The sequence below is a fragment of the Alosa sapidissima genome, chromosome 9, assembly GCF_018492685.1.
Source record: "Alosa sapidissima isolate fAloSap1 chromosome 9, fAloSap1.pri, whole genome shotgun sequence".
Lineage (NCBI taxonomy): Eukaryota > Metazoa > Chordata > Actinopteri > Clupeiformes > Clupeidae > Alosa > Alosa sapidissima.
In genome coordinates this window covers 16978813-17122991 of record NC_055965.1, presented here as the reverse complement: position 1 = coordinate 17122991, position 144179 = coordinate 16978813, and the positions used below count along the sequence as shown (strand labels likewise).

Genomic DNA, 144179 nt, shown 5'->3' with positions numbered 1-144179 from the left:
ATTTGTTAAAACATTAACATACAGATTTTATGCAAACAACTAATATTTAATTAATGATGAAAAAACAATTTCATTTTAGTAACAATTAACAAATATTAACAAAGGGTTAGGTAATTACTAGTTTGCTATTTATTATGGCACCTTATTATGGAGTGTTACCCGAACTCCTGCTGTTTGTTGGCGATACGAAGTGTTAATTTCAAAACGTTACTGGCAGATAGATAGTTTACATTCGGATAACCCCGTCATTGTAACCAAAATATGTCTGAGTTTATTTGCAAAGCTTATGTTAGCGAACTAGTATGTTGCTACTACCCACAGGTTGCTTGAAGCAGCCGGCTCAACACACAGGGCGAGTTGACCAATCACAGTTTTGTGCATAAAGTTAAAGCAAAAACATAGCCTACATTTTTAAAATAGTTTTCTTTGTGCATGTTGATTAACTAATGACAGCCTACTATTGTCTGCTCCACATTTTCATAGTCTACTTCTGCATAGAGTTAATTTAATGATGGTAATGATTTAATGATAAAATATTGCTGAGTGTTGATGAAATGGTGGCACAGGCCTATGGTTGTACTGACTCCTTCACATTTTCATGGCCTAGACTAATTATATAGATATTGTAGTACTTTTTTATATCAGTCTTTGAAAACTGAAAAAAAAATGTCAATGTCCAAAAATCATTTTCGAGAATGAGGATTAAATACTGGACATAGATTAAATAGCCTATTGCTGTTTTTCCTTTGTCTCCCTCACATTTTCATCTGTTCTTACGAGTAGTAAACAAAACCATATGATTTACTTAATGTTATACAAGAACAGAATAGAATTGGACAGAATTGAGTTCAGATTTGAGTTCGGTATTTTGGGTCCGGCCCTCTTCAACAGTCCCAGTTTGTCATGTGGCCCCTTGGGGAAATTAGTTGCCCACCCCTGATCTAAACCATTGTTGATGATTTTTGTACAGCCACAGCATATTCTGTGTTATAGCTATGAACACATACAATGGCTCATTTGAAAGGTGAGACTTCAAGCTCTCAGTGGGTGCAAACCGTGTATTTCTACACGCCTCTGTTCCTGAGAAATCCCAAGCTAAACAGTGGCTAGTTTTCATCAAAATCCCTGTTTTTTTTTCTAGAAATGGAGATATTGCGTCTTTTATGAGTCACTATCACCGACATATTCGGCACTCTGGCAAGGGCGTGCCCTCTTGCAAGCGCGACTCGGTCTACCACCCACTCCACTCACTCCTTGTAATGTTTTTGACCTGTCGTGGTCAGAGTCATCTTGTCTTAGTAGAAAGGTGGACTCATCCAGCGTTGTCTGGCGAAAATGCACCTGCTGCAATATCTTTTTCTTCGACTTTTTCATTTCTCCCTTCAGCACCTGAGAAGTGTTGCCTGCAAAGTTTCTGGGAAGAGATCTAACGAGACCTGCCACCTAGTGATAAACCCACGAAAATAAATGACCTGATTTTGACCTGGCGTGCATGTCACTGATAGGCTAATCAGTGACTGATTCGAAACAAAGCGGCAACCATCAAAAGCCGAGTTTAGATCAAACGTCCAGATAAAATGTCCAGATCTTGCATTTTCATGAGTTTTCGATCGTCATATATTTCATTTCCATTCATCACAGAGTTCTCAAAATCACATATAAGGTGTGTTAGAGTGTCTAGTTTCGTAATTTTTAAAAAAAGCTAAAAACGTAATATTACGTTTTTGGCACTCAACGCATGGGAAGGAAAAACTTAATATTACGTTTTTGGCACTCAATGAGTTAAATGACCTCTGTGTATGAAATGTGCTATATAAATAAACTTGACTTGACAGTTTGGGGGGAGGGGGCATACATTGTGACAACACTTCATGATGAATTTGATAATGTTTGATCGCTGTTTTCTGTTTTGGTATGAAGCAGTTGATGTAGAATCACCTACTGTAACATAATTCGACTTCAGCGGTAACAAGTCCTGTTGCGAGAGAGAGAGAGAGAGAGAGCAACTGCAAAGTGGTCCCGCATTCACACTGCTCCATCATTAGATTAAAGTTATCAGACAGCGCTGTAAAATGTGTGTGGGAATATCTCGGAATATTATGATGGCTAGAGTTGCGGGACTTGAATAAATGATGCGCTATACCCGCAATCCCAAGCTGAAATGTAGGGCCTGCACACACACACACATACACACATAAACACACACACATACATACACTTAAAATTCATCACATGCCCCTAACCTGTGTTTAGGGAAGCTATACAAATTTTCACTAATAAAAGATTACAGCATTTATGATTTTTTTGTGAGTGTTATTTTGTGAGTGTTTCTTGTCACCTTGTCTGGTTATATCAAAACAAAGGCAGATAACAACATGTCCTATGTTTTCATGCATCACTGACTGAGAAAAAATAAAGTTTCTAACTAACTAACTTAATGCAAGCTTTTCCTACTTCTCTGTCATTCTCTCTGCCACACAGACACATACATACACACCCCTACACTCTTTCCTCAATTTTCAATTGCTCTCTCTCTTCATCTCTCTATTTCATCTCTGTTTTGTCTCTCTCACACATGGGCAATTACCTCTCTCTCTCTCTCTCTCTCCCTCTCTCCCTCTCCCTCTCTCTCTCTGGCCCGGCTGCACAGTGCATTGATCTGTGTATGGTAGGTGGTTATATTTAGTGCTATTTATTCACGCTGTGATTAGCCTCTGTGCTGAGCAGTGCTCCCTGAACCCTGGGGCTTCCTCAGCGGACTCCCCTTGTCTAATTTCTCTTGTGACTAATGCACCCTCTGCCTCCAAGCGAACTTGTGTGTCTGTGCGTGTGTGTGTTGCCCCCTTTGCTTCAGAGTGCTCTCGTATGTGTGTGTGTGTGTGTGTGTGTGTGTGTGCGCGTGTGCTTGGCACTGCCCGCCGTAGTCGACCACACAATGGCTAATCTTTTTAGCTCTGTTTCTGGTCCTTGTGTGATTTTAGGGGAGCGCTTCACGCTCCACTAAATCAGACTGTACAATGAAGAGTGTGTGGGGGCAGAACACATGAGGACAGAAAGTGAGAGAGAGAGAGAGAGAGAGAGAGAGAGGTTTAACACTCCTTTATTAAACCAATATGTAGGTATAGACAGAGAGAGAGAGAGTGAGTGTGTAAGAGCTCTTTGGGGTGTATGAGTGAGTGAGGGTGTCTGTATATGTGTCTGAAGTGTGTGTGTGTGTGTGTGACAGAATGAGAGAGTGAGTCCACTGTAATGGCTACTGCGAGGTCAGCTGGCCGTCCTTGGTTGGAGCCATTGTGTGAAAATTGAAGGAACCTCATTCCCCAATGGCACTGGGGTCACTGAGGCACTGAGGTCGCCACTCTCTGATCACAGAGCAACACAACGCTACACCCTACGGACCTCCATCCACTCAACAACACAACGCTACACCCTACGGACCTCCATCCACTCAACAACACAACGCTACACCCTACGGACCTCCATCCACTCAACAACACTACGCTACACCCTACGGACCTCCAACCACTCAACAACACAACGCTACAACCTACGGACCTCCATCCACTCAACAACACAACACTACACCCTACGGACCTCCATCCACTCAACAACACAACGCTACACCCTACGGACCTCCATCCACTCAACAACACAACGCTACACCAGAGACGGTTGATGAAGGAGACGATTCATAAGAGGGTAAATTCTGGCACGTTGTGACGTGGGGTTCGAAACTGTCACGCCCATTTAGGAGTCTAGTCCTATGTGTCCCAGTGTCTATGTATTCCTATGGGAGAAATGAACATTTTCTCGGAATATGACCAATCCCTTAGCCCTACATTCAGCGATGTAAGTTTTGAACCCATTTTCTACAAGCCACATGTCTCCCTAACATTCCAACATTGAAATTGTATTTTCCAACGAAACAAATAAAGACAAAAATAGCTTTGTTCATGATCTGTCACTGTCTCCTCAAAGCTCTGGTGCACAGCCACGTGTTCTCAGAGGCTCTAGACTCAGAGATGGTTGATAAACTAACCTAACTTATTTTTTGCTAGAACTCGTAGACTACCACAAAGTTGCTGAACGTATGTTATTTCAGTTTAGTTTACAACAATATATAAGTTTAACCAAAGTATTTAGCTGCTAGCTAGCTAGCGAACATTCCCATTCACTTTCCGTTTACTGTGCTAACGTTAGCGGGGTAAAATTAAATTATTCATTCCGTGTCCGAAAGAGTGTTTCATTGGCATCGCACTCAAACAATGACTGTAAAATAGTATACAAAATGATATTTATATGTTATTATTGCTTATTCAGAGAAAAGAACACGCCTATTTAGGAGTCCGGAACTAGTGCCATTTCGTTCCATTGGTGAATCGTCTTATGATTCATCTTAGTTAACTATAGAATCTTTGGCTACACCTACGGACCTCCATCTACTCAACAACACAACGCTACACCCTACGGACCTCCATCCACTCAACAACACTACGCTACACCCGACGGACCTCCAACCACTCAACAACACAATGCTACACCCTACGGACCTCCAACCAATCAACAACACAACGCTACACCCTACGGACCTCCATCTACTCAACAACGCAACACTACACCTTATGGACCTCCATCCATTTATGTATTTCATACACTGGATACACACATACTTGCATTTAATTGCATACAGTGATTCACCTACCAGTGGGCGTGCTGGAAAGGAGGAGAATTCAGGGAGGGAGCTACCATGGAGACACCAGCTCCGGAACTACCCTTACATGCATAGACACACACACACACACACACACACACACATACATACATTTGCATTTATTCGTTTAGCAGACAGACTTTCATCCAAAGCGACTTAATGGGGAATAACTTTCAAGCTACAGTGCAGAGGAGACTTTAGGTATGAATTACTACTGATTCAGTCAATACCATTACTAGAGGATAACATAGATTGATATACACATACACATACAAATCTATCCTATAAATGCAATATAGTGTTATTGCAGGTTATCAATTCTGCTCATAAAAACAGTGTTCAACGTTATTGTTTATTTCACTTTGCTTTTTATTACTGTAAATTTAACTCTCAGTGAGTCACTGTAACGTTTTGGAGCTCCTGAACTCCTCTCTCCGAGTGGCACAGTGTGGATCTGGCACGTAGCGCGTGTGTGAGCATGAGAATGATAGCTAGGGGGTGGGAGAAGCAGCAGTACAATGGGGTTTCTCATCGAGTCAGTCAATATTTATGGGCAAGAGATGGAGGCTGAGCTCCCCCTTAAGGGATGGAGGGGGGAGAGGGGATAACACTGGGGTGTGTGATGGCATGTGAAATGCACTGGTCATAACGGGGAGGAGGAGGATGAAGGCACAGAAAAGGGTATTGAGGGGAGAAATGGATAGAGTGGATGGAGAGGGGGGGGAAGAAGGAGTGCAGGCGAAGGAAGATGAAGAGAAAAGGAGACATGAAGAGAAGAGGAAGAGAAAAGGAGAGAGGAAGAGGAGAGGGGAGAGGAAGAGAAGATGAAGAGAAAAGGAGGGATGAAGAGGAGAGAGGAAGAGGAGAGGAAGAGAAGAGCAGAGGAAGAGAAGAGAAGAGGAGAGATGGAGAGGAAGAGAAGAGGAGAGGAAGAGAAGAGAAGAGGAGAGATGGAGAGGAAGAGAAGAGGAGAGGAAGAGAAGAGGAGAGAGGAAGAGAAGAGGAAGAGAAGAGGAGAGAGGAAGAGAAGAGGAAGAGAAGAGAAGAGGGGAAGAGGAGAGATGGAGGGCTGAACAGCATCGGTGTGATGACATGGCATTCACTGGTCATAACTGAGATGAGAGGGGGGGAATAAAAGATGAGGAGGTGAGGGGGTCAGGAAGAGAAATGGGCTGAGAGAAATGAGAGCACGATGGAAGGGTAGATAGAGAGAAGAGAGGAGAAGGATGGAAGAAGAGAAGAGAGACAGAGTAAGAGAGAAGAGAGAGGTATATAATGGGATACCGAGAAAAGGGATGGATGGTGGGAATGGAAAAGTGTGAGAGGACAAGAGAGAAAAGGGAAAGGGAGGTAGAGAAGGGAGGAAGGTAGGAAAGAGAGGTACTAGGTGGAGGAGGGGGTGGAGGGTTCAGTGCGCCCCATAATTACCTTTCGGTGGTTCTGGAGTGATGCAGCCTTGTGTTCACGCTCCGGAAGGTTCTGCCAGCACTGGGGTCATCCCCACAGTGGACCATGTAAGGCAGGTGCAGCCCCTCTATATATTGGTAACACTTTAAAGTAACTAATGGTAGTAAAGCATTTATAACACATTAGTTAATAATTAACTAATTATGAACAAAACATTTACATTGTATCATTTTGATGTATTAAGTGATCTGCTCTTTTATGTTAGAGGCCTTTTCTGTGTATTCTCCTGTTTGTACTCCTAGTGCCTTGTCAAAGAGAAAGCGCTCAGTGCTGTGAGGAGGGGAGGATAGGGCTAGTATGTAAAGGGCATATTTCTCTGAGGCCTCTAGAGGAAGTTAGGATGTAGGCGGCCCCAATGCAAAAAAAAAAAAAAAAAACATATAATTTTTTGCACAGTAAGAGTCTTCCATAAATAGAAAAGGTGCATGATATTTCAATATGATATTTGAGGCATCCGTGGCCTACTGGTTAGGGCTTCGGACTTGTAACTGCAGGGTTGCTGGTTCAAACCCGTGACCGGTAGGAATGGCTGAAGTGCCCTTGAGCAACTCACAACTCACTCCTCACTGCTCCCCGAGCGCCGCTGTTGTAGCAGGCAGCTCACTGCATCGGGATTAGTGTGTGCTTCACCTCACTGTGTGCTCACTGTGTTCCGAGTGTGTTTCACTAATTCACGAATTGGGATAAATGCAGAGACCAAATTTCCCTCACGGGATCAAAAGAGTATATATACTTATACTTATACTCAAATAATTAAACTTTTGTCATTTTGAGAAAATAGTGTGTTTTAAATTCCAAAGAAAGCGCTTGCAAGTGAATTATTAAACCATTCAGGACAGCAACAATCCATTATCAAGATTCAAGATTACTTTATTAGGTCTCCCAAGGGAGAAAATTGTTTTGGATAAAGGGGTATTATTATGATACGGTGCAATAATAGTCGTACAGTTCAGATGCAATGTTAAATTCTCTGCTGAGGATGAAGGGTGTTGCTGTAAATGTCGTCACCAGAGTTTTATTTTGAACTTTTCCAAGAGACAGGCTTCTTCAAGGACTTACTGGACCACAAGGGGGAGAGCTCAGTCTACAGTCACCTTCAGTTCTTGTAAACCGCAGGCCTTTTCAGACACACATTAGCTGCAGGGTGTCACAGGCACACCGAGAAACGTGATCGAAAACCTTTATTGACAAGGGTCCTTCCTCTTCACATTTTGTAAAAGCTGTAAAAGATTGTGAAAAGTTTTCTTTAACCTTGCCATTATGTATAGCTTTTCCCCTTTGACATCTGAAATGCTAAATATTTTTTTTGCAAGCCAGAAGTGGCTGCATGTTTAAATTTAAGGTGTAGGTTAAATTGCCAACTGTCTTTTTCTGTTTTATGTTGTCTGTTTCACTGTATATTTTAATATGGAACTATTATGCTGCTGTCTTGGCCAGGACTCCCTTGAAAAAGAGACTCTGAATCTCAATGGGATTATTCCTGGTTAAAAACAAAGGAGGAGGAGGAGTCTTTGTAAGCCTTGTAACCACATTTTTGACATAAATCAAATGCTACATCTAAATGAATAGGCTGATATTAACAATTCAATTTCACCTTGAAAAACACATCCGGAAATCACACATCTGCAAGCAAGGGAGACACATACACACACACACACACACACAAACAAACAAAAGTGTATGTCACTTTGGGGTATGCATTTCCTCTCCCCCTACTCGTTAACATCATTGGCTATGGTGGGGTGGGCAAACGTTTTGCTTCAAGGGCCACAATTAAACCTAATTAAATGCTCGGCGGGCCGGATTGAAGTGAGTGGCTGGCCGGATGCGGCCCGCAGGCCGTAGTTTGCCCACCCCTGTCTTAGACTGACACACAGTTTAGTTTAGTGTGTGTTTGGTTTAATTGATGGTTGGGGGACATTTTCCATAAGCAAGTAACCCATGTGTTGCAACAGTTCATTATAGGGCGTCCTCACCACCGCCTTCCTCACCACCGCCTTCCTGGCACGAGCCCGTGGGGTGCCCATGCTGCAGCGTACCAACACCACTGTCCTGTGGTGTGATGAGAGGTCCTGGGGGTGAGGGGCACGCCCACGTCAACATGCCCAGGGGGTGTCGAAGCAGGCAGGCGTGGTGGGCATAGGCAACCCGCTGGTAGAGCCTCCTGTAGGGAACGGCCATTAGACTCAGGTTTGTTTATTTGTGTGGGTGTGTGTGTGTGTGTGTGTCCTTGTCCGTTCCATTGTGGTGAGCCTCTTTAGCTCAGAGCAATTGCTTAGCCAGTGGAAAGTAAACACCGGAGGCTACTTTGAACTGTGAGACTCTTGTTTACCCCTGTCTTTCTTGACAACATAACCACCTCCAGGTCCTGAACTGTGAGACTCTTTCCCCCTATCTTTCTTGACAACATAACCACCTCCAGGTCCTGAACTGTAAACAACCCCTTCGTTTGTGCCTGTGTCAAGAGAGTCAAGTCAGGTCAAATATTTGTTTGTTTGTTGAGATGGTTTGGCAGTCAGACAGAGACCTGGAGGTGCTGATAAGCCATGTTGAGTCATCATCTGTACGCCTGTCATCAGAATCTGCTCGAATGGCTTTATTCTAGTTCATTCTGTGCTTTGTCACTTTGACAGACTGCTGGTGTGTGACTGAGGGGTGAGCGTGTATTATGTGTGCCCTTGGTTTTCTCAATGAGACAGTTATAGAGCAGGGTATCATGAGGATGACTGCTTTCCTCCATGAACAACTGAAACGCCATCCACACCAGTTGAAGCCAGTAACAGGCCTGGATTCACCAGAATCACTCATTTGTAACCACAGTCCACACCAGCTGAAGATGAAGAATGTGTTTGTGTGGAGGGGGAGAGGGTCTGTGTGTGTGTGTGTGTGTGTGTGTGCGTGTGTGTGTGTGTGCGTGTGTGTGTGAGACTGCAGCTTTATTCTCGATACCGATAGAGTGTTACCCACAGTAAATGTCAAGTAACAATCCCACATATCTGTGGGTGAAGTCAGTTCTTATGCACTTAACAACAAGAAAACAAGAAGGAAAATCACAAGATACCTCACCTTAACAAGAAAGAAAATTACAAGATACCTCTCTCACCAGTGATCCATCCAACCAGTTAGTTTTAATAGTTATTACCTGACGCCAAAAATCAGAGCAAAACAAACAAAATGTGATGGCGGTCTTATCGGTTGTCCAACGTTCTCAGGCCAGTGATTCTTGAGATTAGGGACAAAACAGGTTTCAATTTTCGAAAGAATTTTTTTTCAAAAACTATTAACACATCTTTGTTCAATGTAGTTTTGGCTATCTGACCATGTTTTGGTACAACCTCGCAGTTATACCCAGAGCCATATAAAGGTAGAGTTGCGACAATGGGTGTTAAAAATTTCATTGGTCACGTGGTTTGTGTAAACCTCAACTAGTTCCCGGAAGTGATTGACAATGGATTCGAATGCATTAAATTAAACTGTTCAATGATAGACAGAGCCACGATTTTGGGTAATTGACAGTCAATAAATGCATTGATATACAATATAACACAGAGTAATTATTGTGTAAACTATGTAGTTATCCTACCATTACAACAATATTAAATTAAATTCCAGACCTTATATCTTAGCCTGCTTTATAAGGTGACCTTTTTTCCGCCCTTTTACGTGTCACTTAATATTAATTTCTGTACAAAATCAAGACGGGAGATTCTTTAGAAAACGCAATTGCATCCACCCCATAAGTGTATCTAAATTATCGCTATATAAAATAAACAATAGACAAACAATTACAATAAAAGCTGTAAACAGTGTTTTTGAGACTGCGTGTAGCCTATACAAGCGCATGGAGCTCCTGTGAAATTTTGATTTTGCAACGAGAAACTGTAACACAGCTAGTCTAACATTACTTGTTTGAGTTTTCTACCCCGCGTTTCCTCTGGTAGTCACTGATCTGAGCTAATGAGCGAATTACCTAGCCAAGCCTAGCCTATCGGCGCGGGAGAATAAAAAAAGTTTTAACGTTTTTAAACATCTCCAGTGTAATGGTGGGCATTCTTAACCGTAGCATTAGGCCTATCTATTTAGTAACCCCATGGTAATGCGAGTGATCATAATAAAATATAAAACGTGACATGTAAGTCCTTCGATAAATAACCAGGCTATGAACTCATAAACATGAACAGCATTTTGTCATCGTTTGTCATTCACCGTGCTGTGAACAGCATAAGATGCTAGGCTAAAGAGCTTGAGATTCAGACAGGTGAGCACCTGAGAATGGTGTGCATCGTGTCAGAAAATAGCAATTTGATCAGTGATCATGCATCATCAGCGCAAGCTTGGTTTGAAACTTTCTAGGGATGGGGATTTTACACGATCCTTCATCACTGGGCTAGCCATCACTGGGCTAGTGTGCCCTGCTGTGTTATATGACCGCGCTGATGCTAACAGCTGCAGCTCCCTCAAATCTAGGTTCTCATGCATATTAGCCTAGCTTTTGCCAATGAAAATGAATGCAAAATAAAAAAAAACAGTCCTGCTCCTAACTGAAGAAACGTTTACGTTACCAACAATGTTAACAACAAACTCAGTTTCACTGCTGCAAGTACAAAGTTGGCTGTAAATATGCTTCGCCATATTTAACGAACCAGCTAGCTTTGTGATAACAAAATCTTACCTTTTATGTGTTTAGTCCACTGAAAGTTATCCACATAACGATTACATCCACAGTTATGGAGGAATTGTTTTGGGGAAGCATTTGCACTTTATCCCACTTTTGCTGCCCTTTTTAAAAATTAAACCACTTAAATCCATAGCCTAGATGAGCATTGTGCATAATGTTACAACTATGTTGACATGATGGTAGCAGCTAAAGCTAAATTCCCAAGACCACATCACGTCATAAAAGTTGTAGGCTACAAACGCAAAAACTTAATGACAGCTCGTTAGTGGTGTTGCCTAGTGCTGCCTAATTGAAATGGTATAGGCAAGGTTTATCTTAGGTTATTATGTGTGGCACATTTATTGGGCTTTAGCCTCTTTTAATTTATTTGATAAGGAACTGATAAAAACTGAGCAGCAGAAAAGCTGTCAAAGTCGATACATAAATAGTTTATTATTATAAGGTTATTAATACTATTACTTTACTACTATTACTATTGTTACTGTTATTATTATTATTCGGATGAGCCAATAATGTAAATCTGAGTCTGAAATGTTGGCTACAAACAGTCTGTAACTGCACTGCTGCTATTATAAATTGTTAACTTTCGGGAACTATTTGAGGCTTCCATTAGCCGCCATTGTTGAAAACAAAAATGGAACATTAGCGTCAATGGAGTTGTCGCAACTCTACCTTTATATGGCTCTGGTTATACCTAAGGGACCCTTTCAAGAGAGTTCCATTATCAGCATCATAGTTGGCCCCACAAGGCTTCCGTTTTAACATTCCATATGTTATCTTAATGCAGAGGAAGTAGATTGGGAACCAAATAGAATGTTCAAGCATTGTTTTTGTTTTTATTGTTGAAAGGGTCTATAGAATGCCGGTCATTATTGGGAAATAAGTCCAGACAGGGCACTGTCCTGCGGTTTATACACAATGTGGGTAAAACGCAGGAAATTACTTTAGTTAAACTAAAAAAAATAATTTAATGAGAAACCTATATAAAAATGATACCACATTGTTTTATGAAAAAAAACAAAAAAAGGCTTACGGCTCCCACACACAGATGCGTGCGTTGCAGTGCTGGAGACGCATCCCGTCCACTTTGCATGGGCTTACGTCATCCGTTGCCGAACTGAATTGTGGGTCCGTCGCTCGCTTTGAGAAGTTCAACTTTTGCTGCACCGACGGACAACAACAGACAGCACCAGCCAATCAAATTACGATTATAGGCCTACTTCAAGGCATTTGCATAGTAGGCTACACACCCCCGACCGTCGGGAACACCCACTAGCATGCGTTGACGAAACGCAACTGTGTGTGGGAGCCGTTACTGATGTTCCTTTTTTCCCTCTGTGCACTTCTGGTTTCATTGGATAGGCCTGTCCTTCATGACTCCATATTTCTGTGCATACAGGGATGTGTCCAGGGTCTCACAAGCAAGGCCTGGTCTTGGAGTCTCCTGTCTCATCTCTATATCCTTGTCCTTGTTATTGCCTGATACTTGAATTCTCATTGTTCTGTTGAGGAATATTTTTGGGACTTTTTTATATATATTTTTGGGAAAACGAAATGACTTCCCATGCGGATAGTATCTGTAAACACAAACAAAAACCCATCGAAATCACACTTTCATATGGGCAGTAGTAGCGTGGGATGTTTGGTGTGTGTTCATTTGTGGTTGGGATGCAAGTCCAGATAGAAAATTGGCTTGTTATGGCTATGGTAAACAACAGCATGAGGCTCTGACTTCTGTGTATATGTTGGCATATATGGGCTGTTTGTGTGAATGAATTTAAATTAATAAAGTTCTGTTCAGCTGCAGCTGTGTTTGTCTTTCTGTGTGTATGTATGTGTGTGTGTGTGTGTGTGTGTGTGTGTGTGTGTTTGTGTGTGTATGTTTAATTAAAGTACTTCAAGGACAGAGCACATAGGCTTATTTTTAGAATAATAATAATAATAATAATAAAGCTTTATTTGTATAGCACCTTTCATACACAGAATGCAGCTCAAAGTGCTTTACATTTGAAGCATGTAACACAATAGTAGTCAGTCAGTCATTATCAATCACTTTTCTTTGCTGTTTATGATATGCTCAGCAACATATCAAAAATATAGAAAATGACATCATAAGACTGGCAGCCTTAACCCTCTTACCCCCCACAAGCACGCCATATGGCAACTGTGGCAAGGAAAAACTCCCATATTCCAGGAAGAAACCTTGAGCAGAACCTGACTTAATAGGGGGAGCCCATCTGCTTCTGGCTGGCTGCGCCCTCCAATAGTAGCAGATGTAGAATAATCTGAAAATGTAGTCTACAGGATAAGATGAGTTAACTAAAAGCTTTCCTGTACAGGTATGTTTTCAGATCTTTTTTAAAAATATTTACTGAACTCGCCTGCTTGATGTACAGAGGCAGGGTGTTCCATAGTTTGGGGGCATAATGGATAAACGCAGCTTCTCCACTTTGTTTGTGGAGCACTTTGGGTACGATTAAAAGATTAGAATTGGATGATCTAAGTTTCCTTTGTGGTTGATAAGATATTAAAAGCTCAGAGATATATGAAGGTGCTATGCCATTCAGAGCTTTGTAAGTAATTAACATAACCTTAAAATCAATTCTATAGGAAATAGGGAGCCAGTGCAGTTCAGCCAACACAGGGGTGATGTGTTCTCTCTTCTTAGTCTTAGTTAAAAGTCTAGCCGCAGAGTTCTGTATGAGTGCCAATTTCTTTAGATGTTTTTTGGGAAGACCAGTGAAAAGTGCATTGCAGTAGTCTAACCTGCTAGTGATAAAGGCGTGAATTAGTTTTTCTGCATCTTGTTGAGTTAAAAAGGGCCGCACTTTGGCAATGTTTCTCAAGTGGAAATAGGCTGTCTGAGTAACTTTACTGATATGGGGCTTAAAACTTAACTCTGCATCTAAGATGACACCGAGGCTTGTTACTTTTGGTTTGACCTGGTGTGCCAAGTTCCCCAGATTACTAAGAATAATATCTCGCTTTAGTTTTGGTCCAACCAGAAGTACCTCTGTTTTGTCATCATTTAGTTTCAAAAAGTTTTTGCTCATCCACTGATTAATGGAGGTTAGGCATGCAGTGAGGGAGCAAAGGCCATCTGGGTTAGTTGGCTCAACAGAAAGATACAATTGGGTATCATCTGCGTAGCTGTGGAAGTTTACATTATGTTGACTTATGACGTTTCCCAATGGAAGCATATATAGAGAAAATAGCAGGGGACCAAGGCAGCTCCCCTGGGCCACACCAAAAGGCAAGTCATGTTTTTCAGATACATGATCTCCTAGACTGATATAAAAATCTCTGCCAGTAATGTAGGTTTGAAACCAGTTTAGAGCATTATCAGAGAGACCCACCCACTTCGCAAGGCGGTGAATTAGGATGCTATGATCAATGGTGTCAAATGCCGCACTCAAATCCAGAAGAATAAGGATTGAGACTTTGTTTGAGTCGGTAGCTAGTCTGAGATCATTGACTATTTTTACTAGAGCCGTTTCTGTGCTGTGATTTGATCTAAAACCTGATTGGAATTTTTCAAGGATACTGTTTTCGTTGAGGAAGGTATTTAACTGATTACAAACAACTTTTTCAAGTACTTTGCTCAAAAACGATAGATTTGATATAGGCCTGTAGTTGCTCAGATTGGTATGGTCAAGATTTGACTTTTTAAGTAAAGGTTTCACAACAGCGGTTTTAAAAGCAGTTGGAAATATACCTGTTTCTAATGAGGTATTTATTACCTTGAGAAAAAAGGGAGCTAAGCCATCATATACTTTTTTGAGGAATGTAGTAGGGATTGGATCTAAAACACATGTTGAGGAGCCGGTTTGAGTTATAATTTTACCAAGCTCAGATTGAGTAATAGTGCTAAAGGACCTTAATTTTGGGGGGCTGTTTTTGGGTGTACTATCAAACATATTACTTGTGTTACCAATAGCCTCCCTTATAGAAATGACTTTGTTTTTGAAGAAGTCTGCAAATTCTTCGCATCTTAGAGAGGATGCCTGACTGAGTGTATCAAAAGGTGTTTGATGCAATAGCCTATCAATGGTAGAGAACAACACCCTAGAGTTTCCACTGTTTTCAGCAATTACCTTAGAGAAGTGGTTCCTCCTCTCATTCCGAATAGCTCTATTATAATTTGCAATTTTTTCTTTTAGAATGGCACGGTGAACCTGTAACTTAGTTTTTCTCCATGTTCTCTCAGCTTTCCTACATGATCTTTTTAGATCATGGATATTTTCGTTCATCCAAGGTGTCAGTTTGCTACAGGGCCTTTTTTTAGTCTTTAAGGGTGCCACTCTGTCAAGCAGAGCGCCTAATTCACGATTGAGAGCCTCTACCATTTGATCAATGGGATGATGTAAAATATCTAAATTTATGGAGTCTATAAGAGCTATGAACTGCTGTTCTGCTCTAATGTCCAAGAGTCGCGATTTGATTGCAATTTCGGGATGAATTTTTGGAGTATGTAGTACAATATTAAAAGATACACAATGATGATCAGACATATTTATATCATTTACTGATAAGTCTGTGACTTCTATCCCTCTGGAAATGACTAGATCGAGGGTGTTGCCAAGGTTGTGGGTGGGTCCTGTAACATGCTGCTTTAGCTCTAAACTGTCCAACACATTAAGGAACTTACTGGCTTTAGCATCAGTTGTCTTATTGACATGAATATTGAAGTCGCCATTTACAATTATCCGATCATAGCTAGTGATGATGAGCGACATAAGTTCAGAAAACTGGTCGAGAAAGCCAGTCCATAGTTTAGGAGGGCGGTATAAGGTTAATAGAAGTACAGCTGGGTCAGCCTTCAGAGTGAGGGCAATATACTCAAAGGAAGCGAATTCGCCAAAGTTGACTCGTGTGCAACTATATTTGTTTGAGAGAATGGAGGCAATTCCACCACCTCGTTTGCCTTGTCTAATTGAGTGGAAAAAATTATAATTTGGGGGACAAGTCTCAACAAGAACAGCTTCGCTGTCTGAAGTCAGCCAGGTTTCAACAAGAAACAGAAAATCCAATTTTTTTTTCACTAATAAAATCATTGATTGCAAAGGTTTTGGTAGTAAGTGCACCTATATTTAGTAAACCCATGTTAGCTGAAAATGCCTCTGGCTTTTGAGGAATATGCTGAGGTATGGAAAGAATATTTGTTAGGTTTCTAGTTTTAAATTTGTCTTTTCTTTTTACTATACGTTGGGTAGAAATCAACGTTGGAATAGAACTATAAGCATAAGTCATGCTATTGCATGAAGCAGCTTGATCTATGGTAGTAGTATTGTATGTTACCCTGCAGAAAACATTCTCAGACTCATCCACATGTATAATGCCATTCGAATCAATACCTGGGGGGCGTGAATCTGTAATATTTTCTACAGAATGTCAATGTCTCAGTGTGGACGCTATGTTGTCAGAGAGTAGCCTGGCTCCATGTTGGTTTGGGTGGAGACCATCACGCTTCAGCATACTGGGCCTCTCCCAGAACAAGCCCCAGTTGTTGACATAGGGGATGCTTAGGGAAGCGCAGTAGCGTTTGAGCCAGGTGTGGAGATCGAACAGTCTGGACCATCTCTCAGCACCTTTTCTGTAGGTAGGGAGAGGCCCAGAGATGACAAAGCGTTTTTCTGTGCCCATCAGAGTGGTGATGAGAGTTTTGTAGTTTTCCTGCAGTGCTACTGACTGCTTATCTCTGATGTCGTTCGTGCCCACGTGTACGATGATGTTGTTGACCTTGGTGTGGCGGGCCAGGATGCTTGGGAGTTTCTGCTGGATGTCAAGGACCTTGGCACCAGGGAAGCAGTAGACCTTGGAGGGACCGCTACATGATGGGGGAATGCAGAGGTCTCTGACCATGGAGCTGCCGATGACCAGGGTGGAGGTTGATGAGGTCCGGGGAGGAGGGGGTCGGGGGGGCGCCGACTTTGAGGAGGGACCAGGATGGTTGTCTCGGGGCTGGAGGGGCTCCTCATCCTCGGTCAGAATGGCATAGCGATTTTCCAGTCGTATAGGTTGGGCTGGGCCTGGGTGCCGTCCGGACCGTCTGCCGTGCTTGTGATGCTTGCTTCTACGCCATGGCTCAGGCTGGTGTGGAGTGGAGCTGGCCAGCAGAGCAGGCTTGGTTCTCAGCAGAGGCCGGGGAGAGGCAACAGGGACAGAAGTTGCATTAGTGCATGGCATGGTTAAAGTATTGGAGGACAGAGTGAAATCAGGGCATCTGGCATTTGTGTGTGCAAGAGAGGTAACGTTACTTACGGAGAGAATGGTGTCGAGGAACTGTTCATCCTTCTCAATCTGATGGAGGGTCGCTATTCTGGCTTCGAGTTCCACTATCTTTTCGCTGAGAAGGACGCATGAGTCGCAGCCTGGTGCACAGCTGAGGGGAGGCATCGTGTCGCGGCGAGGGCTCGCCGGTGTCAACTGTTTTTTAAACGTTTGTTTGCTAGTTGACTAGCAACAGCGATATCGTGCAGTTCCTTGATAACTCGAACACAGGTAGCAGGTAAGTAATCTGAGAAGATCTCACTTTTATATTGAGTCACTAGTTTTGAGAGACGTTAGAAGGAATTTGATGCTTTCTTCTTCCAGATATCGTTTCCTTGGCCCGGTATTATTTGCAGCCCACGTTTAACGTTAACGTTTGACAGAAAAGTTTGACGATCAAGGTTATAGAGTCCGATAATCCAAAGCCTCGAGCAACAACAGTTTATGCAAGAGTTTGTTCACGAGATATAATCGGTAGCCAGTAAATCCGTAGAAAGTAGATGGTAACAAGGAGATTTAAGATAGATAAGTTTGGAAGTTTAGGTAGTTACATACGGAGCACGCCGACCGGAACCGGAAGGATACATACATAGAAAGGAGGGGGGCATTGGAAGTTGACACCCCATTAATTCAGTTGCCTCTGATGTTTGCATCTGGACTGGTTGTGCTCGCATATGTTGGCCCTGCACAAAAGCACAGATTCTATGAACATTAGTTTAGACAGAAAACTGGCGCAATCAAACACACACACACACAGAGAGAGAGAGAGAGAGAGAGAGAGAGAGAGAGAGAGAGAGAGAGAGAGAGAGAGAGAGAGAGAAAATTGTCATAAGGCATCACATTTAAATGTGTACTCTCCATTGCCAGTGTAGCACTCTGCTAAATGTATGCCAAGGTTGCTTCCTACCTTCCCAAGCTGTCAATCTGTCTCTCAAGCCAACATGTGATTATTCTTTGCATCTAAATGTAGAGGTGTGTGTGTGTGTGTGTTTTCCTTTATATTCCTCTCATTCTTTTTTATTTGGTTGCTTTTCTCGTAGGCAAATGTATCACATAGTGGTACACCAGTGGTCCCCAAACTACGGCCCGCGGGCCGGATACGGCCCGCCACCTCATTTTGGGTGGCCCCCCAAAACATAGCATCTGCCCTGCATGGGAGTATGACATCGTCAAACTATAATCTCCGTAATTCCCCCATTCATTCTCTATAGCGAGTCTTAACAGTACACGTGTAATACTCTTTTTGTCCACTGGTGGTTGTTTTGGCGCTGTTTCGCGTTTGCCATCGAAAACGGAATGAAATGTAGGCCTACTTGCAAACAATGTAAGAGGCCTATGCTGACTGTATCAGTGCTCAAAGTATTCTAAAAGTTTATCAATTAATTGCTAATAACTAACTAACTTCTATTCAAGTCATATTTCTGGGACTTTCTGGGATAATTATTTATATTTTGTATCCACTCGTTCAAATGTTCATACAAATTCACAATTCACAAAGTTCTCATCATGTGAGTGAAAGTGGTCATTTCAGATGTTTTTGCCAGCACTTCATAAAACTCTCATAGTTTGAGAACTTTAAATTATTTGTAGGATATTGCTTGTTCACAATTTGAGCTGTGTATGCAAAGAGTTCAGAGTTCACACATTTTGAATATTTCATTTGAGCTACATTTTACACTGATATGGCATGATGGCAATATAAACACAGCTAGCAATGGTATTAAATGACAGTAACCTATGATTAAATGTAATGGAATATTCAACTAAGGTAGACTGTTCACAGCACTAAGCTATTTTTGGTTACTGATATACTCGAGTCTCTGGCCCTCTCTTAGAGCCAGGCATTTTGAGCTGGCCCTCGGAAGAAAAAGTTTGGGGACCACTGTGGTACACAATATGACCGCCGCACATATTCTCCCCGCAAAAATAAATCACACTTGCCAATTTGTATCCCCTACTCTTGCAACTCATGTAAGTAAGTGTGTGTATGTGTGTGTATGTGTGTGTGTGTGTGTGTGTGTGTGGGGGGGGGGGGTACATTTCAACATCCACATCTTAATTTCCCCCTATCGGCAACTTTTCACTCAACTTCACCACCATCTATCTGGCCAATGGGTGTACAGTCAATAAATGTACATATCAATTAATTTATTGGATGGCCTCTTATGGGAGAAATTTCACGAAACTCTGCATGCATTCAGAGAGTGTCATTGATCCTACACATCAAATTTAGTGCAGTTCTAAATAAGTCAGCCAAAGATACCATCTCATTGTTGCTTTTTCATTTTTAACTAGGTGGCGCTGTACCGCAAATGAGTGGTTATGGGATGGGTTGAGATGGCCCCTTGAGTTCAAGTTCAAGTTCAAGTTAAGTTACAATAAACACAACACACTACAGACAGATATGCACAAAATAATAATTTAGTAATTTACTAAAAGGATGAGTCAGTAAAACCAAGATAACTTCATTAAATAAGTTAGATATAAGAGGAGGAAGTGAATACGGGGGGGTCACTAAATGGACAAAACTATCTTTCCCTGTTGTGTGCATTCAGTATTGATTCATTCTTGGATAGAAAAGGGGATGAAGGAATTTTTGTACCTCTGTTTAAAAGCAATAGGAGTTTTAAAACGCAAGCCAGATGGCAGCAGCACATATTCAGAACACATGGGGATGGCCTGTGTCTTGATATACAGTATTTGTATCGCTTTGTTGAACACCTGTTTATTAAAATATCCGGTGAGACTAACAAACTTCACTCCCACTATCTTACTGGCCACATTTACAATCTTGTAAAGTGCATTTTTGTCTCTGATGGTCACATTTCCATACCAGCAGATAATGGAGAATGTGAGGATTGACTCAATAAAAGCTTTATAAAACAATGCCATCAATGTTTTGTCCACCTGAAACTGAGCCAGTTTCCTAAGTGTAGAGAGCCTTTGCTGCCCTCTCTTGCACACCGAGGTGGTGTTCAGGTCGGATTTAAGCCGGTCATCAATTAAGGTGCCTAGGTACATGTAAGATGATACAATTTCAACATCTTGGCCATTGATGACACTGTGCTTTGGAGCAGGAGGAAGGCGTCTGAAATCTATGGACATGTCCTTGGTTTTGCTGATGTTCAGATGCAAAAAAGCATCTTCACACCAAGACACAAATTCATTAATAACAGGGCCATGCTCATTCTCGTGGGAATTCAAGAGACTGACAATTACAGAGTCATCTGCAAATTTTAGAATATGCCTGTTGAGACCAACATACAAAACAAATTTGGTCCTCATAGGCCCTATGGTTCTCGAGATAACTTTGTTTTTTAACAATCTTACACAAATTTATTTTGGTTAATTTGTCTTGGTTTCATTTTTAGATTTAGATTTTCCATGCAGTGCAGGAAAAAAACTGTTACAGGTTGTTACTTTTAACTAATAAAATAACCATAACAATAATCAAAATAACGTACACATTAATTTATTAACCTATTCACTTGGTGGATTTTCGCGCAGTCTATTGGCTGTTGCTAGACCTTCAGCGTGTTTGACGTCTTCTGGTGCAATGACGTGCCATCCAAAGGAGGCTATTTTATAAATGAAGTCAAGCTGGTAGGAGCTGTAGGCCGATGGCGGGCGAGTGTGACGCTGGGAGTGTTTAAAGTGTGTAGGGAGTGTGACGCTGGGAGTGTTTAAAGTGTGTAGGGAGTGTGGCGCTGGGAGTGTTTAAAGTGTGTAGGGAGTGTGGCGCTGGGAGTGTTTAAAGTGTGTAGGGAGTGTGGCGAGTGGGAGTGTTTAGCTAAAGAAAAGTTTGTGTAGCATTATGTTTTCTCTGGAGCCCGGGCATGGATTAACAAGTTTGTGCCATTTCAAAGGGGATTTTTTTTTTTTTTTACTGTAGGTCTTAGCAGTAGAGCTGTACTTTCAACCCTCTAACTATCGTTGTGCCTGGTAGCCTATGTTTCGTAACTGTTTATGGTATAAGGAAGTTTAATTACATTGCTTTCGGTTGGAATGTCCTTACAGTACACAACGTAACACAGCACTGTGCAGCATGATGTTTTGAGCAAAACTTTTGTCGGACACCCCATCTCTATTTTCTTTCTGTCACTTTGCGTTGTTATGCTATTTATCCTATATTTCGCAACTATTTCTGCAATGATGGTATAGTTGACATGTCCAAAGTATTTTAGTCATAAACGTTGGGAACGAATGAAGCTTGAAGCTTTTTTTTTTTTTTTGTTTAAACAGTCTTTTTTTATGCCTGACCATGCCTTTGTTGTGTTCCGTTTGTAATCAAGGCCTACATTTTTGGTTCTATCTTTAAACAGTGTTGCAAATGTCTGTTGCTTATTATTTGATGGACCTTTTAATTTAATTTTTTCCTGGAATGATTCATATCCTGGTTTCAGGCACGTTGCAAGACTCTCTTCCTCTCTCTCTCTCTCTCTCTTTCTCTCTCTATCTCTCTATTTGTCTCTCTTTCTCTCTCCCTCCTCTCTTTCTCCCCTAAATCCCCTGGAGTCTTAGCAAAGACCTACTGTACACCGGGGCTGACACTCAGAGCAATACACAGCGCCCTTTCCCCCTCCTCTTCCTCTCTCTTCCTCTCTCCACGCGATACATCAATGCCACTAGTGCCCGGGGAGGAAGCACAGGTGCAGAAATCTGCATTCGTTGTCCCCCCAGAGCCACAATCTACCGTAAATTACCATGTATTTGAGCAGAGCCATTTATCACTGCTCAGCAGTGAGGAAATCACACTGCGTTTTAACCCTATGAGAGAGGGAGAGACCCCAGTGTTACAAACATTATGGCTGCTGTCTTGAACATGTATATGTCATAGGTAGCTAGTCACATGTGAATGGTTTGATGTCATTATTTTGTTTTTGTTTTGTGTGAATTCCGTTGACATGAAAGGGATGCAGTATCACTGGGACAACAGGAGTTCTTTGGAGTTTGTATACCTCTTATAGGCCTGGTATAGTCCTGCGTCTGTGTCCCGCTCACATGTTGCATGGCGAGGATTGCATCATCAATGCAGCATGTGGGGTGTGTCATGTGCCTCCCTACAATTGTGACCGCGTGCCAATGACGCACGTCTTCGTCTTAGACTCAACCTTCATAACCTCATCCTTCATTTCTCCTTTAGACTCAACCTCATCCTTCATTTCTCCTTTGTTTGTTACATTGTTACAATAGACTATGTGAGTTTACTTTTACATTCAACTGAAGTAATATTGATTACATTTACCTTTTAAGGCTTAGTGCCTAATAAATTGTTAATCTGCTTACCAATCGTATATATCTAATTCTCGTAGTATGCCATGCCATGCTCTGCCATAGCTAATAAACTAGTTACTTGGTAATTGATTTGAGATACAAATTATTAATTAAATGGAGTCAGATTAATCGTGTTTGTAATAATAACATTACCATTTAACTCACCCTATTTGTCCATTGTTCATACACGTGAAAAGGTGAGCGACCAACGCAAATTCTCCCTTTGTGAGAAGCGCGTTTTGTTGGGGCCAATTTCTCCCTTTACATTTCTCAGTAACTGATCATGTAATTTAACTTGGGACTTGTTATCCATGTCCCTCTTTATGTTGTGGTCTGGGAAGGCGTGGGCAGTTACAGCTGTCATGTCTGAAAAACGGCACCCAGTGCCAAGTGATTCAGCCTTCACCCAGCTTGTTGTGCCGTGTCTCAAACCAAACTTTCTTCTATTATAGAATCACCCCACTCACCACCCTTCACTTAGTCTAGAGGAATACGCCTGGATTCAGGGGAAAATAGCCATCTCTGGTTAGCCTTTGCTTAGGCAAATGAGACATAACTTTAAAGCAAATGTTGTTACGAACTTCAACTTCTTCAAAAATCGACTCTAAACATGCTTCAATTATTTAAGTTTGTATCGGCAGCCATTTCGCATGATGCGAGCTTCTGGGTACTCAGATTACCCTTCACTATCCCTGGTCCTCTTCCCCCATAGACAGCTATTTCTGTTGCTTTCACATTACAGTTTTTCTCCATTGGTTTGACTCATTTCTTGAATCAGAAACCTCATTCTCAAAACACTAAAATCATTTGACAAAACAGTCTTACAGTTCAGCACAACACCATAGCTCACTTGCAAAAGCTCATATCTCTCCCAAAACATTTCACTCATGCTTCAAAACAAAATTCCTTTCCCATATGAAGATTCCGTGCCACGAAATTGCAATGGTCCTTCTCAATTGCTTTGGCTCATTTCTTGAAACAGATCGGATGTTCTCAACACTCTTGGTGCTTTTGCCAAAATAACCAGGGGCCGGTTCCCCAAAATGTTCTTATCACTAAGTAGTTCTTAACCTATTCCTTAACCCCTCTCTTAATGTTATGGCACGATTCCAGACACATTCGTACACTAAGTGTATCTTTTGTAAGTCACGCGGTCGTGAGGTTGGTCTGGACCATTCGTAAGCTCTCTGTTAGCGTTGTTTTAGCTCAAGATGCTAGTCGCCGCCACTGTGCAGCAGTCTTTAGAAATCAACGCAGCGCAGTACAAGTCCAACTATGGTATGTTGACAATGTTGTGACTCAACAATGATTTTATGTTATGGACATGTTAAGACTAATAATAAAATATGTTCGCAATGGATACAGGCCTATTTATGAAGTTTACTTTATTTGGTATCAGAACTAATATGGTGGTAATTAGCCTAGGCTATTTCGTAATGTCATTAAAGCGTTCAAATTGGCAATCACTTTTGATAATTAAAAGCTGGCAAACAATTTGGCTCTAAATGGCTAAGATCTATAAGCATGGTTGTGTCCAGTAAGTGACCAACTATGGCAGTGATCCAATGTGTCCTTATATTGAATCAGACACATTCTTTATTTGCATTTTACACAACGTCCCAACTTTTTCTTTTTTAGAGTTGTATGTCAAGCAAGATGATATTTGTTATGTGGATGAGAATTTGTGGCCCAACAGACAGGAACGTCAGGAGGTGTAGGAAGATTGCACTGCAATTCCTACAGCACTGTGTAGCGCCTCTCTAGCGTGTTTGGCTATAGTGAGAGGTGGCTATCCTGAATTCTTTAACTATACTATCAATCAAATAAGTGGGGTTTCACTAATAAACGTCATCAGTGTGCAATCAGTGTTTAACTTGTGTGTGTGTAATTACTAACTTATTATATGAATTACTCTTTCCCTTTAAATCACTATTTAAGCCTTAATATGTACACTTTAACATACCATTAAATGTCTTGGACTTACCTTTATCCTTTAAACACTTTCACTTTTTAACCAAAATTACTCTTTTTCTTAATTAACTTAAAATATCAAAATAGTCATTCACCACAACTGTTTTATAAAAAGTATAAAAGATTTACTTAGAAAAAGTAGGTAAGTATTTAAATGTATCTTTTCAAAATCACTTTTCAAATCATAAATGCATACACTTTCACATTGAAAACCTAAGGGCCCAAGAAAATAAAATAGCCGGCAATAACCTAGTCTAATTGTAATACCCTTCAAATGTTCAAGTGATGCAGGCCTGAATGCAGCTCGGGTGCGTTGTAGCCCTAAACAAAATGGCTGCTTCACCACGAAGGCAAAAACAACAGAAAAATGGTACCTTTACTCAAAGGGAATGTAGCCTCACGCGCACAGGATCAGCAGCAGCAGGAGATATGACGAGAAGATTCACAATGAAGATGAGACAGTTGAAGAGAAGATTCATGCAGCTGACGACCTCGCAAAGTCCACCACTCCGCAACGCTATCCGGCTCCGTCGGGTCTTTGTCGTTCTTCTTGCAGTTTCACACAGGCTTTACTAGTCAAGGTCACTGGTTGCTAGCTTGTTAGCAAAGTCCATGCAAAGCACTAGCCACTAAGTCAGCAGCTAGCTTAAACTTCTTTCTGTCTGTGTGTGCTGAGTCGTCCACTCAACCAGACATAAACTATCACCATTTACGCTTTGTATAAGAGTTCTGGTTGAACACTTACTAAACTGGTGCATTACATAAACATTTCTCTATCCACAAACATGCTTCTCGACTCGTACTCTCTCGTGCTTTCTCCCAACTCCCTTTCACGTTGTCTTCACGTTTCTCTCCCGCATCACTCACTTCCTTATCCTTTGAACTTGAATGTGATTGGCTCATTCACAAAACTTTCAGAAATAAAATAAATTCACAAAACATTTGTGTAACTCATTCTTTCTATTCTTACAGGCATTTTTAAAGCATTTTAACATATTATTAAACAACAAATATTTAACATTTTAAATGCTATTTTCAGTAAACATGAACATTACCCAATATGCATTTCTCTTAATGAGCAAACTCCTAACATCATTGCTGGTCAATGAATCTTAACTTTCCAACCTTACATACTATTTATTAACTATGAAATTATGTATTTAAATCTTAATTATTAATGTATACATTTTCAACAGGGTTACACCTGCATGTACAGTTTTTTCCCCTTTGTGCTAAGCAGTCCTGTCTTTTCCTTTCTGTATCGCAATGACATGGTCTGTCAACAAATGACAGTACAAACATTAAAGTGAATCTTGTCCAGTCTCTTGCAATTAAACTCCCATATACTCTAAGGTGTAACCTACAATTTACAATACAGTTTTTTTTCAATCGCTAAGAAGCGCTTACCTATACTTCAGATACTTTTTCTAAACTCTTAACAGACTCGCACCTACAAAACACAATGGGCCAAATGGATAATTTTCTTCTCAAAAACACATTTTGTTAAATATATTACTAACACATCTTTCTCTGCACACACTAACTTTACCAAAACACTGGAAATCTGACTCAAAATGAAATTATTCTGTCAAAGAATAACACTTGTTTTCACTTCACAAGGTACATGCAGTCAATCAAAGTACACCAGGTTTCAAAATACTGGCTATTGTTGACGTTACAAAAACTGCATAGACTTTTATGTTTTAGTTTTACAGGTATTTGCATGCCATTTTTACACCACATTTCTTTGTTGGGAACTGTATGTCTACATGTTATGTTCACATTCAAAAGCATTCCAGTAAAAAGCAAATCAGTTTTTTCCCTTTATACTGTTTACTACAGGAGGTACAGTAGAAATACTGTTTACAGTATGATAGAACAGAAAAGGTTTTACAGTATTGTCTACAGTGAACAAAATATCCATGAAACACACAAGAGCATTCTGAACAAAAAAACAACATCAAAAAAGCACAAAATTACTGTATCTAATCTCTGCGATCTTCAGGGTTAGGCACCGTGTTTTCATCAACATCGCATTGATTACATGGTCAATGATAGTGGCACGAATTTCATTACTGACAACTGTTCTTGCAGCCTTTGGAATGCCACCACCACGCATTCTTACACCTCTACCTTGCCCTCTCCTTGGGCCTGCTCTTCTCCCTGACCCTGCTCCTCTCACTGCTCCTGCACCTCTCACTGGGCCTGCTCTTCTCCCTGGGCCCCTTGCTCTTCCTCTTCCTCATCCAGACATTACAGTGTTTGTCTTTTTCTGTTTCTACCTCAAAGTCCTCTTTTTACTGTATAAGTGTCAATGTAATAGAAAAAAATAACCCCTGCCACTGAGTCTAAGCCAGACTGGAATCAGCTGTGGTTGGCCCAATTTACCCAACATAAATCAGTTGTGTGTCAATTATTCAATTGTTTGTTTACTGTATTATCAGCTGAGATATATTGCTTTTGAACTGATATCATTGCAGAAGCAGAGGTTTTTATATACTGTATCTAAGGTTTGGAATATTGTCTTTGCTATTGTGGGATGTTGTGTGTTAACATTTGTAAATACTGCAAAAACAATCCATAATTTTGTTGGGAGGTATAGCTTGTTTTAAGAAAATGTAAGCATTGTGGAAATGTGTTCACTGACTGCATATCGTGTGAAAACGACATGAAATGTGTGAATTGTAGAGTTTTGAAAATGTGACAACTGGTTGGACAAACGCTTGTTAGCGACTGAAAAAAAACTGTAATTGACAACATGACTAAACTGCATTCTTACACCTCTACCTTGCCCTCTCTTTGTGCCTGCTCTTCTCCCTGACCCTGCTCCTCTCACTGCTCCTGCATCTCTCACTGCTCCTGCACCTCTAACTGCACCTCTCACTGGGCCTGCTCTTCTCCCTGACCCTGCTCCTCTCACTGCTCCTGCACCTCTCACTGCATCTCTCACTGGGCCTGCTTTTCTCCCTGGGCCCTTGCTCTTCCTCTTCCTCGTCCAGACATTACAATGTTTGTCTTTTTCTTTTTCTGTTTCTACCTCAAAGTCCTCCTTTTACTGTATAAGTGTCAATGTAATAGAAAAAAAAAAACCCTGCCACTGAGTCTAAGCCAGACTGTGGTTGGCCCAATTTACCCAACATAAATCAGTTGTGTCAATTATTCAATTGTTTGTTTACTGTATTATCAGCTGAGATATATTGTTTTTGAACTGATATCATTGCAGAAGCAGAGGTTTTTATATACTGTATCTGTCAGACACCAAACAGGACGAGGACCACAAAAGCGTCACGTTCAAAAGTTTATTTAAGGGTTGGGGGTTTCAGGGGTTCCGGGGGGGGTACAGGAGTTCCAAGAGTCTGCGTGTGTGTGTTCCCCCAGTAGCCGAACAGCGATGGCAGGAGCTGGATGATCCGGGAAGTCCTGGGGGAAACACACACACAACAGCAATTGAAACGAAGCAGCAGTACAGTCAAGGACTAGGCGGTATTCGTAGAAGAGGGACGGAAGGCAGGTCAAGATTACCGGGGCTGGAGAACACAGAAGTAGTCGAGCGGGTCCGGGATCACAGGCAAAGAGTCAGAGGCGTTTTCAATAAACAGGCAGGTAACTGGTGCTGGTTGCAGACGATCTGACAAGTGTGGACTGAAAAGCAAGGCTTTATATAGAGGGCATGATGAGTGGTGAATGCAGTGCAGCTGGTAGGTAACGAGGGTGAGGCAGAGCAGAGCAGGAACAGGTGGAGGTCATCAGACTTCAATCAGCACGTGTTACCAGGCAGAGAGAGAGCTCATGACAGAACCCCCCCCCTAAGGGACGGCCCCAGAAGTCCCCAAGAGTGACACCACGTCGGGAGGGCGGAGGGGAGCCGGTGGAGGGCTAGAATTCCTCCGAGCGGTCCGAGTGAACATCCTCATCCTCGGAGGGAGCTGGAGGGTCGTGGACAGAAGACGGGACAGGTACCGAGACAGGGTCAGGGTCAGGCACATGACAGGAAGCCGGGCGGGCAGGACGGTTAGGGACCCCTCTGGGGCGGCCCCTACGGATTGCAGGTTGATCAGGATGCAGACGGTGGAAGTCGGCGATGAGTGTCCGGTCCACAATCCGACTGGCTGGCACCCAGGTTCTCTCCTCAGGTCCATAGCCCTCCCAGTCGACGAGATACTGGAGGCCCCTACCTCGCCGTCTGGACCGAAGCAGGCGTCGAACGGTGTACACCAGCCCACCGTCAACGAGGCGAGGAGGAGGAGGAGGAGGAAGCGGCACGGGGACCAGCGGGCTTTCATGCGTCGGCTTGACTTTCGAAACATGGAAAGTAGGGTGCACCCTCATGGAGGTTGGCAACTGGAGCCGGACTGCGGTTGGGCTGATGACCCTCTGGATAGGGAACGGGCCGAGGAATCGAGGTGCCAGTTTACGCGATTCCACCCGCAGTGGGAGATCCTTGGCTGACAGCCACACCTTCTGGCCAACACGGTAGGCGGGTGCCGGCGATCTTCGGCGGTTAGCCCCAGTGGCATAGCTGACAGCTGACTTGAGTAGCGTGGCACGAGCTTGTGACCAGGTACGACGGCAACGGCGGGCATAGGCGAGGGCAGACGGGCAGGACACATCTCCTTCCTGGCTGGGGAACAGGGGGGGCTGGTAGCCATACACACACTGGAAAGGTGACATACCAGTGGCAGAGCAGGTGAGGGAGTTGTGAGCATACTCTATCCACATCAGTTGTTGTGCCCAAGCCTGGGGTTTGCGAGAAACCATGCACCGCAGCGCCTTCTCCAGCTCCTGGTTTGCCCGCTCGGATTGACCATTGGACTGGGGGTGGAACCCAGAGGTGAGACTCACTGTGGCCCCTAGAAGACGGCAGAACTCCTTCCAGAATGTAGAGGTAAATTGCGGGCCTCGGTCAGAGACAACATCCCTGGGCAGCCCGTGTAGACGGAAGACATGATCAAGAACAGCCTGGGCAGTCTCTCTGGCAGATGGCAGTTTAGGGAGGGGAATGAAGTGTGCCATCTTGCTAAACCGGTCAACCACAGTGAGAATGACAGTCATCCCACCTGATGGTGGGAGGCCAGTTACAAAGTCCAAGGAGACGTGGGACCAGGGTCGTGTGGGCACAGGCAAGGGCTGGAGTAAACCAGCGGGGGGCCGAGTGGAGGACTTGTTCTGATTGCAGGTGGGGCAGGCACGGACGAATTCTCGGACATCCCTTCTCAAAGACGACCACCAAAAGCGCTGGGCAAGGAGATGGCAGGTGCGGGCGGAGCCCGGGTGGCAGGCAAGGCGGGAGTTGTGTCCCCACTGTATGACCCGGGACCTCAAATTATCTGGGACGAAGAGACGACCGTCTGGGCATGCACTGGGACTGGGATGGTCACGGAGGGCCTCTTGAATTTCCTCCTCGATATCCCAGGTCAGGGCAGCTACGACGCAGGGATCGGGCAGAATTGATGCAGGTTCCTGGGAAGGGGCGTCATCCTTATGAAACTGACGGGAGAGAGCGTCCGGCTTGGTGTTCCGAGAACCTGGGCGGTATGACAGGGTGAAGTTGAATCTGGTGAAAAACAAGGCCCAGCGGGACTGTCTGGGGTTAAGACGTTTGGCATTGCGGATGTATTCGAGGTTTTTGTGATCGGTCCAGACCAGGAACGGAACTGTGGACCCCTCCAGCCAGTGACGCCACTCCTCCAGGGCAAGCTTGACAGCCAACAGCTCACGGTTTCCAACATCATAATTGCGCTCTGCAGGTGAAAGCCGGCGAGAGAAAAATGCACAGGGGTGCAACTTGTTGTCCTCCTCTGCCCGTTGAGAGAGTATGGCCCCGACTCCCACGTCTGAGGCATCCACCTCGACAACGAACTGCCGGTCTGAATCCGGCATCTGGAGGATGGGGGCAGTGGTGAACCGGGCCTTGAGGGTATGAAAGGCTGTGTTGGCCTCTGGGGTCCAGAAAAAGGGGTGTTTGATGCTGGTCAGAGCTGTGAGGGGAGCGGCGACGGAGCTGTAGTTCCGGATGAATTTCCGGTAGAAATTGGCAAAACCGAGGAATTGCTGCAGCTTCTTCCTATTCCCCGGAACTGGCCAGGAGGTAACTGCCGAGACCTTTGCGGGGTCCATCTGGATATTGCCTTCAGCGACGATGTATCCCAGGAATGACACAGTCTGAGCATGGAACTCGCATTTCTCCGCCTTGACATAGAGAGAGTTCTCCAGGAGCCGTCGAAGAACCAGCTGGACATGACGGGTGTGTTCGGACAGAGTTCTGGAGAAAATTAAGATGTCGTCCAGGTACACGAAGACGAATTTATTCAGCATGTCCCGCAGCACATCATTCACCAGCGCCTGGAATACCGCTGGGGCGTTGGTGAGGCCAAATGGCATTACCAGGTACTCATAATGGCCGGTGTGGGTGTTGAATGCTGTCTTCCACTCGTCACCCTCCCTTACTCGCACTAGGTGGTAAGCATTTCTAAGGTCCAGTTTGGTGAAAATAGTGGATCCCTGGAGCAATTCAAAAGCAGAGGTGAGTAAAGGCAGAGGGTACCGGTTCTTCACTGTGACATCATTCAGACCTCGATAATCAATGCAGGGGCGAAGAGAACCATCTTTCTTTCCCACAAAGAAGAACCCGGCACCAGCAGGAGAGGAAGACGGGCGGATGAGTCCAGCTGCCAGGGAGTCCCTGATGTAATCCTCCATAGTTTTTCTTTCAGGAGGGGATAGTGAGTAGAGGTGACCTTTGGGTGGAGCAGTCCCAGGGAGGAGATCAATGGCACAGTCGTACGGACGGTGTGGGGGCAGAGATGTGGCTTTGGTCTTGTTGAACACCTCTCGGAGGCCATGGTAACATTCAGGGACATTAGAAATGTCGTGGGCAATGCTGGGGGGTACTGAGCCGGGGGGCAGCGAGGCAGCACGCAAACAGGTCAGGTGGCAGGCATTTCCCCACTCTTTCACAGTTCCGGAGGCCCAATCGAGGTGAGGATTGTGGAGACGGAGCCAAGGGTAGCCCAGGATTAGGGGTTGGCCTGGAGAGCTGAGCAGGTGGAAGCGGATGGTCTCTCGGTGGTTTCCTGACACCATCATTGAGATGGGGGCTGTGATGCTGGTAACTGTGCCAATTGCGTGACCGTCCAGGGCCCGGGCTGGAACAGGAGTGGACAAGCGATGGCTTTCCAAGCCCAGCTGACGAGCAAGTCCTGTGTCAATAATGTTTGCTTCTGCGCCAGAGTCCACCAGGGCTGCCAGGGTGTGGGTGGAATCAGACAGGTGAAGACAGACTTGGATGAGGGGTTTACGGCTGATGGAGGGCTGAATGTTCATTGAGCTCATCCGGATTCCTCCTACATCTGGTGAGCTCCGGCTTTTGCTGGACAGGTGGCGACTCGATGACCATCACCACCACAGTACAGGCACAAGTTGGAGGTGATGCGTCGCTGGCGCTCTGCAGGGGTTAGGGAGGTGCGGCCGATCTCCATCGGTTCAGACTGGTCCGGCTGGCTAGATGGTGTGGCAGGTGCGGACAGAAGGGCAGTTGGGACACTCCGTGTGCTGGTGGATGGACTCTGGCGCCCTCTCTCATGACGGCGGGCCTGGATCCTGCGGTCGATGCGGACAGCCAGAGCAATGGCTTCATCAAGAGTGGGGGGTTGATCATGGGAAACCAGCTCGTCCTTTATGTAGTCCGCCAGGCTGTGGAGGAAAGCATCCACCAATGCTTCCATGTTCCAGGAGCTCCGACTTGCCACGGTTCGAAAGTCGATGGAGTAATCCGCAACAGTCCTTCTGCCTTGGCGAATACTCATCAGGATCCGAGATGCCTCGGCTATTGTGGATTTCAAATCGAATACCTTGAGCATCTCCTCTGCGAATAGGTTGAAGGTTGCACATGCTGGGGTCTGGCGCTCGAACTCCGCCGTTCCCCAGAGTCGAGCTCGGCCCGTCAGGTGAGTGATCACGTAACCGACCCTCGCCCCTTCAGTGGCAAAAGTCCTGGGTTGCAGGGTAAACTGGACACGGCAGCTCGTCAGGAGCGCCCGTACCTGGGTTGGGTCGCCGCTGAACCGCTCTGGATTGCCGATCCTGGGTTCTGGGGCTCCGGCAGCCACGGTAGCAGTGGACTGGGCAGGAGACTCGGGTGCTGGGCCGGTGAGCAGGCTGGCTGGGGCTGGGCCGGTGGGAGCAGGCAGAGGAGAAAGGTTGGTGAGAAGTTGAATGATCATTGCAAGTTGTTGCTGTTGCTGCTGGAACTGCTGACGCTGGCTCAAGCCGGCTTGAAGTAGGGAGGCAATGTCAGCAGTGTTGCGGTTTACCTCTCTCTCTATCTCTTCCAGGCGTTGCATGGCGGTGGGTGGTTCTGGTTCGTCGGTTTCCATGCTGGTTCGACCGTGCGCTGGGTCCATGTTTGGTCAGATCGTACTGTCAGACACCAAACAGGACGAGGACCACAAAAGCTTCACGTTCAAAAGTTTATTTAAGGGTTGGGGGTTTCAGGGGTTCCGGGGGGGGTACAGGAGTTCCAAGAGTCTGCGTGTGTGTGTTCCCCCAGTAGCCGAACAGCGATGGCAGGAGCTGGATGATCCGGGAAGTCCTGGGGGAAACACACACACAACAGCAATTGAAACGAAGCAGCAGTACAGTCAAGGACTAGGCGGTATTCGTAGAAGAGGGACGGAAGGCAGGTCAAGATTACCGGGGCTGGAGAACACAGAAGTAGTCGAGCGGGTCCGGGATCACAGGCAAAGAGTCAGAGGCGTTTTCAATAAACAGGCAGGTAACTGGTGCTGGTTGCAGACGATCTGACAAGTGTGGACTGAAAAGCAAGGCTTTATATAGAGGGCATGATGAGTGGTGAATGCAGTGCAGCTGGTAGGTAACGAGGGTGAGGCAGAGCAGAGCAGGAACAGGTGGAGGTCATCAGACTTCAATCAGCACGTGTTACCAGGCAGAGAGAGAGCTCATGACAGTATCTAAGGTTTGGAATATTGTCTTTGCTATTGTGGGATGTTGTGTGTTAACATTCGTAAATACTGCAAAAACAATCCATAATTTTGTTGGGAGGTATAGCTTGTTTGTTAAGAAAATGTAAGCATTGTGGAAATGTGTTCACTGACTGCATATCGTGTGAAAACGACATGAAATGTGTGAATGGTATGGCCACAAAAGACTGATGCTGTGCTAATTGTATTTAGAGTTTTGAAAATTGGACAACTGGTTGGACAAACGCTTGTTAGCGACTGAAAAAAACTGTAATTGACAACATGACTAAGCAATTTGACTGTCTTATCCGTACACAATGACCCAAGACTTCATTCTGATCGCACTGACATGTTCATTGACACAGATATTTACTTTTTAGAGATGAACTAAGGATTTTGAGCAAGAAAGTGGCTTTTGCAGGTAATCCATGTTTTTTTGCTATTTGTACAAATTGTTTCGATAAATGCACTTACTGTTTTGCAAATGTTGAGGATTATTTGAGACATCTACTGCACCAATGCGAGAAAAACTGTAAACTATGATTATGTTTGCAGCTGTCCTCTATGCCTTAGGATAACAATACAGAATCTCTCTCTCTCTCTCGGCATCATTATCATGGGCAGCAAGGGAAAGTGAGGCGTTGGCATCTGGGGACACCCCCGCAGCACTTGTGGTACATACTGTAAAATATGTTTGATTTATGTGTATTTTAGCATGTATTTAAGTACTACAGAGGAAAAATGTGATATGTGACTTGGATTATGGGTGTGAAAGACTCAAAAGTAAAACAATGTAAGGTTATGACAAGCAAAGACCTTAGGATCAAAACCAATCAGGTCAACTCCATGATTGCTCACAATAAAAATTGGAAAAGGAAAAACAGTATAACTGCTGTTACAACTACTGATACAATACATACAACAATGTAACAATACTTACTTTAACAATAATAATGTTTCAATCAAATAGTCTCATTTGAAGGCAGTTCTGTGGCATAGTGACTTTGTAAAATCTTTTTTTTTTCCCTAATAGTGAGAGGAGAGTGGATTTAGTGTGAAAGGGCGGATATTGATTGTTTGTATAGAGGTGCCCTTAAAATCCAATGTGCTACAGCAATTTCATCATTCTCTCTCTGCCCCTCTCTCTCTCTTTATCTCTCTATCTCTTTTTCTCCCTTTCTCTCTCTCCCTCTGCTCCCCTAACTTTGTTCACTCCCTCTCCTCTCTCCCTGTCTTCCTCCTGCTAGTGTGAGACTCTAAACTCTAATTAGTCTTCAGAACTGGTCCTCCCTGATCCGTCTCTGTGTGTGTGACAGCGAAAAGGCTCCCGGATTGATTATAGGTAACACTTTACTTGACAGTATCGACATAAGAGTGACATGACACTGTCATGACACATGAAACCTAACCCTAACCCTAACCTCTAACCCTAATCTTAACCCTAATCCTAACTCTAAACCTAAACCTAACCATAATCCTAATCCTAACTTGTTATGACAAAAAACGAATGTCACTTACAGTTTTTCTCGATTGCTTTTACCTGCTTACTGTAAGTAAACTGGAATCCACTTGGTCTTCATGACTACTTTCTTTGCACAGCTGAAGTCATCTTTTGTGAATGTGTTTCATTGGGTTCAAACATTTCTCACACCCTTTTGCAAAACTGTTAACACAGGTGTCATTCAAAAGCCCCAAACTCTATTGGTTTTCCCATGCTAAACAAAAGGAAAACATCTTTTCAAGGGTGGTATAGATACCTTGCATAAGACTGAATCTCTGATACACCTGTGTGAAACTCCTTTGCACAATTCATCAATCAGCAATCATTCATTATACAAAGAGATTTCTGTTCTGTGTTGCTATTTGCAAGTATGGATCTAATGCACATTTAGACAAAGTACTGTATTGCCTATTTGGTGGAGAAAACAGTACAAAAGGTGTTTACTGTAGGTCTATTTCGATGAAAAGGTGTTTACTGTAGGTCTTACATGTCAATGACAGTTACATCTTGGGAGGAATGAATAAATATTTTTTTATTCAATACATTGTCTTTTCACAGTTTTTTTCTGATACCAGAAAAATGAGAAAGAAATGGAACAGACATAGCAAAAATGCTCTTTTTGAGAACTAGATTTTGCATTTTGTGTAATGATTGATTGAAATCACAAAGTGATTTGACGACATGATGTGTTGTTTGAAGGCAAGATTTGCTTTTGCTGCATGTTTTAAGTGTTTTGAAAGAGTAACAGCCTTTTGCCAGCAAAATGTGTCATTTTGGCCAGAATGCTTTTGTTCAGACACGGGTGTTAACTGTTTTGAGAATGTGATGTCAGAGTTGACACAAGCATCAAAGTGGAGTTGTTGATGCACATTAAGATGAGTTGGAGGCCAATGTAACTGGAGTAATTTCAAGTAGATAACTTGCTCAAGGTGACTAGAGGGCAATGTGTTATTCTAACAGGGATGGAAATGTGTGGTTGATTACAGTTTTTCTCAATTGCTAAAACACAATTTCTGAAACCTTGCTCCATTTTCTTAAAACATTAAACATAAAACCTCAGCTTCAAGCACTATTCACAAAACATCTGACTCCTCTTGCAATATCAAACTTTCACCTCAAAACAGTTTTACCTGTGCTCAAAATCAAACATTCGCCTTAAAACAGAGATACCAGTGCTCAAAATCCAATACTGCTCTCAAATCATAAACAAAGCGATCAAAAGGATAAACACTATCAAGCTGTCAGTAAACAATACACCAAAAAATAGAAAACACATTCTATTGCTCATTGCCAGAGTGTCTCGCAGAGACAATTCCATTGTGCTCTTGGGAGAACTCTGGATTTCCAGGGTAGGTCAATTAGGCTAGATCCAGAAAAATCAATTATGAACCTGCACCCAGTCAAAATCTATTGAGCAATCAGTACTGTAAACAAATAGAAAGCACAATGTTCAATGATGATTCCCACCTTCAACAACTGGTTTGCTCTCTGAACTGGCTTATATTGGTTGTGTCACATCATTTGAAACAAGTTAAATCAATTTTGAGTGGTTGTGTTCAATCAATGACATGTCTGCTCGATTTGTATTGTTGCCACTTGTGCTTACCAGTATGAATGACGTATAAGTATAAGTATATATACTCTTTTGATCCCTGCATTTATCCCAATCCGTGAATCGGGGAGCAGTGAGGGGTTAGGTGCCTTGCTCAAGGGCACTTGAGCCGTGCCTACTGGTCGGGGTTCAGAACCGGCAACCCTCCGGTTACAGGTCCGAGGCGCTAACCAGTAGGCCATGCACGGCTGCCCCAGATGACATGTGCATTAGAGTGCAGAATGTGTTATGAGAACGAGAATGTGTTTAAAGTTTTGCTAAAAATTGAAAGTGAGGTCTGCAAATTGTGTTTTACCATGTGAAATGGTTTAAGATATTAACAACAGACTGAACAATTAGCTAAATGAGTTCAGGCAACTGAGAACTTTCTTCAGCCAATGGGTTTTAGTGTTTTAGCAACTGAGAAAAACTAACGTGGGACAGTCCCTGGCCCTGGCGGCTGTTCTCTTGCTTCTCTTCATTTTAATGGAGAGCTCTAAAAAAAAAAAAAAACACATGTGCAAGCAACTGCAATCTTAGATCAACTTTTAATGAGTTTTTACCTGACTCAGGTGTATGCTGCACTTCAGGCTTCAGCACATTGGAGTCATATCCAAAACGACATGCAGCAATACCTTTTTTTCGCGGTGCGAATTATACTATTAAATATATTTGTATCCAAAGTGACTCACAACAACAATAGAATAACAGTAGTTAACAGTAGGATAGCTTTATTCATTCAGTACAACAAACAATTTGTATTATTATGACCGCCGCGCAGCGAAGCAGCGGTCATATAGGTTTAGTCAGATTTCTCGTTGAAATTTACACAAAATGTGTTGTCCCTGAGCACATGTGTTGAAATTTACACAAAATGTGTTGTCCCTGAGCACACACAGCAATGTGTCATTTTAACACATCACTTCTATGGCAGGTGAACTAGCTCCTCAAAGTCTCTCCAAACACTGAATCTTTATATTTGTCACACAAACGGTGAGGTTCGTGCTACCAGCATAAAAAGAGATTCCACTGTTGGAGAATGGAAAGACCGTTTAACAATTTATTAAATTTACACAACACACCCCCCATAAAATATGCACATTATATCACAAAAAGTCCATAAAACATTCAGTCCAATGACACAGGGCTAAAGATAAAACTCCCAGAGTTCAATAGGGAAATTAGGCATATGTGTCAAGTCCGTTTAGTTCGGCAGGCAGGTTATTGCTAACCTGACCCTAGCCAGATGAATTTCGTTCCGCTTAGCTCCGCCTAGCTTCACTCACATCCATCTGGGACCTCTTCCATTGAGAATGATTTCTGCAACCGACTTTATGGTTCAGCCAATCAGGACGCAGGGCGGGAGTTTCATAGATGTGACATAGCGTAGAAGCGACTGTGACACTGTTATTAGAGTCACGGGTTGGCTTCGATGTGAGTGGTTGAAGTAGCACGTCAATAGATGACGGACAAGTGGCTTATTCAATCATAAGCAAGCATTTTTTTATTAGGCCCAGCCTTCTGAAGCAACACTTCAATGGATCGGTTCCAGATGGATGAGTGGAGCTAGGCGGAGCGAAATTCGTCTGGCTAGGGTCAGGTTAGGTTATTGCAGGCAGGCTCCAGTCATTCCGAAATACCCAGTCAATAGCGAACGTAGGGTGAAACTCCACATATGGCAGCCGGCGCCACGTCGTCTTACTTTTACAGGCAGGCCTCAGTCCCTCTGACACTCTAAGAACAACAAAAAGAGGCTCTCAGTCTCCGTCGCACCCCAGTAGACAATTATTATGTAGGCTACACACACGCACGCAGGTAAACCAACTTTCCTAGCTTTAGTGAGTGTTGAACCAAACTCATCCGGCCGTTGGCGTCACGTTGTCTTGCGGTTGCAGGCAGGCTCACTGCGTAGGTTACAGCCACACACTAGAAGAGAGGGAGAGCTCCTAAGTCGCAAGCAGATAACACTCATATCCCACTCTCACTTCGCTATCGGCAGATGGACTTTCCTTTACTTAGCTTTAAAATGCGTGGAATCAGGCTTCAGGTCCCGTTCTCCAGACGCGGCACCCCACTCCAGCCCTCTTTTCCCGGTGGCGTGCTGCCTGTGTGTTTCCTTCTCTCTCTCCTGCCTCCGTGTGACTGATCAAACTCTCGTGTCGCGTGCCCACCTGGTCATCAATTAGCAGTCAAACAAGTCTCACGTGCAGTAAGCGCTATGCAGAGGGGGTAGTCAGCTGGCTGTAATAATCAGCTGATTGCTATGCAATCACGGACCCATAGTTCAAGCACATAGTGTCACAACAATCCACAGCAAATAGTATTGACATAAACACAGCAAACTTCACTGCACACAGTATACACCCAAACCCAACAAATCATTAAATATACACCGCACACAAAATAAACAGCAAACCATTTGGATCAATGAGTCATAACAATACAGCAAGTGTTCTACTTTTGACATATTCACCACTGAGATCAAACAGATGAATTGGCAAACACGTACTCCGAGAGAACCAGGGGGTTAATATATGGGTCTCAATGCAAATAGACGCTATGCATTCAATAGACCACAATGTAACCAAGGCTTCATTGCAAAAGAATATTATGTGGCTAATCTGTCATCCAACATTCTGCTAACAATCTGCCATCCACAAAGAAGGAAATGAGCGGCTGTGTATTTATCCTCCAATCCTTTGGTCACTTGGACACTTGAGCCATTGTCCATGTCAAAGTTGAACAAGAGTCGGTAAGCCAAGGGTTATGTCTGTCAGCCTCTCCTTCTGTAAAGGCTAGAGCATGCCAGCACCATCACAACAGGCACAAAAAGACTCCTTTCAGAGTCCAGGAAGGTCCTGCTTTGGCTACAAGTAAGTCTACTGATTGAGAAAAACAATTAATTTTCTCCATTTGATGCATACCGAATCTAGTTATAACTGTCATTGTTAATATGATGTTGTTTGATTATATTCATAGAGTTTATAAATTCAGATTGTATCAAATGTATAATATAGTACTACAGAAACATAGATGGCCACTGGTATTACTGGTATTTGTAGACACATAACATGTCAATGATTTTGATGAAAGTCTTGATTTGAATGCTTCCTTCTTTACATCACCTTATAACTCTTTGTGTGACCATAACTTCGGGCACAAAGGCCCATCATAAAGTTGTCATTCGATCAACATGAGAGTTTTGTTCCATTGTTCGTTTAAAAAGGGTCACCTCTGAGCTTGTTATTATCTTCAACGATGATTACGCAATCTTCGCTTCACCACTTGTTGAACTAATCCCTTGAGTCGCTCAAGTTTCCTCATGTGTTCTTTTTCTTTCTTTTTAAATGGCACTGTGGATAATGAATGTGCGGCTGTTGGATGTTTACCCCACGGCTAAGGAAAAACGTGACAGAGGGGCCGAAAGGTCTTATAGGCTAACATGAGTCGAGTTAATCATAATCACAGCAACCTTTTGTCACCCTCAACTCTTCAGGGACCCTAATTATGTGTACCCAACAGAGCTGGAAATTACAGTCGGGAGTTTAACACGACACCAACCATTCCCACCCACCTTGCTTCTCGAACTGTACATAAAAGCTAGTTCGCCTGCCTCAGACCTTTAGACACGACACAACAACCTCTTCTCGACAACTCTCTGCAGATTGACAGGCAAGGTGTTTAAGTGACGCTCCACTTGCGTACCTGCCATGAAGGCGTTGGCGCTGGGTGAGGTGCTGGGGCTGCTGGCGGTGGCGCTGGTCGCTGGTCCGGCTGAAGGACTGGTGCTGACCAAGTGCGAGATGAAGGCGGAACTGGGGGCCATGCTGCCCGATATGGACGATGACGACGACGGCATGAAGGGGCCCTTCAAGATGGAGGACATTCTGGCTAAGAGTGAGTGTTTCCTGTTGTACTAAAGACACGTTTTTAATTGTTTAATGAATAATGTTTATTTTTTAATTGAAAATAGAGACTATTGGTGGTTTCTAACAGTAAAGGGTGACTAATGATCCTTAATTTCCCTCACTTAATGTAGTGAATATTGAGTGATTTTTTGTATCTAGTGGTATTCATCTCTGACCGACACCATTGTGAACCCAAATGTAAACAGTCAGAGAGCGAGAGAACCCTGTCAAGAAGAGACTGAGAAAACCCTAACCATTCTTTTGCTCCTCTAACATTCTCTCGCCTATACTCTCCTTCTCTTCCTCCACCTCCTTCTCCTCCTCCACCTCCTACTCCTCCTCTCCTCCTCCTCCACTTCTCCTCCCCCCAGTCATCTGTAATGTACGATTGGACTAAGACATGCTAGCGCATTAAGCCCTACTCTCACAGAATAGAATGAAAAACCCTGTTGAGAAGAGGCTGAGAAAACCCTGACCATTCTTTTGCCCCTCCTCATCCCCTCTCTCTCTCCCACAGTCGTCTGTAAAATTGAGTTCACCACCCAGTTCAACACGAGCCAGGTGACCGTAATGGACCCCCCCAAGCCCCTCTTCCCCGGCCGCAAGCCCTGGCCTCCCAGGAGACCCAGCGTCGGTGTTGAGGGCTCCGGCTCTGCAGGCCAGGGCGAGGGTGAGCCGGTTCCCAAGCCCGAGAACCCTGAGGCTCCCGCGGACAAGACCGGAGAGACCGGTGCGTCGTCCTTGGGACAGGCCCTTCGGGCGTCCCTGGTCGCCTCTCCGATGGGGCAAGCGGGCAGTGATGCCCAGGTTCCGCCCCATGGGGGGGTCGGCCGTGGGGGCGACCCCAGCAGGACAGCCAGGAGGAGCCCGAGGAGGTGGAGGAGGACTCCTCAACCTGGACGCTCTACGGCAGGGGTCTCAAACACCCGGCCCGCGGGCCAAATCCGGCCCGCGTCCTGCCCAATTCCGGCCCGCGACGTATGACAAAATAATAATGTAATCCGGCCCTTGAGGCTATTAATTGCGACAAACAACGATACTGATTAAAATAGACGATAGATCCAGGTACGGTGACATATCTCATTTGTAGGCCTACTCTGCTCCACTATGTGCAATACATCCATAGCTTGATTCAAACCCAAAATCGCTGCGCAAAGTTTTCAGGAAATACTTGTATTACACGCGAGAAACACAAAGACGTGTATATGTAATGACGCGGAAGCGATGCAGGCCATAGTTTTGCAGAAATTGAAGCAGAAATAGGCCTACACCAAATGTTGAAAAACGTTCACGTGCGATGAAGTCTTAGCTAAGCTATGTTATTCACCTATTCTAATTCTGAAGGAGAATATCCTTTTGGAGATTATGATCGATCGTCTATGACAGTGATAGTCACGGTGCGTCTGTGAATGGAGGTGCGTGTATACAACGGTGTCCACTAAGCATACCATGCTTGTTTCGACCCTCTGCCCAACATAGCTTGGAGGTTGCAGTGGTAATCGTGATGATAGTGTCCGTAATGGATGTGGTGCAGACAGCAGGGCTAGTAGAAATAGGGCTCTAAAGAACTACAAAGTCACCCGCAATATGATGCGAACTTCTGGGTACTGCAGATAGGAACTGTTTGACCAGAATACTTTATTGTAGGCCTATATTGTAGTAATCTATTACTAAACCACAACATATTAGGTGGTAGTATACATCTTAGGTGTTTTCCTGTTAATTTGTTATGTGGGTAATATGAAAAAAGGAAAGTAAACCTGCTTAAATATGTTCATCCAGTATTTACTGAAAGGTGCATAATTTGAGGTGCTTGCCATCCAGTGACAAATTACATGGGTAAATGTACCCCCTTCATAAACTTTTGTTTTACTCAAAGATTTTTACATTTACAGTAGGACTTCATCTCTGACCACTTTCAAGCCATGGCCTTTTGACATTTTGATATAAAAATCCAATGGTGTTGCTTTCTTAACCCTGATGCCTAGTTTGCCAGGTTTAAAAAAGTTATGAGAGGAAATATTTTTATTTGGTGTGAAACACACACACATACCTGTTTTTATGTTTTTCATTTATTTTATAATTTGTATTAATATTTATTTTATCATTATTTTATTTATAAGCTAAGGTTGCTAGCACAGGTGTCTAAAACTAGATAAAAACACTTGCACTTTCTGTTTGCAGTTTTGTGTGGTATTTGAAAAAAAGAACATTGCATTTTCAGAAATAGCCGGCCCTCCAATCAGATGACGTTGGCAGAATTGGCCCCCAGCTCATTTGAGTTTGAGACCCCTGCTCTACGGCATTTTTCAGCTGGCTGACCGAGTGGTGTGTGAGTCTGAGGACACCCCCTCACTGAACATCTGCCAGATGCCCTGCAGCGGTGAGTCTGGGCTGGACAAAGGAGGTGGGGGGGTGGAGGTCCTTAATGACCCAGTATTGAAGTGCTGTGCCCCAGTAAATAAGTTACGGTTTGTAACTAGCTCCTGTTGCCTCTTTTATTAGGACTATGCCCCAGTAGTTTTGGGTCTAGTGTCACCCCTGAGCGGGGGTCCTTGTAATGCTGTTCTGTCAGAGGCAAGGGCAGGATAGGATGTACTTTATCCATTACTAATGGGCGAGTGGATGCCTTAATTGTTACATAATAGTAATTGTTGATTTTTTTCCCCCTATAGATTTGATTGATGATGATATCAGTGATGACATCGACTGTGTGAAGGATTTGAAGAGAACCCACGAGAAAATGTGAGGAATCTGATATCATTACTACAACTACTACTATTATAATAATAATAATAATAATAATAATAATAATAATACAGACTTCACATCAGTAGCCTATCTTTCACCGATCATTGTTTAGAACATTTTGTGCAGACCGCTAAAGTGTTCCCCTTCTTCTCTTTCAGGAAATTGGACCCAAAGCAGAAATTCATGGCCCTCGCCATGAGAGCCAAAATGTAAGTAGAGACAAGGACTCGCATATCGCAATCTCTTATATCAATTGTTGAAAAGGGTATTTTTGCCCCGATTTCTGTTGATTGTGTGTGTGTGTGTGTGTGTGTGTGTGACAGTGACAGTGTACCAGTCTCAGTTGCTCCTTGTTAATTTAACAGTCTTTGTTCAACCATAACTGATGCTTCCATTATTGAGGCCTTCAACACAATTGAGTCAATGAAAGCACTTGATGACAATGACATTGTTTTTCTATAAAAAAAATATGCTATTAAAAAAGATTGATTGATTGATTGTTTGATTGAAGCCTGGACAATGGTGTAAATGATCTGAACAACCAAAAAAATAAAATCCTAGAGTTTGATCTCAAATTAATTTGAATACAATACAATAAACTTAAGTAGGCCTGCTAAGATCACAAAACCAATCTTCCCCTGAGTCTAATAGAGACATGTGTTGTTGCAGGATGGCTATGATGTTCCCCATGGAATGCCGTTCTGTTGTTGCCGCTGACTACTTTGCCGAGTGCCAAACGGACTGATGAGACGCAGGGCGATCTCTTGTCCTTTCCTTGTGATATCCTGCTCACAAATACAATGTCCGTTACACAGTCTTGGTTCTGGTGTCTGTACCTGGACCATGTGTAATGTGGCTTCCATCAGCTTCTGTCATTCTAAAATAAAAACTGTTTGAACAACTGAAAGAATTAGCTTGTCATTGCCCATGAATCTTTTGCATTTTATCTGAAAAGTATAACAAAATTATGTGAAACCTTGTTTTTTTTTCCTTTCATGGGGCTCAACATTTCTGGTGATGCCCCTGTTATTGCCATTGCAGGCACAAGGTTTTGGATATTGCAACAATTAGATGTCAACTTATATGATTTTTTTTCTTCAAATTTGGCTGATCTTCCTTCTCTCCTGGTCTATGTCTGACCCTGTCGCCACACAACACAAAGACAATGTTATCTTCAGGGCTATGAGATCCCTGCAGTGTGGACTATGAAAGAATGCAAGCGTTGTTGTTGTTGGGATTTTATTTGGTTGATTACAGTCACCACAGGAAGATAATGCCTGTATCCAGTGACAGGTGCCGCAACACTGACTAGACCTTACATGAATCCTGCAGAGATACAATCTCTGCATGGGCGGGTTTTATTATGTCTGGGCCGACATGACACAGAGTTTAGCTTACTGTTTTTTGTTAACTGTCTTCTGTTCTGTTCCGTGAATCAGCACCACCCTTGAAACGTTACACTGGGTCACAAATTGTGGACTATGTTATTCGGGTCACAAATTGTGGACTATGTTATTCGGACGTCAATTGACACTTGAGGACAGGACATCTGACAAAGAGGCATATAGGCTAAGCGGGGCGTGGGAAAGCAGAAAGAAGGGTGGAGGGGCGGGGATCTAGGCCTATAAAGGGCAACAAGTCACTTGTTTTCAGGCAACATTCTGGTAGTGAACAAGAGCATCGCAGAAAGAGATCTACAGGTGAAATCATGCGGACAACTCTACGTGCTGGAATGTTGGCCGCGCTGGCTGTGTTGGCGATGGTTGTCGGCAACAGCGAAGCAGTGGTGCTGTCCAAATGCGAGGTGAAGAACCACATGCAAGAGGTCTTCAACAGGCTGCCCGAGCAGATTCTACTCATGATCGACACAGAAGACCTGATGGCGAAGAGTGAGTTACCTATACTGCCTGAAAATGCCTGTGTCGTCCAACGCACACCTTTATATAAATAGCACCCTTGTAAAGGTTGTAGGCCTTAGCTCATGACATGACAAGATGTTGATTTTGTGGTAGATGCGGCGATCAAGGCACCTCATAATGGACAAATCAATGACATGATAAATAATTTAACAATCGACTGCACTCAGTAGCCTAATCACACTTTGCAATAGCATGCCACAGGCCATAGTAGGCTAGGCTATCTGAAGATAGGTGTTGGTCGATTCCTAAAAGCACATATTTTCTTTTTAATATTGAGCATGTGTTTTCCCCCATTTTATTTTATTTATTTGTTTGCCTTCAAGTCGTTTGCCACGTTGAACTCACCTCTGGGTTCAACACCAGCGCTGAGAACCAGCTGACGGTTACCCAAGACTCCAAAGGTTCTGGAAGCCAAGGAGGGCGCCGCCGGGGTAGACGGTCAGCCGGTGCTGGAGGCTCGCCGTTTGCAATTTCCAAGTTCATGGGCTCAAATTCCGAGGAGGGATCTGGTGATAGCAGCAGCAGCAGCAGCAGCAGCAGCAGCGAGGAGTCGGCCGAGCAGCGCGGAGAACTGTGGACCCTCTACGGCATTTTCCAGCTGAGCGACCGTGTCATGTGCGATTCTGGTTCTGTGCCATCACTGAACATCTGTCAGATGGACTGCCAAGGTAACTTAAAAAAGTCATAGCCTAATATTACGTTGCCATTTAGGATGCAATAATGTCATTGTCAGCTCAATTCTTACAGTATTTTATTTTCCCCCCTAAGCCTTTCTGGATGATGACATTGCTGATGATATCGCCTGCACTGAAGAACTTATACCCAAAGTGTAAGTGGGAGGAACATTACATAGGCCACTGTGGTTGTTTGCAAAGAAGGAATTATCACAACACATGTTTCTTCTCATGTCGGATATTTTATATCTCATAAACAGGATGTCCAACCCTGATGAACAAACAGAGGCCAAGGCTCTCTTAAAGAAAATGTGAGTATAGCAGAAATAAGGCTATAGCTTACAGTACTAACAGCAAGTGTTCAAGTCGGCCTGTCATCTTGTTTGAGGAAAGGACATTGCAGTAGCCTAAATCGCTTTGCCTATAAATAAATGTGGCTTATTGTCTGCAACATCGCTTAGTTATATAATTGGGGTTATTTCCTAAAATAAACACAGTATTTTTGTATGTTATTATGTACATTTTTTGTTTTAAACATATTTAATTGTGATTGCCATGAATAACCAAACCTATAGCCTATATCTAGCGCCGTGTTTTCTTTGCATGCCCCACAAGCTGCCAGTTTGTAGCTAGGCCAACATCTGTTTAACTTTTCTCTCTTGTCGCAGGATGGCGCTGTTGTTCCAGCCGGAATGCAGCGCTGTAAAGTACAAGGAGTTCTTTGCCGCCTGCCAGTGAGCGACTCAAGGCCATGTTGTAAGAGTAGGATAAATGCAATCATTCCCTATTTGCATTTTGTAGAGTAGTAAAATTGCAACAGTTCTACGCAATCACGCCTTCTCAAAAGAAATAATAAAACGCATAGATTTCTGCAAAATTAATTTTTTGAGTTTTTTTGGAGTTTGTCCAATTCAAATAGACAAATTTTTGAGATGGAGATAGCACAGAGGGGGTTGGTTGAGAGACGTTTCTGACTACTGCCCCCAGGTCAGATGAAAGGTGTTATAGAGGCGTCCCTTTGTACTGTAACAATCTCAATTCATTCAACTGGTCGCTTCACAAAATCCCTCTCTTCCTCTCCCTGTCTCTCTTTCTCACACACACACACACACACACAGAGAGAGAGAGAGATACCCCGTTTGCTCATTCTTAAATGTAAAACTAAAGCTGACTTTTCTGGATTATTTCTGACCTATTGTCTCAGTCAAAGGGAGAAGAGAAGGCACAGGTCATGTGTCCGGAGAGGATCAACGCCTCAGGAGGCTATGAAAGGGAAATGTGAAACCACATTGTAGCTTATTGAGATATAGGCCTACATTGTGTTCAACTTTTCAAACAATGAATAAGGAAATGGGCCACTGAAATACGTAGGCTATACATTACAGATTACACATTTTACCCCAAAAAGCAGGAACAATTCCCATGGAGTGCTCTTTGAATGGTCTTTAAAAGGTTACTGTTTTGAAAAAATAGCGATAGCTAAACAGTACCATGACTGTCAACATAGTTGTAGAGTTAAGGAGAAACTAGTTGGGCTACTTCTTAAATATCCTTTATGAATCGACGTAGCTTACCGTGTAAAATGAGAGTTTCACAGTATGAGACCTGGTTTTCACTGACATGGTGGAGTGGTATATTTTGTGAATGGTTCCTTATGAATTAAATGCTTTAGTCTATGTGTTCTAATGCAATGTGGTTAATTGGCTAAGCCTCCAAAAATTAGCCATACACATGGCAGTATGTGAATCTAAACACTTTATTTAAAAAATAGCTGTTATATAAAATAGTTGTTTACATGTTATCTATGGTACAGTATGTCACAATCAATGTTATAGGACATTTACATTATGCAGACACAATCAGATGATGATGCAAAGAGATAGATAGATAGATAGATAGATAGATAAAGAAATTATGGGTGGAAGTGAAAATTAAATGGAAAATGGGCATTACACTTTAGGTATAGGCCTAATAGCCATGCGCGGTTCTACGGGGTGGCAAAGGGTGGCAGCTGCCACCCCTGGGACACAGTCTTGCCACCCCTGTTGCCACCCCATTTATAAATCAGATAATATTTTATTTTTATAAATGTTTATAAAATAAGTATGTTTTATGTTCATACATGTTGGTCTGAGAACTGTGAGAAGGTCTGAAACCCACACCAAACTCCTCTCAAACAGAAATCGCCGATTTAGAATCCCCCGCCCCCTCACAATGGTTTCACCCATCACCATCAGCACAGTGACCCCCGCGAAATTTCACCATTGGCAGCAGGTTCAGGTTGTACAGTGCATGCAACTAGGTGTCAACTGTCTGTACAACGAAGTGGTAAGTTTGACCACCAAGTCGAAAAAGTCATAATCAGACCCATAGTCGGTTAACCCGGCAACAACCTCACTGTAAGTCTACGTCATTTACATCCCCAAGACTTTGTCTCATTGAATTTTTCGATGATGGTCAGGTCAGATAATAAGGGCATGCTTGTGCGTAGCTTAACGTTAGTCTATTTGTGTGTGTCGCTAGTGTATAACCTTTGATTGTAAATAGCCTATCGCTGTCGATGTCAACCCGTTAATGCACGTGATGAATCAACATGGGTTCTCAAAATTGTCATGCATCCACTTTCCCAGCATCTATGACTATCCAATTTTGGTCGACATTTCGGTCAAATCACACTAGAATATCTAATCGGTGTCAAGCTGGTGATGGGGGTTGCGTTTTTCTTTTTCTTTTCTTTTTATATATGGTGTGAATCAATCTACACAAGTAAAAGTACAGTTACATGACTGAAATTCTACTCAATCACAATAAGTAAAAGTACTATTTTCAAACAAACCCTACTCAGAGTAGGCTACTAGACTAGACGTTTGATGATGTCAAAGCACATCACATGAAGCTTAGTGCATGAGATGTAGGCTAATTGCTTAGATTCCAGTTAAATCTTCTAGTTTCATTGGGAGGTAGATTTCAATCATTTGTTGGTAGATCAACCAACAGCTGAGGCCAGCACAGGAGTTTGTGCCCTCAAGAAATTAACATGTTGCTTGTTCACTCGTGTTTGAGATTGTTTCTAATAGGAGATTTATAAAGGTACTTTAATAATACAGTACTACTTCATTATCCACCACTTTGTGAGTGAGTGAGTAGCCTAGATTGTGAATGGCGAAACATAATTTGCCACTAAAGATCAGGGACTGAAAACAGAATGATTTTCATTTAGGTTCGTTATGAGCAAAAACATTATTTGATGTCATAATATTATAATACCTATATAATATTAGGTCTTAAAAATGCTTGATAACCTAACTTCAGGCACAGAAAATGTCCTTGCTTTAAGCCTTGCAATAGCCTAACCCAGGGGTTCCCAAACTTTTCCACGACAAGGCCCCCCAAATACCACTAGGTTCTGGCCAAGGACCCCCTTGATGTGTTATTAAACCCATTGACAATACTACGGCAAATGTAAAAATACATTAAGCTGTACATTAAGCATTACATACATTACATTTAGCAACAAGCACTTCGCGATGGAGCATACAGTGTGTAAAAATTGCATTTGGGGCTTTCTGCTATATGAGAGCTATCATTCTACTATTATTCCCAGTCATTATCATGGAAAATATAATGTTCAGATATGCAACAAATTATTATAATGGCATTGTATAACAACCCTCATAGGAATAGGTATATTTTACATTTTTCAAATGTATTTATTTGTTGCTTTTATTTTTCCTTCCAACTTGCTGAGGCCCCCCTGGCACCCCCTCGAGGCCCCCCCACTTTGAAAACCACTGGCCTAACCTATGTATGGTGCTACCAACTGCATGACAGGCCTAAATATTTGCCTAGTGTCTCTGGTAGCCTATCTTATTTCACAAATGGTTTCAGTAATTTAGATACTTAGAAAAGGCAGTTAGATAGTGTTGGATATTAATATTCTTTTTTATCAACTAGTACTCTAGTTCTAGCCAATTATACAGGGGAAATACCGATTCATAACATCTGACTAAATTCATCTTATAAGGGGTCTGGGGAACACTGTGTGGGCAGGTGACTTTCCAAGCCAATGGAGTTTTGAATAATATTCAAACAAAGCTAATCGGAATGATAAATACCGTTATTAACCAGTTATCTAAAATTGAAAATGACGTTTTCACTCTGGAACAAGTGAAATTTAGCCTGGCGGGCCATCCTATATCATTGAAATGTATAGTCTGGAATCGAACCATTTACCTCGCTTAATCCAAGGGGCGGGCAGAGAATTGTCTTTCAAACTGCCTAGGCATGCAATAGGCCAGCGCTACGACCATATCCGTATCCGGTCGGCAAAACGGCAAATACATCCTTCTTCGAAAGGAATTACTTAAGTGCATTGTGTTGCTCAACTTTCAAAGAAAAGCCAACTCCTCCAAAGTTGACGTCCAACTCCTCCAAAGTTGACGCCAATGCCGATTCAAACAACCGCTCTTCGTTAGCCATAGCCATCTTCCTTGTTGTGTCACAGGACTGTCGTTATCCTGTTAAGCCCGCCTTAAGACTCTCTAACAAAATAGAGCGCTGTGATTGGATGAAGTCCACGGCGTCAGCCAATAGAAATCCCTATGGTTTGATACTAGACGTACAGGCTGAGCAAATTAATTTGCCGCCGCTAGGGTGCGTCTAGCGTCTAGAAGTGAAATTGGTTTTGCTCCCGTTTTTGGTTATGTCCATCCAAAAACTGTATTCGTTTCCGGTTTTGATTTTCATTCTTTGAACCTTTTCTAATCCCTGCTAGAGATATTTGGCCTTTAATTGTAGTGGGGGTTGAAGTAAAAACCTTCCAAAGAATTAAGTAATTGAATTAGATAGCCATACCCAGTATGTAGTTACTGTCCACCAGTGTGTTTGCATGTTTATAGTATACATTTAAATTGTTGTATCATAATAAATCCAAAAGCAATGTTTTGACTAAGAAGGTACTTACTTGACTGAGTCTTTATTGAATCAGATGGAAATGTTTTGAAAGTCACAGTCATGGTTATCATTGCAACAATCCTGAATCAGAATCTTGTCCAGATAACCTAAATCTATTGATGGCTTATTATGACCGCCGCTAGCGAAGCGGTCATATAGGGATTGTCAAAGTTTTTTTTTTTTTTTTTTTTTCGTCATCTACTTCCTGAATTTTTGGTCAACGATACCCGGGACACCGAACCACCGGGGCACATGAAATTTGGTGGGTATGTAGCCCCACTAGACTTTTACGGAAAAATTTTGTTTCGTCCCCGGGGGCCACTAATTTTGTTGGAAGTTAAAAGTGGGTTGGAAAAACAATGGACGCTTCATACAAGGAGTGTAGTTTACCGCAGAGAACGTCTAATAAGGATAGGATGATGTTCACATGAAATGTAATTTCCATTTCTTCTTGAAGCCGAAATAAATCTGAGGATGTTTATCGGACATGCTTGGTTTTTACTGCAGGTACGTTAATCTTATAATATCAATAAGGACCTAGGTAATGTTACCGTTAGCGTTGGTTGAGTGATGGAGGCCAATTTGATTGATTGCATTTGTAGAAAACTATAAATGCGGTTATACCAAGCAAATTGATAGCAGCACTGTAATTGTATCTTTCGACTGTCATTTGTTGCACGTGCTACAAAAATCATTCTGTGCAATGGAAGATTTACCAACGTTACACCGGTCTGATACAGTTTTGCCTATACATGCGTGACACTGAGACGCCTGTTTATTTTGTTTTAAAGCAACACCAAAGAACTTTCCCTCTGTCGCACGCACGCTATTTGTTTATACAGCACCGGCTTTGCAAATAACAATGTCCACAGACAAGGTAGAATATGTTGCATGATTTATGAAAGTACAATGTATTGCGACATCAAACGCAAGTCAAATTTGTAGTTTCTTATGTCTCATTCCATCAAACTACAGATCCGCTACCCGATCTGGCAAACTTACATAGTGCGGTTATAGCCGATAGAGGGCTGCGAAGCGAATGCAGAAGTGCCGTTCACCCTGTTACAAGTTGATGAACTACTGAAACGATTTTGGAAACATTATTTTAAGGTACAAAAAACTCTTTGGTAACGCTTTAGAATAACATGTGCTTATTAGGCGTTAACAGTGCATAATAAGCAGTTAACAATTCATAACTAACAGCTAGCTAACTGTTCATAACATTAAGTAACTGTTAACATGCAGCTTGTAAGTGTTTATAAGCAGCCTTTTAAGTTACTTACAAGCATATTTGTTAACAGTTGACGTGCAGCCTGTAACTGTTAACAAGCAGCATGTTAATGCTAGTTAATGGTGTATAAGATAAAAGGGTGGATAACTAATACGCTTATAAGACCTTTCTTAACCTTTTGTAGTAAATTTTGCAGCCCCCCAATCTAAAGCGAGGTCCACGTAGCCTATAGTTCCACAAGCCCAACCTTCTATCTCTATATATTTACTGTATCTATCTATCTAACTCGGTTAAGCTGTGAGAAATGCACCTTCAAAATTGCTGCAGCGAGCAGGATTTGAACCCCGATCTCCTGCGTCGTGAATTGCCGCGCTACTTACTGAGCCACATTCCTACCTATTATAACGACGAAATTGTTAATCTTGATTCTATATTCCGATAATGTTCTATATCATACAAGTTATGTTTTTTACAAATATGTTTCTGATGGAAAAGTGGTGTTTCATTTCCATAATCTTTATTGAGCGAACGCATAAAACAGTCAGTTTGTCAGCAGTCTAAAGATATTATGCCAGATTTGTATAGTTTGGTTACCTAGCAACCGAGGCTTATAGACGACAAGTGGGTGCGTTCAAAGTCTTGTAACGTTTGTGGAGAACTACGTTCGCAGACATTCATGGAAAACTGAAGGCAAACTGAAACATGTTTCAAATCCATCGCGAACGTTCGCCTAATGTTTGCGACTTTGAACGCACCCACTTGTCGTCTATAAGCCTCAGTTGCTAGGTAACCAAACTATACAAATCTGGCATAATATCTTTAGACTGCTGACAAACTGACTGTTTTATGCGTTCGCTCAATAAAGATTATGGAAATGAAACACCACTTTTCCATCAGAAACATATTTGTAAAAAACATAACTTGTATGATATAGAACATTATCGGAATATAGAATCAAGATTAACAATTTCGTCGTTGTAATAGGTAGGAATGTGGCTCAGTAAGTAGCGCGGCAATTTACGACGCAGGAGATCGGGGTTCAAATCCTGCTCGCTGCAGCAATTTTGAAGGTGCATTTCTCACAGCTTAACCGAGTTAGATAGATAGATACAATAAATATATAGAGATAGAAGGTTGGGCTTGTGGAACTATAGGCTACGTGGACCTCGCTTTAGATTGGGGGGCTGCAAAATTTACTACAAAAGGTTAAGAAAGGTCTTATAAGCGTATTAGTTATCCACCCTTTTATCTTATACACCATTAACTAGCATTAACATGCTGCTTGTTAACAGTTACAGGCTGCACGTCAACTGTTAACAAATATGCTTGTAAGTAACTTAAAAGGCTGCTTATAAACACTTACAAGCTGCATGTTAACAGTTACTTAATGTTATGAACAGTTAGCTAGCTGTTAGTTATGAATTGTTAACTGCTTATTATGCACTGTTAACGCCTAATAAGCACATGTTATTCTAAAGCGTTACCAACTCTTTTGCTTTAAGTGCGTGCAGGGTGTGAGAGGGGAATCGATGTGCTTTGATTCCAGCTTGGTAGTTGTAGTCTGTGAAATTAAAAAGCATGTGTGTGTGAAGTATCCAATGACACCTTCATTTCATTATGGCTGCTTTAGCAACACACCTTAAGCTACTGTGTAGTGTGACCCATTTAGAAGTGGCTACTTCATTCGCGCTTTCCCTGACTCATGGAGCTGCGTGAATTTTATTACAACTTTTCGCCACGATATGGCAGTTTAAGTCCGCTTGATACTGTAAGGCGTAAGCCATTGGTTTCCAAAGGAGATTTTATTTGTGTCGCCAGCATAGCCTATTGACAATTTATGTTGTAAATAGGCCTACCTTATAAGCCTACCTGTAGCTTAGGGAAGCTAACAGCTTTCTATTAGGATCTAGTTTGTTAGTTACAGTTTTGCCATAACTCCCTGATGCATTTTTGCATTAGAATAGCCAGAGCGTGGATATCTCAATCGGAAAATTAAACAATAGGCCTATCGGGTGCCTATGGACTAGGCTGGGTGAACCCAACCTGATCTGCCCGCTATTTATTTTTTGATTTCTTAAAAGATTGAGCTTGGTCTGGTGAAAGCCAGACTAGCCATGGACCTCAGTTACACAATGCAAGGGAACATGAATCAGCCTATATTTGCACGAACAATAACGGACAACAGCTCTTCAACTTTGGCCCGTTAAAATGTGTATGAACAGTCTAGCGACGCATTTCAAAAAGGCCCATTTGGACATGTCCGTTATTTGCACCACTGGTTAGATGTAAAACAGCATTTCGTTTCAGACTAGGCTACTACTTAATTTGTGCATTGACAATAAAGTATTACATGAACTAAAGATGACTAAAATCTTATGTAGAAGAAGAAACATTCACAAAAAATCCATCCATCCAAAAATGACCTTTGTTTTTGATAGCTGTTGAAAACGGCATGGAACTGACAGAGATGTTTTTGTTTATAAATAAATAAATAACATTATGCTGATACCTTTTGCTTTTCCCAAATACAATGTAGCCTACAGGTGTAAGTGACCTTTCATCAATCCAGTTGCAATGGATGAACTGTGATGAACTGCCCTACTTGTGATTGTTTAGAGATTTTAAAGGTTTTATAACAATGCTACATCTTCTTTGGCTATTCTACAATCTATTCACCTTTTCAGCACCAGTAGGCTACTTTCTGTGCAGCCGCACACACGAGCATACACAAAAGTTTCAAGAGTGGGGGATGGAGTAAAATATGGAGACAAATTGAAGTGGGATATATTTTCGCGGAACGGATGTACAGGACTGAGCGGCGGTCATATTTTGTACCGCTATGCGGCACATCTAGTTTTATAAATGTGTGCATATTCCCTCAAAACTAACTAGAAGAAATCATTTGAGGGGTCATTTTTTTTAATTCTCTGGGGGAACCCCCCTAGAATTGCTTTTTGACACTGTATAATTTAAGTACAGACTACAGACTGTAGCCTATAGTAATTACACAGAGAAAGAAATTCACACATTAAGACCCACACCATCCAAAACGCCAGCTACATCTCCCATTTGCCTCCCACCTCGTGTAATGTAGTGTAGAGAACAAAACATATTCAATGAAATTCGTAGAATTTTAAGTTTTGAATAATGTCCATGGCCCCCCTCCTGGAACCTCATGCCACCCCAGGAAAAAATCTCTAGATCCGCCCGTCTGTAATACTGCATCTGTGCATTTGTTTGTACCATTTAAAAGAGTATGACCGCCATCAACAGGAATGCTACTGCCACTACACCCAACAGGTGCACTCTTTTTAACCATTTAGGTGCTTTAGCCTACCTACTGCCATGAGAAACACAGTGACACCATCAAATGAAAATAGTCATTGATGCTAGAGAGAGGCACATGAGTTTTAGTTTTAAATCAAGTTAACTTCCACATGTGTAGAGTGAGTTATATATGTATACACTACTAGGCATAAGTCCACACTCGAGGTAAAGAGTCAGTCAATTATATGTTGAAAACAGGATGCACATTTTAAGGTCTCAACTCAATACCTGTTTATGTACTGATTTTATGTTCCCTTTTGAGCCATGAAATGAGCCGCTTTAAACCCCCAGTACTTTCATTAACTGAAGTCACATTCATGCAGGACCTGCTGCTTGACAATGTGTTTGTGCTCTTCCATTCTGCCCTGCCCAACACTATCCATATGTTGCAGTGTGCCTTGAGCATGCTTACCTGCTTACCTGCTTACATGCTCACCTGCTTACATGCTTACCTGCTTACATGCTTACCTGCTTACATGCTTACCTGCTCACCTGCTTACATGCTTACCTGCTTACCTGCTTACCTGCTTACATGCTTACCTGCTTACATGCTTACCTGCTCACCTGCTTACATGCTTACCTGCTTACCTGCTTACCTGCTCACATGCTTACCTGCTTACATGCTTACATGCTTACCTGCTTACCTGCTTACATGCTTACCTGCTTACATGCTTACCTGCTCACCTGCTTACATGCTTACCTGCTTACCTGCTTACCTGCTCACATGCTTACCTGCTTACATGCTTACCTGCTTACCTGCTTACATGCTTACCTGCTTACCTTGGATTCCACTTTCATCCCTGTTTTCACTGTTGGCGCAGCGTTCTTGATGACTGGATCCTTGGACTGTGACAGTCAGCTTCAGACTGGTCTTAGCACTTATGATGAACTCCTCCGCCAAGCTGGCCATTGGTAACTAGCCAAGTGTGGCACCCCAAGCCATTTAGGTTACCAACTATCATTTTAAGAATTCTCCATGCTCAATGCTCATTTTTCTCCACCTCTGATAAAGCCATTTCAAATACAGACGAAGGCCACCTGATGCGTGGCTATTGGCTAAACCCCGAAAAGCAAGCACCACAACTTCAGCTTGTAAGGCAATGTTATATTGATAAAGTAGATATAGTCCAACAATTAATTCTCTAAGCTCTAAGACCTGTCCTCAGTCACTTACTTAACCTACACTTAGTGTGTAGGCTACCACCTGTCTAAACTCTTCACTGTGTTTTCCAAAATAGTATTCTCCTAAAATGATATCAGCTTGCCATCAATATAAAACTTTTTTTTTTTCACCACTTCCTAACAGACACTTCTACATCTTCCTCAGTCATTTCAGACCGTCATCCAAATTGGCTAACAGCTGACGGATACATGGTGCCGTTGTTGCCGGGGGCGACACGTCATCCATATAGGTGTGGTGTCAAATCCACATTAAATAATACAACATCAAAAGAAGTCCGCACACTGTGGATGTATACTGCAGATGATGGCTTTAATGCACTCCGGAGCATTAGTGAAGCAAGCAAGTAAGTGAAAGCAAAGTAAGCAAAGTGAGCAGTGAGCAAAGTGAGATCACATCCTCTGGCTGTAACAGCCTTTATACCCCCTTCAAGTCATCCCAGACAAGTCACTCTATGTTTACAGATAACTGACCAAGTAGTACTTCACCTTTGCCCTCTCATCCTGTTATTCCTACATTCTTTAGGTTGTGCCATTCTTTAGGTTTTGCTTACATTTCCTGGCACCAAACCTTATCTATGCCATTTTCTGCCAGGCCTGCTCTTTCACTTAAACCAGTCTTCCTTTCCCACACTGAACATACTACAGACTTCAGTTTCACAAAACAATGATATTACACAGAATAAAGATACTACATAAAAGATATATAAACTAAAGGATATATTTCAATAAAAGTCACGACATAGGCTAAGATGGAAGGTAGCCGGGTGCCATCCTTTCACCTCAAACAACGCATTTTGATGCCCTTATAATGATTTCTATTGCATGGTGAAAAAACACAATGGTGAAATGGTATATCCAGCTATGATGCCAACCTCCAAATGCAGCCACGATGTGGGGTAAGTACTTGTGTTGTAGCACAAGAACTGAATGTCCTCAAAATATGCCCTAACTGCTGTAAAGCGTAAACTAAGAGGTATTTAGCTTTTCCCCAAAAAACACCTTTTTAACTTGCAAGGGACCAAAGAAAGTGTTAACAGTTGTTTTTATTTGTAAACTACTTGTGCTTAATAGAGATAAAACACATTGTTTAGGGGCTTGTTAAAAGACGAGCCAGGGTTCTTTTCTTGTTTTATTGTGTTTACGTCTGTAAACTGAGCTTTAACTCTGTTGGCAGACACACATCTGTAAAAACGTAGTTTCACATTTCTTCTCAACTCTGTTGGCAGACATACAACTGTAAATGGAGCTTTAGATTTTTCTTTAACTCTGTTGGCAGACAAACATCTGTAAACAGAGCTTTAGATTGGAACTTGATTCTGCTAGAGAGAGTGACTCTCAGGCGAATTGACACACGCGTTGATCCCAAACCCGTCGAAAAGGGGCCCTCGCACCAGACATACACAGGAGTAGTGATCTCAACTGTGCCACGGGAGTGCCCCAAGGTCACTAGTCACAAAACGCAACCCAAAGGGTGTCATTTCCAGTACAGAATGCAGTGGAATGCAGCCCTCCATATTGTACTACATGTGAGAAAGCATAAAGAAGTGGCAACGTATGTGGAAAAAAAACACATCACATTAAGACACCCACATAGACACATCATCAATGTGAAAACATTGGTCTACAAAGCAAAACTGAGGGGGTAGTGGCAGCATTACAGTTTGTTTAGCACTGTGATGGCGGTGGGGACAAAACCTTTTTTGAAAACGGCTTTAGTCCAGTTCAGTGACCATCATTTAAGGGATATTATTCAAATTTTCCGGGACCCCCTGAGCTTAGCTGAGTCACCAACTTCCTGACTTTTCATGTCTGTGATCAGGGGCCCAGTAGCTCATACTCTGTCCATGGTTCATACCCCATAGCTTTCTTGTGGGTTTGTCATGAGGTATATGCCCTTTTAGTTTTTTCACCCCTGCCCTTTAGAAAGTCTGAGTCTGCCACTGAATCACATCTTATGTTTATGTACCACCAGCTTGGCCACCCCATCAAAATGTTTCTAGAATCATCGTCTTCATCGCGCCACATTCGAGGGGATCAGGACACTTTAATTACTAGGACACAAATACAACAAACATAAACACAAACAATCATCCTGTGACATACTGTACATATGGCATCCCCTCAAGTAGTTTAGTAGTTTATTGTCATGGGCTCATAAAACTAATGATACGTAAGGAGAATTCCTTGTACACAAGAGTCAGCTTAACTTTAAAGAATAGGGGGGGGGGGGGGTCGGGTATGGTGTGTGTGTGTGTATGTGTGTTTGGGGGGGGGGATAAAATATATAAATATTGGAGAGATACAATATATAAATATTATACATATTATAATAAATAGGTCCGGAACTCTGTGACTTCATAGCTGATATAGCCTCAAAAATAGGCTACATTGAAGGTGAAAAATCTTTACATTCATATGGAATAATAAAAAAGATCAAGTTAAACAAACATATCTTTACAATGATTATAACTCTGGAGGTGTAAAATTGATACATTTCAAAGCCTTTAATCCTATCATTAAAAGCATCCCTTATCCCCAAGTTTTACTTTAATACAGAATGATTTTCAAGTAGACTTTTGAAAAAGGTTCACAATGTTGGGGAAAGGATTCTTTCCTTTCTTACAAATAAAGTCTATGCATTTCCCTGTAACTATGTATCTTCTCCAAAGTCACATGTTTTTGACAGAGGCTTTACAGCGTTGGTTGCAATTCCAATTCCACCCACCAGAGAACACTACTACTGTGGTTAAAAAAAAAACATTTTGCTGGATGGATTTTACATTTCTGGGAACAAATGTTGGATAGAGAGATTGTATTTGTGAATTATATAACTGATGAAAAAGGGGAAATTATGACATAATACACAGTTAATACAAACACATGGAGTAGTATGTACACTGCAACAATATAATGAACTAATTGGATCTTTACCACAACAATGGGAAAAAAGAAAATGGCAAATAGTTCCTGATCCTTTTTAGTGTGCAGACCACAGATGAAATGGGCTAATTGGCTCGATCAATAAAGAAATGTAGAGTTTTTATATAAGAACAGAACAATTTAGTTGCAGTACCATATAAGATATTTGATAGTTGGGAACAAATGTTAGATGTACAAATATCATGGAAGCAAGTCTTTTTTATCAAGTCACATTTATACAAAACAACACTTGATACAAAAAATACATATTTTCAGTATAAATGAATATATAAATACTAAGGAACTAAAAAAATGTTAAATATTTGGGGAATAGACTCAACCTCAAATTGCCGATTCTGCCAAGAGGAGGCAGAAACGGTTGAGCATTTGTTTTGGTATTGTTCCCCAGTGTCCTTATTTTGGAAACAAATTAAAAGATGGTTAGCTGTACATGATGTCAAATTTCAGTTAGAGCTGTTAATAGTACTGATGGGTAATATAGATTTGAACATGGTCATGCTCTTCAAAACATTATTATTCTGCTGGAGAAAGATTTTATTTTAAGACTGATGTCAATTAACCAATTAAATATAGAGGGATTCAAAATGTATGTAAGGTATTATTGTAAAATAGAATGTTTAATGGCAAAGGAAACTGGAGAATCAGCTTATGCTGAAAGATGGGTGAAACTCAAAGAAACAGAAGAATGGGATGACTAAAGGTTAAATTAAAGTTTTAGGAAGCTGTGGGTGGGAGAGAGGGATTATTATTATTATTATTATTATTATTATTATTATTATTTATTATTATTATTATTATTATATGTTGCTGTTGTTGTTGTATTTTGTTGTTGACTTGTTAAAACCAAACAGAACTATAAAGAAGTCCTCAAAAAAAGATGAAAGGTTGACATGAAAAACATTTCTTTTTTGAAAACGGCAAGTATGTGTGTGTATTGTATCAATACTGGTCCTCCTGGACCTCAGCGCTGCCTTTGACACCATAGACCATGACATACTTGGCTTGAAAATTTGATAGGCATCAAAGACTCAGCACTTGCTTGGTTTAGATCATACCTTCCTAACCGTCAACAATTTGTACAGGTCCATAATAAACCACCCAGATTATGGTAAAATATCTTCCAAGTATCCACTGACCTCATCTACAAGTGTTAAAAACCTATTTATACATTTTTGATCCCGTGAGGGAAATTTGGTCTCTGCATTTAACCCAATCGGTGAATTAGTGAAACATAAACAGCACACAGTGAACACACAGTGAGGTGAAGCACACACTAATCCCGGCACAGTGAGCTGCCTGCTACAATGGCGACGCTCGGGGAGCAGTGAGGGGTTAGGTGCCTTGCTCAAGGGCACTTCAGCCGCGGCCCACTGGTCGGGGCTCGAACCGGCAACCCTCCGGTTACAAGTCCAGAGTGCTAACCAGTGGGCCACGGCTGCCCAAAACTTTCGCACAACTTGGTGGAAAGGTGTAGCACAGGCTAAGGTAAACCCATTCATGTCTGAAGCTGATCATATTGAAAGTAGCCTACATGTATTTCCCATATTTCCCAGTATTGTATCAATACTGGTCCTCCTGGACCTCAGCGCTGCCTTTGACACCATAGACCATGACATACTTGGCTTGAAAATTTGATAGGCATCAAAGACTCAGCACTTGCTTGGTTTAGATCATACCTTCCTAACCGTCAACAATTTGTACAGGTCCATAATAAACCACCCAGATTATGGTAAAATATGGAGTGCCTCAAGGCTGAGTACTGAGGCCCCTGTTGTTTAGCAGATGATACATAACTATACCTCTCCATAATACCTGATGAATTAACTCTGTTAGCCAAACTTGACACATGTATAAGAGATATAAAGACATGGATGCTGAATAATGTCCTGCTTTTGAACTCAGATAAAACAGAAGTCACGGTTTTAGGCTCTAAAAAGATGAGGGATATCCTATCCACATCACAGGCTACATATAGTGATCTTCCACTGACCTCATCTACAAGTGTTAAAAACCTAGGAGTTATAATTGACCAGAACCTAGCACTAAATAATCACATAAAACAGATCACCAAAACTTAATTTTACCATTTAAGGAACTTTTCAAAGATAAGGAAGTCCTTATTCTTACCAGATGCCGAGAAATTAATCCATGCTTTTGTCACCTCAAGGATAGATAATTGCAATGCTATTGCAATGCTATTATGCTGGCTGTAATAATACCTGTCTAAAGAGCTTACAGCTTATACAAAATGGAGCTGCTCACACACAAAAAAAATATGAACATATTTCCCCCATCCTAGCATCTTTACACTGGCTACCTGTTAAAAGTCATTGACTTCAAAATATTACTTATATCTTTTGGTTGGTTGCCTGCATTGAAAGAGGACACCTCATGAAGACGGTCTTTTGTCTGCTTCTGACAGAAGAAGCACTTATCCATGCTGGCAGCAGCTGCTGAACAAGTGTACAAAGTCCCTCTAGATGGACTTGATGCAGTTTCAGGTGTTGCTGCAGGTTCAGAAGATGGTCTACCACGTCTTTTCTGAAGACACTGAGTCCTGCCTGCTTCACATGATTTCTAGTAGCGAATCTTAGCATGCTGCAGATGCTCACTGTTACAGGTGGATTTGTAGCAGTTCCTGTGCCAAACTGCTTTGTTCTGTTGTAAAATAACTGCACTGTAACAATGTAATCGTTGGCTGATCTGTGATCACCATCTCCATACTCTCTCATGGACAAAAACAAGAAATTTGGCATATGTCTCTAGTGATGGGTCATTCACCAGTCCACACATATCTGCCACTGGATATAGCCCAAAATCTGTTTCTTTTAGAATATGTGTGCCATCACCTGACTAACAGAAAGACACACCTCAGAATATAACCTAACTAGACTGTGCCACCATGAACTATGAAAATGTGCTTGCTCAAATGTAGAAGGCTAGAAGGTCACTAATATATAATATAATATCACCAACCATGAATAACAGAGCACTATGTGCTTCAGGCTATTCGATATTCTAAATTCTATAACTGCCAGCTATCAACAGCCAACTGTCACTGGTAGTGTCTCTCTTTCTCTCTCTCACACACACACACACACACACATACACCACACACTCACCTGTCTGTTTGTCTATCTGATCCTTTTACCCTTTCTTTTCTTCACACTTACATACAGTAGGCTACGGAAGGCCTTACAGACTTCAGCTGGTACTAGCTATGTAAAAGTCTATTAAACTTGATTTAACAGAGATCTCTGCACTTTGTGCTCTGAATGGGTGTAGACAAGAACTGGCAGAGCAGGCTAGGCCTACACTCAAGCACACTAATAGGCATGAATTGATAGTATTGATATTGAAGTATTATTTTTTTAAGCGGCACAATTTCTTGTTAAAGAGATCAATCATCAGCCTAAAATGTTTTATAAAGTTGTGTTGTTTATGTGGTCCACTTTTGCACACTACCTTGTAGAATATCTTTGCTTTTCGGCACCAAACCCTATGCTATAATACCGGCAATGTGAGGTTTATGGACAAAACACCAAATTTGACCTTTTCTGAATTTCACCTTTGATTTGGGTCCTTCAAAACCTTCAAAAAAAATGGAGACATGTTTTTTTTTTTTACTCTTAAGAACCCCTAGAACAAAGATATAATACTCTCCAAAAACTAACATGCGAATCCCACAAGCCCCCAAATTAGACACATAGGCCCCCGTACTACTAGAGACAGATGTGAAAAGGGCCCCCTGGCCACTTCAAAAGGTTGGTAACTCAGCTTAGTTAGTGTGGTCTGGGAGGAATGCTTCCCAGAAGACATTTTTTTAAAATAACCCCTTAAATATAAACTTCTGGTGAGTTTTGTGGAAAGAAGCATTAACCTTTAGAGACCTTTTTCAGGAAAGTCTGGGATTTGTACCCATCTTGCATAGCTATGTCTCTTATGTCAGCCTTTATATCAAAGGGAAACCATGTGTGTTTTTATGTCACCAGGAAGCATGTCAGTAGAAATAACTTTTCATATTCAGGTGGGATAGATTGGAATCTTGAACTATAATAATAATAATCTTGACGGTGGGATATTCTATGGTTCACTAATTTACGAGATATATGTACTGAGTGAGACAAATATTTTATTTATTAGGCTAATTGCTTTATTCCCTTGAGTAGCCTATTGTCACCAAGTGACCAACTTTTTATTTTCTTTTTTTATAAGGACAGCAAGTTCATTATTTTGGGTTGCTATTACATTATGATGGTTGGCAGCTCATTGTCTGCAGCAGTCCTGTATCTTTAGAAAAAAATGTATGTGTAGCATACTCGCTAAAATTGATAACACTCATTGATAATAAGCTAATTTTAATTCATTGTTGACATGGTTCATGGAGGCTCAGACGGGTGTCTGATGAACACGCCGCTTAAAAGCACAAACGAGTGCGAAAGTTGCAGCCGTGACGACAGGGAAAGTGCAGGCAGCCACCAGAGTGATTGGTCGTATAAAATGAGCGTTGCTGATGTCTGGGTTACACAAAGCTACAACGACACAATCATGTTTTCTTAATGACCGACAGTTTAGTTTAGTTTATAAATAAAACACACTGTTAAAGTGCCATAAGTAGGGTTTACTAAATGAAAGACAGTTGAATTTCTGAATAAAAAGAATTTTTGTGCAGTTTTGAAATCTTAAACGTGTGACCCCACATACGCACACAAGCATAACGTGGTTGCAGGGAGGGGGTGTCCCAGAGCCATATTTAGGTAGAGTTGCGACAATGGGTGTTCAAAATTTGTTAAGGTCACGTGGTTCATGTAAACTTCAAAAAGTTCCCGGAAGTGATTGACAATGGATTAGAATGCATTAAAGGAGCGATTTGTAGGATTGTTACCGAACGTTCTGTAGGCCAAAATCAAAACACTGGTGAACGTTCTCAAGACTACCAGACGCGAGCCTCTTCTGGGTTGCCAGATGTAGCCTAATGAAGACTTAGCTAACGTTAGTTGACCTGCAGCTGCTTTAACGTTTCTCCAACCATGACCCAGCTACACATTACGGAAACAGTGAAAACAAAAAATACCTCTCTAACCAACATAACATATTTAGCTGAAGTTAGCAATGCAGATGAAGTTTAGCCTAGGCTACCTGTCGTGGAGAAATATGGCCAACTCTGCGTCAGACTTGATATTCTTCGTTTGACGAAGATGTCGCCATCTCAGGAAGCTCCTCCGATGTCCACTTAATGTGTTTCTTGTTTAAATTTTGGAAATTTGAAATTTGCCTGCCTCTCGTAGGCGTTCATGACTAGGCTACAACTGACAGCATGTTGACAGTTGGCCTTTGCTAATTTGGCAACACAAATAGGAGGACACGCCAGCCCATTATTAATACGCTATTCTAGAATTAATCATTCAAAACATAAACGAAAATTCCAAGAGATTCCGCCCCGTAACTCTTTTTTTTTCATGGGTTTTACGGGTTATAGTAATGTTGTCAAATAAGCCATAACTTCAAATCACCGTGTTTCCTTACTCTCTGTCAACATATGGTGATCATTTTTGGAATGGTTACAATTTATTTTCCATTATTTCCTACATACTGGTTCTTTAAATAAGCTACTGTTCAATGAGAGACAGAGCCACAATTTTGGGTAATTGAAACTCGGACTACTCCGGCCTGCAACAACACCGGACTCGCCTGCTACTCCTCCCCCGGAAAGAAAGCGTCGGAAGCGGTGTGCGAGGAAGCAGAAGAGGGGCAAGCGCGGAGGCGTCCGGGCCAGGCTAGCGGCCAGCCCAACTCGCCCAGCCATACCATCCATTCTCCTGGCAAATGTACGATCACTGGACAACAAAATGGATCACATACGACTGCTGAGATCAACGAACCGGACAGTAAGTAACTGCTGTGTGCTCGTCTTCACTGAGACTTGGTTAAATGACAACATTCCGGACTCTGCTGTACAACTGGAGCAGCTAGCATGCTATCGAGCAGACAGGGCCATTGTAAAGGGAGGTAAATCACGAGGAGGAGGAATCTGTGTTTACATCCGTGACGAATGGTGCCGGGACACTGTAGTAGTATGCAAACACTGCTCACCACTGGCAGAGTTTATGATCATAAAGTGCCGTCCTTTTTACCTGCCAAGGGAAATTACTGCGATTCTGCTAGTCGCAGTATACATCCCGCCTACCAACAACAACAGCGATAAGAACGCGGCTCTTAGTGAACTGTACCAGGCTGTCAGTGAACAACAGACGGCACACCCAGACGGTTTCACCATCTTCACTGGAGATTTTAACCATGCTGATCTCAAAACTGTACTTCCAAAGCTACACCAGCATGTTGATTTTCCAACAAGAGGAGATAACATCCTGGACCTGGTCTACACTACACACAAAGGAGCATACAAAGCCACCCCCCTCCCCCACATTGGACTTTCAGACCATATCACTGTTATGCTAAGGCCCGCATACAGACAAAGGGTAAAAGCGAACAAACCAGTTCGTAAGCAGGTAAAAGTGTGGCCTGAGGGAGCCTCTGATGCTCTTCAAGACTGCTTTGACACAACAGACTGGGAAATGTTTAAGCAGGCAGCCACTTACAACAACCGGACAGACATAGAGGAGTATACAGACACTGTAACCTCTTACATCACCAAGTGCATCGATGATGTGACCCACACAAAAGACATCATCACTCGGGCTAACTGGAAGCCATGGCTGACAGGGGATGTCCTCAGGCTGCTGAGGGCCAGAGACAAAGCCTACAGAGCTGGGGATGAAGCTGGCATGAAAACAGCGAGAGCCAACCTGTCCCGTGGCATCAAGGAAGCAAAAAAGGAATACACTCACAAGATAACCACCCACTTCAAAGACAGCAGGAATGCACAAAGCCTATGGCAGGGCATTCAGGCCCTCACGGACTACAAGCCCGCGCCACAGAGCTGTGAGAGCAACATCCCTCTGCTCAACAACCTGAACCGCTTCTTTGCTCGCTTTGAAGCACAAAACAGCACCTGCCCACAGAAGACCCATCCCCCTCTACATGAGCAGCCCCTGTGCCTCTCTGCCGACAGCGTGAAGAGGACACTTGCGGCTATCAACACCCGTAAGGCAACAGGTCCAGACAACATCCCAGGTCGTGCGCTGAAGGACTGCGCAGGGGAGCTTAAGGATGTCTTCACAGACATCTTTAACACTTCCCTGAAGCAAGCCATCGTCCCATCATGTTTCAAAGCTGCCACCATCATACCTGTGCCGAAGAAAACTGCTCCATCCTGCTTCAATGACTACCGCCCTGTGGCACTGACACCCATCATCATGAAGTGCTTTGAGCGGCTTGTCATGTCACATATCAAAGCCATTCTCCCCCCCACCCTGGACCCCTTCCAGTTTGCATACCGAGCCAAGCGGTCTACAGAGGATGCAATCTGCTCTGCCCTCCACCCAGCCCTCACCCACCTGGAAAAAAGAGACTCATATGTGAGATTGCTGTTTATAGACTTCAGTTCTGCATTCAACACCATAATACCACAACAACTCATCTGCAAACTTGACAAACTGGGACTCAGTACCTACCTCTGCAACTGGCTACTGGACTTCCTCTGTCAGAGGCCCCAAGTAGTACGTGTTGGCAACAATACCTCAAGCAGCATCACACTGAGCACAGGGGCCCCCCAAGGCTGCGTGCTCAGTCCGCTGCTCTTCACCCTGCTGACGCATGACTGCACTGCAACCTACAGCAACAATCACATAGTGAAATTTGCTGACGACACAACTCTGGTGGGTCTCATCACCAAGGGCGACGAGACTCAATACAGGTTGGAGGTCGACCATCTGACCACGTGGTGCAGGGACAACAACCTCCTGCTGAACGTCAGCAAGACCAAAGAGATTGTTGTTGACTTCCGGAGAGGTCACACCCAACACCTGCCACTGACCATCGACGGTGCTGTGGTGGAGAGAGCGAGCAGCACCAAATTCCTGGGGGTGCACATCAGTGAAGACCTCTCCTGGACCACCAACACTGCATCACTGGCGAAGAGAGCTCAGCGCCGCCTGTACTTCCTGCGGAAACTCAGGCGAGCAAGTGCTCCACCAGCCATCATGACCACATTCTACCGAGGCACCATTGAGAGCATCCTCTCCAGCTGTATCGCTGTGTGGGGCGGAAGCTGCACTGAATACAACAGGAAAGCCCTGCAGCGCATAGTGAACACAGCTGGAAGGATCATTGGTGCTTCACTCCCCTCCCTGAAGGACATTTACACCACCCACCTCACCCGCAAGGCGACCAAAATTGTGAGTGATGCAAGTCACCCCGCTCACAATCTGTTTGATCTACTGCCCTCTGGGAAGAGGTACAGAAGCCTGCGCTCCCGCACTACCAGACTCACCAACAGCTTCATACACCAAGCTGTAAGGATGCTGAACTCTCTCCCTCCTCTCCCCCCTCCACCCTCAGCTACATAACATCCTGGACATTGGACCCACAATGGCCGCCTGCACTACTCCACTTGCACACTTGCACACTTGTACACTTTACAAATTGGTGTTGTTGTCCTGAAAACACAACACTTCTGCTGCTCTTACATAACTTGCACCACTATGTCACTTTCTTTATTACTTAGGTCAAACAGAACTACCCAAGCCTTTTATTGGCCTGACTTTGCACTAGTATTTTATTGACTGTCTATGCACAATTTCAACCAAATTTTGCTGCTCTTATTTTTTTCATTATTATATGTGCCCTCTTATTTACTTATTTACTTACTTTTTTGTTTACTTGAATGTTATGTTTGTCTGTGGACTTAAATTGGAAAAATATGTCTTGTCTTCACCGTGGGATAGTGAGAAACGTAATTTCGATCTCTTTGTATGTCTGGAACATGTGAAGAAATTGACAATAAAGCTGACTTTGACTTTGACTTTGACTTTGACAATAAATGCATTGATATACAATATTTATAACACAGTGTAATTATTGTGTAAACTGTGTAGTTATCCTACCATTACAACAATATGAAATTAAATTCCAGACTGTAGCGTGCTAAATATCGGAAGGTGACCTTTTTTTTATCCCTTTTACGTATGTGTCACTTAATATTAATTTCTGTACAAAACCAAGACGGGAGATTCTTTAGAAAACGCAATAGCACCCACCCCATAAGTGTAGCCTAGGCCTATCTAAATTATTGTTATAAAAAAAATGACCTAGTACGTGACTCAAGAGCTGTAAACAGTGTTTTTGAGACTGCGTGTAGCCTACAAAAGCGCATGGAGATTTTAATTTTGCAACGAGAAACTGTTACACAGCTAGTCTAAGTCTAACATTAACTTGTTTGAGTTTTCTCCCTTTCTCTCCAGTGGTGGGCATGTTAAGTTAACCGCAGCATTACCTACACAGTAACCCCATGCGAGTGATCATAATGACATATAAAACGTGATATAGTCCTTGATAAATAACCAGTCTATAAATAACCACGCCGGTGCCTGGCGTGTATGTGTATTTGAATTCAGTAAAGCAATTTGTTACACTCGTTATACTTCCTGACACTGAGGCCGCCGGCCCACAGTTGCAAGAGTGTTTTTTCCGCTCACAGGCGCTAGGGGGAAGCGAGACTGCCAACATTCAACCCGAAAAAAGTCATATAACCATTCCAATGACTCTGAAGCTGTTAAATAAAGGTAAATTAAGCTAATAAATTTACCTGCATAGTGTGCCTTTAAATGAAGGTAAATTAAGTTAAAAAACTTGCATATTAAGCTAAAAAACCTGCATAGTGTGCCTTTAATATGACCGTGCTGATGCTAACAGCTGCAGCTCCCTCAAATCTATATAGGTTCTAATGCATATTAGGCTAGCTTTTGCCAATGAAAATGAATGCAACATTAAAAAAAGAAACCAGTAGGCTACTGCTGACTGCTCCTAACTGAAGAAACGTTTACGTTACTGTAAGGAAATTATTATTATCATTGTATTGTAGTGAATGTGACCGGCATAATTCACCTTTGTTATTAAGTGTGGTTCTACACACCGTTCATATTAAACACAGCACTTTGTTCTGTCTGTAGCTTCATGTAAGTATAACTGTTCAGGAATCGCGGTCCCTTTAAATGTTATGAATGTGTGATGACGTGTAGCCCCATGCCTGTTTTGTTTGCTGGACAGCGCCATTTTTGTTTTCAGTGTTTTTCCTGTCTAAATAAACGACACACGCATTTGTGTGCTCAACGTGAGAAATTGTCTCTTGCGATTTACTGCAATTTCCACACTGGTGACCCCGACGTTAGTCTGCTGGACGTATCCAGAGACACAGCACGACCATGACCGCAAACGCTGTTACCCTCAAACTCCCCGAATTCTGGAAATTGTCGGCGTCGGCATGGTTTGCCCATACTGAAGCGCAGTTCGCGTTGCGTGAGATCACCGCGGATACAACAAAGTACTACTACGTTGTGTCGGCTCTCGGAAATTCAACAGCATCCAGAGTGGTGAGTCTTCTTAAAAACCCTCCGGCAACTGAGAAGTATATAGCACTCAAAGCCCACCTGTTGAAAACTTTTGAACTGTCAGACGCTGAGAGAGCCAGCAGGCTTTTCTCCCTTCAAGGACTGAGTGACAGCAAACCATCTGAGCTCATGGACCGTATGCTGGATCTCTTGGGTGAGCACAGACCCGATTTTCTTTTTATCCAACTTTTTCTGCGTCAGCTGCCTTCCCAAGTCAGGGCTGCACTAGCCAACACCACAATCACTGACTGTCGGAGGCTGGCTGAAGAGGTTGACAAATTCTTCCTGGCAAGTCAGGGACATTGTGTGGCCACGCTTTTTTCCGCACACATCGCTCCTGTGACGCTGGACGACTCCACACTCATCGCTGCAACCACTTCTCGTCGGCAGCAGTCTTCTGGCCCCCAACAGTCTTCAGGCTTGTGTTTTTATCATGCCAAGTTTGGACCCAAGGCTAACAAATGTCGTTCACCGTGCAGTTTCGGCGGGTCGGGAAATGCCAGGGCCGGCGCTCAGTAGTGGCCATGAGCGTCGGCCGCGTAGGCAGGCTGCTTTTCATCCGTGACAGCATCTCCAGACGACGTTTCCTGTGCGACACGGGAGCACAGAGGAGCGTCCTGCCTGCATCCCATTTGGACATGGTGACTGACAGCCACGGCCCCCCTATGGAAGCTGCCAATGGTAGCCCCATCCGCACGTATGGAACGAGGTACGTTGAATTGTGTTTCGGAGGACAGCGGTTTGGCTGGGACTTTCTTACAGCAAAGGTTGCCGTTCCCCTCCTCGGAGCCGGTTTTCTGTGTGCACATGGACTGTTGGTAGATGTTAAGAACCGCCGTTTGATTGACGCCGTCACATTTTGTTCTTATACGTGCACGCTCAGCGGGACTGACTCCATACGACTGTATAGCATGCTCTCAGCCAAGCGCGCCGGAAGCACCGGTGCAGGGGGTGCGAACGCACCCCCACTTTTCGGGGGTAAAAAAAAAAAAAAGTTGTTGACCACAGCACCGACACGGCATCGCTCATCCAACGCTATTGTGTGTTTCTCTATGGCAAAGAATGTTCATAATCCGGTTTTGAGATCCTAGCAAATTCCTGCATGGCATTCAATTCAAGGCTCACATTGCATCCCAATTTGTTCGACAAAGAAACACCTTTTTTGCCTTTACTTTGTTCATGGCAATGCAGTAAAACGTTGTAGAGAATCATGCAAACACAGGCTTACACGTAAACTCGGGTCAAGTCAGGTCAGATCAGTTCGTGTTACAGATATGGAGCGCAGAAAGGTCATTTTTAATCACTAATTAATGTATAACATGATTACAGTCAAACACAAAGGGAACAGGCACAGTTGGGTAACTAATTCTAGTGTCGTTTTCTTACGGGGATAAACAGTGACAGGTTACCGGGGGACCTTCAAAATGTAGAAAGTAGGTTACGCGCAGATCTTTTCATCACAGTCATTGACAAGGCTTGGCTGCGTGCACAGGACAGAAAATGGAGATTGTGATCATTATTATTGTAGGCTACAGACTACCTCCTTTATTCCTTGAATGGAAATTCAGGTTATGCTGGTGTGTCTGTGTCTGTCAATATCGGGCACAGTTTATTTTAGCAGATTATCCATTTAGAACTTGTAGCCTAGACTAAATCACTCGTAAAAAGACGCTACTTGCAGTCCAATCAGCTTGAATGAAACCACCCGAAATCACTACACAGCACCTAACATAATGACAATTTTTGTTAGACTTTTTTTAAAATTATTATTAGACTATCTTATATCGTAATATCCCATGTGAAAACGTGCGTGAATAGTTGGCCTCTGGAATTTTCAAAATTGTCTCGGGGAACCCAGCCCGAAACCAGCTTTTTTTGGTTTTGTTTTTTTGCACCCCCACTTTCAAACTCGTTCCGGCGCCGCTGCTCTCAGCCTCAGATGACTTCCACCGTCTACTTGCCGAGTTCCCAGCGCTCACTCACAGGGCTGCCAACTTTTCAAAAAACCTTGGAGTGAGATTTGGTGGGGCCAACCAAAATTTTGCTGCGGAAATTTTTGTTTGGCTCGTTCAGCATTATACCGTACAGTAAAAAAAAAGTACATTGGTTCTCAGGTGTAGGGACCAGGGTCCCAGAGTTAAATTAACATTGGTATCAAAGGGATCTAGCCTAATGCTAGGACCATGGGCGATGGAGGCATTCTGAAAGTGGGTGGGACATTTTAGTGGGGGGTATGGGGGTCCTCCCCCAGAATGTTTTTTTTGGACTACATGCAATTTCCTGAATTCTGGTACATTTTACCAGGTTATTTAGATACTTCTATATAACAAAATAAAGCTAGCCTACGAAATTAATAAAAAGTAAATCATGCATAATTTAAAAATAACTCAATATATAGGCTACTTGGCTACGCAATAAGGTTTCCATTACAGCACTGCGGACGTTCAATGAACGCATGAAAGCGGATAAAGTAAATTAAATATCAAACTAAAGCGAAAATGTCATGCTTTTGAAGGCCTACCATTGTGCAGTCTAGCTGTGGTTAGTGACGTGATGCTGTTAATGGGGAGTTTTACATAAACCTATAGGTTATTATTTATTTGGCGTACAAACAGCACTGGTATTTCGCACGGCAATAGTGGGGGGGTCCAAACTAACAATTTTAAAAAGTGGGTGGGTGTTTTGTAAGAATTTAAGAAATGTTTGTATATTTTAACTTTTAAATGCATCAATCTGGTGCACTTTTAAAAATAAATTCAGAGGTCAGACTTGCTTATTTTTATGGAAATATTTGTGCTGTAGGGCCTAGCCTAAGCTATTTTGCACTTCAGAATTATACGTAACCATGCATACACAGGTGGAATAGTTATGGTGATATTGCAATAAGTTCACAACCACAAAAACATATGGTCCATTTCACAGTTCAGAAATGTTCAGCACTCCATGAAATTATGCAGAAGTGGTCATCTGTGTTTTTCAGCTAGTTCATTTAAGATAATATATTGGTCATTGTAATGGCCATAGCCTACAGGCTATTCCTTTTTCAGGATGTACCCATATCTGCATGATGTGAATGTTTGCATATGGCTTATGTCAGGCTTTATATCAATATTTGTGTCTCCTTATTTGATTTTCTTTATATTTTTGCATTAATGTCACTAGAAAGCATGGCAATATAAATATATTCATTTATCTGTGTAAGTGGGATTGGCTGGAACCTGACAATATAAGAACCATGATAGTGGGATAATCTACTGAGCAATTTACAAAAATGTATGTAGGCCTACTGACAAATAGTTTACATTAGAATACATTATAATTTCGCCCCAATGAGGCTATGTAGAAATGTGTTGCAATTTCAAAAACAGAGGCATGCTTTATATCCTCGTATTCGGTACAGTTTGCTGTTTATTGTGATATTAGGTTTGCCACATGTTGTGTGAAGGGTTAGTGAGATACTACAACCGAGAGTAATGGGTGTGCACTGTGTGCAAAATGCAAATATGATTAGCCTAAATTGCACGTCGGTTCAATGATAATTTTCTCGCGAACCATTTATCACAGCAACTTGGCGCTAATATCATTGGAAAGCTTAGATTCCGCTCGTTCACATGATGTGTGATGTCATGTACTGTATAGGTTTAGTTTAGTTGAACCTAATCTGCCAGGTATTTGACCTACCACGTTGACACTTCAGCGTGAAAAATACTCAAAGCATAGGCCTACCTGAAGCCGGGGTAATGCGCCTGGGATGGCTTTTGAAGTAGCATCGCAAATGAGAGAAAATTTAGAAAATTCAGAAAATTCCACAGACAGGGGGTGCTCTTGAACCCTCTCACCGTCTCTGAAAGCATAACCGTGGCTCAACAGGTAGATCTATAGGCTAAACTCATTTTTCAGGCATCTGACCGAGCGGGTTGACACTTCAGCGTGAGAAATCGTGGGTGTGGCGTGTGAGTGTGTGAAACTAATCAAATGCGTGTGTCTCACGGCCAATGCGTGAGAGTTGGCAGCTATGCACTCAGCCCACTTTCTCTGCATCCGCTGTGAAGCATGGTGTGGAGCACCATCTCGCCACTACTGGTCCACCCGTCTACGCTCGCGCTCGGCGCCTCGACCCGACCAAGCTTGCCGTTGCAAAGGCTGAATTTGCAAACATGGAACGCCTGGGTATAGTCCGTCGATCCGACAGCCCGTGGGCATCACCTCTCCACATCGTCCGCAAACCGGGCGGCGGCTGGCGCCCGTGTGGCGACTACCGGCGGCTTAATGAGGCAACGACACCTGACCGATACCCAGTCCCGAACATACAGGATTTTTCAGCTCCCCTGGCAGGTAAGGTGATTTTTTCCAAGGTGGACCTCGTCCGGGGATATCATCAGGTGCCGGTGCACCCACTGGACATTCCCAAAACAGCCGTGATCACGTCGTTTGGTCTTTTTGAGTTCCTGCGCATGCCATGCAGCCTTAAAAACGCCGCCCAATCTTTTCAACACCTCATGGACTCTGTTTTACGGGACCTACCTTTTCTTTTTGTGTACCTGGATGACATCCTCGTAGCGAGCACGTCCAAGTCTCAGCACCTGGCGCACCTCCGAACACTTTTTGAGCGACTTAGCCAACACGGGCTAATTGTCAACCCCGCCAAGTGCCAGTTTGGTCTCTCCACCGTTGACTTCCTGGGACACAGAGTCACTAAGGATGGTGCAGTCCCTCTCCCATCAAAGGTGGAGACAGTTAGGGCTGCAGCTATCGATTCTTTTTGTAATCGATTAATCTAGCACTTTATCGATCGATTAATCGATTAATCGGATACATTTTTTTTTGCATTTTTAAACAACCAAAACACATAATGCATAACGAAAATGACATGGCTGTAAAATGATCAAGCAATTGGCACAGAGGTATTTATTCTAACTCCAACATTAGGCTACAAAACTAAGCCCATTTATTGCAATTTACCCATTTAGTGTTTTTAAGTGTCAGTGCCATCAATTAAATAATGTTCAAAATGCTCTCTGTAAAATTGCAGCCTCTTGTGCATGACTTAGCTGGGCGAACAAAGCTGCCCATACTATGTTGTGAAGTGCTGGGAGGGAGAAGAGGGAAAGCAATTTAATGTATTAATGTGAAGCCTACAACAAGTTTCATGCTGTAATCTAGACCTGACATCAACATAAATATCTGTTTTATGTAGATTTCTACACCTGCAGCATTTACCATTAGGCTACTAACAAATATTTTTACCATTAGGCTACTAAAAAATCATTTTACCATTAGGCTACTAAAAAATCATTTCTGGGGTGAGCCTATTTGCTATGGTAACCTAGCAACCTGTGTGTGTGTGTGTGCACGCGTGCGGTGCATGAGGAAAGATGAGGGTGCATGCATGTGTGTGAGGGGTTCTTTTTTAGGCATACTGTCTTGCAATTGAACGTGAATAAGTTTACTTACTTAAAAACATCAAAGCTAAACAACCTATCATGACATCGCTACAAATACAGTATGTGATTAAAATCAGCCAACATCAATGTAGGCTATAGGCTACGTATATAGATGATAGATAGGCTAGATAGATTGATAAATAGCCTAGCCTACTTTATTGACGCTTGGTGAAACAGTATGGAGTGGATATTTAGGTTCTGATGCTTGTTCTTTTCCTTTTTGAGTATGTAATGATCCCAAAACTTTACTTGAAAACTTTAGACATTCTCTGCCATTTATGGATATCTTGACTCCGCCATCGCGCCAGAAATTTCAGAATGTACGATTCACGCGCTAGTGGTGTGCTTCCTGAACAACGGTCCGTGTGGAACAATCAGATCCCTGCGCGTATAGTGCGCGTCATAGAAATTTAACGAGTCTTCGAGGCAGGGTTTTTGCCTCGAGTAATTTTTGTAATCGAGTTATTCGAGTAACTCGATGAATCGTTTCAGCCCTAGAGGCAGTAACAAAGTTCCCACACCCGCTCACTGTCAAATCCCTGCAGGAGTTCCTCGGCATGGTGAATTTTTACCACCGCTTCATCCCTCGAGCTGCTCAGCTTATGCGGCCCTTGCACGAGGCCTTGAAAGGTAAGCCCAAGCGCCTTGTGGACTGGTCAGAGAGCAGGGACAAGGCTTTTGCTGCCACTATGGCAGCCCTGGCGAATGCCACCATGCTGGCGCATCCTTCTTCAACAGCCTCCATCGCCATCACCTCGGACGCCTCGGACTACGCTGTCGGTGCTGTCTACGAGCAGTGGGTAGGCGGGGCCTGGCAGCCGCTGGCTTTCTTTAGCCGTCAGCTGCGTCCCAGCGAGCGTTAAGTACAGCACTTTGGAGCTGCTTGGTCTCTACCTTGCCATCAGACATTTTCGTTCCCAGCTGGAAGGTCGACACTTCACTGCTTTTGTGGACCACAAGCCACTGACTTTTGCCATGGCCAAGGTGGCTGAGCCGTGGTCCGCCCGCCAGCAACGCCATCTGTCCTACATTTCAGAGTTCACTACGGACTTGCAACATGTTGCTGGTAAGAAACAACTACGTGGCGGACTGCCTTTCACGGGCTGTGGCGGGGGCAGTCCATCTTTGCTTTGATTACCACCGCATGTCGGCAGATCAGACCATAGACCCGGACATGCAACTCCTGAGGACCTCAACTACAGGGCTGCAGATCGAGGACGTGGTTTTTGGAGATGCTGGCACCACACTCCTGTGTGACGTCTCCACAGGCAGTCCTCGGCCAATTGTTCCCACAGGATGGAGACGACAAGTTTTTGATGCCATCCATGGTCTCTCCCACCCAGGTTCGAAAGCGTCACAGAGACTGGTTGCAGCAAAGTTTGTCTGGCACGGCCTCAAGAAGGACGTTAGGGACTGGACTAACACCTGTGTTGAGTGCCAACGGGCCAAAGTACACCGTCACACTAAAGCCCCGCTAGAGTTGTTCCCGGTTCCAGAGAGACGTTTTGACCATGTGAATGTAGATCTGGTCGGCCCTCTGCCATCTTCTCACGGTTTCACATACCTGTTAACCATGGTTGACAGGACCACCCGCTGGCCTGAGGCTGTGCCACTGACGTCTTTGGCGACTGTTGAGATGACACGGGCATTTATCGGAACCTGGGTTGCTCGTTTCGGCACCCCTTCGGATATATCCTCTGACCGAGGCGCGCAGTTCACGTCTGAGCTGTGGAAAGCTGTCGCACAGAGCCTCGGGGTGAAACTCCACCGCACGACTGCATATCACCCGCAGGCTAACGGACTCTGTGAACGTTTTCATAGGTCAATGAAGGCGGCCCTGCGTGCCAGCCTCAAAGACAAACAACTGGGTCGACAAACTCCCGTGGGTGATGCTGGGCATCAGGACCGCGCCAAAGGAGGACTTACAGTCCTCATCTGCCGAACTTGTTTATGGACAGCCACTGCGGGTCCCAGGGGATTTTGTCCCTAGCACCACGGTTCCTTGGTCTGCTACTCTCCAGCGGTCAACTCTATTGGATAATGCGAGGCTTTTCGCACCTGTCCCTACTTCCCGTCACGGCCTCCCTCAGTCGCACATTCCCACTGGGCTTCAGACGGCTGACTATGTTTTCATTCGCCACGATGCCCACAGAGGACCGCTACGCCCGCCCTACGAGGGCCCATTCCGTGTTTTGGAGGCAGGAGACAAACATTTTGTGGTGGACATGGGCGGCAAACCGGAGCGACTCTCCATTGACCGCCTCAAACCGGCTCACTTGGATGTGGCCAGGCCCGTTGACCTGGCCCAGCCCCCACGACGCGGACAGCCTCCAGCTCTGCCCCCACCCCCTACTCCCCTCTCTCCCAAGCCTCCCACACGCCATGCCCCACACCCGTGTCATGACGGGACACCTGCCGCAGTTGGGTCTCATCGACCTCCGGTACAGCACAGCCCTTGTGGAAGGTTAATACGCCCACCCCCCCGACTGTTGATTTTACTTCTGATATGGTGAATTCTGGGGGGACGTGTGTAGTGAATGTGACCAGCATAATTCACCTTTGTTATTAAGTGTGGTTCTACACACCGTTCATATTAAACACAGCACTTTGTTCTGTCTGTAGTTACTTCATGTAAGTATAACTGTTCAGGGATCGCGGTCCCTTTAAATGTTATGAATGTGTGATGACGTGTAGCCCCATGCCTGTTTTGTTGCTGGACAGCGCCATTTTTGTTTTCAGTGTTTTTCCTATCTAAATAAACGACACACGCATTTGTGTGCTCAACGTGAGAAATTGTCTTTTTGAGAATTGCGATTTACTGCAATTTCCACAGTATAAACATTTGTGTAAGCAGAAATATTGTTATGCTGAGTTCTAAGAACAGAGAGTTCAAGTTAAATGTTGTTGTGCTGAGTTCTAAGAACAGAGAGTACAAGTTGTGCACCCAGACAGACAGGAACTGCACCCTGTCTGTGTGGGTGGGATAAGAGTATGTCACAATGAAGTCGCTATGTCTTGCTTCCTATTTTCTGTGTGCATCTGTACAATAAAAGACACAGCTTTTGGGCTGCAGAGTCAGAGACTGATGGTGTGAGGAATTCTTCCTTACATTAGCAGGTTCTCTTCTTGGTACCAGAGTTTGTGGGCAAAGCCATACTATGTGTTGTGGTTCTTGTATCTATATGTTGGGGTTAAATTCCCTGACAGTTACCAACAATGTTAACAACAAACTCAACTTCACTGCTGCAAACAAAGTTGGCTATATGCTTCGCCATATAACGAACCAGCTAGCCTTGTGATAACAAAATTTTTACCTTTTGTTTAGTCCACTGAAAGTTATCCACATATCAAACGATTAAATACACAGTTATGAAGGAATTGTTTTGGGGAAGCAGTTGCACTATATCCCACTTTTGCTGCCTTTAAGCCACTTAAATCCATAGCCTAGATGAGAATTGCGCATACGTTACACTTGACGTGATGGTGAAGCTAAATTCCCAAGAAACGCACGTCATAAAAGTTGTAGGCCTACTAAACGCAAAAACTTAATGACAGCTTGTTCGTGGTGGTGTAGTGCTGCCTAATTGAAATGAGATAGGCAAGGGTTATCTTATATTCGGCTATTACGTGTGGCACATTTATTGGGCTTTTAGCCTCTTTTAATTTATTTGATGAGGAACTGATAAAGACTGAGCAGCAGAAAAGCCATAGTAAATACATAAATAGCTTATTATTATAATTAGGCTATTGATAGCCTACTATTAGTTTACTACTATTACTGTTATTATTATTATTATTCGGATGAGCCAAAGGAATGTAAATCTGAGTCTGAAATGTTGGCTACAAACAGTCTATACTGCTGTAACTGCACTGCTGCTATTATTAATTGTTAACTTCCGGGAACTATTTGAGGCTTCCATTAGCTGCCATTGTTGGAAAAAAATGGAACATTAGCGTCAATGGAGTTGTCGCTGTTGGCTCTGGGATGTCCTATTTTGGAATTTTACCTGAATACAACGAACACTATTTTTTGATTGGACGTGGCTATTTATTTTTTTTATTATTATTATTATTTGGCTGGTGAGTGGTGTGCTTGTTCTGAACCCTGTGAGAAATCCTCTGGTATCCTTGCGCCTCTTTTTGAATTGCGTGTGAGTGGCCTCAGGCCTATTACGCCCAGTGGGTGTGGCCAGCCCACTCTGCTCTAAAGTGCAATAAAATAGGCCTACACTCATTGCCAAATGGCCATTCTACCCTCTCATTGTCTCTAGGTTGGTCTGAACGGTACATCCACAAAGATAACTGCAGATTGAGAGTGATTCTTGTAGTAGTTTTACCGGACCTAATCATCTTAAGGAGCAGACATTAACAGCATGGGCAAGGAGGACATGGAGGGAGCTGCATTTGTGTTACTTCACCGCCACAAGTTCATCTACTTCATGTGCCTGATGATTGTTCTTCTCTCTGAAGGTGGCAAATGTAAGGTATGCCTACTTGACTGTCAGTCCAAGCACAGTAGATGCAATGTACTATAACTTTAAGACCTAGCTAGCCTCCAGTTTTAATTGGTAATCTTATTTTTTAACAAACTTACTAAACTAAATTCTAAAATTGTAATAACAGGGTCGATGACAAGTCGATTAATTCCTCATGTTAAAGTTGCACATTACATTACATTACATTACATTACATTACATTTGGCTGACGCTTTTTTAACCAAAGCGACTAACAACATGGTAAACAGTAAGTTTTAGAACAATTCTCAAAATTTTAGGACAGTTTAAAAAAAAAACACATTAGAGTACAGTAAGAATAAGTGCGTCGGTGAGTGCTGTATTTTAACAGTTACTTGTCAGTTTAACGGCTGGTGAGTGCTAGGATCAGTAAGACTTGTTGTAAGTGACATACTTAGTCACATTAACCTGACAATCTTTCTCTGTCTGTCACTCCAGTCGAGAAACTTCGGCTATCTGAGACCTATTCCTGGTAAGTACTTGCATATTATTTAGAGCATGTATAGATTACTTACTTGAAATGTAGCTCACTCCATTGTTTAGTGAAAAGTGTGAGGATGCAGTTGTGCGTAACTGGTAGGTTTCGTTGGCTTCAATGTTTTTTTTTTTTTTCTCTCAGCCTATATAGGCTACTGTAGCCTATTCATGAAATTTGACTCATTATTTTGCATTCCCATAGAAATATTGCGAAATTATACTATGCAATGGGAGGCGATTGAATTTGGTAACATCTCCTTAATCGGAAGGAATTTGAAGTACGATTCGGATCAAGGAACGCTGGCAGTGAAAAAGGGAGGAAGCTACTTTTTTCACCTGACGCTCCATTTTACTTCTACGGCGTTGGATACTGTCAGCAGCAGGGTGAACGTGACGTTGGAATCCGCTACCCTCGTGCTGCTCTCGTGCGAGGTGGAATTACCGGCTGTCGGCCAATTGATGATGCCCGTGACAAAAACGTGCTGGGCCGTTCGGGACGTGAAGAGAGACAGCCGCCTGTGCGCTCAAATGATCGTGCACTCGGAGACGGACAACGTTTTTGGGTGGAAGCTTTTGAGCAACGGCTCAGGCTTCTTGATTCATCGTGTGTATGGCCCATGAATGTACCCACTCATATACACCAATTAGCAAATCACCTTGTGTTCATTATTATTATTGTTGTTGTTTTTGTTATTATTATTATTATTATTATTACTATTCGACTATTATTATAATTATGACTGCCGATTCCCAGAACACTGAAAAACTTGGTGAACTCCACAAAATATAGGCCTAGGCTACTTCATGCTCAAACTAAATATGTTGTTTGGTTAACATTAAAAGGCTCCTAATGTTAGCTTCAAAGGACCTAAACATGTGTTGATCAGACCATCTACACCAAGAGGCGGAAAAAGTACAAAGCAAGTGGTTTTGTTTTGAACTTTTATTGTGAACTTTATTTTGGCTTTCTTATATTAAAGCATAAAGCATATTCATATATATTCCCATATCTTCTTAATCTCACTCATCAAACCAAAATCACATCTTTTCTAGGACTTTTCAGGCACAATTCTCTTAAGTTCAAAGAACAAACAGCATATTTTTAGAGCTGACGTCAAAGAAAAAAACAAACAGAAATTTCACTTTTGTATGAACTTCAGGTAAAAATGAAAACTAAATAACTTATTTCTTTAAAAAAAAAAATGACCTGCTGGTAGGAAGACCATTTTGGTCATGTGGTATGAGCATTTCTAGGGCTTACTCCCCAGGTCACCATCTCACTCTCACACACACACACACACACAGGCCACCTATGTCCAGCAACCAAAAGCCTTTGTGAATAGCCTACGGCCCCAGTTATTCATCATCTTCCGTCCTTGTGTAGCGCACGCATTCTGAGACCTGTCACTCATCATCGTAAGGGAGGTGTTTGGAATCATGCCCGCGTTACAATCATCAGCCAATCAAGGTGGTCACGCTTGCCCATTTACCCAAATTAATGGTCGAATATTACTGATGATCATTGTTATTTAAGAACATGCAGTGTGCGTAGGGTACCAAAAACATATTGCTCGTAAAAAGGCAGCATAACGCACATTCTGGCGGGTCTGTTATTTACTGTAGGCTGCGCAAACCACATGCCTTTATTTTTGGCAAGCCTGCATTCATTCATTCATTCATTCAACCTTTATTTATTCTCGGAGGGTCATTGAGGGAAACCCTCATTTTCAATTACAGAAATTACAGAAGCGAAGCAAAGCGCTCCACAAACAAGACAACATTCGAAGCCTTCTGTTGAAGAATTTTATATAAAGCCTGCGCTGACAGTAATCCTCCTGCACCTGATAGGCCTACCACAGCTGTGGATAGTGTGGAATGTTCAAGTAATAACACAATCCAATGTGTGTCTCAATTGTCCCCCGCTGACCACCTCACACATTTCTCTAGATTTTGCAACGAACTTACATGACACAATGCCATAAAATATGCCAGTTTTAGGACACAGAATAATGTTTGTAATGATACCAGGTAGGCCAGGTATTGTCGAAGGTGCATGGTGAAGTGAAATTCTTACTTTGGAAAACAAACATTTGCCGATATCATCGCCGATCATCAGAATATTGCAACAGATTCTGTGTTCTGGACTGTAGGTAACTTGTTAAGCCAGTGGTTATCAAACTTTTATTTCATTCCCCACTGATCAAGGGGCATGACTGATGATAGTGGAGATAACGTGTTATCCCGAGGCTTTTGCAAGTCAGCATCTTCGACGGTAGTCTATTAAAAATATAAGTTTTCGATGTCCCAAACGGAGAGCCATACTTTATTGTTTTTAACGATCTCTATGCTACTCACAAAAATGTAGGCATGGGGACATGATGAAGTAGGTTATCCAACTGTCGTGTGTTAAATTATTGTGATTACGAGCCAGTGGTTTTCAAACATTATGCGTGACTCGGACATCTAACTAAATGCAACAGGCTCATATCGTCCTCGCATTCGCAAAATGAGGACCAGTGTTTTGTCAAATTGCAAATAGCTATTCGTTTTAACTATTTTTTATGATAGTAGCCTATACAAAAAGCACTTCATACTATCTTAATCTTGAAATATGGGGAGGGGAAGTGGCGCGTCTGCAGTCAGCCAAATATGAATGTAATTCTGCGGCATAAAGCAGATGTAATTGTTTATTGTACAGAAAAATAAAAATGACATGTCAAGCAGTCAATTGACTACATTGCAGTCAAGAAGTAGGGCAAATTAATTTACGAAACCAAAACGTGGGTCATAGTTGTCTAAACCTCTATTGCGTAGCCTGTTAAAAACGTCGCCAGATAGTATTAAATCGGCAACAACATTGTTTTCTGCAGAAGCCTGCCCAAGGCTACAGATTAATTCTGAACTGTTATTTCTCTACTGGCTCAATTATCACACCACTGTTTTGATTTGCGTAGTTGCGTTAACCCCAACACTGACAATAATGTAGACAGCAAATTTCGATTTCGATTTTCGTGTAGTCAAGCCTTAAGCCATACCCAAGTAGCCTAAATCGAGGTAATGTTTAATTATGCATGATTTATTTTGTTATTGAATTCGTAGGCTGGGATTACTCTCGGCAACAATCATGTAAGGGACGGCAGGCAGAGCGATGTACAGTGGCAGAGCGACGCACAGTGGCTTAAAGTGGTACTAAAGCTTCACGCAGCTTCACGCCGCGTAATGCGCGAATGAAGTGGTCATTTGAAAGCGATGCCCACTGTATGTCAGTCATTAGTTGAAACTGAAAAGGTGTCTGTTCATCTTCAAAAGAAGCTGGTTTTCAAAGTTGCCAGAATTCAGTGCCCGGGAGTTTCAGGCCCAAGACCGGCCCATAGTGGTGGAAATTGGATAAATGAAGCAACATTTCAGCTCTTACTATCCTATAGTTTTTATTAGTACCATGGTTCAACAAATGTGTAAAGGTTATATAATAATTCACTTCAACTGAGAAGTTAACATGTTAAATGTTCCACTATTCCAAAAGTTAACAAAAACAGAAAGAAAGAAAGCCTTTGAAATGTAGCCTATCCCAGGCTTCCACAAAGAGGCATATTGAACTAATGTTCAGGTTACATGTTTTTTGCATGGGTAGGCTATATTGTTGTTTGGTGATTTAGCCTACTCTTTACACCCTCTTCTGAGCAAACAAGGCATATAGGTTCTTCATGTAGGGTAATTGTTCTTTCTTACATTAAATAACTTTAATTTATCCTCTCTACTTGTCCCCGTATCTGAAAAAACTTTGAGAAACACTCGTTTAAACCGATTGAACACGTCTGTGTTAATGTTTGTGTGTTTGCACGCGCGCCCGCAGAGAGAGAGAGAGAGTTCGTGTTAGGCTACATGATGTAGCCTATTACTTGTGTTTTACCTTTACATCAATAAAGAATTAAGAATCTTTCAGTTTGTTTATTTATTTAGTAGGATTCAATTAATCTAGCTAGCCAAGCCTAGAGCAACACCTCTTTGTTGAAGCATATAGTCTACAGTGCAAATTTCAGTGTTTAGTTAATAAGAAAGCATTGTGTCTACAAAGGATAGCCTAGGCCAGTGGTTCTCAACCTTTTTTCAGTGATGTACCCCCTGTGAAATATTTTTTCAGCCAAGTACCCCCGGCCCTTAACCAGTGCAAAGCATTTTTAGTTGAGAAGACCTAAAACAGAGCACTGTGCCATCAGTGTCTAATTTATTAAACATTAGAACTGATTAACACATACAAAATTCAACATTTTAAATTTGTAATAATCCATGACTACATTTATTGCAAATGATTCAAACTAATGTAGTGTACCCAGGGACTCTGGGTTTTTAGGATAATGAAATTGAATATCCTACTGAAATATAAAATTCATTTTATGAACTTATATTTTCCTGAAATATTTATTAAATAATTGTTTTTAAAGTATTTTTGCATGGATTCTACTTTTTAAATATATGTATATTTTAAAATCTCACGTACTCCCTGGAGTGCCTTCACGTACCACCCCGTGTACCCCCATTTGAGAACCACTGGCCTAAAATAAAAGAAGTCATGTTAAATATAGCAAATTATATTCTGTTAGATAAGTATGATTTTTTAATGTTTATATGAAGAATTTGTTTTTATCAGTCAAACATGTTTTTTTTTTGTTTTAGTGTACATCATTTTAATATGTGCAACCGATGTACAAGATTTTTTCATGTTATCTTTTTAAAATTATCTCATGTCAAGCTGACAGATTATTTGCATACAGCCTTTCTTATCTTGTACAAGGCAATTTTTTGTTGTTCTGTAATACCTAAACCTTTCTAAATAAGGTCATGCCATTACATGTTTTGTGGATACATAAATACATCATTCTATTTTGGGCAATACAATCAACCACAATAAATTTCCACAATAACCACAATAAATTTCCAACATTTATTCACCCATCTGCAGGCAAACAACTGAGAGGCCAAACTGACATGACCCTAGCCATGTGAAAAATAAACAAAATTAATAAAAATAAATCAGTATGTTTGTGGGCAACAACATATTCTGAAAAAACAAACAAACTGTCACTGCCGGAAAAAATGCACACAGGTTGCGCCCAGTTATCTAACCCAAGTAAACTGAAACTGAAGTTTATCAATTATTAGTTGTTTGACCTCGCAACCATTATGACTAACCTATCAGCCATTATAGCAACCGCTGTAACCATCTTAGCAAAGGCCTAACAGCACTGGTAGCATCTTACAATCTACCAATTCAACTAGAAATCAAAACACCTTGCACCTTGAAAAAAAACTTTTGCAGGCACTCTAAATTAGTATTTCTTTCTGACTGCTTGCACAGTAAAACAGAAATGATCACACAATAGCAAAACTCACAAAATTGTGTTTTAGCAATTGGCAGAAAAAAACAAATCAAACTTAGTCATGGAGTCTGTTTTTCAGGGCCTGGCATTTTTTGGACATGGTGGTGCCTTCCAGCTCAATGATTATCTTTTGGAGAACTTCAAATGTATATTTCAGTTCTTTAGGGTAATCCAGATTTAGGGCATATATGAGCCCAAATAGCAGAGCTGCTGCTAAAGCCACATTGTCTAGTTCCAGCGACACCTGCTGCCCCTCTAAGACGATCACAATGTCAGGATGGTCTGAGATGTGGCGCTTCACAACAAGAATCCCCACTGTTGTTTCTTCCACTGCCCTCTGAATCTGACTTTCATCTTCTTCCTGCAGAGTAAGATAAAACAATACAGGGAAAAATATATTACAAACAAATCCATTAAAAACATCCATACATTGAGTGTGCATAGAGCCTTTAGTTTCTATGACCCATTAGATCAGCTTTACCTCCCCGACTCAGTCTGCAGTATCTCAAAAGTGAGTACAGTCACCTTTTCATGGGACATTATAGAAATGAAACAAGGATACATGGAAGTTTATTTATCATTACTAATGTACAGAATGCAGTAGTAGTGGTAGGAAGGGGCAGGATAAATGCAAATTGCATAAAGTGAATTGGGGGGAGGGGTAAAAGCTGCTCCCAGGGGTGAATGATGTGTGTGTGTGCGTGTATGTGTGGGAGGGGGGATAAAAAAAAAGCATAAAAAAGATGACAATATTTGCAAAAATGTGAGGTGTACTGCATATTGTGCCAAATGCTCACATTCTTTTTCCTATACATAACATATAGTGAAATAAAACAATAGGGATATTGGTTTAGAGATTTGCAAGCATTTTGTGAAATTCCAACTTTTGTGTAATTCTATAGTTCTTGTGTCAACAATTTACACTTACCACAATTTCTCGAACAAGGTTGCTCAGGTCCTCATTGAGGTAGATGCATAACCCTTTAAGAAGGCACTCCCGCCCAACATCAACGTCTTCATCACGATCCCCATCACCAGTCTAAGTCAACAGGGATAAGGAGAAAATTACATTTAATTAGACAAACCTTTTACTTTACGACACACATCAATCATCATCCCACAACAGTAAGGCAATTCTTAGCTGAGTAATGGGTGTCAGAATGGACTGTAGATGTGTGCCAATCTGGCCTGCTCGGTGTTTGAAAAGCTTCACAAGCTTGTCGGAGAGAATGTCTAGCTGGGAAAGAAATCTGGACTGTAAGGGGATGGTTGTGATCCGCTTGAATTCTGCATTGATCTGAAGAAGACGACGACAAAGAGAGAGACATACTTATTGCTTAAAATCCCCTTCACACTCTGATTTCAACCGATTAATTAAATGTTCGAACACAAAAATACAAAAATGTTAGCCCCCTGTGGAATGAACAGGACAGAAAACACCACCCAATAGGTTTGAGTGCCCTGTTCAAAATTATTTGAATGGTGACAGGTCTATCCATGGCCCTGTTGTTAGAGGTCACAAAGTGCTGTTTGTAGGAAAAAGAACCAGAAAATGTGATGCAACATAGACTGAGTAATAAACCAATAACTACTATTAAGTGAATGGGGCATAACAAAATGAAACTGAAAGTAAGTCACTTTGCCCCATTTACTTAAGTGTTAGTGACTGATTCACCATTTGGCCTATGTTGTACCAAATTTCTTCACTCTTTTTCCAATGGAGGGGCTCAGTGATGTAAACAAAAACAATGCTTGAACATTCTTTTTCGTTCTCAGACAACTTTCTCGACATTAAGATAACGGAATGTTAAACAGGAAGTCCTGTGGGAACAGCAGTGGAACTAGAACCTGAAATGGTCCATAAACAGCATTCAGTGACCTTGAACAACAGGGCTATGGATCAATTCACACCAAACTTTTCCTTTAACTGCCAGATGTCCCTCTCCTCCCCCGTCTGTGCCATAGACATTGCTTGTCCTGTACTCTTGAGGTGGGCCTTGAGGGAAAGTCTAATGTACTTTCATGTTTTGCATGCTCAAACCTTTTTCCAGTATCTCTCACCTAACCTTTAATGTTCAGTGATTTGGACAGAAACCTGAAATATAAACCATCAACATACTAACAAAACACACAAATAGGCACAAAAAACAATGTATCTCTATGAACCACATGCTGCATGCTTGAGCCAATCAAAATCATCTTCAGAATCATGTCAGTTTCATACTGCCTCACCTCTTGTACTTCAAAGAGGGCTGGCCATCTCTGCTGGACCTCATGGATCATGGGTGTGTTACGAACAACTTCTTGTCTCCTGTAAGCAAATGTCTTCTCCATTTTCATCCTTATCACCTCCCTGTTATTCCTCCTCTTAATATCAGAAGTAAGTTCCACTCTAATCTTCTCTAGGGACATATCATTTTCCCCTGTGGGATAACCAGGGCAATAGTTGACTTCGGATCTCTTTGTTTGTTTGTTTGTTGTGCTTGGAAATGAGAGCCTTCCCAACCTTGCTAAACTGCTTGTCAGTGACATAAACACCATACTTGACTATTTCTTGAGTTTGTCCATGGAGAATGTCTGATTTCAGTTTAGGGTCTGCATCTGCAAAACGCAAGGTACCCTTCTCCTTGTAAGCTGCATTTGCCCTCTGAAGTTTCAATTCTGCATCATAAAAAAAAATAGGGCACTGGAAGGTGGGAGGCCAAAGTGACCTTGACCCAGATGGCTCAGACTCTGGGGAAGAGATGATGTCGGTGTCAACACTGTTAGTAGATGGCGATGAAGGTCCTTCAAAATTAGGACTGGTGGAAGGAGCAGCAGTTGAGGTGGAGGGGCTTCCAGCATTCATGAGAGTTAAGGCATCAGGAATTACTCTAACTGTCCCTCTATCCTGTAATTTGTCCATGGAAATCAGGTAATTTCCAAACAGTGAGTCCATGAACTGCAGTCTAAAATTTGACGTTAAGCCACACTGTCTCTGTACTTCACAAACCAGGTCATCAACGGCTGTAGGTAGTCCTCTTGGGAATGTCAATCTTTGACACGTGTTGTCTGCCAGAATGATTTTTAATAGGATCAGTCTATAAAGAGGATAAAGAAGAAGGCATTAATACAGTTGATAGAATAGAATGACATTGTGCTTTTTTATAAGGTAAGTGTTAACACAATCATTATTGCACAAAAAATCAACAAGAATGTGAAGAGGAGTTACAACACAAAAGATAAAGAAAAAAGGACATTTATATAACCAAACAGATTGTTAAGAAAGTTAACTAACCTTTAATGTAAATATGTCTTTTTAAAGTAACCATGCGACTTGATCCAACTAAGTAATCAGCCATTGGATAAGGGTCACAGAGTTCAGTGATGGCCACAAGCTTTAATTCTCTAGCTGGTGACACACTCAGTTCAAAAGCTCTGTAGTGCTCATTATACCACCCACAAAGCAATTTCAGAAAGAGGAACAGCTCTTCATTTTCAACACACATCTGAGTGATTTCAGCAAACTCTGTCAATCCACTTACTGATCCATAAGTTACGATCATCCCTTTGTTATAGTGTATGCCACTTCTGGATGCCTTATTGGCAAGATGCACCACAGATGTACTGGGAAATTTTGACCTAAAAGCCTGTACCACTTCCTCCCTCAGGACACTGACTGGTACAGTCTACACATCAAGTCAAGTCAAGTCGGCTTTTATTGTCAATTTCTTTACATGCACTGGTCATACAAAGAATTGAAATTTCGTTTCTTACTTTCCCATGCAGACATAGACATGCTTTAAATACAGACATAGACATACTATGGACATAGCCATAGACAATAAACATTAAATTAAAGTGCAAGACTGAAATATAGAACATGTATGTATCAAAATAGAAATATAGGACATATATATAAAAAAAATAGAGGTAGTTGTGTTGTATATTTCTATAGTCTTAACAGTTACATGAAGTAACTGGGGGGGGGGGGGGGTTTGGTAGACAGGATCCTAGTTTCCTAGGTTCCTGGTTGGCTGGTGGGTGGGGGGGGCTGTCAGTGATGGGAGAGTGGGTAGAGTGTTCAGCATCCTGATTGCTTGGTGGATGAAGCTACTTGCCAGTCTGGTGGTGCGGGAGCGGAGGCTCCTGTACCGCTTTCCAGAGGGCAGGAGGCTGAACAGTTCGTGTGCAGGGTGGGTTGTATCCTTGACAATCATTAGTGCTTTGCGGGTGAGGCGGGTGGTGTAAATGTCCTGCAGGGAGGGGAGTGGTGCTCCAATGATCCTCTTAGCTGTGTTAACAGTGCGCTGGAGGGTCTTCCTGTTCTGATCTGTGCAGCTTCCGCCCCACACTGTGATGCTGCTGGAGACGATGCTCTCGATGGTCCCTCTGTAGAATGTAGTCATGACAGGAGGCGTGGCACTTGCCTTCTTCAATTTGCGCAAGAAGTAGAGGCGCTGCTGGGCTTTCTTCGCCAGTGATGCTGTGTTGGTGGTCCAGGAGAGGTCGTCGCTGATGTGCACCCCCAGAAATTTTGTGCTGCTCACTCTCTCCACAGCATCTCCGTCGATGGACAGTGGTGGCAGTTGTTTGTGGCCTCTCTGAAAGTTGACAACAATCTCCTTGGTCTTGCTGACATTTAGCAGGAGGTTGTTGTCTTTGCACCATTTAGCCAGCAGGTCTACTTCTTCTCTGTAGTGAGCCTCATCGCCCTTAGTGATGAGGCCCACCAGTGTTGTGTCGTCCGCAAACTTCACCAGATGGTTGGAGCTGTGAGTGGTTGTACAGTCATGTGTTAGCAGTGTGAAGAGCAGGGGGCTGAGCACACACCCTTGAGGGGCCCCCGTGCTCAGGGTCAGAGTGCTTGAGGTGTTGTTCCCGACACGTACTGCTTGTGGTCTCTGCAACAGGAAATCCAGCAGCCAGTTGCAGAGGGAGGTACTGAATCCTAGCTTGTCCAGTTTGCTGATGAGTTGTTGTGGTATTATGGTATTGAATGCTGAACTGAAGTCTATGAACAGCATTCTCACATATGAGTCTTTATTGTCTACGTGGGTGAGGGCTGGATGGAGGGCAGAGCAGATTGCATCCTCCGTGGATCGTTTGGCTCGGTATGCAAACTGGAAGGGGTCCAGGGTGGGGGGTAGGGTGGCTTTGATGTGTGACATGACTAGCCGTTCGAAGCACTTCATGATTATGGGCGTGAGTGCTACAGGACGGTAGTCATTGAAGCATGATGGTGATGATTTCTTTGGCACGGGTATGATGGTGGCAGTTTTGAAAAGTGATGGGATGACTGCTTGCTCCAGAGAGGTGTTGAAAATGTCTGTAAAAACATCCTTCAGCTCTTCTGCACAGTCCTTCAACACTCGTCCTGGTATGTTGTCTGGGCCTGCTGCTTTGCGTGGGTTAATGGTGGCTAGTGTCCTCTTCACGCTGGCAGAGGACAGGTACAGGGGTTGGTCGTGGGGGGGAGGTGGGGTTTTCTGTGGGTGAGTGTCATTTTGTGCTTCAAAACGGGCGAAAAAACTGTTCAGGTCATTTAGCAGAGAGGTGTTGTTCTCACAGCTCCGTGGCGCAGGCTTGTAGTCAGTGATGGCCTGTATGCCCTGCCATAGGCTCTGTGCATCTCTGCTGTCTTTGAAGTGTGTTGTTATTTTGTCTGTGTAATCCTTTTTTGCCTTCCTGATGCCCTGGGACAGGTTAGCCCTCGCTGTTCTTAGGCCAGCTACATCTCCAGCTCTGAAGGCTTTGTCTCTGGCCCTCAGCAGTCTGTGGACGTCTCCTGTCAGCCATGGCTTCTGGTTGGCCCGAGTGGTGATGTGTTTTATTTCTGTAACATCATTGATGCATTTGGTGATGTAGGAGGTCACAGTGTCTGTGTATTCCTCAATGTCAATGTGGTTGTTGTGGGTGGCAGCTGTTTTGAAGATTTCCCAGTCTGTTGTTTCAAAGCAGTCCTGAAGTTGTGAGACGGCCCCCTCCGGCCACATTCTCACCTCCTTCAGAACCGGTTTGGTGACTTTTGCTCTTTGTCTGTATCGGGGCATTAGTAGGATGCTAATGTGGTCTGATTGCCCGATATGGGGGAGGGGTTTGGCTTTGTAGGCTTCTTTCTGTGGGGTGTAAACAAGGTCCAGGGTGTTTTGTCCTCTTGTTGGGAAGTTTACATGTTGGTGAAATTTTGGTAGTACAGTTTTGAGATTGGCGTGATTGAAGTCTCCAGCGATGATTGTGAAGGCATCCGGGTGTTCACTTTGTTGTTCACTGACGGCCCGATACAGCTCATTCAGTGCCATGCTCCTGTCACTGTTTTTGTTGCTGGGGGGGATGTACACCGCGACCAGCAGAATCGCGGTGAATTCCCTGGGGAGGTAGAAGGGTCGGCACTTAATAATCATAAACTCCGCCAGTGGAGAGCAGTGTCTGTGTACTACCGTAGCGTCTCGGCACCAAGCATCATGTGTGTAAACACAAACTCCTCCACCACGTCTTTTGTCTGCTAGGGCTCGGTCTGCTCGATAGCACGTTAGCTGCTCCAGGTGTATAGCAGAGTCGGGGATGTTATCGTTGAGCCATGATTCAGTGATAACAGTCACGCAGCAGTTACTCACTGTCTTGTTTGCTGATCTTAGCAACCGAATGTCATCCATCTTATTGTCCAGTGATCTTACGTTTGCCAGGAATATGGATGGTATTGCTGGGCGAGTTGGGTTGGCTGCTAGCCTTGTTCCGACGCCAGCTCGCTTGCCTCTCTTCCTTGTCCTGGCACACCGCTTGCGGTGACGCCGGCCAGGTGAAGCAGACGGGTCCGTTGTTGTGGTAGGCAGGCAAAGTATTCCCAGTTCAGCCAGCATCTCTGTTTTTATGTCCAAAACATCGATACTGTTGTTTTCCTCCCGTATCTGCAACAGTTGCTGTCGGCTGTACATGCGTTCCGACGTAGTTTCATGCGATAAACATTCCGAAAAACACATTTTAACAACAAAAAAAACACTGCACGTTCAGGAGAAGCAAGGAGTCGCTGCATCTACATGCGCCACTCAACCGGAAGAGACACATGAGATACATCAAGTGTAGGTTTACCATATGAAGGTGAATTCATGTCAAAAGCAAGCATAAACTGGTGTTTCGAAGCCAAAGTCAGTGGTACATTCTTAAAGCAACTTGTGTGTTTTACAGCCTGCTTAAAGTAGCCATGTTTCGCTTAAGTGCCAGAGTGCGACTAGAGGGCCGAAACTCCTCATCATGATGGGATAATGCTCAATGAAATGGTGCTTTGGGAGGAGTTGGAGATCAGGGAACAACTCCTTGTATCTGGTCCGTCCTGTGCTCAATTATTTTGCTACGAAGGTACGTAATTGATTCGTCAGTGTGTACTGGGCCAACAAGAAGCTCAACGATATCTTTTAAATCCATTAACACAAGCCATGCAGGAGCCATAAAAGGCACCAGTTCTCGTGAGCATTTCCACCTATACTAGTCCGACTATATTCTGTGGCAGCACATGGGGCTTGTTTGTTTTATCTGACCACTTGTCAGGGGAAGGGAAAGACCAGATGGCTTTATTCAAATCATGCCGTGTAAAGAGTTTCTTTCATATCATTGACCTCAAGCAGTATGCAAGCTCCACTGGAACAATCCCTTCAAAGAAGATCATGTGCAACATCTGGAGGAAACCCAGAGACAACATGAAAATGAGACAGGGTTTTTGTCAAAACGCCAGGCGGTAGGTTGCCTAAAACCCAATAAACACCACAAAGCTTATGCTTGTTTCGAGAGGTCCCCAACGGATTGCATGACTCTGCAATTCAGTGTGTTCTGCAAAGACTTCAAAAGTGGGACATACTGGAAAGTGTGTTTTTTCTTGTGATCTAGAGTGAAGGTAACTGGTTCAACAGCGCCAAATTCTTCCTTATAGTATTTTTTATGTTGGTACGCAGTACTGAGTGTGCCACCCTTTTCAATTGCTTGATGAACTGGGTTAGATAGCGCTGCTGTGACTATTTCAGTTACCACAGAGTCATCAACTTGGAGGTTGTGACGTTCAAAGATTGTACTTAACAATCCCCGAAAGAGTGAGGCTGACAGTGCTTAATAAGAAGTGAAGTTCCTGTAAAAAATCATCAATAGCTGTACCTGGTACATGCACCAAATGCTCCAACTTCAATAAAGCTGCAGCAAGCTGCTTCTGAAGAGTATTCGGCACTTCACTGTGTGTGGCTGTGCGATCTACAGGTGGAACACCCTCTTCCACACTCTCCTCCACCTGACAATCAAACAAATCAGATGATGAAGGTGAAGGTACAATAGTTTTCTTCACAACTTCAGGTCTAAAATCAGCTAAGGTGTGTGGATTATGTTGGCGACTCTTGTGAGACTTAAAGGTGCCATAAACACTTGTTTGAAAATTACAGTCAGTGAACATGCAAGATACAATTTTATTTTTCCTCAGGTGTGTGTTGATGTGAATGAAGTACACCCTTTCATTGGGCAAATTGCAACAGTTACAGTACATATGTGACAAGAGAAAGTGGCCAACTCATTCAGAGTCTGACCAACTTGTGTGGAATGCAATCTACTTTGATGAACAATCAGAGCGTTCCACATTTTAAATGTACACGGATAATCTAAATAGGTGCAGGGGTAGCTAATGGTGTGGCCAAAGTGGGGATGATGGAGTTTATAATGGGCAAGCAGGTCAGACCTGCTTTCAACAGCTGCTGGACATGCCTTGCACTGCCACATTTACTGTGAGAAAGATAGAAAAAGAAGGGGGTTAATATTAGACCACAATACAGAACTAATGAACACAGACACACTTGTATAACCAAAAGTCCTATGGGGAGTTTCCATAGGTGTGTTTCTAAGTCATATCAAGTGACCTAGAGGGCTGAAATGTGGTCAGTTCAGAGATGCTTGTTATCCGGCAGAATGAGAAACAATATGCTGAAAACAATATTGAAAACAATATGCTAGACTCTGTAACTGTGTCAGTACATCACACAGTTTTTCTGAAGAGGTCAGGAGAGTTTGGATGAAAGTAGCTGCACCGATCATAAGAACTTGTGACTAACTTATACAAAACCAGAACTTTAGTTATTTTATAACTCTAGTTATTTTGATGCGATCATGTATCAAACTAGAAATGCAATGCCAAAGGAATTACAATAGTGGATGAAAAATAAATCAGGTAAATACTTAGCAAATCAAATCCAACGTAACAAAGAAAAATCTATTAAAAATTAATTAAAAATGTATTAATTAACTATATTCTTCAGAAATAAACCCCAACCAGGAATTCATAGACTCTTTCCTAAACAGCATCAAATTACCACAACTCAATGAGACCCAAATAAATAACCTGGAATCACCTATAACTCAACAAGAAATGTTTGATGCCCTGAAACAGATGCCCGATAATAAAGCACCAGGTCCGGATGGCTTCCCTGCTGAGTTCTACAAACAATTTTGGACCATCTTAGCTCCACTTTTCACCAGAATGATTAATGAATCAAAACAGAAAGGACGTCTTCCAACTCAGTTCCACCACAGCCTCAATTTCACTGCTCCTCAAGCCCAATAAGGACCCAACATTGCCATTCAGCTACCGGCCAATCTCTCTCCTCAATGTGGACAATAAAATAATCACAAAAATGCTAGCACACAGATTAGCAGAGGTCACCCCATCCATTATCCACCCAGACCAAACAGGCTTTATTAAAGGCAGAATTTCATCCACCAACACCCGCAGACTGTTTAATATAATGTATCACTCCACAAATTTTCAAGATAATACCATCATAGCAACTCTGGACGCAGAAAAAGCATTTGATAGGGTGAACTGGAGTTTCCTGTTTTCCACTTTAGGGAGGTTTGGCTTCGGGGAGTCGTTTATAAACTGGATTAAACTTCTATACACCTCTCCTTCAGCCACAGTAATCACCAATGGACTAACATCACAAAGTTTCACTCTTCACCGGGGAACTAGACAAGGGTGCCCACTCTCCCCCTCCCTATTTACAATCTTCATTGAACCCCTAGCAGCTGCCATCCGTCAGAACCCCCTCAACAAGGGTGTCCAGACTCCATATATGCATCACAAAATCAGCCTTTATGCCGACAACATTCTTCTCTTTCTTCAAGACCCCACAACATCAGTAAAAGAAACCATCAAACTCATTGACACATTCTCTAAAAGTTCTGAATACTCAATCAATTGGAATAAATCTGACAGCCAACAGCTGGGATGTGACAGCCAACTCTTCACCTATCTCACTCTGCACTAACTATATCACTTACTTAGGGATAAAAGTCTCCCCCAGGCTGTCAGACTTATTTAGCCTAAATTATTCCCCTTTATTCACTTCAATAGATGATGATCTTCAACGCTGGAAGAACCTCCCATTATCCATCATGGGCAGAATCTCAGTAATCAAAATGACAATACTGCCCAAAATAAACTATTTACTCTCTATGATTCCAACCCAGCTCACCCCACTCTGGTTTAAGTCTCTCGATTCATTAATCACTAAATTCTACTGGAAAGATAAGACCCCAAGGATCAAACTCACCACTCTTCAAAAACCAAAAGCACTGGGAGGACTAGAGGCCCCACACTTCCAGCACTATGCCCTGGCTAACCAGCTACACCCCACCCCCTCAGACAACACCTGGTTAGACCTAGAACAAACAATCTGTAAAGAAATTAAAATCTCAGATCTCTCTTTCTGCAGTCAGTCAATCAAAAAACATCCATCCTTCAAAGCCCCAACAATTTCATCTACTCTGACAGCCTGGTGGAGATTCTACCACATCACTGATTCACCTATAGCACCATCAATTCACACCCCGATTTGGAATAACCCAGATTTCACCGTCAATAAAAAAAACACTTAACTTTCACACATGGATGGGAAAGGGCATCACTCACTTTCAACACATTCTTCAAGACAATAATCTGGCCTCATTTTCCTGTTTGGTCCTGAAGCACGGCATCGAGAGTAAACACTTCTTACAATACCTGCAAATTAAATCATCTATCCTAGGAAAAATTAACATCCAGACAGCTAACCTTGACATTCCCCCACCAATCTCAGAGCTGCTTAATATTCCCTCTCCCAAAAAAATACTCTCCCAAATTACAAAATTATATCTCGTTCAGAAAAAAACAATTGGCCTGCCATATCACAAATGGGATTCAGACTTGTCAATTACTCCCGGTGCCGACTTCTGGACCAAAATGTGCAAAAACATAAACAAAAACTACAAAACAGGCTAGGGTAAGAGTGGAGTGCAGGTCAGGCCTCATCAGGTGTCTATCTGCATGCCTCACTTATTTTAATGCACACATTACAGAGGAGGCATACATCTTACACAGGGTAAGTGTGGTGTGCATGGGGAAATCCTGACAGATATTCACCATGCATGCCCACTTCTTTTAATGCTACACACTAGATAGAGCCCTCAACCTAGACATTCACATACATATTTAGGTCAAGAGTGGCGTGTTGGGTGGAGGTCTGGGGGCGACGTGTGGTTGGACGTGGTAGTGGGGGATGTGTGCATATGCTGGGGGCCTGGGGGGGATGGGTGGCACGCAGGTCCTCCCCTCTGTCCCCTCGTCGCCGTATAACTGCCAGGGCTGGGTGGAACTGTGGCCATTAATGGGTGCCCAGGTTGGCAATCAGTCAGGCAATCAGTTATTCTTATTTATACACTTATCTTTAACAGAATAATTACAACTCCTCTCCTCTGAAACCCTCCCTCTCTGTGTTCCAGCTTCTCTCCTCCTGGCCCAACAGCAAGCCAGTCCTACACATACATATACACACACACACACACACACACACACACACACACCCCCTACCCCTCAACCCCCACCCCCACCCCAACACCACCTCATTCACACTCTCAGAGATACCATCCACACCCCCATCCCCCCTTCTTTTCATTCCGGTCATCAATTTCATCCCTGATAATCATGTCTGTAATCATCCTGGATGCAAATCATCCTTAGCCTTTCTGTTATTAATGTTATGTTGTGTTAAGAAGCCAAGTCAATGTGATGTCTTGTTAAGTTACAGTATGTGTTTGTGTAATGTACATCTGTTTGTCTTATGTAATATTCTTGTGCATGTCGTAGTGTTGCATTTTCTGTAATGTCAATGGTGTTTGCAATAAAAAATAAAAATAAAAAAAATAATTTAAAAAAAAGTCTCTCCCTTGTCATGCCCTTTTCTTACAGAATTTCATGAATTGCATTCCATATCCTACCAGATTACTCTATTATCATTATACTTCTTGTAATATTCAGATCACGCCAGTAGACTGAATCAGTGTTAATGTTTACCATAAGCTTGCACGCACTGCTTACATCACTACGTTAGTATAAGCGCCAATTGGATGTGAGGTTTGGGGCGCGAGTTCAGATGGTTCCCCAGCAATAAAGCAACATAACGCGAAGCTCCGTTTGATCATTTATAGTATGCAAGTATATGCTACCTATAAATATCACACTTCTCACAAGTAAAAAGTACATGATCAACAACTTCTCCATCTTGTGTAACGGTGGCCTCTGACACAAGAAAAGGAAATTATTATGTTGGGCGCCAGGCAGCATTAAAACTGCCGTGTCAGTATTAAGACCCCGTCACCCTTAACGTTTTAAAGTTGACAATAAAAGAAACACAACACAGCATATGGTTTTCAAGCAGGTGATGCAGTGTATTAAACAAAATGTCATTCAGTTCAGGACGTCGGCGACGTCGACAAACATTCATTAGAAGATCAACAAAACGCTACGTCTATGGCGACGCACACAAACAAAACAATAACCAAAAACAAACAAATGAAAACGAGCGGCCTAGGAGGGACTGGCAGCAAGTGTTCCTGTGTGTGTGTGTGTGTAGCCTATATGAGCGTGTGTGTGTCCCGGGAGGAGAGCAGCAAGGAAGAGATGAAAAACGACGTAGGCCTAGTTGAAACCAAAGTTTTTGGAGGAGGTTTAGGGAGGTATAGGCTCGATTAGCCAGGCAAAAAGTGTAGCCCAACACTTCGCACTAATCCAATATCACAGTACCTTTATGATCCACACGTCCATTCTCAACATCCACGTTCACTTCCAGTAGTCCAATAGGTCCATAGATTTTAGTTTACTTCCAGTAGTCCAATAGGTCCATAGGTTTTAGTTAAAGCGTTTCCGAACTTCCACCGAGCTACCGCAACCTCCGACACAACGCATTGACTGAACATTCAACTCCCCCCGGTTTGACAGCTCACTTCCTATTTTGTTTAAAGCGAGACTCCAGCTCATGACCTCCACCACACCTGATTGGCTAGTCAATTAGAAGGTCACTAAGCCAGCGAACTACTTCAAGCGACAATAGTGAGGAAGTAATATGTAATAAAAGTGTGATGTAGTGAAAGTAAGTAAATAAATATATTTGTGTAGATTAAATATTTTATGTAAACATGACAGAAACGTGATTCTGTCACACTCTCCCCCTCTTAGCAAAACAGCCCATGGCTGTTAGGCCACTCTTAAGTCTCAAAACCAAGGAAGTCTTCCTCGTCAGACTCTTCCTCAAAGATGTCCAAAACCTTTTTATGTTCATAAACATCCATTTCCTCAGCTGTTGGGTAACAGGGTTTCAAATTTACAACATTGACATTGCTTTGATCTTCTCCATCATTTTCTCGCACCACAAGGTAATTTACTGGACCTAAAGGTTGGAGAACACGATAAGGGCCTTTCCATTTAGGAGCAAGTTTAGCGGAGAAGAACTTGGATGCTTTAGATTGAGGGTGATTACGGACCCAAACCCGATCTTGGTTCTTGAAGCACACATCCCTTCGATGCTTATTGTAGTTGCGCAACTGGCGCACTTTAGCTTGTCTGCTGTTCTCCTGGGCTTTGGACTTCAAACTCTCAATGAAATGCACTACCTCATAAGGAGAAGTGTCCGGGTAAAGCTCATTCACCTGCAGTACTTGGTCTAAAGGGCTTTTAAGCTTTCGTCCCAACTGCAATTCCGCCGGGGAATAGCCAGTCGTTTCATGGACTGCGGAATTCAAGGCAAAGCGAAATTCAGGTAAGTACCGGTCCCAGTGACGGTGATTTCCTGTGACATATGAGGCGATCATGGTTTTCAGGTTTCTGTTAACCCTTTCCGTCATGTTTGTCTGTGGATGATAAGCAGTGGTTGTTTGGGGCTTGACTGCCCATTTCTCAGAGTTCCCGAAACATGGAAGAGACAAACTGAGAACCTCTGTCAGACAGAATACAGTCAGGTACACCCCAACGGGTAATTATCTCTTTATGAAAGATCTTTCCAATCACAGGTGCAGTAGCAGACCGGAGAGGAAACAGCTCCACCCAGCGGGTGAAGTAGTCAACAAAGACCAGCAAGTGCTCATTCCTGTCTGAGCTACGTGGGAAAGGTCCCATTAAATCAACACCAATCATTTGATTGGGCCCTTTCACAATGGTTGGCTGCATCAAGCCAGCAGGCTTCTGTGTGGTATTTTTAAAACTTTGACAGGTTTTGCAGTTTCGTACAAACTCTTTCACCTCGCTCCACATCCGAGGCCAGAAAACCACGTCTTGAAGGCGCTTATAGGTCTTGAACAACCCTTGGTGGCCTGCCATTGGATGTTCATGATAGGCACGTAAGAGCTGCTCCTTCAGTGAAAGGGGAATATAGAGACGGTAATGGACCTGTCCATCAGTCGGGTCAGTTGAATCTCTGTACTTTTTTCCTGTTCTTCCCAGATAGTGTCCATGGAAAGGGGGAATTCGTCTGAGTCCTTTACACCACAGGATAAGACACAAGGAGCACCCGTGGGTATCCTGGAAAGCGCATCAGGGGCAACGTTCAATTTCCCTTTTCGGTATTCAACAATGAAATTGAATTTCTGCAACCGCAGTGACCACCTGATTAAACGGGAGGTGGTTTTAGTGGAACTAAGGACCCACTGTAAGGCAGCATGGTCGGTTACCACAGTAAACAGCTTTGCTTCGAGGTAATGCTGCCACTTCTCCAGTGCCCATATCACCGCTAGGCATTCCTGCTCTGTGGTTGAGTAATTCCGCTCTGCCTTATTCAAGGTCCGGCTGGCATAGGCAATGACTTCTTCATGGCCACCATGTTTCTTTTGAGCTAGAACAGCCCCTAGACCAACTTCGCTGGCATCCGTGTAGACAGTGAAAGGAAGCTTGAAGTCTGGATGACCAAGAATGGGTGCAGAGATGAGATGTTCTTTGAGAGTGTCAAAAGCTGATTGACATTTTTCACTCCAAACAAACGGTTGTCCCTTTAGTTTCAAGGAATTGATCGGTTCAGCCACTTGGGAAAACCCAGGCACAAAACGGTGATACCAGCCAGCAAGACCCAGGAAGCGCTGGACTTCTTTAAGATTGCTGGGCACGGGGTAGCCCTGTATTGATTCCACCTTATCAGGATCAGCTGTAATCCCATGACTGGAAATTATGCACTGCGAAAAATGCCCCTCTAGATTTAAGAGAAATTATACCTCATTTGAGCATAATTTTGCTTAAAACAAGCAAATTTGGCTGCCAGTGCGTTAAGGAAATTTGCCTTATTAAGACTTTCTTAAAATAAGACAGACTGGCCAATTACTCCATAAGCACAGAACGTGTTGATACTAGACAAATTCCACTCATTTCAAATCATATGTCTTCTTCAAAATAAGGCTGTTGTTACTCAAAACTAGTTCACTTCTAAAGCATCAGTGCTTGAAACAAGAATAATTTCAAGGGTCTACATTAGTCCACAAGATCTTATAATAAGAGTGAACTTAAGACTGAAAACACTGATTTCAAGCCATATACTAACTTTAAAAGAAGTCTGTTATCACTCAAATCTGGAGGACTTGTGAAGCATTAAGTTACTTAAAATCAGACCACAAACTCTTAAAATAAGGACTCATGACAATAGATACAATTTATCCATGTTTTAATAAATTAATCTTCAAAGAATGAATACATTTGAAAGCAACTGCAACTTTGTGGCGACTGCAGAAAAACGACACAGAGAGAGAGAGCAAATTTAACCACAATGTCATTAACCTAACTTTAGCTTTGTAGCTAAACAAATAAACAAACAAACCAAGACATATGTGCCAGAGAGAGAGAGATAATGAGAGAGAGAGAGCAAATTTGAGAGCAGATTTGTATGTGTGTGTGAGAGAGAGATGGAGAGAGTGTGTGTATGAGAGAGAGAGTGAGAGATTTAGAGCAAATTTGTATGTGTGTGTGTCAGAGAGAGATGGAGAGTGTGTGTGTACATTTGTGTGTGTGTATGTATGGTATTTGTATGGTGGTGTGTGTGTATGTGAGAGAGAGAGAGCAAATTTGAGCCCAATGTAATTTGCCTAACTTTAGCTTTGTAGCTAAACAAAGAAACAAACCAACCAAACAAAACAAAGACAACAAAGTTTGCGTGGCTTACACTTTGGCAAAATCTCGCCACTCAGCGACAGCCTTTTTGTAAGATGGGGTTTTGTCCCTTTCGTGAATGGAGTCACCGAGCACCTCTGTCTGTAGAATAGAAAATAATGTTGCAACACATTTTGGATATGTATACTGGAAAGTGTAGTAGCATCCCATCAGCACTAAGAGGGCTTCAGGGAAACAGTCTTTTGGTAAGGTCAGTAGGGGCATGTTGCCAACTGCCAGAAGCATATTGGTGCCGTCGATGATGAGGACCGGAGAGCTGAGAGGCCTTTTTCCCAAAAAAATATTTGGATCCTCAGAAGGCTGAAATCAGAAAATGGAAACAAATAAGCAATAAATTCAATGGTACTGCCACCTAATAAGGCCTGTACTATGCATTGCATGTTACAATCCAAATTTAATTTTAGATATATTATTAAATTTCATATATTTAGATATATTTAGATATTATAGATAGATAGATTGATAGATTACTTTATTCATCCCCAGAGGGAAATGATGGTGTTACAGCAGCAATTAATAATAATTATGTCTTAATTTACTAGCCTGGTGATACCAGCTACGTACTTCCGGCCAATTGATTGCGCTCCGTAACGTAGTCTGGCAAAAAACCTGATGCCTAATCTTACAGCGCTAAGAAACGGAACACTCCAATCAGCGAACAGGGACCGCCGAGTTTGAACCAAGCGTTAGTGATTGGTTAAGGGAACTCCAATGGTTTTAAACTTCAGACAAGCCACAGCCCATTACAATTATCAAAATCCAATGACGGTGTCCCTTTGACTGGAGAGAATGGAAGTCAAAGGCTGGTAATGGCCAGACTACTAATTTACCATCACCAAGCAGAATGAAAAGGCTAAAATGTTAATAATTTCCATGTTAGTTAGCAGCTAGTTAATGACAAATATCTGCGTGTTCATTTAATGTGTTACCATTTTTTAATTATCTTTGAGAAAGCAATACTTTTAACTAATACTAAAACCCACCTTAAGGATGTGGTATAGCGCCTCATTTGCAGACTTGAGCTTTTTGGGAGGGGCAGTTGGAGAAGGAAACATTTTGGGGAGGGCCTCCAACAAGGCAATGGCATGTGCACCTGAAAAAAACAAAACAGGAATAAAACAAAAGATATGCAAAAGACATATGCAACACAATGACTATGCCGCTCTGTCCGGCATCTTTTGTCTTGTGTCAATGTTGTGTGGAGCGGTTTGGGTTGCACTGTGTGCATGTTAAATGCGCTATAAAAATAGAGGTGACTTGACTTGACAATGACAGACGGACAGAGACTTTGTGCATTATATAGTAATGAAAGGTTTTTCACACTGATGTGTGCGAGGGCGTGCATGCTTGTACATGTTTTTACTATAGAAACAACTATGTTTATTTACATTACAGGCAAATCATGTATTAGGGCCATGAAGTATAACCTGCAATATATTGCCTGTGCCCTCTTAGCAGATGTACAGTATTTATACAGTGTGTACATGTATTTGCTTGTTTGTTAGGGATTATCTATTTATTTTGCATGTAAGTACTAATCGGTCAAATTTCCCCATTGGGAACAATATTATGTTATTGTATCTTATCTGGTGCTAACCTTCATCAAGCCCCATTGGTGGCTTCATCACCTTCCTCCAAACTCCAAAGAACATGGCACTGTGGTAGAACTTCGCCCATCTCGCTTTAAGCTGGTCAACATACTTCTTATTATCAGCCTCTAGGATTCTGCCCAGTTCATCCATAATCTGACAGATCAGAAGAAGTCTATGGTGTCATATTACACTACAATGTAATGGCAGTCTTTAACAAACAATTAAAAGCTAATAAAATAGAAAGGTTACTTATGTGTTGATAGTCTGAAAAGCATGGATAAGCCTCCAGGACTTTCTTGGCTCTCTCCTCGTCTTTGTCTGAACAACATTCTACGAAAGCCCTCCTAGACTCGTATTCCAGATCCAATAGATGACTGATGTCCTCTTTGTTTGGTTTTTGTTGCTTGAACAACTCTTGAAGGGTTTTATAATGTCTGGCCATCATTTTTCTTGACTGATGGCAATCTACAACAAAACATGTAAATTAAGAAAATTCACACTAAAGCAGAGATGATACAGAGTAGATACAGAGATGTACTTAAAACCTCTAATGTAATATTTCAAATCCTCAATATTTATCCAAACAAGGTTGTTAAGAAACGCACAAATATTTCTAGCTCTGTAAATCAAAACATATTTAGGGGCAGTCTTCCTTACAATAACATAACTCTAAATATATTTTGACGTAGTAATCTTTATTATTTTTATTTCATAAAGAGAATTACCCTACCCTGGATGAAATACTGCAGTATGCAGCTAGAGCCTGTCCTAATGCCCACCTAACAGGTGTGTGTGTGTGTCTTTGGTAATGTGCCTAAACTTAAGCCTTCCTTTTAAAGGAGAACTCCGGCCATTTTAACTCATAGACCTGTTGATCAAGGTTACCGGTTGCTGTCAGTAGGAAAAATAACAAGAACATTTGGCACAATATTGACCGAGTATCAAAAGCAGCTAAAGCATGGGGGCAAGCTCCCTTAAGTTTCACTTTTGGTTTGCTTGCCTGAGCTTGCCCCCATAGGTTCACTTTAGCTGCCGTTTTGATACTCTGTCAATATTGTGGCAAATTGTCTCATTATTTTTCCTACAGACAGCATTCGGTAACCTCGATCAACAGGGCTATGGTATAAGTATATATAAGTGTATATACTCTTTTGATCCCGTAAGGGAAATTTGGTCTCTGCATTTATCCCAATCCATGAATTAGTGAAACACACTCAGCACACCGTGAGCACACAGTGAGGTGAAGCACACACTAATCCCGGCGCAGTGAGCTGCCTGCTACAACAGCGGCGCTCTGGGATCAGTGAGGGGTTAGGTGCCTTGCTCAAGGGCACTTCAGCCGTTCCTACTGGTCGGGGTTCGAACCGGCAACCCTCCGGTTCCAAGTCCGAAGCGCTAACCAGAAGGCCACGGCTGCCCCTCCCATGGGTCAAAAACGTCTGGAGTTATCCTTTAAGGAACCATTTTAAACTATCCTATGTAAAGTACAACTTGATAACCAAATGGTTAAAATGTTGCTGATGCAATAAAATACAATAAGGAAGACTAACAGTACAACACATTTACCTGTGCTGTCACTGTCTAGGTCTGTAAAAGTGGTGGCAGGTGCATCAGTCATCTCCTCTGATTCAACTGGAACAGTGTCAGGCTCTGTCTCTTTGTCAGATGGCTGAAACTGAAGTCGTCTTTTCTTCACAACAGCTTTGTTGTTCATAGGAGTTGCTAGTTTCAAAGTCTGGGTGGATTTGACATTCTGCAATCGTTTCAGCATTTGTCGCAGGATAGGTTCCTGTGTAAAAAATAAAATGTCAACTCCTATGAAATAACCACAAGCAATTATACCATTATACTATTCATCATGTGGGTTTCAAAATGCTTCTATGGGAAAAAAAGTATGATGGCAACATATACTGTATACAAAAACAAAATACTGACTAATCAGAAAATATATGTACTTATGACATGCCAAAGATGGGTGAGTGTATTTCCCGAAAACTTCTTATATTTTATCCAACAACACTATCTTTCCTCTCTACAAAATCCTATTAAATTTTTTTGTGAGATAAGTAACGCTACATTGTCTTATTCCAGTTTACAGCAAGAATACAGTTAACACAAGAACAGAGAAATGAGAGAAAAAAAAGAGAATACAGATGAGGAATGTTTCGTAGAACTTCAGATATGTGTAGAACTTACCCATGGTTTAGTTGTTGCATTTGCCTGTTGAAGCATGGGGTAATATTCAATTAACCTCCTTGCCATGGCAGAGATCTCTTCACGGGACGGATACTCTCCTGCATCTCTTCTGTCCTTCAGGTCATGCCCTCTTAGAATTGAAATCATTGAAGTAATTGTGTTTCTCACTAAACGACATCGCAACTCTTTAGACATACTACACTCATGTTCTCGTCCACTGCACTGAAGTTCAAAGTAGTGCTTGCGTACATGCTCGAGTTCTGGATCTGTATAGAGAACATACTCTGGGCTGCAAAGCTTCATGATCTTTTCTGGAGTGATGTCTTGTGCGAGACAGGTCTTCGGCATGTTCTGATCCCCAGCTGGTTTTACAGCTTCTTCGGAGGGTGGGTTGTCCTGCTGAACATATAATTTGAAGACAATGAACATTGTTTATGGTGACCACGACCATTACAAGTATCCTAACAAAACACGTCATCAAGATTAAACACCCGAGAAACGTCTTACATAGGCATAGGAAACTCGGCAAATGTGTTTTTCTACGAAAGGCTACACATTTCAGGGGTAGAATCTATAGGTGTGGTGTTGACTGTTACATGAACCTTAATGTAAATTTAATTGTGCATTTTCACAAGTCCGTAATTGTGGTCAAAGTAGTGTGATTTAGACAAATCTTCCCTATTGCTGAAGAATGGACAGACACCATGGCAGTTATGTTGGTTTACTGATTACGAGTCAGATAAACACAGGAGCATGCTTTCACCTACAATGTTGCCTTCTTCAGCAGCACTGAGCATATTTCGTCACCCAGGTCCTGGAGGAATTCCAAGCATGACAAATGTATATGTTCCTATATGTTCCCCTAATCCTACATTGTAACAAAAATATGTAATCTATTTCTGAACATGAATATTCATTACACCGATTCATAACAGGATCTAAAACGTACCTCTGAATGGACAGCTTCCCAAATGTACTTTCGCTTGCGAAAATTGTCTGGCCCTGGTAGAAGGTCCCGTAGGTCTTCACGTGTTAACAAAGGCAGTATCTCATCCGTAATACTTGCAGCTGAAAGAACGTATAAAGATACTGTGTATAACCTCTAAACTAAAAACATACAATAACAAGTTCAACATTACATGCATATATTAATTTAAAACTTAGTTACCTTCCAAAAATGACTGTGTTGCCACGTCAAGTTGGTCCATTTTGAAGGACAGGGCTCACACTATCAAAAGTGGGAAAAGAAGGGGGATTCTTAGTTAGCAGCTACTTAGCCTAGATCAATTTTAAGATGCTTCTGCAGTAGGCTAGCCTGCTAGCTAGACTTCTAGTGCTACCTTAAAAAATGTGATGGTTAGCAGCTAACTACAGCTACTGACCACTATGGTATCACCGCCAACCTTCACATACCACATGAATCATCCAAACTTGCTTATTTTTCCCCAACAACACTACTACAGGCATTTTCAGACAGTTTTGCTGAGCACAAATGCCATTTTTAAGACTTAGCTTGTCTTTAATCACTATGCTAGCAGCTTGGTTACCTAGCTAGCTGCCGTAGCTGAAGCCAAGCTCGCGCTGGTGTACTTGGCAAACAAGGTAATAATACTAAGCAAAGGTCTTATACAAAAGTTTCCGTTTTCAGTACTAATTACCAGTGTATGGCGAGGTTAAATTATCCTGACTTACCTTAGTCTTTAGAAGTTGACGTCGTCGTTGAAGGGCACAATATTCACTCTGTCTTTTACCTCACGTCTTCACTTCAGGTCAAACACTTGCAAACAGCCCGCGCGCTAGTGACGACTGGGGTGCGTTAAGGGTGAAAGTGTAACGCGCTTTTACCACCAAGTTTGAAAAAAGATCTTAGATACCTCTTTGGATATGGTCTACCTTGTCAGGTTCAGTACATTTAAGCCCCAGCTTAAACATAATTACTTTTGCGAGCATGAGACCACTTTTGACCAACTTAGGATCTGTAATTAACACGTATTGAATTTGATATTACATTGTGCCCAATGTCAAAGCCCACTAGTGCATGTTGTTGGAAACGCACACGCCATTACATGGCATGCATCACGAACATACCCATATATTCCTTAATGCGCGAGCCTGTGTTGTGACTGACTGACAGGTAGCAAGCTTTCGTGTCAAATTATATTTGTATGTGCTGCAAAGTTTGCGTTTACCTTAATGTTTTTGTCAACAAACTGTCTGATGTTTAACCATGAGTTGGCGTTGTGTTATATGTCAATGTTTCGTGGCTTTGACCTTACGCACACTGCTTGGACATATTAGCAAAAACCATGGCCGTAGTCCCCATTTTCACGTCACCTGTGGAGTCGACGGCTGTAATGCGGAATATAGAGTGTTTAACTCGTTTTTCTATCACCTCAAGCGCAAACACCCAGGCTTTATGGACAGTGGACGGCCCCCGACGCAAACAGTCAATGTTGTTTCAGCAAGGCTTGGTCAAGAATATTATGACACTCCGATTTTTCGTGGCTGCGTTAGCTTTCCTTTTGAGGCAGCAGCACCACAGGATAGATTGGATGTGGAAGCACGATCACAGGATGGATCGGATGAGACGGACTTCAACTCCAACCAAGTGGATAACGCTCTAGACCAAGACTCTGAACGTCTAGACAGAAATTTGGAGACCCCACAGAGAACGGTAAGCCTTATAACAGGTTTCTCCAAGTTTAGATACGTTTAGTAAGGCCTAATAATAAAAGTAGCTGTAACACCAACACAATGTTGCCATAGGCCAATGTATGTTTGTTGTGTATTTTTTTTGTTATGTTGTAGGCAGAGGTAAAACGTTGCAAAAGCCTATTTCATCCCATTGAACAGTTTTGTGCAATGCCATTGATAGTAGTCTACCTGTAAATAAAAATTACTTTTACCCCTGGTTAGGCATCCTCTGGTGAAAGGGACCACAGCCTAAAGAAGCATGCAGCAGCATTTGCTCTTAAGATCCGTGAGAGATGCTGCCTATCTCAGGTAGGCTATTGGCTCATTATTTTGTGGTCACAATGTGTTAACTTAGCAAATTAATTATCTTGAAACAAACTGATTAGAATTGGTCTGGTCAAACTGTCCTAACCATGGATGGATTATTATCTTGTTGGCCCTTGGGCCCAGATATATCAAGAGCCCCCAAGGGCCCTTAATATACAAATAGTAGAAACAAATAGTCAAAATTGAGACATGAGGTAAACAAACATAATCTAAGCCCATATTAGTCATTATCATCTAGGCTTCAGGGCCCCATGAGCTCTTGGGCCCCTGGGTCCAGTAGGCCTGTTCAGTAATCCATCCCTGGTCCTAACTATTAGGTCTATGAGAGACAACTTGATTTTAATTCACTGTTTCTTCTCTAGAATAATGTCAACAGCATTATTGCAGATGTCCAGCAATATCAAGCATCTATTTTAGACAACATTAGAGACCAGATCCAGAATGCTTTTAAAGCTGATGTGGAAAGCATGGAGGACCTTGAAACAGCAATTCTAGGAGCATTTGATGATTTCAAGGACCCCTTTTCAGAGGTTTCATCTACATACCTACAGGACAGTAGTATCAGGCAATTCTTTAACCCTGTTGAGCCAGAAGAGGTGGCCATATCTCGAACTGTATGCAGACTCAGAGGGAAAAATGAAGGTGGTCTTACTATTAAGACAAAGTCATTCTTCTATGTGCCATTATTGAAGAGCCTTGAAGACTTGTTTTCTGATCCCCAGGTCTTTACAATGATAAGTGAAATGCCCGAAAAGTGTAAAGAGGGGTTCTTACATGACATAGTTGATGGTGATATTTTAAGAACCACCCACTCTTTTCTGTTATACCTTCTGCATTGCAGTTTATTTTATATACAGATGAAATTGAGCTGTGCAACTCACTAGGATCACATGCAGGAAAGAACAAATTACTGATGGTTTATTACACCCTAGGAAACATACATCCTAAATACCGGTCAAAATTACCAGCAATTAGATTGCTAGCCATTGCAAAGTCCAGTGACCTGTCTCAGTGTACTGTTGATGTGATTTTGAATAGAATTAAAAAAGATCTAGCTTTGTTATACCAGGGCGTCAAAATTCAAACCGCTGTTGGTGAAAGGACCATCCATGGTGCTGTCATTTCACTTTGTGGGGATACTCTGGCGCAGCATGAGTTTGCTGGTTTCAAAGAGGGTGTGGGTTTCGCTCTTTGCAAATGCCGACATTGTGACTGCACATCTGAAGACATGCAAAGTAATTTTGATGAGAATGATTTCAACAAAAGAACATTTGAAGGGCATCTGAGGCAGTGTTGTGATATTGAGAGGGCCAGGACAGATTTTGTGAGGAACCAGTTAAAAACTACCTATGGGATCAATAGAAGGAGTTCACTAGTTGATTTCCCTGGTTTCAATCTTATTGAGCAGACACCACAAGATATTATGCACATTATTCTGGAAGGGATTGCCCCGATGGAGACCAAATGTGTGTTAAACCATCTCATTCTAAGTGGGCAGATAGACCTGGATACATTCAATTCTGCTATGTATTGTTTCCCATACTCACCTCTTGATCTAAGAGATAGACCATGTCCCATCAAAATGTCGACATTGTCCTCAAATGACAACAGGCTAAAGCAATCATCAGGACAAATGCTTGTCCTTTTGAAAATATTGCCATTTTTGTTAAATTACATCAAAGACAATGAATTTGTGCAGTTCCTCATTGACTTGGTAGAAATTACACAGACTCTGCTTGCCCCAGTCATCTCACTTCATACAATAGCACAACTCAAGTTACTGATTGAGCAGCATTTGGAAACATTCAAACACCTCTTCCCAGAAAGAAATATCATACCAAAGCAGCATTATTTACTTCATGTGCCAACACAAATTGCTGCATTGGGGCCCATGGTAAGGCATATGTGTATGCGCTTTGAATCAAAGCATCGATTTTTTAAACGCTGGGCCTCTAAATTAAATTTTAAAAATATTTGTAAAACACTGATTCAGCACAACCAAAGATTTGAATCTTTACAAAATGTCAGTGGAAATGAGCATCCTATCCTAACAAAAGATAGGGAACTTGGTCCAGTGTCAGAGGCCTCTAACATGGAGTATATCCACTCAAAAATGATGGATGATTTTGGGATAGATGTACAGAGTGCTGTGATATTAAAATGGCTCACTCTTAATAGTAATAAGTACGTGTGTCATAAGTCACTGATCATTTCCGGATCAACTGGTCAAATACCAACATTTGGTCTCATTAAAGGCATATGGAAAATTGATGATAAATTCTTCTTTGAAATTCAGCCATATGAAACAGTGGCTTTTAGGGAGAGCCTGCAGTGTTACGAAGTGGTTATACCTGATCTTGCACTGGCAAATGATGTCATTGATGCTGAAAGTATTGTTGATTTTACATCATACTATGTCGTTCCATTTCAAGGTCACAAATATGTACCTCTTAGATACAACATAAATGATGTTTTGTTGTGCTGCTGCACTGAAGCGCACAGCTCACAGCACAGCACAGCACAGCAACACACAGCATGGCACAGCACAATAAAGCACAGCAAACATGCAGTGATAGGGTCCCACCACCAAGTGCCTAGCCTCCCCTTAGGAGCACCCTGACCTGCCAATTGTATCTGCCTCTTCATTACCTTTAATGCCTATATGAGCTGGAACCCAACAAAACTGAATACTGATTCCAAGGTTCCTGAGCTGTAGTAACAAATAATTAATTTCAATAATCAAATCTTCCCTTGAAGAGTGACCTGTATCTAGACTATGTAAACCTGCCAGGGAATCTGTACAGATTACATTTCTCAATGGTTTAACCTCTTCAATCCACCTAAGGACTGTTATTAACCCAGTCATTTCAATAGCGTATACAGATAAAAACATATTTAGTGTATACTAGTGCTGTCAAACGATTAAAAATTTTAATCACGATTAATCGCTGAATTCCTATAGTTAATCACGATTAATCGCAAATTTTATCATATATGATTAAAATTCTATTATTTTGCATTTCTGAACTTTCCAGGAGTCCATATTAACAATAAAGCAATTATTATTATAATAAATACAATTATTATTGTTTATCTTGATTGGGATTCAAATGAAAGCAAAGCAAGTTACTTTATTAACTGAACTTTAAGACATAGGTCTATTTGATTATTTCAAATCAAATTTCAAAAGATGTGCAGCAGACCTGAGGCAAAACAATATATTCTTCAGAAATATAGCTGATATAAACTGAAATAAATGCTACTGCAGAAGTGCATGCACAAAATGTAGGCCTACACACATTATAAAGGGCATAACAAACAGAAAATATTATATTCATACTATATTCATTATCTTTGAGTTCAGTTGAAAATAAGGAACTTTTCAACATGAGTGCATTGCCATTTTATAGGCCTACAGTCTATGGTGCACTGCCACCAGCGGCGCCGGAACGAGTTTGAAAGTGGGGGTGCAAAAAAACAAAACCAAAAAAAGCTGGTTTCGGGCTGGGTTCCCCGAGACAATTTTGAAAATGCCAGAGGCCAACTATTCACGCACGTTTTCACGTGGGATATTACGATATAAGATAGTCTAATAATAATTTTTAAAAAAGTCTAACAAAAATTGTCATTATGTTAGGTGCTGTGTAGTGATTTCGGGTGGTTTCATTCAAGCTGATTGGACTGCAAGTAGCGTCTTTTTACGCACAGAGTGATTTAGTCAGGCTACAAATTCTAAATGGATAATCTGCTAAAATAAACTGCGCCTGATATTGACAGACACAGACACACCAGCATAACCTGAATTTCCATTCAAGGAATAAAGGAGGTAGTCTGTAGCCTACAATAATAATGATCACAATCTCCATTTTCTGTCCTGTGCACGCAGCCAAGCCTTGTCAATGACTGTGATGAAAAGATCTGCACGTAACCTACTTTCTACATTTTGAAGGTTAGCGTAAAAGGTCCCCGGTAACCTGTCACTGTTTATCCCCGTAAGAAAACGACACTAGAATTAGTTACCCAACTGTGCCTGTTCCCTTTGTGTTTGACTGTAATCATGTTATACATTAATTAGTGATTAAAAATGACCTTTCTGCGCTCCATATCTGTAACACGAACTGATCTGACCTGACTTGACCCGAGTTTACGTGTAAGCCTGTGTTTGCATGATTCTCTACAACGTTTTACTGCATTGCCATGAACATAGTAAAGGCAAAAAAGGTGTTTCTTTGTCGAACAAATTGGGATGCAATGTGAGCCTTGAATTGAATGCCATGCAGGAATTTGCTAGTATCTCAAAACCGGATTATGAACATTCTTTGCCATAGAGAAACACACAATAGCGTTGGATTATAAACATGCTTTGCCACAAAAACAGAGAAAAAGGTGAGGTAAGTCGAGCTATATGAAGTTATTATTTTGCTGTCACTTCGTCTGTTTTATAATCCAGAAGGATGTACTTGGTATCAAATGATAGCTCTGTGTCTCCTCTTTCATCTGACATGCGTGGCATATCTATTCGATGACAGGTCCGCGATTCAAACGAGAGTAATGGGTGTGCAGTTGGTTTTTGTACATGACGTTATTATTTTGCAGTCAGTTCGTCTGTTTTCATAAGCCAGAAGGATCGACATACTTGGTACCAATGGGTAGCCCCGTGTCTCCTCTTTCATCTGATATGCTTGCCATATATATGCGTTCACAGGTTTGCAAGTAATTCAAACAAGAGTAATGGGTGCGCAGGTGAACGCAGAGACTGTAAATATGATGCAATTTGATTTAATTTCATGATTTTTTTTTAATCTTCATACTTTAACGTACAGACAAGTGTGTGATCTCGTTGGAAAGCCCCACTTCTGCTCTGTCACGCAATTAAGGCTTCTCGCTGCTAGGAACAGTTGCGGAGCAATGTAACAGAGAAGAAAGGGTGTGTTTTTTGACGCACTTTGCATCAATCGGCTTCGAAATGGTTAAAATCTCACGTATCCCCTGAAGTGCCTTCACGTACCCCCATTTGGGAACCACTGGGCGATGCCGTGTCGGTGTTGTGGTCAACAACTGCCCTTCACCCCCCGCACCCCCTGCACCGGTGCTTCCGGCGCGCTTGCTTGCCACTACTCATCAACCCCGAAGTTTTTAACAGGCAAACACTGGATGAACAATGGATTTTATGGAGCAGCGACCAAATATAACTGAATTTACACGGCTGCAAAGTGCGATGCTGATGTGCGGAGTTGTATGGAAAAGAATGGAATCTAATGTAAATGAATGTCGAAAGCAGAGTGCATCGCAAATAGTAGCAGCCAAAGAGGAATGTTGATAACAGAACAAGTGACGGTGAAAAAATCTTTGGCGGCACACAACTAATGCGTCAGCCTAGGCTACTACTCTTTGGCCGGCTCGTTAGCCCAACCAAGTGTGTGCAGCATGCCTTTACGTAGGCTACGGTGCATCATCATAAAGATACATTTGATCTGCATCACGCCCCATTTTAGCGGAAAACATGTTAACATTATATCATTGAAAGACAGCTAGTAATCACACGTAGACGTTACATCTAGTTATTAATTCACAGGACATTCAATCATTTTACTAACACGGCAGTTATGAAGAATTGTGTTTATGTAACTTACTCATGTCGAAACGATGTACATTACCAACCTTATTCGTTTGCAATACCCCATGTATTATACAAATTTAGCATGTACACTTAACATAATATCCCATGCAAAACGGTTAGCTTGCTAGCTAGCCAATTATCTCACCTAGTTGTAGGAAATAGGCTACGTTCATATTACAAGTGATAGAATGAATGTGTGACTTATGTTTAGTTGATGTTATGACATGTAAAGTTAAGCTTGCTGAACTTAATTAGTCAGCCACGGGCAGTTTGACTGTGCCTATCTATACATTTGTGACACTCCTGTTAGTAAACTGGAGAGAGCAAAACATAGGAACATGGTCACATTAATCCCATAAACACACAGATAACTCTTACACCAACCTTATTTTATTCATGTTTGTTTCAAGATTTAGTAAGTTTACTATAAGCACGTTTCGCTCTCCACTTTGATGCAGCATAGATTTCCATTATATCAGTCATCTTCCCCCTAAAAGGGGGCGTGTATGCAGCACATGCAACGTTCTGTTCCATTCCATTCGTCAGTGCGTATTGTTTAGTTTCCGGTCTGGCTAGATCGGTGTGGTGTTGTAGTTGTTCTAACGTTACTAGTTGTTGCAACAGCATGTGAAAAAACGACAAAGTTTGTTACACCAAAATGAACATTAATCTCGCGATAAAAAAATTGACGCCGTTAAAATAGGTTTCCGTTAACGCCGTTAATAACGTGTTTAACTGACAGCACTAGTGTATACCCCTCTCTTTTATATATCCCAATACCACAATGCCCATTTTGTGGATCTTTTGATCCATCAGTATATATTTTAACATCCATAGAAGGATGCTTTTAAATATCCCTGGCAATATGCTGCAACTGCTCATTTGGATACTCTTTCTTTCCTTTCAGTAATTCACTGTTTACCTCTGGTGATGGGAGAATCCATGGGGGAACCACACTTAGAACCAGTAAAGGACTAAATTTTAGTTCTTTAATTCCATATTGTTCTGCTACACTGTTAATGTTCCAACCAAACCCTTTTGATTCTTTTTGGTACTCCCAGCAATCTCTAAGAACTGATATTGCTGGATTATTAACACTTCCCATCAACCTAACCCAGTATGTTAGAGACAACTTAATATATCTTAGACTGAGTGGAGATTCTTCGGATTCTATTAATAACGCACTTGTGGGGGTTGTTTTGATAACCGGGGACCCGGTTGAATATCACTGGTCTAGCATTTGTATACATAAGCTATAAACTACTAGCCTGACGAGCCAGACCCACATTAAAATGTAGGGTCTGGGCACTCACCGTTCGCAGTGCTCAGTCCGAGGGGCAGGATAATCAGTTGTCTTTCAAATTCCCTCTGCACGCAATAGGACAGCGGCAGCGCTATGAGTCCCATGCGTTTCCCACCAGCGGAGCTAGTTGGCTAGTTCAAACGTTTGCCAACTTCATAAAAGCTTAACTCGTGTCACACTGTCAAGTCAAGTCGGCTTTTATTGTCAATTTCTTTACATGCACTGGTCATACAAAGAATTGAAATTTCGTTTCTTACTTTCCCATGCAGACATAGACATGCTTTAAATACAGACATAGACATACTATGGACATAGCCATAGACAATAAACATTAAATTAAAGTGCAAGACTGAAATATAGAACATGTATGTATCAAAATAGAAATATAGGACATATATTAAAAACAAATAGAGGTAGTTGTGTTGTATATTTCTATAGTCTTAACAGTTACATGAAGTTTAAACTTGTGCTTGTGTGACCTGTATATTTACATTGATATGCAGTATGCAGTAATTCAAGTATATCAGGCTTGATGTGAAGCAGCAACACGTTTGGCTGCGCAGTCACAGTGCAGTTCCACATGGCGGTGTTGGGGGGGGTTTGGTAGACAGGATCCTAGTTTCCTAGGTTCCTGGTTGGCTGGTGGGTGGGGGGGGCTGTCAGTGATGGGAGAGTGGGTAGAGTGTTCAGCATCCTGATTGCTTGGTGGATGAAGCTACTTGCCAGTCTGGTGGTGCGGGAGCGGAGGCTCCTGTACCGCTTTCCAGAGGGCAGGAGGCTGAACAGTTCGTGTGCAGGGTGGGTTGTATCCTTGACAATCATTAGTGCTTTGCGGGTGAGGCGGGTGGTGTAAATGTCCTGCAGGGAGGGGAGTGGTGCTCCAATGATCCTCTTAGCTGTGTTAACAGTGCGCTGGAGGGTCTTCCTGTTCTGATCTGTGCAGCTTCCGCCCCACACTGTGATGCTGCTGGAGACGATGCTCTCGATGGTCCCTCTGTAGAATGTAGTCATGACAGGAGGCGTGGCACTTGCCTTCTTCAATTTGCGCAAGAAGTAGAGGCGCTGCTGGGCTTTCTTCGCCAGTGATGCTGTGTTGGTGGTCCAGGAGAGGTCGTCGCTGATGTGCACCCCCAGAAATTTTGTGCTGCTCACTCTCTCCACAGCATGTCCGTCGATGGACAGTGGTGGCAGTTGTTTGTGGCCTCTCTGAAAGTTGACAACAATCTCCTTGGTCTTGCTGACATTTAGCAGGAGGTTGTTGTCTTTGCACCATTTAGCCAGCAGGTCTACTTCTTCTCTGTAGTGAGCCTCATCGCCCTTAGTGATGAGGCCCACCAGTGTTGTGTCATCCGCAAACTTCACCAGATGGTTGGAGCTGTGAGTGGTTGTACAGTCATGTGTTAGCAGTGTGAAGAGCAGGGGGCTGAGCACACACCCTTGAGGGGCCCCCGTGCTCAGGGTCAGAGTGCTTGAGGTGTTGTTCCCGACACGTACTGTTTGTGGTCTCTGCAACAGGAAATCCAGCAGCCAGTTGCAGAGGGAGGTACTGAATCCTAGCTTGTCCAGTTTGCTGATGAGTTGTTGTGGTATTATGGTATTGAATGCTGAACTGAAGTCTATGAACAGCATTCTCACATATGAGTCTTTATTGTCTAAGTGGGTGAGGGCTGGATGGAGGGCAGAGCAGATTGCATCCTCCGTGGATCGTTTGGCTCGGTATGCAAACTGGAAGGGGTCCAGGGTGGGGGGTAGGGTGGCTTTGATGTGTGACATGACTAGCCGTTCGAAGCACTTCATGATTAGGCCATCCTTAAAAATATTTTCGTTTGCCGTAACCCGACCGACCCTGTCAATTTAGAACCGACCCAAATATTTATTTTTTTCCCCTTTTAGTCCGACCGACTTGCCGGTTGTAAACTTGCGTTAATACCGACCGATTGTTTTTTTTACTCTAAACAACCAATACAAACGCAATAAAATAATATTTCTTTTAGTAGGCCCAAGTATTGTGAATATAAATTGCCTACATGCAAACGTGGCTCACTTAAAAAAAACCTGTGGCGTCATCTCTACACCATTGGTTTTACGCATGTCACACTATGGCCTACGCTTCGTTTCATTCACACAAACTGATAACGCTTTTACTTGGCACGAAGTTCTGGAAGAACTGTGGCCAGATCTTTTCTCATCCCTTCTCCCCCTAGTCTAACAGTGACCGTGTCGGAGTATTGAAATTGGTTGTGGTCTATTCAGCATTTCTCAAAATATGGGTCCGCAACATGGAGACTGCTGGTCCGCGGAGTCGTGGAGTGAAATTAGGATCATATGAGCATTCATTCAATGCGCGTCTGCGCGAGAGTAACTGAAACTAATCGATAACGTTGGTATCAAAGCTCCGCTTCAACCTGTTGGAAGGCTATTTATTTATTTAACGAAACTTAATAGAACGACGTTGTTTTTTAGAACTTCCTTAGAAACAGAGCAGAGACTGTATAATACACTGTATAGCATTGAGTATTGTATAGTCAAATTTCAATATAACGTGGCCAAGAGCTATTGTAGCCTTCTTTCTGGGTACATGTAGATGAGCCTTATGACCCAAAAGTCTGCCATGACCGGGCCTCAGGTCAAAGAAGTTTGAGAAAGGCTGGTCTATATAACCTGCATCAGAATGAGGTTTGCAGTGGTGCGCCTGAAGGCACGGGTTGAAGACCCAGTCAGTTACGTCACGATATGCACATTTGTGTAAATTCATTCCTACGTAATCACCATGACCAAAATTGTACTTTTTTTTTTACTTTGAATCTTGAAAAAAAAAAATATTGACCTACCTACCGACCCATTTTTAATTTTTTTTGGCTGTTACTGCAAACAAAAATATTTTTAAGGATGGCCTTATGGGCGTGAGTGCTACAGGACGGTAGTCATTGAAGCATGATGGTGATGATTTCTTTGGCACGGGTATGATGGTGGCAGTTTTGAAAAGTGATGGGATGACTGCTTGCTCCAGAGAGGTGTTGAAAATGTCTGTAAAAACATCCTTCAGCTCTTCTGCACAGTCCTTCAACACTCGTCCTGGTATGTTGTCATTCTGTTGTCATTTGGCTGTTCGCCAAAAGCAACATCCATCTTATTTGTTTTCAAGTAGAAGGGAATTCAAGCCAAACCGTTGCAACTCTGCCATCAGGGGCGCGTCTAGATTTCTAGGCTAATAAACTACATCCATAGTATATGGAAGATCTTATTAAAGCTGTATAAATGTACATCAAAGACTTTTTATCTGCTCGCCAACACTGTCCAGTGATCATCCTCATTAGATTTAGAACCTTTTTACATTTTGTTTCAACATGCTCTATATGATACTTCCATGTAAGCCTTTCATCCAACCACATCCCCAAATATTTAAATGTCTTCTCTCTTTCAATTGATTGATTAACAGAACTTTATAACTTTCTGGGATCTTCTTTCTGGTAAAGAACATAACCTTTGTTTTAGAATTTAAATCCCCAATCAACAATACCCCATTGTTTTTACACTTGTATGTCTTTTTGAATACCCTTTCAACAAGAAAAACAAAAACAATGCTTGAATGTTCTATTTTGTTCACAATCTTCTTCCGCCTCATTAAAGGTCCAGTATGTAAGAAATAATGGAAAATAAACTGTAACCATTCCGAAAATGATCACCATATGTTGTCAGAGAGTAAGGAAACACGATGAATTGAAGTAATGGCTTATTTGACAACATTACTCTAACCCGTAAAACCCATGAAAAAAAATGAGTTACGGGGCGGAATCTCTTGGAATTTTCGTTTATGTTTTGAACGATTAATTCTAGAATAGCGTATTAATAATGGGCTAGCGCGTCCTCCTATTTGGGTTGCCAAATTAGCAAAGGCCAACTGTCAACAGCTGTCAGTAGTCATGAACGCCTACGAGAGGCAGGCAAATTTCCAAAATTAAAACAAGAAACAAATTAAGTGGACATCGGAGGAGCTTCCAGAGATGGTGACGTCTTCGTCAAACGAAGAATATCAAGTCTGACGCAGAGCTGGCCATATTTCTCCACAACAGGTAGCCTAGGCTAAAGTTCATCTGCATCGCTAACTTCAGCTAAATATGTTACGTTGGTTAGAGAGGTATTTTTTGTTTTCACTGTTTCCGTAATGTGTAGCTGGGTCATGGTTGGAGAAACGTTAAAGGTCTCATCTCATCGTTTTTTCATTAATGTTGCAGTGGTCTGTAGTATTGATGAATGCCCTGTGAGCCGGTTTTGGTGAAAAAAATGCTGTCCTGCGTCTGTTTCATGCTGTTCTAGTTTGGTGGGGAAGGTGGGCGGGGAGGAACGACTGGATTTCGCCTCTAGTCATGAATATTAATGACATGCTAATGAATTCACCTCTGATTGGCTAACAGTACTGTGACGCTTCCTCCAGTGCGTCCTCATCCGATTCTGCCTGTGCTATGCTCCATATTCAACTTTACAGTGCTAAAACCTGGCTAAAACTCGAGTCAAAACTGTTGCACAAAATGTCTTCGGAGATACAACTTCATGTGTTTGATCCTAGTATTCGAGTAGGAAGAAGAACCGCTTCCTGATCGTTTGTCGGTGAACGTTGGTTTAATAGAATGGTAACAATTGCCTGTCAGCTTAAAATTTCTCCTAAAAGAGGTAAACGTTTGTGACAATCGTCATCTTGCTTTCAAGTAATAAACAGTTGGAAACGTTTTAAAATAAAGACCTACTTCTTTACACAGTCAAAAGTCTTTGCAATCTTCCTAGTAGATATTTTACTTCACAACACAGGTAAGCACCCTAAATGCAGTTCAGCCACTGACCTAGCCTGCTAATGCTATCGGAATAGCTAGATAGTTATGGTTTGAATTCCATGATACTATCATTGAAAGACCACTTGGTCATAGCCCAATATATAGATAGATCTAAATGCAAACACGCCTACCTAGCTATATTTTGCTGGAATTGTACCAGAATGCCTACAGAAGCAGAGAATGTGTGCTGCAAGACTTCTCCGGTAATGAGAACTATGATAGCCTGACATTGGCAGAGGTTAGCCTACTCAAGTTGTTTTCTGTCACGTATGACAGAAAAAGTAGCCTACTATAGGAATCTTATAGTATTTTGGGACTAAATATTACAGTAATCTTATAGGAATACTATAGTATTTGGACATACTATAGGTACTATAAGACTACTATAGAAAAACTATAGCGGGTACAGGATATTATAGTTATTAGTAGTACTTCTAAAGTATGTCCCAATTATTCCTATAAGATTACTATAATATTTTGCCCCAAATACTATAAGATTCCTATACTACTTTTTCATAAGGGGATTGCTCATGTGGTTAGAAAAATAGGCAACACCAGTACCCCTGTTGTCTGTATGACCCTGTACCCAGGATTAGAACCAGTCTGCCTTAGCATAATGTACTCCCTTCAAAATGCACTAAACATTCGACTATGGCCCTCTGTGAGACAGAAGATATGAAAGGTAAGATAAACCTTTAGCTTAAAAGGGACAAAAACTGATGAAACTTCTAAAACAAATATACAAAACAGGTCAATTTTCTATAAACAACTTTATTATATTTACATACAGCAGTGGTACTCAAAGTGTGGTCCACAAGCTATCTCAAGTGTTCCACAAGTAGATGTGGTAAAATATAATAGATGAGTTGTTTGCAATATTGAACCAACTTGTATGTAAATCCAAACAGTTCTGCAACACTGATGTAACCTATGCCAGTTTAAATCATATGAATCCTCTGACACCATAAGCAAGGTGCAAAGACAATAAGCAAGGTGGTTCAGTAAGAAGGCCTATTGTGTAATATACTGTTGAAGTAGGTCTACTGTTTTTTTTGCTAGGTGGTCCGTGAAACACTGACAAATAGTAATATTGCAGTCTATTAAAATAATACAAACACAAAACAAGAACATCCAAACTATGCAAAGAATTAACAATGTCCTCTTTTTGCCAGACGATGCAGACATCTGGCCTACAGATCCTTTGTAAGATGGTGCTGGGATTATTTAGGGAAAAGTTTGTCTGAGTTGTTGTTTCGGCTTGTATTGTCCTGGGGATCCGAAGGGACAACACACAAAACACATTCGTTGGCTGTGATGATTTTATTACATTGCTCTTTAATTGCGCTGGGCCATAGGTGGAGCCATCAGGTGTTATTGTGGAGATGTCGCTTTCATCCTCCTCCTCCTCTTGATCAACCCGAGGTCTTCTAGCTGGCCTTGGATGAACAGGCTTGATGGCAGTAGAGGTAGCAGGCCCCCATGCCCATGGTGTATCCGAAGTGCTTGTATCAATACTTTTCATGAAGTATTCTGTTTGGGTACCTAAAGTAAATAAATGTGTATTACTGTCAAGTTACAAGATACTAATAGTACACAGGACATTCACTATCTCACAAAACTGTACTGGCACAATGGAAACAAAAATATTTTAGTGACTGTGGTAAGGTGTATGATGTACTAAGTAGCATACCCACAAGAAGACATTCGGTAATATCAATTCTATCTGTTATGCAATTCATGGGTTTCATCAGGTCCATTTACACAGGTGTATTAATCAAGCATCATGCAGTCTGCATTCATAATCGAGGTGCTTGATTTTATACACCTGTGGAAAGTGACCTGAAGAAACCCATGAATTGACTTTCCAAAACATTGACGAGCACATAAGAACCTGTATTAGCCTACTAGAAAAAGACTTCTAGAAACTAACTAGCACAACAATAAAAGTTAGATCACAAACCTTTGCTTCTAACGTGATGACCTAATGTAGGCTAGAAAGCTGTGTAGCCTGACATGAGGATGTGCTCTGGAAGACATACAAAACACTAAGTAAACAGCAAGTAATCAAACAAAACATCATTGTATGTCAATGTAATAATGGCAAGAAGACATAAATTAGACTGAAGTGTATATACCTGAGCTCTAGTGATAGCAACTTAGCCTAATAGTGCAGGGGTATTGTGTTTTTGATTTTCCCTGTTTAGACTAGAACAATACCCGTACTTAGTTGAGCATAAAATATTGTTGCTAATATTATTATTTGTGGTTTAACGCTTAGGTTAGAAGATTATAGGTTCAACAAGCTAAATCTCTGGGTAGTGTGGTCAGTTTCTTATGAGTGTAGCTACACCAGGCACGTAACTGAAGCATTCCGTTCGCGTTATGTACTGCAACAATTAGCTTCCAATAGGCCTAATCAATGGAAGTAGCTACACCTGGCGTGTTAGTGGCCTGTAGGCTACGTTCGGGAAAATAGACCATTCCTCTAATGGATTTTACCAGAGCCCTTCCTATTAGGCATTCTCTGATTTTACACGTCGCGAACAGAACACTTCAGTTACGTGCCTGGTGTAGCTTCCTGTAATATAGGCTAGCCTAAGCCTAGCTTGTACCCTTTTCATGCATGCTAACGTGAAGAATATGAACATGCTATTTTGTAACAGACGTTAGGTGGAAAAGTTTGTTTGTACTTACAGCCTGTGAGCTGGTGGTCGATCGTCATGACGGTACAGAACCAGGTTTTCATAACATTGATGCAAAACCACTTTCTAAGGCAGTGAGTGTTGTCGAAATGATTGGAACACAGAACTAATGTTGCACTACTTCGGTGGTGGTGTTCCAACGATAAATCCAAACCATTTCTTCCTCAACTCATGTTTCTAAGGCAGGACATGCAACATTGATGTGTTATTGCCAGAAATAAAACAGGCACGATTTTTTTTCTGCCATGTTGGCAACTTGCTGTTAGCTCCTACTAGCTGCAGAGAGACAATCCCCTAGCCGCAAAATCTTCCAGTCTTCCTGTAGGCGGTCACAAGCCAAGGTGGGCGAGGCCATGAATAGTCAGTTTCCCTTCGGCGTCATTGGGAAGGGCTCTTTCTGATTCGCTTGTTTTTCCGTGTATTTTCTTTCATTGGCTAATGCGGGCAATGGGGGTAGAAGATCATTTTCACGTGCAGCATGCATATGCAACTTGGAGTGAGCTATAGTATTTCAAAAGTAACAAGTATTAAACGGTTTCTCAGTGAATGTGACCTTTAAAGCAGCTGCAGGTCAACTAACGTTAGCTAAGTCTTCATTACATCTGGCAACCCAGAAGAGGCTCGCGTCTGGTAGTCTTGAGAACGTTCACCAGTGTTTGCCTACAGAACGTTCGGTAACAATCCTACAAATCGCACCTTTAAAGGAGAATTCCGGTGTGATATTGACCTAAAAAAATCTTCACGAAGTTTAGCGTTTGCAGCCATCTTGAATTTAGTCACGATAAGTCGAGCGACGAGTAAGAATGAACAGGTATGATAAGGGATCAGATTCCAAAAATAATTCAGTGGAAATGCATGGATTCCAGTTTCTTCCAGTAGCAGCACATCACAATAATGAGATACTATTTCGTTGAGATAGTATCTCACTATGTCAGAATAACGAGATAGTATCTCACAATAATGAGATAACATAGATCAGATTTTTTTTTATGTGGCGCAAACGGGCTTCTATAGTAATGAAAGTGTCGTGAAGGTTTTTTTCGGAACCGAAGATGTTCTTGTATAGGTTATTAAGCACTACTAAGCGAGACTATGTTGCGCATAAAGCATGAAGTGGGCTCATATTGACAGATATAAGCGAATGTCCCGGTGGACTTTTTTCTTCGAAGTTTTAGATCTGAATGGTGTTGTTTGGATACTAAGTTGTTTGTTTTAAACTGAACTAAAAGTACAAAACAACAAGGCGATTGCCACAAACTTCGACCTCTGCTTGCCTAATCTGAATTAACCTCAGCCCGGGCGGAAGATAGCTATATGTTTAACTAAGTAGGCTATCACTTGTTCGATTCGCGAGGACAATTTGCAAGGTGTTGTTTGCTTGCTTTTTAATCGTGTAGACTGCAACTACCAAGTTGAAATCAAAGTAGCCTACTGTGCATCGATTCCCCTATATCAGCCTATACATACGCACTTCAAACAAACAAGTTCACAGGGAGCCTACACCGGGCGCGTAGCCTAACTGAAGAGCTCCGTTCGCAACGTGCAAAAACAGAAGACGTTAGCCTAACTTACTTATCGTTGATGTTGACCCAACACGTTCATAAGTTAGACCATAGACTGATAAGGACGTCCATCAAACTAAAAGGGTTCGTTCTTCGATGTCTTCAAATTCGTTCGAATAACCCGCCTCTTCCGTGTGTATCCTGTTGCGTTCAATTCTCTTCCCTGCTGTTCCGGCAACAAGGTTTCATGCGAGATTTACGCATAGGATTTACGCCACATCCCAGAGAGTTCTGTTTTCCCAAGATGGCGCCCGTCTGTATATGTGGACGAGACATGAACGGTACTGTTTTTCTTTTTAATAAACTACCTGTAGACTTACACAGTTCTCAATGCTTCGGTTTACATGTAGATACCCTCATTATGCTACAGTGTAAGCGTGTTGCTATTTGGAGCCTTGGTAGCGATTTATTTTTACTCTACGTTCAGTTTAAGCAACGTTGTTTGGTGGGTCAGGTGACGAGCCGTCGAATCACAGCACAGCACCCATAATGCATTGCAACACACCGTCATGAAGGGACTCATCGTTAGGTCGGCTTTAAATAGCATACAGAACCTATAGTAATTTAACGTTGTCTGTAAGCTCCACAGATCGTGGCAAGATAATTAAATTGATTGTGGACTTCTTGCCGGGCAATGATGAGTAACTTAACTTGAATAGTAGTGTTGCGTGGATGTGCATAATATCTGTATGAATGTGTGTTTCTTAAATGTTATAATCAATACAACTGTATACATGACTAAGTTTGAATCGAGCTAGCTGGGCATTGAATTGGGCTGAATGGACTGGGAAAAAGTTTTTTTATTTTTTAAATGACCTGTATGAACATGGATTCACTTTAAAAAAAAGATCGCGCTCTGCCATCTTTTTTTACATGACCTTTACACTTGGTGCTGGCAAGGCATTGAACTGGGCTTCATTCAAGGATTCCAACGGTACCTCATTTATGAAAATCGGACATACGGGTCAAAGGTTACATGCACACACCTTCATATACACAGACAGCCCAGCCCATTAGACATTGCCAGATGGCTTAGAACTCTGCCAGGTGCAAGTAATCAAATCTAGCAGTAGAGCTCCTCCAGGTGCAAGTAATGAGGTGCTGTGATGTCATAGAGGCCCAGCATTCCGCCATTCATTTCAATGGGGCCGAAAAATGCAGAAAAACGGGAATACCGCGAAAACGACAAGGGCCAGCGACACGAAAGTAACAAGCTACTAATTAAAGTGCATGAAAATGCACTGTTCTGTTATCCGAAGTCTTCTTGTTCTTCTTATTATTATTCTCCTAACCAAAATTTCTGCGTCTAATTCAGCTTCAACCATTTAACGTAGAAACTTCATTCAAACTTTGTAACATAGGTCTTGAAAAGGACACTTGAGCAATGTATTTTTCACTTTTGTAAACTTTATACTTTTTGAGATATTAACAAAAAACAAGCTTATTTTTCCCCATAAACTTTGCATTGGCCTTATGACATCACAATGGGCTAATTAAATTGATTTGCATATGTATCAACTGCTTTCTGCTCAACTAGGCCAACTCTCTCTGTGTCTCTCTATTCTACAAGGATATGGACCGTTTCAAGTACGTAAACAATAACAAAGATTCTTGGCCCCAGCATACTTCCGTTGGAACAGGAAATGTAACGGTAACGTAGCTTCTAATAAACAAAATGACAAGCTCATATTTTCTAAGTCTCCCAAGAGACGAACAGATAAGATATGAACAGAAGTTAGCAGTAAATGGTTTGTATTTACCGGATCCTCTTAACAAAACGCTTCGTGACAACACGTTTTCGAGCGATTTTAAGCTTTTGCCCGAAGTTACATATCCCGATCTGTATCATTATCTCGTTGACACTGTCTGTGTGTATACGAGGGAAGCCGTAAAGGCTTACCGTAGCCTGGAAGCTTACAACCATTTCTTAAGCGGTAAAGTCCGAAAGCTGTGTTCATATAGTTCAAATGAATATAGTATCGTTTACGGTGAAGTTGGAGCTGGCCAGACACTTTCCAAAACTTACTGTGCCTGGTTTGTTGCGAAGAAGGATGGTGAGATCATCAGTGGACATTGTACATGCATGGCTGGGTGAGCTAACGTTAGCTAGCTGGCTGTAAAGAACACCAAATCATTTTTAAATGTTGTATGATATTCGGTTGGTTCTTAACGTAGCCTAATTGTGAAACGATATTCTTATATTTTTAGACTAGGAGAAGTGTGTAGTCATGTCGCAGCCATGCTGGTGGCTGTGGAGCAGTACTACCACAATGGTTTAAACGCTCCGTCTGTGACATCTGAACAGTGTATGTGGTTGTGTCCAAATAAAAAGGTATGTTTGGCGAAAGTAACGAGTGTTAAATCTATTCATCTGAGGTTTCTTTCAATTCCAGTAGAGTATGTGCTTAGTTCTACCAATCTGTGTCTATACTGTCTCATATAGATTGAGGCAAAACTGGTTTCAGACATAGACTTCTCTAAACCAGCCACAAGGAGAGCAGCACAAATTCAGCCTATGCACACCCATGAAATCTTGGCAGTATCACCAACCAAACTATTACAGTCCTTGAAGGTAACTCAGAAATATTAGATAAAAATACTGTATTCTTCATCAGGAGGATTAACTATAGAGTACAGAATAGTTTAGTTATTGTGGTACTAGCCTAACAGGAAAAGGACTGTTTTCCCATTTTGCATTTTGCTGTAGGAGGACATCCCAGGTTGTGCACTGTTTACAACTATGAGTCTGCACATAGATAGCGAAACTGACAGTGCATCTGAAACTGAGCAGCAGGGAGAGAACAGTGATGACAGATCTGGCCTGCACACAGCTATGGAGGTTATGGATAGTAGTGCACCAGCAGAAGGGGCCATGGATGTTCCAATGCCGCTTACATATTTATTTAATGAGAGATACTGTTCCCTTTTAACACCTGAACTTGAAAGTCAGCTTGATTATCTAATGCAATCTATTCCATCATTGTTTAATGTGTCCAATTGCAAAAAGCTCCAGGAAAGTACACAGGGACAGTCCTCTTGCAAACAATGGTTTCAGCACAGGGAGGGGAGAATTACTGCCAGTCAATTTAATTATGTGGTAAAATGTAAAACTGCTCAGGTTAGTCTAACATCAAAGAGTATGGGGTACACATCCACTAAAGGTACAGCAGCTACATCTTGGGGTAGAGACAATGAAAATAAGGCAAGAGCAGCATTTATTTCAAGTCAGACGGCCAGTCATGAGGGTCTTCAAGTTTATGAAGTTGGGTTGGTGGTTAATCCCAAATATCCCCACTTAGGAGCAAGCTCAGATGGGTTGGTGCATTGCAGGTGCTGCACTCCAGTAGTACTTGAAATAAAATGCCCAGCAAAATATGCACATGCGACTCTAAGTCAGGCAGTAGGTAGGCAAGATTTTTGTCTCCAAGCTAATTATCAACTTAAGAAAAGCCATGCATATTACACACAAATACAAGGGCAAATGGCAATTTGTGATGTTAAAACATCATACTTTGTAGTCTGGACTACAAAAGAGAGCCATGTTCAGAGAATACCCTTTTCTGAAGAAGACTGGGCTCATACCAAACCAACTCTTGACCTGTTTTACAGACAGCACATACTGAAAGAAATTTGCACACAAAAACTCAAAAAACAATTTGAAATGGCTCAGACCACGTGCCCATGTAAAAGAGGCCTTAAAACAAACGTGACACAATGCAGAGTCTGTCAAAAAGTATTCCACCTGCAGTGTTTAGGCCTAAAAAGGCATCCGCATAAGCAGTGGAAATGCCTAGACTGCACAAAAATATTCCAAATTCTCAATGAATGCTAATATTACTAAATTAGAAATTATTAAATACAGTGTTAAAATGTAGTCATACTATAAGTAGTGTAATAATAATAATATATAATACAAAATAAATATTTAGCATTGATTTAGTAATCTAACATATAATTGAGGCATTGTTGTATTTTGCTAGTGTGATTAAATGATACAAATGGAAAAATTCACACGAGTCCACTTTTTTGACCAAAAAAAAGACATTTGACGAACTAAAGGCTTATCCAAGTTGGATAAAGCTGAACAAACAAGTATTATTTTGTCTATAGTTGACATGGAGTCATTCAATCTTCCTTTCACAAGGCTGACTGGGAGAGTGTTGTGCAATATGCGGTAATTTTTTATGCGTCCAATTGCTCTTTCAACATGAATCCTAACTCTTGAAATCTGCCTTGACCTGGTAACTTCCGCCCCTGACAGCTGTGTTCTTCCACGTGTTGAAGCAGGGATAAGAAGCTGCATACCTTTGGAAGAAAAATACTGTGGGAAGTTGAACCCTCGGTCAGCCAAAACAATGTCTCCCTCTTCTAATTTCGATGACTGGGTTATGACTCTGTCACTGGCTCTACCGCCCCATGCTTTAGACACAAAGGTAACTGCTCCCGTTGGACTGACAGCAATGAGAAATTTGATGGTGTTGTGTGATTTGTAGTTGGAGTAAGTTAAAGCTCTTGCATCAAGTGATGTAGGCCGGTCAACAAACACTTCACTGCAGTCTATGATACACCTCACAGAATCGAATGGATGGCATTTGAACATGGCTGGCAGGTTGTTCTGTACTTCCTGTTTTGTAGGCCAGTGAATTAAACATTTCAAACGGTGAGCCATTACATTCAGCCAATCTTGAAATACTGCAGAGACTGTTCCAACACTACAATGAAATCTATAGGAAAGATCTGTGTGTGTTAACCCAAGTCGCAATTTCATGAGCACCAGGTAAAACTGCAAAGCTGGTGTGAGTAATGTTGAAGATGGGATCCAGGCAGTGGTAAGGAAAGTGAGCAAAGTGAAAAACACCTTTGACGATGGCAGTCCAGTGTGAAAATGAATTATTTTGTCATTGTTTAAATCCAATAGGCCTAATTCTGCTTTCTCACCGAGGAGCGCCTGCAATTGTTTTTCAAGAGTCTCCACTTTGTCTTTTAATGCAGCATTTTCCTTCTGCAAATTATCTATTTCTGTCATACATAGATCGGTTCCAACAGATATGTCACAATGAGATTGTGATTGATAATCTTGTAGGCATACAGTACATCCATGATCTCCTGAGTTATCTCGCCAACTGTTTGTATGTGACTGTGGCTGCTTTTGGTTATGGGGTAAAAGGGTTGGAGCATAATCAGGACTCAAAGGGTCATTGGATGGCTTCCCTGCATAAAGACAAAAAAATATATCAATAAATGCAGTAGGCCTAGTAGTGTTTTGAAGACCATCTATGTCAAACTTCTCTAGCTGCCTAAGTGACTATTTAAACACAACTCTGTAAAGACGTTTATGAACATTAACTTCATTGACTTCATAAGTCTGTGTATTAGGGCCTAGACAGCATTAGTTTTCACTAGATGTGCATAACATGGTAGCGGGATGGGTAACCCCGGCAGGCATAACTGTTACTATGTTGCAAGCAAGGCCGAACATGGTGTTATCAATGTCGCGATGGCATCGCTAGAACAATTTAAGTGGCTAAGTGAAATGACTTCATGAATCTATGCTAAGTTAATGTATTAGACTGTATTCGTTTTTATAACTTCATGAATCTATGCTAAGTCAATGTATTACACTGTATTCGTTTTAACTGTGTGCCTATGGCTGCGGGATAACCCTGGCATGTCAGTAAGTTAGAAGTTGCTAAGCAATGCCAAACGCCATGTTATCGCGATTGTATCGCTAAAGGCTAATTGTATCGTTAAAGTAGCCTAATTTAGCCTACATATGACGGTAGGCTATCTAAATGAAACTGACACCATATTTAATTTAAATGAGCACTGTATAGCCTACAAATCAGCTTTTCTGTGTAAGCGATGAATCCTACCTGATATGAAATGGATGCTGCAAATTCTTGAGTTGCTTGTTGGTATCCACCCATCTCGCTTGACAGCAGCTATCCAAGCATCACGCTGAACGTTTTCTTTTGGAAAACGGTAGACCTTAATTTGTGACAGTAAATTTGTTCCTGGTCTAAGGCAACACCCAACCACAGAACAACACGCTCCTCGTTTCGATATTGACATTTTCGTTGAGCAGACACATCCATGCGTTGCCGTTAGGCTACAATGTATCAGAAGCCTTGAAGTTTAAAACCGGAAACCTTCTGGGGCCAACTGACGTCAACAATAGGACGCATGAAAATTCCATGAAAGGGTCTATACTCAAAGGCACATTCCATCCAACTGTCTATCCATCCATCTTCTTCAAACCATTCACATAAATTGTAGTGTATCATTATATGCCTATACTGTATGGTGGAAAACTTTATTCTAATTGGCAACTGTTTTACTTGAAAATACTTTATTTCTTGTTGCATTGCATCTACCTTTTTTAGCCTATATAAAATAAACCGTTTAGTTATAAAGGGCACAACATTTAGTATTGAATCTAAGGCAGAATCAGCTTTATTGCAGGTTTGCGTAAACAAACAAGGAATTTGACTCCGGTTAATCTTTGCTCTCAAAGATCAATTAGGATGTCCGCCTGCTTGTTGTCCCTGTCAAGGTTGCCATAGTCGTGGACACCTCAACAAGCACAGGCAAGATGCAATACAAGATGCACAGGCAAGATGCAATGTACAATTGAAAAGGTGGGAATAGTGCAATATCAGTATAGACTAAGGTATAACAGTGTTTCCTCTATGCCTCCCGTCACTGGTAAAAAAAAAATCTAGAGGAAACATTTAAGATTAAATATAAATATAGCACAAGGCAGTTCAGTGCAATGATAATATATTAATAACAATATTGTAACTGTAAGACCGAAGTACACATGAGGTAGATGAGCAGAACAGTTTTGATTGACTTTGTTCAGTGTAAGGGTGGGGCTGTTTCTGAGTGTTCAACAGAGTGACTGCTTGGGTAACACATTGTAATATGTATTTTACTTTTCACGTGTTATGTTTATGTGCCACCCCTCTCTGAGTCTGTGCCCCAGCGCACTTAGTTGTCCATCCATGCAAGTACATAATGTAATACCTATGTAGTATGTAAGCACATAATGTAATGTGAAAACTTCTGCCCTGATTAAAAAAACAATGCAACTGCTCAGCTCAGCACAGTGCCCACCCAAAAATATGGTTTGCACAATACCCCTGGAATGAATGACACAGGAATTAATGTTTTGGTATGCACACTCATCACAATCATCCCATCACTGGACAATGCCAGCTCCCAGACATACTTCTTTTTGGGGTTTTTTAATGATTCATTTAAGTGCTGATCTCACTGCCTGTAAAGCTTTGCTGGTGTCTTTTCTATGTTTTTCCTCAGTAGGACACTGTCTAGACTAATTAACTGACTAATTAACTAGTCTCTACCTAACAATGATGTTTTATGTGGATTTACAGTACACCATATACCTTTCAATTGCCTAGATATTAACCGTGTTTATTACACGCCTCTTCAGAGTGCTGCAGAAAGTTCCATTCACATGAATGGGCCTTCCCAACGTTTAGTGGTCTGTGAAATCTATTTAGCCTATACCATGGTCTAGGTTGAAAAGGGTGTCGTTTAAAAAGTGATATACTACACCTATGAAGTAGATCTGGTAAAAATAAGTTTTATCACCGTTCCATATCAGTGCTTATGAATGGTAACTCGATAGTAGGACGACGGTTGAGCCTGGAGGCAGGCTTCACAACAATGGAATCAACTGTAGGAGAGACCGGGGCTGGTTGGAACAGGGGCAGGTTGAAACACTGTTAATATCCAGGCTACTAGAGGGAGCTGCAACAAAATTCCAACACTAAACTGACGGCCTTATTGAGTAGTGTAAACTCACGTATGTAACTGGTCTCCAGGTCATTAACCCTTTAGGTGAGAACAACTTTTTAATTTTGTAGTGTCAAAACTTAGAATATGCACCTCCCACTAAATACATCCTAGAAGTGTAATAGTTAGGGATAAAAAAAAAAAATATTGATTATAATTGATTGCTAGGGGACTCATCTATAGTTTAAAATGAAGTTTGAAAACCTGAGGTGACTGATATTAGCAGGCTAACAGCATTTGTGCAAAAAAGTTTAACCTAATGTGGGCGTGGCAGGTTGGCACACTGATTTTGGGGTTGGTTGGCACATACATTCCCTATGGCTATTTTGTGACAAATCTATAAACTTTGTATTTTATGCATAAAAACATCATCAATCTTTATTTTAACATAGTTATTGTAATTACTAAACATAGTTTTACATTTGGAAGCATTTTAAGCATTTTTAAACATTTTAAGTTAAAAAAAAATCGGTAGGGACCAAATTGGTTTTGACGGTGGGCCCTACTGAAGAAAAACACACAGGAAAGACATCAGCAAAGCCCTACAGGCAGTGATATAGATGAGCACTTCAAACAAAACCAAAAGGAGTACGGCAAAGGACTATAACATGTGTGTTCCAACCAACCCCGACCACATGTGCCAACCAACCCCGTGCATGGGGCAGGTTGGCACACATGCACAACACCACTTTAATCATAAATAACTCAAAACAAGGGATCATTTGTTGACATTGAATGTATACATTTTGTAGCTGAGATCCCAAGCTTTCAGTTAATCACAATTTGACCATTTCAACACATTGTAAGACGGAGAAATATAACCGAGAGTGAAAAGTGTTCCAACCAGCAACGGTCTCCCCTAAACAGCTGAAAAACTAACGATTTTAGCTCTAAAACTCATTTAGTATTGATAATTGATTTCATATTTATTTATTTCTTAAGTGACCATGGTATAAACGGGATAATGCCCTTTCGATGCATCCATTATCAGAAATAAATGGACTTCTTGGAAGCACGCCTCCGCGTCGTCCATTTATTTCTGATAATGGACACCTCGTCGGGCATTAGGCTATCCCTTACATAATCACCGGCAAAGTATAATCACTGCTGTCAATGGCAACGGGTTTTGTGCTTCTAATTAACCTATGTAAGTACATAATGTAATCTGAAAACTGCTGCCCTGATTAAAAAAGCAATGCAACTGCTCAGCTGGTATTCTGTCTATAATGGAGTGGAATGGAAATGTCTAAGTGACCCCAAACGTTTGACATAGTGTATATTAGCAGCACTGGAATGAATGACACCTACAGGAATGAATGTTTTGGTATGCACAGTTGCACACCCATCTGTCACCCACCCTTAACAAATAAAAACAGCCTATCTTAACAACACCATTCACGTCTAACAACAGCCTATATTAAATCTGATTCCCCCGAAGGGTCGGACATGTCTGAAAACAGTTATTGTGTTTGTTTGGAGCACTTACCAGAATCACTTTGATATCTCAAAATCTGCCGGAGCCAAACATAACCAACCACTAAAAACAGAAGGTCGAGGTTGACCGAGGTTGTGCATGTGCCTGCTTGCCTGCATGTGTAGCGGACGGAATCTACATCCGCATAGTAAGGGTTACGCCTGTTCCCTGGATGACTGGAAATTACAAGATCTGTGTCCCTAACCCCCAAGTCAATTCGCCTCAGACCTATGCTGCTTTCACTAGATGAATAGAATAGTTTAGGCTTCAGGATTTCAGTGTCACAGTGATGACCTAAAGAGCATAACACGTTCATAAGTGTGGGTTTGTTAAGTGTCACTTACCCTGTGTTGTCCCCAAACTACACTATTCTGACAGCAGAGAATGAGACGCCCCTACTCCAGAGACGATTACCTGAAATCAAAATTAAGAACTCCCCAGCGGAAACAGTATTTGAAAATTAGAAAATAAGTGCTGGTTTATTATACTATCGCACTTGTAGAAAGATATGAGATAAAATACAATGAAATAAAATATTTTGTCAATCAAAACAATCAATGAGTTTACCCCTCACTCTTGACAAATGTATAACACACAAAATGGTTGGCCAACCTTTAGATGCCGAGCGCTCAAATAATGCTATTCTTAATGTTCAATGAATTCAATATGGAACCCTTCAGTTCAATGTCACAAATGTCAGAATATACTATTCAACCTTGAAGTAGCCTACTAACAGTTATTAGCAAAATTGTACAATAACATTTGCCATAATAACAAAGATAACGTGTTACAATAATCAATGTACTGCTTTGGGCATAAAATGTCTCAGTCCAAAATACCCAATTCAAAACGAAAGTGTTCAAATGAGCTCCTTGTAATTCAGTCTGTATGGTTTAACAAAAATTATTAGATTAACTTCCTCTTCTTTACACAGTCTGTAGCCGTTAACAAAGTAGCAAAACAAATAGCAAAAATCCTTCGTTTCAGTTCTAGCAGGAGCTATTCCACGGTAGCAAAAATAAACAAAAATGAAAGTCCACTCGCAATATAGTTGCTGGCAAATGACACAAAAATAGGTTACTTCACCTCACGTTGTCACTTTAACTTTCACCCGGCCGCTGACGTCGTGGAGCAGTCTGTGGTTGGCAGGGAACCGGTGAACTTAGCAGCGTGGGGAGCCCAATATCAGCTAGCCAACTCGCAAACGATAGTTTAACTCTCCTTCCCTCGGCAGGTGCACTGAGCCTCACACTCGCACGTAAGCTTACACACTCCAAAAGCCAGGAGGCAAACAGAACTTTGCGCTACTCACTTAAACTTTACTAATACTGAACATTAACACCGTTCTTCTTAATTATATCTTCCTATCGCAGCCATTCACACGTTACCGCTTTTCTCTCTCTCCACGTATCTTCCCCTTCTCCCTCCAACTTCCGGTGCAGATCTACTCCACACTTCTTCTATGGTATTTCTAAATGCTGATTGGTTACCGATTAAAATATTTTAAAAGTAAATATAATTTACATCTGTCACATTCCCCCCCTTCAAACCCTGCCATACCAGAGACTTCTCCACCGGCACCAGGGACTCTACAAGAATAGAACAGAATTCAGTCAATCAATACAGCAGAAATGTAGGGATTACATTGGGTCTAAATAAGCATTTTTTCTCACACACATTTCAGTTACTGTATGCTTTCAGACAAAACAAACGTAAAGTCTCAAATCAATAAGGCCAAAAAAAAAGTATTTCACTTCATAACATATCCCTCACGATACCTCACTGGTATTTGACCCCTAGTGCTTCTCTGTGGGCGTCTCGGTCTGTCAATTTCATTATCTGACCCTGAGTCATCTGCTTCCCCAGATAAGTCCCCAGGTAAATCCCCAGGTGCGGACCCCTCTCCCCCACTAGCATCATAAACTGCTTCCTGCCCTACATCCTGTAATTCCCCCAGACTACCTCCCGTACCCTCATCCGGTGTTGGTATGTCCTGAAGTGTGTGAGGAATGTACACTAAATCTACAGGTTCAGTGTCTGAATGACATTCAACCCTTTTGTGCCTGGGTGCAATATTCTCTCTAACTGGTGTTTGAAAGGTGCAATGTTTCATTTGATCACGATGCACTACTTTGGAAGGACCCCCAGCTTCTGGCTTGACTGTGAACACCGGCAAGTCAGGCTGATTCTGCTTGACAACTAGATAAGCCCCTGATTCCCATTTGTCCTGAATCTTGTTCCTTCCTCTTGGTCGGTGGTTCCTCAGCAGCACCCGGTCACCTGGCCTGACAAGTGCAGCACGGGACGTCCGGTCATAGAGCCGCTTGCGCCGCCAAGAGGAATCCTGAGCGGCAGTTCTGGCTGCCTCTGCCGCCACCTTCAGCCTCTCATGGTGGTCAAACACCCAATTATCAAGGTTATCAACATCACCCTGCTCCAAGTCCTTTCCCCCCAACACATCCTGGGGCAATCTAGCGTCTCTTCCAAAGAGGAGATAGAAAGGGGAGTATCCAGTCGAGGAATGAACGTGACTATTGTAAGCCATCACTAGTTCGGGGAGATACTCCTTCCAGTTGGCTTTTTTCTCTGATGGCAAAGTTCTAAGCATATCGTGCATCGTCCTATTAAATCGCTCGCATTGAGCATTGCCCTGGGGGTGATACGGGCTGGTGCGACTTTTGGAGATGCCATAAATGCGACAGAGTTCTTTGATGACGCTTGCTTCAAAGTTGCGCCCTTGGTCTGAGTGAAGCCTGGCTGGGCAGCCATAATACACGAACCAGTGTCTAACAATGGCCCTGGCAGTAGTCTTTGCAGACTGATCTTTAGTCGGGACAGCAATGGTAAAACGCGTGAACATGTCAGTTAAAACTAAAACATTCTCAAAGCCTCCCACCGACCTCTCCAGGAAGGTGTAGTCCATGGCTAACACCTCTAATGGTGTGGTCACATTGGTGCATGTCATTGGGGCTCGGATTTTTGGAAAGACATCCTTAGCTAATGCACAGCGTTTACATTGCTTTACCCAGCCCTGGACATCCTTGCTCATCGAAGGCCAGTAGTAACTCCGTCTCATTCGTGCAAGTGTGCTTCTGTCACTGAAGTGACCTCCGTGCTCATGCTCCATACTGAACACATGTTTCTGCAGACACTCCGGTAACACCAGCTGGTGCACCTCTTCTCCATCCCTCGGGTCACACAAGCAACGGAATAACACACCATAGCGTATCTTCAACCGTTCCCATTGAGAAGATAACCTTTTCAGTGCAGGTGGCATTTCCTGTAGTTGGTGCCTATTGGGACGGGCATTTCTTTTTACCGCAATTGCCAGTGGGCCCACGCTAGGATCATCGGCCTGGAGTTGCTGGAGCTCTTCCCAGCTATGTCCATAAACTTTTGCTGTGACGGCAGCTTGAGAGGCAGCATGCACATCAGGCCCTCTTGTGCCCACCTCTTGTCCAGGCCATAGACAGGCACGTACCTCATCAGCCTGTATGACCAGGAAGTCTTTGTCGTTGTCAGCAACCTCTGGCTCCTGTGTCTGGGGAATCCGGGACAGTACGTCTGCATTCGTGTTCTCCCTTCCTGGCTTATAATGCACATCAAAATCATACTCCGCTAGCTGAGCGACCCACCTCTGCTCTACTGCACCAAGGTTAGCAGTCTCCAGATACCGAAGCGGGTTATGATCGGTCACGACAGTGAACTTGGAATACATTAAGAGATCCCGAAATTTTTCCGTAGCTGCCCATTTAAGGGCTAGTAGCTCGAGCTTAAATGCACTATAATGTTTGTCATTTCGCTCTGAACCCCTGAGGCCCCGACTAGCAAATGCTACAACGCGTTCTACCCCATCTTGCCGCTGACTGAGCACCGCTCCCAATCCAAGTAAACTTCCATCCGTAGTAAGGGTGAAGGGAAGCGAAAAGTCTGGGTATGCAAGTACTGGAGAAGACATAAGACATCCCCTTAGATTATCAAAAGCCCCCTGACATTCTCCGCTCCAAACAAAAGGGACAGGATGTTCTCCCTTTCCCCTCTTTATCTTTCCCATTAATGAATGCAACGGCTTAGCCAACTGAGCAAAATTTGGGACAAATCGCCTGTAGTATGACATAAATCCAACAACCTGCCGTACATCTTTCACATTCTTAGGAGTAGGCCAATCTTGGAGCGCTTTAACCTTCTCCATATCTACCTGAACACCTGCTGCTGACACAATATGGCCCAAGAATTTAACCTCCGTCTTCAGCAAGAAACACTTGCTCGGCTTCAGCTTAAGCCCATGTTCCTTAAGGCGACTGAACACAAGATCTAGTTTCTCACAGTGGCTATCAAAGTCACTAGAAAACACTAACACATCATCAAGGTATATCAGTAGGACATCAAATGCTAAATCACCCAACACCACTTCCATAAGCCGTTGAAATGAGGCGGGGGCGTTACATAGGCCAAATGGCATCCGAGTCCACTGATATAGGCCAAATGGCGTAGTGACGGCAGTCTTCTCCTGATCATCTTCATGAACTGCTACTTGGAAATAGCCTGCTGTCAAATCAAGGGATGAAAAGAGCTTTGCTTTACCAAGGGCATCTAACGACTCTTCCACCCTCGGCAAAGGGTAAGCATCCTTCAACGTCACACTATTCAATTTTCGATAATCACAGCAGAATCGTACCGACTTGTCTCGTTTGATGACAATCACAGCAGGGGAGGCCCATGGGCTGCAGCTTTCCTTGAGAACCCCTTGTGCCACAAGGTCCTGCACATGTTTCTTGAACTCTTGAAAGATATGTGGCGGAACACGTCGATGCCTCTGCTTGATTGGTCTTGCATCTCCAGTCTGGATATGATGAGTCACAGTGGTGGTGTATCCAAAGTCACTGTTATGTTGGGAGAAGACATCTTGATGTTTTTCCAATAGGTTGTTTAACTTCAGCACCTGAGGTGGCGTCAGCCCTTGGAGATTGGCCTGCACCGGCACAGAGAGTGGTCCAGTTCCCTCTGTCGACTGGACACTTCCGTGTCTAATCTCCCTCACATAGACTCCTCCCTCCACCTCCTCCACAGTCACTACTTCCCTTGGTACAATTTCATCTGGTTTACTCAGCTCTGCCACTCTGGATCTCGGGAACAATGTGATGGACTTCTCACTTGAATTGAGTAGGCGTACTGGTACTTTCCCTTCAGCAGCTTGAGCTAGGACATTTGCCACTAGTAGACCACGAGGGAGACTCATACTGGTAGAGGCCTCAACCAGCACCTTACACTTTACCTTAGGGGGTATCCTACAGCGCCCCTCAATTACTTTTTCGCTGAAAGGAGGAATGGTAACGGCTCGTTTCCCTGCCACCTTTACATATCCAATCCAACCGCTTGGGCCCACACACCTTTCACCCTCTTCAATAGTGGCCAGTACACGACTAAGACTAGCCTCCCCTGTCTTGGCTGTACCTCGGTCCAATTTCTTGATACCTTTGAAATCAGTGAAAAGGCCTTTAAGCTCTCCTACCACATTCATACCCAAAATACCAGGCACTGCCTTCCTTTCCTTTGCACTACTGCAACTGTCTTTCAGCACGAAAACACATCGACCTCTCAACACCTTACCCATACACTCAATGTCTGCTTCGAGGCACCCAACAACTGGAATTTCAATGCCATTAGCTGCCGTGAGGCAAACCCATTTAGCTGGCGACAGCGAAGATTCTGTTTTTCCAAAGTGTTCCCTGAAATAGCTTTCAGGGATGGTGGTAACCTCAGAACCAGTGTCAAGAAGGCAACTGGTCTTCACCCCATCTATCAAAACATCAATTGTGAAGCAATCACCGAAAGCACTACTAGAAGAACACACTGAACCTCTCCCATTTGTTTGAGACACTGTCTTGATGTCAGCAGAAGTCGAGGCACCGGGGTTTTGTATAATATCCTCGACCTGGCCCACTTCTGTTGTAGTAAGGGCCGCCATCTTCACTCTATGTTCACCTTGCTTGGCCTGATTGCATGTGCGGCTTGTGTGACCTGGTCGGTTGCAGGTGTAGCAAACAAGTCTTCCTTCACCATCCCTTAGTGGTGGCCTGCTAGATCTACTAGGCGTTGTAGCCTGCTCCATGCCATGAACCATTTTGAAGAGCTCCTCTTGGCGGGTAGCAAGACTTTGAATAGCTGCATGGAGCGAATTAAGTGTCAGTGGGGAAGATGCTTCTTCAGCAACTGTAGAATGAACAGCTCCTCGCACTGGACCCTTGGCCGCACCAGCTGCAGGGGCCTCTTCCTCCTCAGACCATATAATGGCAGCATGCATAAGGTCGAGGAAAGTCTCAGCCGGTTGTTGTTTTTCTTGTCTCTTCATTTCACGGCGTAAGAAATCATCTCGGAGGCCGAGCACAAACTGTTCTTTTAGCATTTTTTCAGAATCTCGAATGCGCTCCGGGTCTCGCCGTTTCAGTCTACGCAGCTTTTCCTGCAGATCATAGGCATACGCACGTATCTTCTCACCAAGCAATTGCTTCCTATCATAAAACTCTTTAAGACGGGTACCAATGGGGACCTTGTCTCCATATGTCTTCTCAAGCACCTCAAAGACCTTCTGTACGTCTGTAGTGTCTTCCCTCAACATAAACTTGACGGTCAGCTTTGCCTCACCCTTGAGGTGCTGTCTTAGCAACTCAATCTTATCTTCCTCAGGGACCCTGGAAATCTTAAAGCAGGATTTCATGGACACTATCCACTCCTCTACACATGGTTCACCCTGGGACGGACTGCCGGTGAAATCAGAACATTTTCTTTCCCTTGGAATATACAAGGCTGCTGGAGTTTTGTTTTGTTGTTCAATAACGGTCTTTGCCATCGACAACGCCTCTCTCTGATCCTGCCTAGCTTGAGCAAGGAGTGCTGCCTGTTCCCCTAGCCGGGCTGTCTGCTCTGCAACCGTTGTTTGAAGATCTTGAAACTGCTTTTGTAACTCTTCCATGTCCATTATGAAATAGCCAATAAACTACAATGTTTCAATGTTAAGGATTTAATCCTGTTCGTGACGCCAATATGTAGCGGACGGAATCTACATCCGCATAGTAAGGGTTACGCCTGTTCCCTGGATGACTGGAAATTACAAGATCTGTGTCCCTAACCCCCAAGTCAATTCGCCTCAGACCTATGCTGCTTTCACTAGATGAATAGAATAGTTTAGGCTTCAGGATTTCAGTGTCACAGTGATGACCTAAAGAGCATAACACGTTCATAAGTGTGGGTTTGTTAAGTGTCACTTACCCTGTGTTGTCCCCAAACTACACTATTCTGACAGCAGAGAATGAGACGCCCCTACTCCAGAGACGATTACCTGAAATCAAAATTAAGAACTCCCCAGCGGAAACAGTATTTGAAAATTAGAAAATAAGTGCTGGTTTATTATACTATCGCACTTGTAGAAAGATATGAGATAAAATACAATGAAATAAAATATTTTGTCAATCAAAACAATCAATGAGTTTACCCCTCACTCTTGACAAATGTATAACACACAAAATGGTTGGCCAACCTTTAGATGCCGAGCGCTCAAATAATGCTATTCTTAATGTTCAATGAATTCAATATGGAACCCTTCAGTTCAATGTCACAAATGTCAGAATATACTATTCAACCTTGAAGTAGCCTACTAACAGTTATTAGCAAAATTGTACAATAACATTTGCCATAATAACAAAGATAACGTGTTACAATAATCAATGTACTGCTTTGGGCATAAAATGTCTCAGTCCAAAATACCCAATTCAAAACGAAAGTGTTCAAATGAGCTCCTTGTAATTCAGTCTGTATGGTTTAACAAAAATTATTAGATTAACTTCCTCTTCTTTACACAGTCTGTAGCCGTTAACAAAGTAGCAAAACAAATAGCAAAAATCCTTCGTTTCAGTTCTAGCAGGAGCTATTCCACGGTAGCAAAAATAAACAAAAATGAAAGTCCACTCGCAATATAGTTGCTGGCAAATGACACAAAAATAGGTTACTTCACCTCACGTTGTCACTTTAACTTTCACCCGGCCGCTGACGTCGTGGAGCAGTCTGTGGTTGGCAGGGAACCGGTGAACTTAGCAGCGTGGGGAGCCCAATATCAGCTAGCCAACTCGCAAACGATAGTTTAACTCTCCTTCCCTCGGCAGGTGCACTGAGCCTCACACTCGCACGTAAGCTTACACACTCCAAAAGCCAGGAGGCAAACAGAACTTTGCGCTACTCACTTAAACTTTACTAATACTGAACATTAACACCGTTCTTCTTAATTATATCTTCCTATCGCAGCCATTCACACGTTACCGCTTTTCTCTCTCTCCACGTATCTTCCCCTTCTCCCTCCAACTTCCGGTGCAGATCTACTCCACACTTCTTCTATGGTATTTCTAAATGCTGATTGGTTACCGATTAAAATATTTTAAAAGTAAATATAATTTACATCTGTCACACATGTGTAGGCCTATGACAGCAATAATGAGTCATCAGTAAGCCTTTGCAGCACTATAAAATAGGCCCATGTCTAATGGTCATTCTACCATCTCAGTTACTTTAAGTTGGTCTTAACAGCACATTATCAAAGATTAGAGTGACGCTAGTAGATACTTGACATAAACATATCAGTGGCACATTAACAGTAAGGGCATGGAGGACGTGGAGAGAGCTGTATTTGCGGTACTTCACCGCCCCAAGTTTGTCTACTTTGTGTGCCTGATGTTTGCGTTGCATGTCATTTATCTGTCTGAACATGGCAAGTATGATTCACTGTGTGAGGTAAGGTGCTTGGCTGTCAGTCCAGGCACAGACAGCAATGTAACTTTGAGGTGCGAAAAACAATAGGCTAGACCTACAGTTTTAATTGGTAATCTTATTCTTTTAATTTGTAACTTTATCTAGAATAAAGAGGGTCGTTTGATTTTGTGAATATCACTTCATGTTCGAGTTGCACATTAACCTGATAATCTCCCTCTGTCTGTCTATCACTCATTCCAGTCTGGAAACTTCGGCTATCTGAGACCTATTCCTGGTAAGTACTTGCATATTCTTTAGATAATATAGATTACTTACTTGACTACAATGCATATAGCTCACAGCCTCCACTGTTTAGTGAAAAGTGTGAGGATGCAGTTGTGCGTACCATATTACTCTATAATTACATGAGTAATACAGTCTAGTTTTGAACAAAACACAACCTTAGTCAGTAAGGCAAATTTATTACACGGCTCTTCATAATGCTGCAGAATGCTCCATTCACTTGAATGGGCCTTAAACGTTCGGTATTATCGGATATTTTTCTATAACAGACCGTTAGCGTCAAGAGGAGATAAGAACACAAATTCTGACATGGGTTAAGCCTACTTAAAGAGGGTTATGCTTAGAAACCTAGAATTTGGGCTAAGTTATATTATGCGTTGAGATTAATAATGCTTTGTTCCCACCATGAGTGCGTTAGGTATTGACAAAGTAGGCCTATCATTGGAATTTCCAATTTTCATTTCCAATTTCATTGGAATAATTTAAACAATTTCATTGGAATTATTTGATCAAATTGGGTAACCACGACATGAGTCAATTTTGCAAACCAAAAGAGAAGTGCTGGACTAATTCTAGACATTTCATTTATCTGCAACCGATAAAATCACAATAAAATACATAATAAAATTAAGTAAATCCAGTTCAATTTTTGTTCTCGGCAGAGGTACTACCTTATTTATGAAATGTGTCTAATTGTTTTGCATTGCCAAAGGAGAAGTCCATAACCACACTATGGCTTGGGAGGCGATTGAATTCGGTAACAGCTCCTCCATCGGAAGGAATTTGGAGTACGACCAGATTCAAGAGATGCTGACAGTGAAACGTGAAGGCAGTTATTTTATTCACTTGACGCTCCATTTCTCACGCACGTCGTTGGACACCATCAGCAGCAGGGTGAAAGTGATGTT

The 144179-nt window shown here is 42.2% G+C and overlaps 4 protein-coding genes and 3 long non-coding RNA genes across 14 annotated transcripts; 2 read left to right on the top strand and 5 right to left on the bottom strand.

Moving 5' to 3' along the window:
* The first annotated feature begins 42599 nt into the window (after nt 1-42599).
* On the top strand, nt 42600-44025 carry LOC121718689. Its single transcript, XR_006033987.1, has 4 exons — nt 42600-42732; nt 43025-43094; nt 43259-43309; nt 43770-44025. It is a non-coding gene; the product is annotated as an uncharacterized LOC121718689 (long non-coding RNA).
* Nucleotides 44026-45875: 1850 nt separating this feature from the next.
* Nucleotides 45876-46571, top strand: LOC121718684. Its single transcript, XR_006033979.1, has 2 exons — nt 45876-46004; nt 46362-46571. It is a non-coding gene; the product is annotated as an uncharacterized LOC121718684 (long non-coding RNA).
* A 38626-nt stretch (nt 46572-85197) lies between these two features.
* Nucleotides 85198-99017, bottom strand: LOC121718637. Of its 4 annotated transcripts, none has more exons than XR_006033976.1 (6): nt 98711-99017; nt 94337-94380; nt 93769-93898; nt 87880-88727; nt 86576-86944; nt 85198-86008 (listed from the first exon to the last, which is right to left on the bottom strand). XR_006033976.1 is itself a non-coding variant. In XM_042103724.1 (6 exons), the coding sequence occupies exons 4-6, from the start codon at nt 88186-88188 to the stop codon at nt 85703-85705; spliced, it is 726 nt and encodes a 241-aa protein (XP_041959658.1). In that variant the 5' UTR covers nt 88189-88727; nt 93769-93898; nt 94337-94380; nt 98711-99017; the 3' UTR covers nt 85198-85702. The 4 variants fall into 4 exon arrangements, 3 of the variants coding, with proteins under 3 accessions (XP_041959658.1, XP_041959659.1, XP_041959660.1); XM_042103724.1 differs by having other exon boundaries at nt 86576-86686; XM_042103725.1 differs by lacking the exon at nt 94337-94380 and having other exon boundaries at nt 86576-86686.
* Nucleotides 99018-101879: 2862 nt separating this feature from the next.
* Nucleotides 101880-119837, bottom strand: LOC121718630. Of its 5 annotated transcripts, none has more exons than XR_006033975.1 (10): nt 107590-107730; nt 107066-107125; nt 106847-106965; nt 106665-106711; nt 105898-106296; nt 105268-105490; nt 103951-104166; nt 103707-103854; nt 103093-103202; nt 101880-102409 (listed from the first exon to the last, which is right to left on the bottom strand). XR_006033975.1 is itself a non-coding variant. In XM_042103711.1 (10 exons), exons 3-8 carry the CDS (start codon nt 107103-107105, stop codon nt 103844-103846), a joined length of 1008 nt encoding a protein of 335 aa, XP_041959645.1. In that variant the 5' UTR covers nt 107106-107125; nt 107590-107655; nt 119827-119837; the 3' UTR covers nt 101880-102409; nt 103093-103202; nt 103707-103843. The 5 variants fall into 5 exon arrangements, 4 of the variants coding, with proteins under 4 accessions (XP_041959645.1, XP_041959643.1, XP_041959646.1 ...); XM_042103711.1 differs by lacking the exon at nt 106665-106711 and adding an exon at nt 119827-119837 and having other exon boundaries at nt 107590-107655; XM_042103709.1 differs by lacking the exon at nt 106665-106711 and having other exon boundaries at nt 103707-103873.
* A 2344-nt stretch (nt 119838-122181) lies between these two features.
* Nucleotides 122182-125628, bottom strand: LOC121718691. Its single transcript, XR_006033989.1, has 3 exons — nt 125372-125628; nt 124945-125165; nt 122182-122212 (listed from the first exon to the last, which is right to left on the bottom strand). It is a non-coding gene; the product is annotated as an uncharacterized LOC121718691 (long non-coding RNA).
* Nucleotides 125629-127931: 2303 nt separating this feature from the next.
* LOC121718606 lies at nt 127932-131182 on the bottom strand. Its single transcript, XM_042103674.1, has 2 exons — nt 130808-131182; nt 127932-130145 (listed from the first exon to the last, which is right to left on the bottom strand). Exons 1-2 carry the CDS (start codon nt 131004-131006, stop codon nt 128920-128922), a joined length of 1425 nt encoding a protein of 474 aa, XP_041959608.1. The 5' UTR covers nt 131007-131182; the 3' UTR covers nt 127932-128919.
* Nucleotides 131183-134496: 3314 nt separating this feature from the next.
* cuzd1.1 (CUB and zona pellucida-like domains 1, tandem duplicate 1) lies at nt 134497-141091 on the bottom strand. The gene is made up of 4 exons (XM_042102716.1): nt 138368-141091; nt 136351-137935; nt 135790-135818; nt 134497-134523 (listed from the first exon to the last, which is right to left on the bottom strand). The coding sequence occupies exons 1-4, from the start codon at nt 141077-141079 to the stop codon at nt 134497-134499; spliced, it is 4353 nt and encodes a 1450-aa protein (XP_041958650.1). The 5' UTR covers nt 141080-141091.
* Nucleotides 141092-144179: the final 3088 nt, after the last annotated feature.

Coding starts and splice junctions, on each gene's coding strand:
- LOC121718637 (XM_042103724.1), bottom strand. CDS start 88,188: ATGGTGTTTATGTCACTGACAAGCAGTTTAGCAAGGTTGGGAAGGCTC. Junction 86,687..87,879: donor CCCTCTTTGAAGTACAAGAG/GTGAGGCAGTAT, acceptor CTGTTGACTTAG/ACTGGTGATGGGGATCGTGA. Junction 86,009..86,575: donor ACCTTGTTCGAGAAATTGTG/GTAAGTGTAAAT, acceptor CTTACTCTGCAG/GAAGAAGATGAAAGTCAGAT.
- LOC121718630 (XM_042103711.1), bottom strand. CDS start 107,105: ATGGACCAACTTGACGTGGCAACACAGTCATTTTTGGAAG. Junction 106,966..107,065: donor AACACAGTCATTTTTGGAAG/GTAACTAAGTTT, acceptor ACGTTCTTTCAG/CTGCAAGTATTACGGATGAG. Junction 106,297..106,846: donor GGGAAGCTGTCCATTCAGAG/GTACGTTTTAGA, acceptor TTATATGTTCAG/CAGGACAACCCACCCTCCGA.
- LOC121718606 (XM_042103674.1), bottom strand. CDS start 131,006: ATGTCAATATCGAAACGAGGAGCGTGTTGTTCTGTGGTTGGGTGTTGC. Junction 130,146..130,807: donor CAGCATCCATTTCATATCAG/GTAGGATTCATC, acceptor GTCTTTATGCAG/GGAAGCCATCCAATGACCCT.
- cuzd1.1 (XM_042102716.1), bottom strand. CDS start 141,079: ATGGCAAAGACCGTTATTGAACAACAAAACAAAACTCCAGCAGCCTTG. Junction 137,936..138,367: donor CTCCTAAGAATGTGAAAGAT/GTACGGCAGGTT, acceptor ATGTATTCCAAG/TTCACTGTCGTGACCGATCA. Junction 135,819..136,350: donor TCCTTCCAAAGTAGTGCATC/GTGATCAAATGA, acceptor CTATTCTTGTAG/AGTCCCTGGTGCCGGTGGAG.